Source organism: Electrophorus electricus, chromosome 14, assembly GCF_041902795.1.
Source record: "Electrophorus electricus isolate QZ-2024a chromosome 14, ASM4190279v1, whole genome shotgun sequence".
NCBI lineage: Eukaryota > Metazoa > Chordata > Actinopteri > Gymnotiformes > Gymnotidae > Electrophorus > Electrophorus electricus.
The window spans coordinates 19168278-19312456 of record NC_137510.1 but is presented as its reverse complement, the minus strand read 5'-3'; the positions used below and the strand labels follow the sequence as shown (position 1 = coordinate 19312456).

Here is a 144179-nt window from a genome sequence, read left to right as displayed (position 1 = left end):
CTAAAAAATGTCAAGTGGCAGCCAAGATTGTCTCAGAGATGATGAGTGCATGGTGCTTGTGTACCTGTGTGTGTGTGTGTGTGTGTGTGTGTGTGTGTGTGTGTGTGTGTGTATGTGCAGGAAACACAGCGGAGAGGAATCTCATCATGCCATATTGACCCACTGGGATTTGGCTGTATTTACATTGCACTGCTGGGCTGTGTATTACATTGCAGCATATTGATTGCTTGCCTCCTTTATACCCACCCTGGCAAAGTTCTTTTTCCTTTTTTGCATATTTATGGGACTTTCCTAAATGTTTACAGAATTATTATTTATCAATGTTCCAATCAGTTTAGCTAGACTAAATAGATGCAGCATTATTTTAAGTAGTTCTCATGAACCTTCAATTTTTTTAAATGTCTCACTGTTGCTTAGACATTTCTTCAGGCAAGATGTGTCTGTGTAAACACAATCAACTTGCCTTTGATTATTAATTACAATAAAATGACCTTTGCCTTGACTTTAATTACTAATTCTAATAAAATTGCACTAAAATTTACTAATAAAAACAAACACAATCTGAAAGTGCATTCATTGCTCAATACATTTGACACTGACCTTAGCAGGCCTTCTGAGAACATCTTGGTCATTGTGTGAAGTTATTTCCAGTCATCTTCGAGGGCAGTCATCCTCCCAAACAATGACCATTTTGTCTCATTTGACATGGAAGCCAAAAGGAGACTAAACTAGGAAAACATTCCAAAAGATCTTATGATCCAGCAGAACAAAGCAGAGTGTGATCAAAATACTGTCATTCTGGGCCTTGAAATTAATGGATAGAAATACACATGCTATAAGCTTAACTAAAAACATTACCTAGAAAACAAGTAGGCTAACCAGAGATAGAGCAGATTTTGAACTGATACATTTATGTATTATTATTATTTTTGAATTAGTTGTTACTAGCAGAGGTAAATGTGTAGAAATTATGAGGAGATACACATGAAACATGGCTAATATGTATTTAGCCTTTATTTTGCATTTATTTTTGTCCACCCTTTGTCAATGATATAGCCAAAGGCAGTGCACACAAACACTAATTCTAGGTGCAGACCTAAGTGTACAATTACCTGTACAATAAAGTGTACAATCAGCTTTCCATTTGCCACATATATTTCCACATGCCACATATATTTGTTCAAGAGCTTCAAGCGCACAAATAGGATATATATTTGGTCTTACAAAACTGGCAGAGACAATACTACTACAATTATGAAATTTCAACAATGCTAAATCAGTGGGTTTTATCTATCTCCCTCACCACAGTGGGAATTGAGCAAGATTCACCTTGAATTCAGAGAGAGAGAAGGGGAAGATTGAGCTAGAATTACAATGGCAGTCACCTTCAATGCAATCAGCTAACCCTGCACAACAAACAAGAAACTGGGCAGAGTCCATCAAGGGCCAGTAAGCATTGATTTCCAATGATGATGTACAGGCAAATTTAGCAGTTCACAACATTGAAAGTTTTAGGGTGGAACTTTAAAGTCACAATCAATGGTTTGTACACATGGCGTGTACTGAGTTATGGTGACATGGGGAAATCTGTTCTTTGTTGGTTTCTCTGGTCTATCTATAGATGTTACTCTGTGTCAAAAATAACAAAACATTTTTTCATGGTTCATGGTATTGAAATAATATTAATATACCAAAACTGAACAGTACTATGTCTGTATCATAGCTATGTTTTAAATAAATGAAAAGCACCTAAGAGAATGGATAGAGGATAATACTGATGTACTAGTAAAAGTGTTGACAAAGCTTGTTGCTATGCTACGAGATGTTTGGTTATATATTTCTTTGAATACCAGGTAATGCAAAAGCTAATGTAGTTAAAACACTAACCTAAATGTCGACATGTGAAGTCTTTAGCTGTTAGAAGTTCGCTTTGTATATCTCCTAATGGAGGCATTTGGAGCTGCCAGGTGTTGTTTACGGCAGTTAACAGTAATTTGCAGCTATCTCGAGCAATCAGGCAGTTGGGGGAGCACCCTGCTGAGAGTGAGCACTGTGTGCCAGGACCTCAGAGTGTCTGTTCTCTACTGCACAGATAACAGCATCTTCCACTCGCTCTCCCTCTTACACACACATACACACACACACACACACACAGACATACACACAAACACGCACACACACACGACAGGGACGGGATGCGAAGAACTGTATTCCTTTTGCATAGATAAGACAGCTTGCTGATCAACCTGTCACCACCTATTTGTCTGGGACTGCCAATATTCTGTATCGCACTGGTCATCTTACAGTGCTAAACCATTAGGCTGTGGTTTCAGTGACTCTTCCATTGTCACTTTTTGTTGCCTGACCTATTAAAGGATGCCAGCTCAATTTCTGAATTAGAAAATTAGAATAGACGCAAGCAGCTGATAACTCACAGTTTAAATTCCCTACAGCCAATCAGGCCCTTTCTGCAACAACATGAGTGCAGTTCCCACTGCAGTATCATTATCCACTGGAGCACTGGTTAACAAGGAAAGGCTTCTTGGCAGCCTCCGTGATCTTTATCTGGTCTTGATATGCATCAGTACGCTAACATATATAGGAAGGCGCTACAGCAGATCTAAGAGTTGCACACTGAGGGAAAGAACATGAACTTCTTTGTTTCTTTCAGAGCTCTCAGTGCTCTATAGTGTCCATGTAATGGAACTTAGACACATTTGTCAATGAGCTCATGGGCTTAGACCCTTCTACAGATCTGTGGGTAGTCTGTGTGATTTGCTGTGTCACTAAAGAGTGAAAACACTTTGGTTTTAAAGAGAACGAAACCATGTAAAAATATATTTTTAACATTGTTGTGTATATTGTTGTTGTAAATCACAACAACTACTTACAAAAGAGAGGAACCGAATGAAAATGAGAAAATGAGATATAAAGCTATTAGTTTGAGTCCAAGGTTAAGGCTAAGGATCTGTCATGAAGCAGATGAAGCAGAAAAGCCATCCATTTGGTGTTCTCATAAGTGTTACAGAACATAAATACATTCAGCAGAGGCCCCAGCAGTCTCTACCTTTTCCAGTATCAGCTGTGCATAGTGGCAGCTAAGCATGTTGTCAACTGTGACTTATGCGTCTCCATAATTGTACTCTCAGTCTCTCCCTCTTGCAATAATAATGTTTGTTAAACACTAGCCCTGCTCAAGTTTGAACTGTGTGCAATCTGTAAAGCTATTTGGCTTACTGACTGCTAGCTCAAGTTCATGTTAAGGAATTTTAAATTTTCAAAATGTTGTAGGGATCAGCATCTTGCCCAGAAACACTTGTGCATCTATACAAACACTGCCAGGGCTTCCCCTCAGGGCTGTGCACTCTCAGGCTCCACAGAGCCGTGGTTCAGGGCTGTCTGACATATGCGGGAGCCAATCACAGAGAGAGCTGGAGACGAGGCGAGGCGGAGGTCAGCTCGTGCCTGCAGGCACGCTCATTTGCATGCGTTTAGGGGCGGGACCTGATGGTGCTCTGTTGCAGGCACACTCAGCAGGACCTCGTTTACATAATTGATGAAATATGATAATAATGCAATCTGGCGTTGGCGTGGTGGGTTGAAGCAGCATCCTGGGAGATGGGCCCAGGCCTTCCAGCTTTGGCAGGGAGAGACAGAAACAGAGAGAGAGAGAAGAGAAGAGACAGAAACAGAACTAGAAAGAAACAGTCACAGAAAGAAAGATGGAGGGGGAAACCCTGGAGCAGAGTTAGATGGAAAGTCTTCTTTTCTGAGACTGACATTCCTTCAAAGATGTCGGTGACAGGTCCAGCAGTGGTTTTTCTAGCTTTGTGATTAGTGTGATGAATATGGAACAGATGAAGCACTATTTTATTATACACCATTGTGATTTGTGATTAGTGTGATGAATATGGAACAGATGAAAAACTATTATACACCATTGTGAGTGATCCATAGGCTACACACCAAAAGACATGGACTAGATGAAGATATGACATTTATGTTTTTAGCAATGTCAGTTCTACATGAGTCACCCAGTATGGACAAATTAAAGCTGACAACCTGCAAATCAAATATGATGAAGTACAGAGCCAAAACAACCAAAATTGTGTCACTGTGAAATGATTTACAGATTATGCGCAATGCCTAATCCTCAATATTTTTCAAGTTCAAACTCATACCTGACAAAAAATACAGATACACAGTCTCTCTTTCTCTTTCTCTCTCTCTCTCTCTCTCACACACACACACACACACACACACACACACACACACACACACACACACACACACACACACACACACACACACATACTTCCTCTTGAACCCAAGTTTTCTCCACCCTGTTCTCTCCACACCCTGGCATATGTTGTAGGAGAGGCTGGATCATTGCCACATGCTAGCCTGCTGCCCTGCGCTCCTCTCCCAGCTCTCAGCCACCTGTGCTCCTTCCCCAAGCACAGGGCTCCAGGGCCTGTGGTCCCGAAGCACACCTGTGACTGGGAGGGAAGCTGCAACCCTGCGCCCTCCGTCCACCCCAGAGCTGTCACTAATCCAGCTCATCCCTCCCCCACATGACAACCCCACACAACATCATAACCACCACACACCACTTCATATGTTAGGCATCATGAGCCTTGCTCTCTGCTCTTCTGTCCTTCCTCGCACATAGACATGGACCCAGCGGTGGAATGTGTGCACAAGATCTAATCTATATTTTTAAAGAACAAAATATTTGCAAACCAACCAACTTTTTTGTTATCTGTATTGATTCAGATAATTTATATAATGGTTAACTGAAATGGCAACTGAAACACTATGTACTGTTCATGTGCTGTTCATTTGCAACTTACATTTGCTACTTACTGAATTTGTGTTTTAGTGGTTTCCTTATATAGAGAGAGGTCTGCTTTAGCAAACCTTCAGAAAAAGCAGTGCAGCAGTATTTTGAAAGTGATCAGGTTTATTACATTTTTAATTGCTCTTTATATTACAAAGTCATAATGTTGATGTTAAATTTACATTTGTCATAATTCTTATGTTTAGAAACTTGTGGTTTTCTTGTAAAAGTAAAAGCTACAAAGGATGTCAAGTCAATTATCCACAGGGGCATGGTGATAGACAAGAAGGCCGAAGAGACAGTGTGATAATCCTCAGTCGCGGTGACTGACTGGAACCAGAGAGATTTCAGTGCAGCTCCTGTGTGTTGATCTTTTCTTTAATGCACCGTACCACATTATCATTCAGAGGATAGTACAAACGAGACGCAGACAGAGCACAGGGGATTAACGATGACCTTATAGAATGACTGCTTGATGAATTTACACACACTGAAAATGCCCATGAGCAGTGCTTTACACCAATAACGTACGCGGGTCCTAGATACCAGTCCAACGCATTTAATCACCCATCAGATTGATTCACAGGACAAACACCAACTGGCTATCTCTTGACTCAAAAACCTAGTGCTACTTAGAAAGGTTAAATAACAGACATATGTGAGACACGTCAACTGTCTTGTTTGTGGATATAGCACAAAGCACCACTTTCTCCATATAATCTGGCTCATTAAGAAAGTAAAGGCCAAAAGGGACTGTCATCGATACACTTAAGCCCTTGGTACACTGATCCGGCATTGCCCACAATGATCATCATCATTTTAATGTTAGCTAATGGCTTAAGAATGTTTGCAAAAATAACAAGTGTATATCATGTGAATTACTTTGAATAAGAAGGACCCTTTAAACCCTACTTAAAGGCAAGATGCATCAGATCAGTATTAGAGTTATTGGTGTTTGTTGGACAGCTTTATACAAAGAAATGACACAATACCAGCCTCTAAGGGTAAATGGTTTGTTTATAACTCTAATGAACTCCTAATATAACCTTATAAACTGCACATTAACCAGAAATTCAAGGAAAAAAACTTTTATTTGAAAAAGATCACTTTGAGATTTAAGAAATAGTGGTATGTTGTCTCAATACCTTGTCAGAATACACAATACACAAATACACAACAATATCTTGAACAATGATGCTGGGTGTGAGTAATCCTTTTTGTTCACATGATAACATTTGAGCAACTACATCTGAGGTACTTCAGGGAGAGAAAATGTTCACATTTATTCTTAATGTTTACAGGCCAGCACTAGACTGGTAAGGCACATGAACACCTGGTGATCTCATTCCAGGCTACCACCTGTGGCTTTAGTTAATGAGTATACACTAAAAGGGCAACATCTGTGCTATTCTGGCATAATGAGATCTGATGCTATTCATAGAGTAAAATAAATATTTTCAGAATGTCTTTCTTTATGTCAATGAATAGTTGGCTTTGTATAGTCATACTGTGAAATTCCCCTGCTGTCAGTACAATACAATGTTTTGCTACGTTGGTTTGATTTAAACACATTTGTCACATTTATTATGTTGCCTTAGTCATTGCTTAATCTTTTATCAATACTCCTCAAGCCAAAATAACTATTCAGATATTACTATCGCCAAGATTTTTGGAGGTTACTGTATATGTATGGTTTTTACCATACAATATTGCCAGTGGCTTGACCAAATAATTGGAATTGTGAAAATATACAAATTCTAACATGACAGTTTGAGATTTAAAATAAGTTTGGCTATGGCAAATGTCCCAAAGACTACCTTTAGTTCTGTTCTCCATTCTCTAGATTTTATTATCATCTAAACTTTTAATTATTTGTTAAATCTTACTAATGGAAAAATAGGACCAAATAGTGGCTAGACAACATGAAGAAGTTTCGATGGAGCATTGTTCGTTGTTGTAGACCAATATTTCTCTAATCTCATCTCAAAATGTGAATTTGGGTTGTTTGTTTGGGTTAGGGTTATTATGCATCATGAAACTTTGAATATTGAGCCACAATAGCACAGTATTGTTATATTCAACTAAATAATCTAAAGAATACTAAAAATACTAAAATGTTACTAAACACAGATAAGACTGCAAATGTACCCACAAATTAACTGTTGGTTTAAAAAAAAAAAAACACAAACTAACAAACAAAAAACAAAACAAAACTGTGATTATGGTGTTGTGTGGGGTTGTTCGGTTAGTGCTGAGTCTGGTTCATGTAATCTGTGGTATTTCATTATCAGGCATTTCCATCTGCTGCTCTGTAGATCCAGACTGCAGAATTGCGTGCAAGCCACACAGCTAAACAGCAGGCAGGAGACAAGCTTCACTGATTGTTACCCTACTGTTTTCCACATATGAGGCTGGGAACAAAGGAAATGCTACTATATACTGACTGCCACTGGCTAGTACTGCCTAGTTCTGTTCTGGCTGACACAATCTGGAGCAAATGTTGTTCTCAACACAACTAGATATTACATTGAAGGGCATAAAGTAAAACTGACATTAAGATTGTGAGGCTATATTGGCTGTATCACTAATAACGTAAAGTGTTACTTACAATATCTGGTTTGACTTGGGCAGTGGTTAATCAGTCCTCATATCAGGTTGCCCTTATGTCTCTGGATTCCCTAATCTGCAGCACTGATGTCAGTGTGTAGGCACCACATCCTGGCATAGCCACCCTCACTATCAGTTCATGAGTAGCGCTAGTCTGACTATGAGTTTCAGAGTCAGTTATGTTCTCAATTCGACATTAGCCAGAAAAAAACCCCCACACAAATAGGTTAGTTACAAGATTCGAACTGGTTAAAAAGAGGCATATTAATCTCATGTTCCATCAACTTTAATTCCAGAAATTCCTCCAAATCACTGCAAGATCATCCTCTTATGTTATCCTTGCTGTTCATCTAAACCAACCAAAATAGCAATTTGTCCAGACACACCTGACCACTTAACACAGATGAGCCTCCTCCCTATTTCTTTTTTTGTCACACTTCTGTGCCGACAGTTTAAACAGTGTTCAGCTGTCCAAACAAGAGAATAAGAATGGCTGAGACATGGGGCCTCTGGCCCTGGCTCAGATGTTACATCTCATCCTGACCATGGCAGGCCTCCATTAACTGATCTGGAAGTAGCCAAAAAGGCCCTGACTGAATATGGCCATTAGTTGGTTTGGGAGCAGCAGTGGAGGGACAGCTTGGGGTTGAAGTGTTGTCAGTGGCCATGTGTTAGCAGCGTGCGTGCGGCTTGTGACCCATCTGCTGAGATGACAGGGTAGGTCCCTTAACGCAGACATGCTGCTGGAGCCAACAGACTGCCCTCACCTAGTTCATGACATACATTTACACAAAAACGCGATCGGTTCATGAGGAGTGGGGACATATGGGAAACATTCCTTATGCCTCTTCTTTCGATGGTTTAAATATACAGTGGGCCTTGTAATATCACAGCTGATATGTACAATACAAAAATATATATGTATAAGATATATTTTATGTATTTAATAAAGGTCAACATTTTGTTACAACCAGCTATAATTGTAGATGCCCGAAAGGCTTTGAGATTTTGAGTGTCCTGTCACTCAGTGAATTTTAATTAATTTCAAATTTTGAAATTGTAATTATATTGTAATTATTTTCTATAAGGATCCCTTGGTAATTTGAGTGGTTAGTATGTCTCCCACTATGATAAGCATGGCCTTAATTTTCCTCCCAGGGGATGTCCTTGTTTGCACAAGCATAGCAGCAGCTTACCAGGTCCAAGAATATGAAACAAGCCCTCTGGCATGGAATGACCAATGTCTCATTACGCTAAAAAGGTTCTAGAATCACATGGATATTACAGTCTGTCACATTTGCCCTATCTCTTTAGCAAAAATAGTGAAAATAATGGACAGATATATTGGCAATTAATCAAAAAAATACTCTGACAATCCATTTTATTGTGACACAATAAAGAGCTAGAACTAGCATCATATTTATGTCATTTTAGACTATTTACACTGGGATGATATGTGGCTATGAGTGATAAGCCAGACACTATATGATATTATAAAAGAAAACAAAGTGTATTACAGTTCTAACTAGCAACAGAAGAACATTCCTGAGTTCAATTTTACACACACTTACTGATGTACTGCTTGCTGATCTACAGTTGTCCATGCTCCACTGAGCTCATTGAGCTCATATAAACCAGGCTCTCCGGTGGACTCATGGGGTCCAGTGCTTGTTTATTTTTTCCTCAGGGTCAGGAGATGCTTGTGCTTCAGCAGGCTAGCTGCCAGCAGGAGCTTCTCCAGGGCCACTGTATTTTTTGCCCTGATTGGAGGAGCATCACCAGGGGCCTGGCCCTCACCAACCCTGACATCTGTGCCCCCTCTGCAGCTGAGCTGCGGTCGCTAGGCCTGTATAAAGGACTTACAGCAAATGATGGGTTTGTACGGAATCATGGCAGTGACGAATAGTGTGTGGCTAAACAAATTCTCATAATTATAGGCCCAGGCTAAGGTTTCAGGGCCCAGCCGAGTTTCTGGGAAATCATACACATATGGGGCCATAAAGGAAACATTAGGAATACCAGCAAGTCAAGTCCCAAACTATTACAGTTCAATGTAAAAGTACACCGTCTTTGTTAAGAGTCCATTTTTAGATCATGTTGAACTGGTCATTACAGGATGTTGATGGGTTCCTCCTTCTTCTTCCTCTCTCAAGAACACTGACATCTTTCCATAAGGCCAAACACTTCAAGGCAAGTAAAACAAGGTATAGAAAGATTTAGAAAGAGGCTCAGATGGGTGTAAGTGAAACTTTTACATTCAGCAATGAATAATGGAATGCGCTTTGGGAAAAAAAAAGATTTTGTAATTCTTTTCAAGAGTTTTAGGAGATTCAGTAGACTGATTTCCAGCAGGATCCTACTTCTTAAGGTCATTAAACATTAAACACTCACCACAAATTCAAATTAACATTGAATTTATACTTCAGAAACCTTTCCACAATAAAGATAAGTGGCCCTTTATAAATATGCAAGAAATGACTTGCCTGAAAACTTTCCTTTGGATATTTTCACTCTGTAATAATAATTCAATGTTTCAAACATGAGATCTCCACAAGAACTGCCAGAGCTCTGAAGTCACATATCTGCCAGAGCTCTAAAGGTTAGAACAAAGCAGACAGAGTTGCAGGAATGTGGCTTAACATTACACCCAATTTACACCATTTACCGAGTGGTTAAAAGAAGATTAGAAAGAGCAGCTGAACTAAACTGAAGTTTCTGCATCATTGCAGAATTCTGGAATTCTGAAAAAAACAAATGACCCAACCATTTTTTGACTCAACTAGCCCACAAACTGGGTCCCTGCCATTGCCTTGTGTCTATAAGGATATAAACCATTAATTTTTATTAGATAGAAAAATACAATTGATTGTTGTTGATAGAATTGAATTACCTTTGATAAACGTATCTAATTCTAGCTCTTACAATCAGAATAGCAGCCTCTCAAGCAAGAAGAACTACCACAGCATTCCAAAGTAGTAGTCGATTTAAAGATATAGCTAATGAGAAGAATAAATTAAAGGCTGGCAGTGTTGTGACTTTCTGAACTTCTCATGTAATGAACCAAATGTATTTTGGAATTTGTTCTGTACAGAGTCAATAAGATCTCTGGCAAAGTTGCCTTCTAGTATGGTGAAGCTTACAAAAGATTCAAAAAGCACCAAAATCATCAGTAATAAAATACTAACCAGCAAAAGGGATGGGTATATTATAGTTTGCAGATGCTTTACTGACAAGGAGCTGAGCAATTCGCCCTTGCTGAAGGAGCATGAATTGTGCTCTATGGCAAGAAACGTCAAGGGAACGTAAAATGATCTGTCTATGAGTTAAGATGCACAAAGGTCAAAGGGCTCCACCATTTGTGCATGTATTTGTGGACAATAAGTTCTGCACAGCTGTTTGAAAGACTGATCAGTGAATACATGATGGATGTGGGATGATGGTATCAGTACACTTGATTAGAATAACCAGTTACTGAGAAATGACACCAACATTCACATCTAGTATTTGTCTAATAGGTGTGAAAACTAACATTAGTGTTATTAAAAGATGCTGGTGTTTAAATGCTGTAGTTTTTGTAGCTGTATGCCATTGGACAGAGAAGCTTATTTCAAAATCTTGCTTGACTTATGGGTTGAAAACTATGTATTAGTCTTGGTCAATGCTTTGAAATTTCTGTTCGTCAGCTAATGGAGTCAGTGAGGTGTTGTGGAAAGCTGAAGCCCTGCCATCCCCTTTACTACTCTGGCAGCTAGGGAGCACTTATGTGTGAAACACTGAATTATTAATATAATGAGAATACCATCCAGTGCAACTTCTGCTTTTTCATAATGATTTGAGTTTTCTCACGAATGTTTCATTATCATTTACAAAAGTGTTTATATGTATGCTGGGCATGGAAGTAGGGGGGAAAAAAAATCAATTTATATTATTACCAATTCAGAATTTTCCAATGCTGTATGAAATTATAATAATTAAGTGCGGACTTAAAAATTCAACTGTAATGTTGAACTGATATGAAATATTGATTTCATGTAACAAATTGTGAACTTTAGACAATGAGGACGTCCAATGAGGTCAAAATTTAAATTTAATGTCTTTGCCCAGTAGCTATATTTTTAATAAGTATCTCTACGTTTTGATTCCTGTAGATCACTGTACTAATGAACCATTACTTTCAAATTATTTATAAGCCGTGACCTTAAACCTTTAGTAAACATAACCTTAATGCTGACTCTCTTTCAGTGACTGACCTAAAAAAAAACTTTATCTTCATCCCAATAATCAAAATTTTGCTATAAAAAATTGATTATTGTAAAGTCTGTACTGTACAAAATTTCAAATATCCGACATCCAAAGAAGTTTCAGTGTAGCTTTGCGTCTTAAGTTCAGACATGCAACATTCTACAAAACACCCTCCGTGTCCCTCTGTAGAGGCATCTGTCCCCTTGGGGAGGTTAGATTTACACTCCCTTCCGACTCCACTAGGCTCCTTCACACTCCACCAGCAGTCATTTCCACTGCAGAAGTTTCCTGCACCGTTCCAGCTCTCTGAGACGCTATTCAATTAAGAGCTTCTGTCCCCCATGTTCTTGATTTATCAACCTATTCCACACACACACACACACACACACACACACACACACACACACACACACACACACACACACACACTCACAAAAGACAACAGTAAACTCATAAATTAGAATTTGCTCCCAAACCAATTAAGCCAGCTCCCCTGTGCACCATGGAATTAGAGAATAAGAATGGACAGTAAACTATAGCAAATCTCACTTGAACAACAGTACACAAATGTGTTTATATCTCACCCTCACATTATGTGCCAAAAAGGCCTAAAAAAACCCAAACAAAGCCAAACAAATATAAATCATGAACTCAAGGGGACCCTGCGAGAAAACAGTAGTTAATTCTGTTGATATGACAGATGTGTGTGTTTGAGTAAACATAGAGATGACAAACATTGTGAATCGCTTGAGTAGATTTTATTTTTTATAAAACTATACCATTACTTAAGTGGGGTGCAATATTCAGACACTACTAAAATGTGGTGTGCTGTCTTATGCTCAGGAAGTTTAACAGCATGGTGTTTGTACATATATTTCTGAGAGGTTGCCAGAGGGGTAAAATCGGGATATCAGGAAAGAGTGGCCACAGGTCACCTCATTTGCACAATGTAATTTACATACAGGAGGAAAAGAGACTGATAAGGAAATGGGCCCCAGTCCAAATTAAGCCTGCAACATTTTCACTAAATCATAAAAGATCAGTTTCTTGAACCCAGATAGAGCTAATCCTAGACATTCAACTGCGGATCCCTATTTAAAATGCTTTGATTACAATTCATAACATTCAGAGTTGTATTCCTCTCAAAATCTATATTTAACCTAGCTGTCTAAAAATGGCTAAAAGCAATGAATGCTAAAATAAATGTGTCTTAAACAGGCATACCACCTGAGTTTAGCCAGCTGAGTATAATAAAACTATTAGATGTATTATCAGGTATTACCTGTAATTCCCATATACAGTTTGTTATCCAAACTATTTTTTCCAGATCATGCCAGAGGTTTTTTTTGACTGACTGACTGACTGAACCCCTTTGTTGAAACATACACACACAATGCATGTGTGCACATGCACATTTGTCTGGTAGCTAGCTAGTTAGCGGTACACACAAAGTGGGTAGCAGTGATCACTTTTCTCCCATTAATCATGTAATTAGCTATATGGTAAGTAGCTATATGGGTGAATTACAACAAATAATTATTTTCATTAAGGTCAACTAATAGCTTCCTTGGAGATACCTTAGGTTATCTAACATTCTCGCTCGCTGTTAACGTGGGCTGTGTTTGGATGACGTTACAGGTGATTACTGTTATTATAGATGACACCATCTTCTGCTTTACCTGCTTCTCAGGACTTGCAAACACTATTGACAAGCCAACAGGCATATTCATTAGCTATACAATATGAAATAACCACTTTTTAACTTGTCCTGGAATACTGCAGTTAGGTATTTTTGAGCGAAGGGGGTTCATGCTGGAGTCTTTTTTATGAGTGACCCCAGTGCTGAAATATGCATAAATAAGAACCGCAAGGGTCTACCATTTATTGCTAGCTGTGGCTATATAACATCTGCAAAGCACAGAGTGGATTAGCTTTTTTTTTTTTGGCACACTGTGCAGCAAATTAGCTTTAAACATAGCATAGCAGGCCTCTAGGAGCCAAGGCATGCTTTCTCAGCAGCAAGTCACAGAAGACACTCAAATACTGTGTTTCAAATATTGTACTTATGATGCTGGCAGAGAAAATGCAATCCAGTGAAACTAAGCATTGAGGCAGTGCTGTGGCTGTGATCTGGTCAGATCTTTTGTTGATATTCAGCATAACAGCACGGCCTCTAACGTGATATTACTTGTACAAAAGGACAAAAGCCTGAGTATGTGGATATTAGGTAAGTGATGTACAAATGAATCAAAACTGTTGCAAAATGCTGTAAACTTCACATTTTAGTGGAAATATGTATTACTTACATTTGTTTGTCCCACCTAAAGTATTCTTTAATTTCATACAATATCTTACTGCCTAAATTGTAGGTTTAGCTAGCTACTGCAATAGTATTAAAACAAGTGAGTAAGAATGATTTCTTAGTAGAAGAATTATGTCTGAATTAGCATTTGTAGCTTAGGGTTTGCTCCAGTCCACACTGTGCTGGTTCACACTCTACTGGCAGCTTGGTCATGTTTAAAACCTCCTGTAATCTCTGAAGGTTCCTAGGCATCTCAGTGTAGTTATAAATCATTAACATAGCAGAATACATTACATGATATTAAACTCTCTTTCAGCAAAATAGAGGACAAAATGCATTATGTAAAAAGAGTAGGAGATTATATTATACTCGTATTTTAATCAGTGACAGTGTCTGTGTGTTTGTGTGTGTGTATATATATATATATATATATATATATATATATATATATATATATATATATATATATTTGAGAAATTCCCTAATGGTAAGAAGTCTAAGCATAAAATGCTTAAACAAAGATTATACATTTACATTTACAGCATTAGGCAGACACTTTTATCCTTATGCTAGTAGAACTAAAACACCTGGTCACTTGAGCCTGTGCTGAACTTGTCAATATTAAGCTCCTTTACTTCTAATACCTCCCCCTTTCACTTATTGCAACTCTTACATGTTTACTCAACACGACAACTTAAGCACAACTTAGGACAAGTTAATACTTTCTTAATAACAGTTATCAGCCAACTGTAAACACGTTGTAAAATAATCAAATGTTATAATGCAATTCAAAAATGTCTATGACTTCTGCACATTCTGCACATTATCCTTTCTTTTATAATTGCGAATTAACAGTGAATAATGAGGGGGGAAAACATCACTGTATTGATCCAGTAAACTCCTTATGTCCGCTTGATACTCTGTGACAATGATCATTTCTCCTAAATGGGTGTAATTGTATTGTTTCTGTTTGTGCTAGGGTAACTTTAAACAATAGAATAAACAGATCAGCATGGATTTGACAGATGTCAAGTGAACCTCACTGCAGAGTCTTAACTAACCCAGGTCAGTTTCTCCCAAAGACAAACTACGGTGACTAAGCCTATCATAAACATACAGTGGCTGCATGTGTGAGGTGTGGGTGAGACACAAGAGATGGTCCCCAGAGCCAACTGAAAGAGCCAAGAGTCAGAGGCCCACCTGTCAGAAATAAGCTGCAGAGTGTGTGTGTATGTGTGTGTGTGTGTGTACACACACAGGCAATGTGTGTGGCAGGTTTTAAATTGGTCCCTTTGGTGGGCTGCACAGTGTTTCTGAATACAGAGTCTGTCCCATATATGGAGCAGAGTGCTAAAGCTAATACTGACTCCTGTCTCTCAGTGCCGCAGGAACACCTTTGTTGTATGCAAGTTAGTTTTGCGCAAAGATGTCATAGTCTTTGCTGCTGAACTTGTCATGGATCTTGGAGTTTTACTTTTGGACACAGACTAATTATGTAATGTAACAATTTCAAGCACATGTAGCTATAACATTTAGAATATGTCAGTTAATATTTTGCTTCGAAACTAACACCTATCAACAGTAATATTGAGATATTCAGTACACTAAATAAATCTTAAAATTACATGGTAACTGGATATCATATTTTCAGACTCTCCACAGGTCATCAGTGCCTGAGTTCCAGTTAACTTATGTCAGAGTATCAAGATTCACTGGCATTCTGGAAGCAGTCAATCAGTTCATCCAGCAGATATCAGCAAGTGAGAGCTGTTGGTGTAGAGGTCCTCTGAAGAGGTATGGTATGGTATGGTAGAAACAGGCTCTTGCTCTTGCTCTCAGCACTGCACTCATAGGAGACATCACTGTGTTTTAAATGCTGTTTTGGTTGTTAGTGCCGCACCAACCTGGATGAGTAATTTGTTTAAATATTGCCTGTCTACAGCAAAATAAAATAAATGGGATAATCATTTAGACAGTTTATGTCTGGGAGGGCTGTACGAAAAAAATCTAGACCCTTTTTGGCTCTATCCTTTCTAGAAACTACAGTCCAGCTTGTGCTATGAACTACAGTTTTGGCCAAAACATTAGAACCAGACAAGTCAATCATGCAATCATACAGTTCAGAGAGACACAAAAATAGTGATCCCTTTAGGGCATTATTTATTTATCAGTTGCTTCAATAATCTGTGAGCTTCCTAAACTGATCACAGCTATTGAGTATTGTCAGCATCACAGCCCAAACAGGGATCAATATTAAGCTTTTTGCTACTTGAGTAAAGGAGAAAGAATACATCAGTGTCCTAAATAATGAATGGGTGCATTTCTAATAGCAAATTGCAGGGGTTTTTGTATTGGTGTTTTAGACTGGAAACCAAAAGGGATAAACATGCCACCTATATAAGCATTAGTTAATCTAATATACTAATAGCACATGTAATGAAGGTGAAAAACGAGGCAAAGGCTGTTAAAAGTCATATATGGTGATACTTTGTATTCCACACACATAAATTAGTGATGTAATCATAAAGGTAAGAAGACAGATAAACATCTTCACATATATATTACTCCCATGGTAACCACTAAACTTGGCATTGTCCCTCCAGTTCCTGCATGTCCGTTTTCTGTGGACAGTGTTAGAAATTCAGCAATGAAGATTCCTTCAGTAGTCATGGAAAAACAGGGTATAGAGCAGGAGATCACAGGGTATAGAGCAGGAGATCAGGGGGTATAGAGCAGGAGAACAGAGGGTATAGAGCAGGAGATCAGAGGGTATAGAGCAGGAGATCAGAGGGTATAGAGCAGGAGAACAGAGGGTATAGAGCAGGAGATCACAGGGTATAGAGCAGGAGAACAGAGGATATAGAGCAGGAGATCAGAGGGTATAGAGAGGCCATTATGCTGCCAGCATCACTGAGATACTAGAGTCCTTCTCTTGATCAATTTATCACCTCAAAAGTCAGCTAGATTTTAAAAATGACTATTTTTGTTTTTACTGCTGCACAGAATGCTAAAAATGTTAACAATAAGATGTGGATAATGCAGACAGGTTATAGGTTAATGTTCAGTTGGAGCTTGTAGTGGAAATGGCTCATCAATGAACATATCAGTAATAATATTAATTGACAATAATATAATGAGTTGAATTTTTTTGTAATAAGGTTACATGGGAAAAGGGGAAAATATGCATATAACAGTGTAAGCTATATTCCTGATAGGCCTGACAACAATAATAGAATATTACTCAATTACACTATTTTCATTATTTAAACAAAAGGTCTTTTCTTACTGAAATAAAACTGGAAAAGAATACTTCAATGTGATGCCATGTTTATTATCTAATATTCAATAAAAACTTTAGAACCTTCAGGCATTTATGTACCATTTCATATTACTTGCCGACAACACTCAATACACAATTCGGTAATTCTCTAGACATTGATTTTCAAGCTTTAATTATATTAAAAATTTTACAAAACAATATATTTATTGATTCTCTTCTTCACAGTGTATGTAAGTGCTTAAAAATGGAATATGATCAGAGGACACAGATAAATGGAGAACAGATTTCTGGCACTGCAACAAATCGATTTGGCAGCTGACAGTGTCTATACATAAATGTACAGAAAAAAAATCAATGAAGAAAAAAATAAGCAAGAGGTCAGGATGCAGAAACGATGAAAACTCAGCTGTCAAATAATGTTGGTCTCCCTGACTTTTATGTATATAACTGTTAATATATTTGTTAATTGTTATATATATATATATATATATATATATATATATATATATATATATATATATATATATATATATATATATATACACCCACACACACACACACACACACACACACACGCACACATACACACACATACACACACACACACACACACACACACACACAAATGAAGTGTATTGCTTTTTTGAATATATGATAACCAAATTAGATCTGAGTTGTGGACTTGTGTCCAAGGAGATGCAACACATCAGAATTTGCCTAATCCTCTGGTAATGGAGGTTATCAAAGCCACAAGCCCAAAACTACTGCAGCCGGCCCCTCAACTAAAGACCATTTGCATAACATTACACCAGCCCAACAATGTGCATTATGCTTGTATTGGTTTAGGTTCTCACAAGGTCTGCTGGCACTTTGGTAGCATTCAGGGGGGAAAAAGCAGCAAAATGTCAGTGTGCTTGTTGGTTTTTGTTTTCTGAGAGACCGAACATTCCCTACAAGAGCAGTGAAGTCAGGAAGAGGTTGTGTAAATTTTTCTCTTCTCTTAATGTCTACAGCAAGGGTAGACAGTCTGAAAATGTACAAAATGTCTTGTTTAGATTGAGCTTTCTCTGTCTTTACCCATGAAATAGCTCCACTAAATTAACAATGAACATATTCCTTACTCTTACTGTTTATTTGTAATATTTAACCTGGTTTATTTGAATTGATTGTCCAAATAAAATTATTTATGTATGCATTTTCATTGTCAGTACGTAAAAATAGCTATATACTTTCAGTGATTCTGTTACCTGTCAATAGAACTGCTAAAATTAATAGTCAAAAACAGTGTTATGGATGTTCAAACCCAAATAATGTTCTTAACAGGTTATTTACACAAAAAACCTTCGGAGTCAAGCACATATAGTCCAGTCAAGCACATATATTTCTTTCAATCGACTAAGTATAATTAAAGGCAATCAAGAACTCATAAATGAATATAATAATTTAATATTGAAACTTGTTTTAAATAATAGTATGACCAGGATATAGTACTGGAAAATAGTGTTTCTCTGACATAGCTCACTATTATGTTTGGGAGTGGAATGAAAGACCCATCAAAATCTATCATGCTCAGTGCATCTAAAATAGAACAAGGCACCCAAAAAAGATGAATGCAGACAATGGAATTTGTGTCGAGCAGTAGGTTCCCTCTGCTTTTATCCATTTTTTTTTTAAATCTGTGAATTTCTTCCCTGGTTCAAAGACCATACTGTGCACAGTTGGGGGGCTTCAAAGCTCCAAGTCCACAGAATTAGGGAAGAGAAAGGCGGCTTCTTCAATGCTCAGGGCTCAGAAATATCACAAGGCAAGCAACTAGAAAACCAAACTTTCCTCCCCTGAATCGCTCACAAGAAGAGCAGTGTGTTTTACCTGTCGCTTCAACATTTATGATGCTGAAGATTTGGACACTGCTTTCTCCTTAGGATGACTTTAAAGTGGACATTTTGGACAGAGACAGATGGCCTATGTATTTGCTACATATTATATTCTCATTGAGATGAAATTCAGCTCTAGGTAGGTTGGATTACACTGTGTTACATGTCAGTAACGAATTTATTTGTTTTGTCTTTTAACACTGGAGAATGTCATTGTAATGTTCTGCAAAAAACAAAATACTTTAAAGGTTCGAGTGCTGTTTGAGTTGGTGCTTAAGTTAATGTGTAGGGAAATATCCCAACTAGAAATACACAAATAGATCACTGGGGGTGAGCTATATATGTTCAGTAAGGCACAGTGGACTGCACTAATTCTACACAATAAAAATATCGTATAACCATGAAGGTGTAGAACAGCTACAGCTTGCTGCAAAACGCTTCTGCTTCAAAATGTTTTCTGTAACTCTCTGAAGTGCTTTGGTACATCACTGTGATTATTCTGTGCTACCTAGTTGGTGACATTGACCTTCTCAGTTAACTCGTAGGCACTGTCAGTGCACATGCTAAAGTTGGGCGTGGAGAGGACTGTTCACTCAGTTCTCTCAAAAAGAGCTGCAGTACCATCCAATACATTGCCCAGCCCCAAGCCCTCTCCGCGCTCATAATTATGCATCGCTGGTCACATTTGTAGGGTGAAAAATACTGTGACTGATGTAAAATAATTAGTGCACTATGCATGGGGCTTCCTTGCCAGCAGCATATCAGTGCTAGCTAATGGGGTGTGAAAGGGGATTGCTACCTGGTTGTGTCGTGTCTTTCTCTCCTAAATAATGCAATATGTATGTGCACTGTGTGGTGGAGCACTCATAGAGTGCTGCCGCACCACCAAATAATATCAACGTCATGACAATTTTACCTGCCAAGGTGACACGCCACCTAATGCTAATGGTGCCTCATTACTTTTCATTTCCCTTCATTCTGTCTCATTTTTATTGTAGTCAGAGGTAGACTCTGCATTAGCTGAGAAGAAGCTTATTCAAAAACAAGATGAGGCAATGTCATATCCACTCATCAACAGGTGGAGGCAAAGAGAAAACATATAGAAGAAATGTATATATATATATATATAACTTATGTAAAACAATGCAGATCCTGAGTGTTTCAACCAGTGCTAATCATTATGTGTAACTACAAGCAAGCCAGACAACAAATGAGAAGTCCACATATTCAGTAACCAGTAAATGCCATGCAGAAAATATCTGAATGTATGCGCATACTGCAATATGCACCTCTCATCCTAATTATATATGCCGAAGTGATAGCAAACATTTTTAGAAGGAATAAATACTTACAATTCATTTTGTAGAACATTTTAGGCAAGAAGCCAAATTAATTTGCCTCGCATTATGGCAAGTTTCACTCTACCTACTGCTTTTCTTTCAACTACATTAGTGGTGAATCTCTACAGAATATACATTCAATACTGCTTCAATTATTTATAGTTTTATTTTTACAAAATTATTATGTATATTCTGACTTTTGACATTATAACCATCTTTTTGCATTTTATATGAGCTATCTCTACCACTATGGTCATTGGTTTCAATATTAGTATTCCGGCACATATGTCAGCAAGCAGTCCTGATCTCTATACTCGTAAATATCTTAGAAATTATATTTTCTTCAACATTCATTTGTATTCATTGTATGATTTGGTCTGACATCCTGCTCAACATCCTGCTTATTTATCTGCCCAGTGTACATTCCCTAGCCATGCTGGGCCCTTGAGCACACAACATGCATAGAAACATCTTCTGAACATTTGCTGCTAAAGGGGCCAAAGTCATATCCCCTGCCATCGGAATCCCACAGCTTGGTGCCACAAACTGCCTCCTCACCCTTAAGGAAATAATGTACATAACGTCAAAAGCCTATCACACTCTTCAAAACAAGGGAAAAGAAGCCAAGGAGCAAAACTGAAATGCTTTGTCCATGTTGCTTAATTCACATATATACCAAAAAATTGGTAACCAATGTTAACAATGTTAACAAATATATATATATATATATATATATATATATATATATATATATATATATATATATATATATATGCAAGATTATAAACACAATATACAAAAAGGAAGTAATATATCAGTAATATTCTGAACAGAATTGTTGTATTGTGTCTTTTTAAAGCTCAGTAGTCCTCAGATGTATGTAGTATGAATTTCCCTCCTACTGTACAAGGACAAATTCATTGCTTTTTTTCTGTACAGCAAATATATTTAATCCTAGCCTGAACTAAACCTCACCATGACATTAAACCAGTACTTCATGCTCATGTCAAATATTCTTTATTCACAGTTTTAGTGATGACAGTAGTGACAGGCTCCCTATTCGAAATATAACCCAATACCAAATTACTCATGCAGATTTGGTTTAGCTGGAATTGACTTAATGTGTCACAGTGCTCATATGTTAATGCTACTGCATTACAATGAAAGCAGCTAGAATGAATGTTAGTTTTGTAATCTGCAGCTAAGGTTAAACTGCAATTCAATCTAGTGTTTTCAACTAGACTTATACTGCAGCTAAAGCCATAATTAGAGAATATAAAATCTTTACTGTAATGTCTTAATTTACAAAGGTCTAATGATTGTACTTGCATGATTTGATTGCACAATTTTACACATACACATTAATAATAGTCTCTTCCTTACACCTGTAAGAGAGTGACATATTATAGAAAGAATTCAGCATCTATATAATTCTCTGCTCAGAAACAAAATACAATTTTAAATTGGTATTTAGAATAGATAGGCTTTGAGAAATCCAACTATTTAAATGATCTAATATTGCCATAAAGATTTCAACAGTGTTGCTAAGAATTTTGCAGTCTGTTACACTGACAGATATGGATCCCACTAACAGGCTGTTAAGCTCAGACTTCTACAAAGGAAAACAAAACAACTAATTCTAAGTGAACTGAATAGGTAACTTATATAGTAAAATCCATTTTGAAAACTGAAAATTTCCAAAATGATACATCCTACATTCACATAGAAAATAGAATTTTAAAGTATTCTGGATGAATAAGACTGCAGATCCACAATGATAAAATGGTGATTGACCAATTATAGTTTACAACATGTTCATAAAAGCAATTTTAGTTTTAATTTTCCTTGTCATTAATTCAATATGCCAGTCTGTATAGATGTTCAGGATACTCAGGATTCCTATAACAATAATGTTCTTAAAGAATTATACTGTGACAAAACTGAAATATGAAGTATATTAGATAATGTCATACAAAAGGTTGGCACACTGTAATAAACTGAATGGTGTAAGGAAAGCTTTAAACTAAATGGCCTAATTTATGTCTCTTATAACATGTTATACTTGCTTCAGTTTTCACCACACATGAAGTCCAATAGAACCTTCCTATCTCCGTATCACACTAAATTAAATCCTAACTGCATAAATGCAACATTTAATCCTAGTGAGGAACTTAAAATCTTTATTTTTATAACAACATCAACCTGTACTCTGCCAAAAACAAAGTGAGCTTTTTAAAGCTGATAATTGGTATTATATGGACAAGAAGAAATTATTTTTATTGGTGTCCCAAATATGCAAATATAAACTGATGTAATACTAACCTAAACAAATAGGCTTTATTTTTTTAATCATCCATCATTACAGATTTAGGATACTTATGTCCCATTTGTAGAAAATGTTTAAGTGCAAAAAGGCTAGGATAGAATCTCTAACCTGCAAAACATGTTTTATTTATTTATAAATGAGTATATAATAAGTATAGAAGTATTAGTATATAATATAGGCACTCTCTGTATATAAAACTCTGTCTGCCTTGATATTACATGGAATTCTTTTATATATTGTTGGTTCACACACCCCCATTAAAGCCCAGTTCTCAAATCTTTTATAGTATAAAATGTGTTATGAATGTTACAATTCATAGAGGAGTTGGATGAGAGGACTGTATTCTTAGAGGAGTAAACTAAGGGGAGAGTATTTAGCCTAGAGGTAGAAGAACCTTAATTACAATGGCAAATATAATAATTTTATACTTATTTTTTGTAGGAAATGATAAGTATGAAGAATGGAAGTCTATGGGACTATTCCAACATAAGCGTTTTTTGCCTTAATATATGAGAACCTCAACTGCACCTCTGAGCTTAAATGGGACTTAAAAGGCAATTAGATGGAAAGTTGCACATTTTTATACTAGTTATTTGTGAAGGTTATGTAAACATTCTAATTTATGCATTCTCCTTTGTTTAGCACTATTAGCGCTATTTTGCAACTACACAATGTGGATGCAAAAAGTAAGATAATGGGTAAATGAAAACCACAAAAATCTTACATATCCAAGAGCAAGTGTCATAATGATGTATGTTTTATCTTGTGTCGGAACATCAGGCCTATTCACACATCACCCTTCAGTAGGAACATATTACAGGTTACTACTGATCACATATCTAATCTAACCTCATTGTTGCTGGATCTTTTAGCAAATGCATAGTAGCTTCCAAAAGTCCAGAACAACAACAATTTTATTCAGCTGAAACTTGTTATTCAAGAATTATTTAAAATTTTGACAAAACAAATCCAAACTGAGAAATCCTTGTATGAAAATGAAATATATCAGAATATACCATTCACACACCATTTGCTCCACCATTTAAATGGTTGTGATGTATTACATTCAAACTATAATATTTATGATAATTCTTGTTGTTTCATAATGACTAAACCCTGATACTGTCTCAATTACCATGGTTGTCTCTGTATTATCATTGCTATTGCTATGATTTTGAAAAACAATATTTTCCAGATGTTTGTAATTAGCTTAGTAGAGCAGTTTGAGGCCAAATTGCTCTGAAAACCAAGCCAGTGTCAAAACTGTTTTGTAGTGGACCCACTTTTTTGCATTCACCCTAGTGAAGTTCTCTGGATAGTGATACTACTTTGTTTCATCTGGAACTGGTAGAATTTGGTCCTTCTCAAACTACTGTTTATGTGCAATACAGTTATTAACTCATTCCTTTACCTAATGAAAATTTAATGACAAATGCGATTAGCATCCTGATTAGTATTCAGTAAAACTAATGATTATAGCGCAACACTGGTGCAAACACTACTTCAATAAGTATATGAATAAATGATGGAAATAGATAGTGTTGGGAAGAAAAAGGTTATTAAAATTATAGATGCCACTATTTTAGTCAAATATGTGCACTTAAAGAATAGAATTCACCTTCATCCAAGCCAGGCATGTACATTAGTGTAATGGAGCCACAAGTAATAAGAAAAGATAAAATGCTTGTAAAAGGGAAAAGTAGCAGATTTTCAGTATGCTAATGATGAAATTTACACAATCTGAAAAACTTTATTTGTATGACCAAGATTAACGTATAAAAAGAATTTCAAATTTCAGATTTACACCAAGAAGTAGATTGTTAATTAAAATGTCATATACAATATTTTCTACCTTACTTTTTCAACTTTAATTTCCTAGATGTTCTGACTTGGGCTAACAAAGCGGATTTGGGGAAATTAAAATATTGTTGACTGATGTCTATTCGCAACTGACATTGGCTACATATGCACATTTGAAAGGCTGGACTTTGGTCTACCTTGTTCTACTTAATTTAAAGATTTCAGTTTTATATTCGACAGCAAGCTCCGTCAGTTTGCACACTGCACAAACTAGAACGAACCTAATGAAATACAAAACAAAAGCACCACTCCCTCCTTCCCATTTTTTCTTGCGCTATGCCAACATTATGCAGCACCAAAGTGCAATCAGACTTATAAAAATGACAAAGGGGTCTAGCACACACAGACACACACACACACACATACACACACACAAACACATGCACACAAACAAACACAGAACATTACAGTGAGGGTGACCAGTTTCTGGCATACTAATTCTGCTGATTAAAAACGGCAGGGGGTCCAGTGGCTGAAAGCTTGAGATACTCTTCACCTCAGTGTAAAGTCACATACACAAATGTACACAGAAATGAAATTCTGTTTGGGGATGCTGGTAATATACCTCTCTAAACTGGCCTGCAGGTCTATGATAGAAATAATGTCAGAATGTTTATTTAGCCTGAATTTTAATTTCCTGTTTCATTGCCTTTGGTTATTTATGTGTGGGTTATCACATTTGCATCAAACCATTGATAAATTGGTACCTTCGCATCTGAAATTACTTTAGTGGAAAATAGTGTGAGCTATTGACTGATTAAGGGAAGGAGATGACCTGGGAACATACCTAATCATGCAGAAACAAGAGCAACATTTAGAGACAAATGTTCCTGAATGAAAAGAGATCCTGAGTGGCCTAACAGAGGTAATTGCTTAGGTGAAAAGATAAATGAAAATGGTCTGACTCCTTGCTCCATATTTATTTAATTCCTCTCTGAAATTCAGAGTGCCCTGGATGTGACCACATGGAAGAGTCACGTCTCTAATGATATAGAAGTGAATACTATGATAGCAATCAGGAATCATATAAACCACTAGCATATGAAAACGAAGTACCTGACGTGTATGAAAGCACACGATATCTTTAAATCCAAGTGGAGAATGACTGCTTCAGATTGGAGATACTTTAGACAGAGAGACGATATGTGGTAAAAGCACCCATTGTATAAAGCCAAAGCATATATATTAAACAAGTGATATTGCAAATCGGTATATGTGACCTATTTTAGAAGGAACTGCTAGTCAGTTCAAGTGATGATCAGCTGGTAATGAACTAGGCAGCTATGGTGCTGTATCATACCACCAGCACATACTTAAAGTACAGCCTCTGTATATCCTCAAATGTCATTTTTATTAAAAATTTCTTTCTGCACTGTTTTGAGCTGAATAAATGAAATGTATGTAAGATTATATCTTTATATTGCTATTTATAGTCTAACCATTTATATAACCCTTTTAACCTAAAAATGTCTAGGTTTCCTCACATATTTCTGCTACACCATGCATGTGTGAGGGACTAGAGGAAGGGTCCACACTGTAAGCTCCTGGAGGGCTGGCTGACCAGCTCACTTTGAGGCTCTCGCTCAGCCCAGTACAAACAGCAGGGAGTCCTCGACAAAACCCAGGAACAAATGTCACCAGTCACCACCCCCCAGCCTACCCATCCTCCCTTGTTCTCTCTCTCTTTCTTTCTTTCTTTCTTTCTCTCTCTCTCTCTCTCTCTCTCTCTCTCTCTCTCTCTCTCTTTCTCTCTCTCTCACTCACACACACACACACAGAATTGGCCTTCAAAAGAGTCTTATCAGGGGCCAGGGACCAGAGAGAAACGAAGGCAGCACAGCCAGCAGGAAAAACAAATGAGATCGAGGAGAGTTTGTCTGTTTTGTTGCTGTCAAATAGATAAGTACGAGATTCAAAAATTAATTTGAAAGTGATAAGAGATGGCGCAGTTGCTGTGTTTATCTAGAAATGTGCTTTACTCTCTCTTCTAGCTTTCTTGTTATCTAAAAACAAGATGGCGGCAACAGGTAGAGAAAGCTGTCGGGCAAAGCTGTTCTCTGCATGAGATTCTTCAAAACAACCACCGCCACTAGGGAAAAATAGATTGAGGGATAGCGATGGTCTTGTTTTTCAGTCTCCATAACTTGCTTTTTATGTCAGCGATGGAAAAAAAGCAGTTCTCTTCAGTGAAAAGCCAATTAGGTTTTTCCGCGTGAGAGTATCTTAATCAGCAGCATAATTGGGAACCCCCTGCTGAGCCTGTGGTTGGGGACAGCGCAGGGTCCCAAGCAGCACACACCCAGCCATACTGAGCTTCAAACCCCTCATGTCCAAAAAGAACCTCTATAAACAATTAAATCACTGTATGCCTAAACCAACAGCGAGAGTCAGAGTAACTTGGCATCATTAAAATGTGTAAGGGCTAAGTAATGAGCTTCACAGGGAATGGTTGGTTATTTTTAGGGACATTTCTCTAGCAGGGTTTATGTTGTAGGATCCCCAATAGTGGACCTATCCTCCGAATCATAAGCATCTGTATCATGAGCATATAGGACTAGGCTGGTGTTTTTCTTGGGTTTGGCTATGTCTGTGAAAGAGTATGGTTAATCAGGTTAGACCTGAAGCAGGTCTTTCTTATTTAAAATGATCAGCTATCTCCCTCAGCACTTACATTTTCTATTGCTGGACTATATATGACTTGTGTACTTTCAGTTTGATACAAACGCACCCTACTATTTGTCTTCTTTGTTTAGCTGTCATGATGTTTTTTAATTAAGCAAGATGGTAATTTTTAATAGTTTCTACTGGATATCTATTGAATTCAGATATTGAGACTTCATCTCAGAATGTGCCCCTTTTGACATGCCATGTTATACATTGTCTACCTACTGTTAACATTTTTAATGTAATTTGAGCACGTATAATTAAGTGTGAATGACCTTGACTCCATGAGCTTCACAAGACACTGGAAGAAGCGACTGTGTGATTGTCAACTTTACATTAATTGACAATGCATCTGTAACAGTCTACAGCCCAGTGTAACACAGTAGACAATTCAAATAATTTACATACTGTGTAATCGAATCTGTAAAATTCACAAGTGCAATTCTAGGGCAGACTCATGTTGTATTTGTTTCATTTAGTTGTACAACTTAAATTAGGAAATACACAAATACAAGAAAACATTTTTAGATGAAAGTGCTAAATGGAGTAAATGCACAAAACTCATTTTCCTAAGATCATTCAGGGAAAAAAATCTGAGCCGTTATTCAACATATTTAAGTGGGGTACGTTCTTGGGATTACACTTAGAATATTCCCAGATATGCATTTCCCTGATAGCAACATGTTTTAAATTAAGGTTACTGTTTGATTTTACACAAGCAGTTTAGTGAACACAGAGCTATAAAAATGTCTTAGAATTCTAAGTTTATAAGTAAAATGCCAAAACATCTTAAATATTCAGCATTTTTGGCAGCAAGCAGGGTAGAATAGTACTTGGAAAATAGGGCATCTTAAAGGGGCTCTCACTTAATAACATACAGGGAACTTCAAGAATCATTTGAACACAACAGATTCTATGTAGTCAATGTGTAACATATGCATAACTGAGCCTTTACCTTTTGCTACATTTATTCATGAAGTCAATCAATGCATTAACTCATAAATTCGTCCGGGCTTAATAGAAAGTTCCAGTGTTCCAGTATATGACTGATTTCCAGCAACAGCTATTACAGCTATTATAAAAACAATTATGTTTGTTTGGCACTTTGCTGGAAGCAGAGCCATAATTTTTGAAGTGATGATATGGTACAGCATAGCTATAAAGAACTCAATTCAGCACTGAGAGAGAATGTGCATTTACTGTGTTTGCCAGAATTAACCACATGGCTATGACATGCTGTATTAAAATGTATTACATGTGCTTCATATGAAACATATCAGATCACTTTGCTTTGTGGGGAGTCTTAATTATGCACCAATCACAACAAAAATGGAAAGAGATAAAATAAAGTGACAGGTTGAAAACAAATTCCCATATCCTTGTACTAAGTCACCATAATTATTTATGGCAGCACAACACGCACACCAGTGGCTGTGTTTTTAGACATTAGTCACTATATGACAGTTCTTCCAAAGCTAGCAGCAGCAGTAGCCTCAGTGGCTGCCTGCAGGAGACTGAGGCAGTGCAAGTTTTGGGGCCTTTTCCCTCCCTTCTCTTGCGGGAGCTCTTGAACTCTTTTTAAGTCGGCCACCACACCATGTCTAATGGCCCCCGCTGAGTCCACAGTCTTGCTCCCACCGCTTCCCGGCATCAAGCCCATCGTCCCTAAATCAAACCATAGAAAATTGGGCTTAAAATATCAGGGAGAGGCCCCCAAAAAACCCAAAGGCTGCATCTGTCGCTGGTATACATGAAAGTTGAGCACTCAAGGGACAGCATATATCAGTGTTCAGTCAACATATATGGAAAATTACTAAATTTATTTGGGTTAGTGTTAATTTTTTCATAGATGTTGATTATTTTTAAATGATCAGGATGCAATCACATGGAATATGGGGAAGAAGCGATGTGAGTCTACATATAGCCTGCTAACAGCGGATTTGACATACCTATGGTCCTTAACAGTCTAAGAGAGGTGAGCTCCATATTAATTATTACTGATTTATATGAAGAGCATAATCATAGAGTTGCCATGGCAGGTTAAACATTACATTATCCATCATTGCAGCATGCTAATTACTACAGTGCATCCCACAGCAATATGTTCATTATTCAACATGGCTGAAATCTGTTAAAATGTGGAATATAAATATAAATATATTTGGATTTAGATGTCATTGGAGGCAGCATGTGTATTGTTTCCAGATATTTTTTCAAGCTATAAGGCGAAGCCTCTGAATTTGGTTTTACTCAATTCAGTACCTTTTTATATGTTGCTATTAAAGCTGAGCTGCCAAACAACACAGCCAACATTTGCAATTCTAACCAGAGCACAGACATCAAGTTGTCCAAAAATTACAAGTGCAAGCATTTTTCCATGCTGTCAGCCCCTCTGTGCGTGAATGTTTGCCTACATCGTCAGAATTGAGCGGCTACTGTTGGGTTGAGGACTCAGAACAATGCGTCTGACTCAGACAGGGCTGCCTCCACTCCAAACACTCATGCGTGCATGCGCGCACACACACACACACACACACACAAACACACACACACACACACAATCTCATTTTATCTATATACATGTACACACACACACACACACAATCACACACATGCTCTCATTCTATGTATGTGCACACACACACACACACACACACACACACACAAACATACACACACACACACACACACGCACACACAAGAAAACACAATAATAGGTGAGCAGCTGTCAGTCAACCAATGCTCTCTGCACTCTGTCAGTCTGTGTGAAAAATGCATGCCATGCCCTTCTGAAAAATTCAGGATTTCCAGAATGCAAATCCCTGATAGTGGTGAAGATGCTGTAAATGTAAAGGTTCAGCTAAGTTTGGCTGAGACAAAAGGAAAAGGCTATGTATGTCGAGGGGGATGGGGGACAGCTGTAAGCCATTTTTGTGTCTTTCTGTGTGAAAAGAACAGGGTCGATCATCATGTATTGTTCAATCAGCTAAAGCTATTCTTTTTTTTCCTCAGACAGACAGGGAATCAGACAGACAGACAAGATGGAAACACAGACAGAAAAACAGGCAAACAGACAAGCAGGAGGCAAAAGTATGCTGCAGACCTTTTTTTATTTTTATTTTACCCCTGTAAAATCTAAAACTGAATAATACATTACAAGGTAAAATGACAATAATAATAAACTAGAATAGTTTGTTGCAGCTGTAAATGGAACATCAAACAGGGTGAGAGAGAAAGACTCAGCCTGAAAAAAAAGAGCATGCAAACAGGTGATGAGAAAAACACTGAAAATTCTATAAGATTTGAAATATCCTAAATATTGAAGAGCAGGAGATGTGGCTGGGGTGGGGGTCCACATTTTTCAGACAATCATAAAAGAATGGGAAGGGGGGGCAGTGATGCCATACAAAGAGAAGGTTTTTCATTGTGTAAAAATATAAACACAGATGAGCTGTGTCTTTGATTTGTTCATGCTTTTCACTCTGCACAGCAGGGATGTTCAGGAGGACGTGCCCTCTTTGCATTCGATGTAAATAGGGACCATGGACACTGTGATGAGATTATATTCCCGCCGTTTCTGCTTTCTCTTTTTTCCTTTTTCTCTCTCCCCCTCTCTCTCATCCTCTGTCAAAAAGCACATTTTTCCACAACCATTATAGTCTTTTTGCCTGCTTTGATTGCTTTTTTTTTTTTTCAATTTCTCTGCAAAGCAAGTGTTTTTTTTAATTGAATAGATGTGTAATGTGTTTTGGATGTTACAGTGCAGATGAAGGATACTTATTGTCTGTAGACCATCTAAATGCCTGCCAGTCAGAGTCCTGACTACCAGTTTATTATGCTACAATAGGTTTATTATCATATTATTATACAGGCACTACAGCACAAAACTAAAACTATTACTATTACCTTTAAGTGTCACATCCGAATGTACATTACAGCTAAAGAAATTTAAATTGTATTTATTCATTCAAGCATTTGATTTGACCACAGGACACAACCATCTACCATTACACAACACTCCACTTTGTTAAAATAACTCCACAGGACTATTATATCTACAGTGGTGGAAATGACTGTTAGCAGATAAAACAGAAATAATTCTGAACCATTTTTTGCTGTCAGCTTACCTATTGACGATATTTTTTCAGAACTACCAAACCATGCCGATATATTTATTATTTGGGATATATTATTTAGGATCTCAAACAATAAATAAGAATTCATTAACGTCAACAAATGAATTTTAATTAATAATCTAGTAATTAATCTAGATAATTTAGTTCCCTACTTGTATTTAATAATTTATAATAAATAAATAACAATTTAGTGTAAGAGCAAATGAATTTGCTTTCATGTTACCAGAGAGCTATACTAGCTCATCTTCATACTTACAATAGTTTTACATATACAACTCCAGTTACAAAAAATCTCTCTGATTTTTTCACTGCATTACATTTTACTGGCATTTATATTACCTGTAGAAATCCTTATCTTGCTGAACTTTTACCAAATCTTTGATTTTTTTCATCTTAGGAGGGTGTAACAGTCACTGCTAAATAATAATAATAATAATTATTATTATTATTATATATAATATATTATATTATATAATATATATAATAATTATAATTTACTGACAAAATTGAGCAATGTTTTGGGTAATGGACTGTTGTGCATAAGTTAACTATTATTGCTAAAAAAAATTTTCCTTGTCTATGCAGGAACTATATTTAAAAAGAAAAAAAAATGTCTTTGAATACCTATCCCTAGATGATTTGCAGATATTCAGTTTTTACAAACTAATTTATTTATTTTTTTGTATGTGACAAGATTATTAAGCAATTTGGTTAAATAGAAAAATATATCATCAGTCTGACTGGCCTATATTGTCTTTAGAAGGTGGTTTCTCTTTTAGAATGATTCATAGCACTGCTTTGAGTTGGGAAGCTCAAACTTTTATTCGGTATTAAGGATTTCTATGGCATCAATTGGGATAACAGCAGAGCCGATGAATGTGGAGGGGGTGGCTGACCAACTCTTTAATCTGTGTTTTTGAACCCTACAATGAAATGGAACACAAAGGGGGCTGACCTGCGGTCGGATATTGTTGCCTGTGCATCCTTACAAAGCAGGAGAGAAAACTGAAGAGAATTCTGAGTCGAGGTTCTCAAAAGAGGTTTTTGTATTTGTTTTTGTGAGTGAGATTACACTGCAATGTCTGAGAATGGCCAAGTATTTGGAGTACTATGATATGAGTTAAATAGCAACACCTCTTGTATGCTTGCATGTTTGAAAAAAGTTGTAGAACATGACAAATTAATCAGTGAATTTTGATGAAAGCCTTTTTTCTTTGCTGCTGTATTTTTTTTTTTAACAAGGTCTGTTATTCTAAATTTATCATTAATAATAAAATTTATTACAAGGTAATTCTGTTTAATACTTTTATACAATATTATAATATTAGGCCATAAATGTCATACCATCTCTTATGTTGATTGTGTCACACTTTTTTCAACAATCTGTATGAACTTATGAATGACTGGACATCTATTATCCTCTACGTGATTTACAAACATTTTATACATCACATCAGACAATGTTTTTGTTCTGATGTGCATAGGACAAATGTGTGTAAAGAGCATGTTTCCACTGAGGAAGAAATTAGTAGGCTATTGTTGGGAACCATATTCTGCCTAAGCAAAATGAAACAAGTCTATTACTTTGATTCCCCTTCATCATCTGAATTACCTCAATTATCAAATGACTTGTATTTGTTTAGAATTTGCATGTATACATGTCTGATTCTTCCACATTTTTTCAAATTTCAACAAAGCATATTTTATGTTAATACACACACCAGTACCTATATTTTTTCCCTAATTTTAGATTTAACTATTTTATGTCAGCAGGGGTGGGATAAAGATAATGTCAATAATTTGAGCACATTGTTTTTCCTACCTTCATGTTCATTCTGCATCTTATGTGCTAGTGTGCTGTGCCACTTCAAAGTGGTTCAATCATCTTTCTACTGTGCACTGCAATATCAAACATTATAATAAGATCTATTTATAAACACCGCAATTCCATTAAAATATACACTAACAATCTTCCAGCCTATCTGTACCAAGTCCAAGGAGCCCAGTGCTAATGTGTGTATCTGGTCTACATGTTGGCACTATGGAGTCATTAAGTGTCAGGGTCTTGCTTAACGTTATTGTGGATGCCAGGATGTAAGTTCGGGACCTTTAGCTAAGTTGGGGTCACGGTATACAATCGTGTGAGCACACAAGTGGGTTTTAGCTCGCCCCCTCCTTTCACGCGCAGAGAAAGGTGCCCCTCCCCTCTGTATACCGCATCAATTCCTCCAGCTTCCCAAGGGAAAAGTCTGCTTTTTCTCACAAAAACCCACCTCCATCACCTTTCTCCCCATCTCTCTTGGTCAAACACAAGCAAGAAGTTCAATGCATCCCATGGCAGCCTGATGGGATGTGACCTTGGCTCTACTTAGCACTCCTGGCTATGCACAAGACCTATGACTTCTATAGTCCTCCTGAGACTACTGAGAGGAAGCGGGCAGTGCATATGTAATCCTGTTTTGTCTGTACGTACAAGTATGTGTGCATATGGCTGTGAGCTTGCATCCTTTTTTCTTAGTTTTAATTCACGTGATGATTTTTCCAACTATGTTGTGGGAGGGACATAGAAAATAGAGCTTTTGCAAATACCATTTTCCCCTCAACCTCTATTTACCCAATTTATAAGGTTTACCATATACCAACATTCCAAAAATGTTACTTGGGTTAAGGACTGGAATAAATACATTTCATGTCAGGCAGGACAACGGAGACAAGCATTACAAGAATCACACACTCATGATGTGTATGGTCTTTCTTATATTATTCACATGTATAAAACATATCACTTTGATGTTAATAAACAAGTTAATAAGTCACAGTGTCATTATGAATAAGTGTATGTCTACTAGCATTCAAAATAAAAAGTAAACAAATAAACTCATGTGTTGTCACTGTTTTAGTTTGTGCTTCATTTTACTACAGCACATTTAAAGGAAAAACTGCTTCACTTTATTAATGTATTTGAAATTACACTAAACTACAAAGAAACTTTGTGTGAAAACCACATTTAAAATTTATACATATCAAAATGCATAATTATGCCTATACTAAAATTAACTCATTGCAACCATCACTGATTCCAATTACTTCTAATGTATACTATTGGCATCCACTACATATTGTATCTTTGATTTTATATATAAATACAATACTGATCATTGATATTGTGATTGTCCGGGATTTATTACGACTGCACCGTACGGAGCATTAGTGTTTACAACCACTTGTAATGGGTACAGCCTACTAAGGAATACCCATATAGCACGTTGAAGATAGTAAGCAATTAGCGTCGTTATATCACTGGAGGAGGTGAATCAAACTGGAGCTAGAAAAATGTGAAAAAACAGGGCAGACATATAGCTAGCTAGCTATTTTGTATGTACTGAAATCGTGACAATTGTGTTTTACATGCGCTGCCTTGCTGATTAAAAACGGACCTAAGGCAGCAAAAAAATAAACTGACATGCACGATAGCGGTTTGCCTTAATAACGCTAGTACTAATCATAGTAGGAATTTCTTCATTAATTTAACACATGATCAACATATAGTTTTTAATTTAATAACAGCATATATACTATCTTGCCTTTCCCCTGATGTGGTCGTTGAACGGAATTCAGCAGAGAAAATAAATCAAGTTGCTTAAAGATATGTGTATGCCTTAGTTAATTGTTATGATATAGGTTAGCTAGCTAGAGTTAGGAATGTTTATACCTTAAGCCTACTTGTGAGTACATTTTATAGCCTATTGTAAATCATTAGGTCAATATACACTATAACTAAGAATTTTGTCTACATTTGTTACCGCAAAATAACTGAACTAGTAAGATAACATACCAGTTTCTACCTATTTTGCGAAGAAGCAACAAGAGTATTCATCCAATTCTGAGAGTGGAGAAACAGCTATAGGTTAGCTAACGAGCCCAGCGAGCTAGCTTGATGGCGTTAACTTACCTAGGGTTAGCTAGCTAGGTTATGTATCTTAGGTTGCTAGCTATAGAGGCTAACACAAGGCACAATAACCTGAGCTTCATCTTGTTACTATTAGTAAACGGAACAGAAAACATCACTTCCCAAAGGAAACGATGTCGGGTTTTAAGCAGTCTCACTCTATCCAGCTAGCTATTTGTTTATCTCAATTCAGAATGTGAAATTTAACCAGACATGCCGCTGAATTTCCAGCTAAAACTAAGATAATACAGGTTTTAAGTAGCCTGTTGTATTGTTTAACGGAAAATTGACATTTTAAAAAGTTCCCTCACCGTCCCCACAACTAACCTCTCTGATCTGAATATATAGCTACTTAACTAAAAATATATCTGGCGAAGAGAAATTCCTTGTCGCAAACACCCAGCTACCTACCAAATCAAACCCCTTCATTCGGAAACAAGCACCACCGTTAACGCTGTAACAGTCATAAAACTTAATGAGTAGGTGCGTCCTGTGGTCACACTACAGCTGTATAACAGATATATTCTTACGCCAGTGTAAAACACAAACGAGCAATCGAGCGATAGTTTGTGTGTCAGTGTTTCTATGAAAAATCACATAATGAGCACAGATTATATTTGTTTTTGTATTCGTGATTTTCGGCCATTTAAATGTGTTGAAATCTCATCTATGCATGCCAAGGATCTACTTTAATCAAGGCGACGGGATACAGTGGTCGCAGGAGTTTTTATAATGGCTTGCTCTAATGGTTTGACGCCATCTTACTTTGCTTGGTTCTGGAGAAGGGCTAGGGAGTGGATATTCCCATCTTTTCCTTGGAGGAGGTGGAGTGTGTTGCGGGTGATTTGTACACGTTTTATCCGGATTGTCCTCTGAATTATTCACTTTAAACTGCCTACAAAGAAAGGAATATCCACCTTTTATCACAGGTAACTATTGTTTTTAGATGTTAAATAATTATTTTCAAGCAATATTTTCGGTAGCGAACTATCTGTTTTAGGTAGGTTAATCCTGCTTTTTGCTCATGCCAGTACCGTGTGTGTTCTTGCAGCAGTTGGTTAGCTGGCTAGCTCACTAGCTAAGCGGCTAATTGACTCGCTTTCCAGCTGAACAACTTGCACGTCGTCCAAGACAAACCTTTAACAATGTCTAAGTACCTATAGATAGTCGTACATATTTCGACGAGATTTGCGTCTTGGAGTCATATTGTTTTGTCTTAATTTCTGTGACTTCCGAGCTCTGCGCACAGGTTTAGTGCTAGTCGGCTAACCTTGTTTGCTAGCCAGGTTGGCTATCTTGCGAGCTTTTGAAGCGCCTATGCTACTGTTTTGGCATCAAGATGCGCATTTTGCTAGTAGCAAACAAGGTAACTAACCAGTTATGATAGTTAGACTATCAGCATGTTCAGTATGTTAAGTTAGTGTTGGCTGTGGTGTGTGTACTGAATTTACGAAGCAGTATTTCATAGCAAAGATAATTACAACTTGACTTTGGGGGCTGGGTGCTCAAAAGTTAAGATTAATATCGCTAGCCAAGTTAGCTAACCTAGCTAGGTTACAGAAGTTGGATAACTTCTTGTTGCCTTCGATTAGTTTTTGTTCCGGTAGCTTTCTGTTTGGCTGATCAGTTCAAGTAACTAGCTTTGAATTCAATAGCTGGAAAACAAGTTAAGTTTTCTTCCTAGGCGACGTTGGTGAGCTATCTCGGGCAGGGTAAACTTGGCTAATTGAGTGAATTCGCATAATAGCCGGCGCTGGATGCGTTTTGTCGTTTGGTGTATGTCAATTATTTTTAACACGTTCGTTTTGGCTTTGGTTTACTTCGAGGTTGGCACTGTTGAGATAGGATTACATAGTGTTTGGAGGTGCTGGTCAGTGTTGGTTCGTGTAAAATTGTATCGCATTAAAATATACCCTGAAAAATAACCACCCTAAGGCCTCCCCCGTCTCAAACAAAGGTTTTAAAGTGTAGTTTAGCAGTTGTAGTTAGAGAGGAAGTCGAGGAGGAGCTTGAGTGAAATTTGACTCTGCCTATACTGGCAGCAGAGGTCGTGATCGGGTCTGGTTTATGGGGGTGGGGGTCTGGTTAAATATGCGCTCTACGGTTGATTTACAGTCCTTGGACCACAGCGCACTAGTTTGGGAATTCTACCAAACTGTCATCTGGGGCAGCATGGGCTCTGTCGTTCTACAGACTTCATCTTGGACTTAATCCCTCATATCAGTTTCATCACGGCATTTATTCGGAAAATGCACCTTTTTAATTGATGGTCGCATAACAGTGAATTTTGCTTGGTTTCCCACCTTTATATTATGAGCGGATCTCTGACACTACAGATTAGCTGTGGCATCCTTTCCTTATTTGAATTAGCGTTTCTCTCGGTTTGAGTCTTCCAGCATTTGGCACTTGCACAGACGTGCTAAAAACGGGTTTTACTCACCATTTCGTCTGACCAGCCAAAGGAATTTGTATTTTCATTTTACTTTAAAACACACGTTTTATTTCCAATCGTTAATTCTCAAATTTGCTTAATCTTTAAATGGCATAGTCTACAAATAACCTGCTGCATAAAGTCCAACACAGTTCCACAACCTTTTCTTTAGTGCTTGAGAAGGACCATCTATCTGGCTAATAACCTTATTGTTAAGTCTAAACACTACAACACCTTAAGCAGAGTAGACCTTGCCTGAACTTTCCCTTTCAAAACCTCAATTTATTTCATGCGCATTCCTTAAAAAGTCTTACGTGAGTAGGCCAGTGTTCTTTTTTTCAACTGTTGGGAGCCCATGTTGTAGTGTGCCCGTTGTAATGGTTGATATTCAGACACTGAAACATGCAAGAGCACACAGAAAATGTCAGGTTTGCTTGGTGAGCTTGTGAATATTTTAAAGACTTTAGTAGGGTGATTTGTTTTTAGAGTAGTGCTTGTTAAGGTAGCAAGCAATTTGCATGCTTTGCAAAATGCGTCTCGTCAATTTGGCAGAATGAATTCAATGAATTGGGAGTTTGTACTATGACTGTAATTTTGTCAACTTGTACTGTGAAGTTAGTATTTGCTGAAGTTTTTTCTGCCCCTTTTGGCTGTTTAGTGGTCCTCCTGTATGCCTTCATCTGGTCTTCACTGAACTTAACGCAAGCTACAACAATTGAATATTATCCAGACAGCTGGCTGACACACAATAACACAGGGTGTAGAACCCAGGCAGCCCTCTGAGCGAAGGCTGGCCAGGTCTTTGAATGCTGACTCCAGCATTCCACTGGTGTTACAGATGCATCACAGTACCTTGTGTGCTTGGTGCAGGGTCAGTATGTTTAGTGAGAGTACTGAATCCAGTGCAAGATACAAATAATGCACTTTATGTACCTCATTCTTTTCTTTTTTTATTGAAAACTGAAACATGTGATTGTAAACATCTAAAGTTTAGTTTGTGCTGGCTGACCAAACAGTAGAAAATGGGGATTACAACTCATGTTTTAGTTTAGTTTTTCCCTTGATGGCTAACTATTAGAATCAAAGAATTGGCATTTAAGAACCAGTTTTCTGACCCAGCATAACCTGCACTTGTGAAAGTATTTGACTTGATTAAGATGTTTTAACAATTGCACTATTTTGCATGCTGTAACTTCATCGTAATTTGAGTGAATAGTCATGCTGCAGCAGTGGATAGGGCCTCTGTGCTGCTCCTTTTATCTCCACAATTGATTCCAGATGCTGGAACCCTAAGGCTGAGCCACTTGCTGGCTGCTGTGGCCTCTCAACAGCCCCAGGCAGAGGCTCGCAGAAATGCTGTTATGCACGATGCTCCATCAAATGCAGTTCAAATGCTCTGCATTCTAAGGATGGAGAACTACATGAAGGAAGATTGGTAATGCAGGTCTTTATTGTAATACTTGTAGTCTGAATAATGTTCTAGCTGGACTATGAGATAGTGAGGTCACTTGCTGCATATCTGGTAATATAGAGCTGTTTGTGTTGGTGTACTAGCTTGATATTAGACTAGCGTTTTTGATTTAATGTCACTCCCCCCATTTCAAAAACTTAATTTCTGTGGAAGATTGCTTTAAAAATGGATCAAAGCAATGTGAATGGATAGTCTAAAAATTCTAGCCTGTTAAAAATATTAAATTTCTAATTTCAGCTGTGCTGTCCGGTTTCACTTTTGACTCAGTCAGGTGTTGAACATTTGTCAATTTTTTTACCCTGATATGCTTTAAACATAGTCATTGCAGTTTAACATGCAATGTGCCTATTTACTTGGATAATGTTTTTTGAGCTATATAGCTGCTGCTGTTTTCCGCACAAAAGTAACATTGGGAATGCTTAATATAGCCTGTGCAGTAGTCAGATTTTAAGTTAAATAAGGTAAATAATGTATGTAATGTAGTAAAGACGTGCGTACATGCTTTAAATTGTCCAGCACCCCAGTGAGCCTTCATGTGAATGTGGATATCTTTATGGGAAAGGGGGCATTTTGCTCATTCACTTGGAAAGGGCTTATGCATTTGCATTGAGTAGATGGGCTTAGGGCTTATGTTATGGTAATTTCAATTGTGCAATAAAGGAGGAGGGAAACAAAATTGGGCTGTGATGGAGTAAGTAACTGAATGCCATCATGCTTCGGTAGGTGTTAACTGCTTTTTATGGGCAATAGGCACTGAATAGCTAGAACATGTTGACTCAGGTTTGTAAGAGTTGAATGTTGTAACAGGCACTTAATAGAGGTTTCGTTAATTCTTACTGCCTATGTAATTAACGTTTGAGAATGGGGTTTACTTGAAGAGCATGGGAAAAGAATATTCAGAATAAGATGGTTGACAAGTTTTATTTATTTATTTTTTTTCAAATGAGAGCATGCATGGCATTGGTGCCAAGCATTTCAGTAGAGTACTTATTTATCCCCATGGGGAAATTTCAGAATAAATACTGAATACACAAACTAAATATTCTTAATGTGTTCTGGTGTCCATATTAGTAGTAATTGCCTATCTGTGCAAAGGAATCAGAAATTCATTATGGATCTACCCCTGGATATTTAAAAATTTCTGCAAACTTTATTATACAGACATGATGTTTGAGCTCAGTGGGAGATGTTCATGCATCAGTGTGGAGTTCAAATTAAAAATACCTGTTTGTTTCAGATTAGGAAGCTGTGCTGGCAGCAGGCTGAGTGAGGAACATGGCGACCCAGTGTAAGTTCATATTTTGTCTTGGCCAACACTGTCCAACTCTTTCAATGTACTGTGTTCTTCAACTTCCTGTAGTGAAGCCAGATCCCCATTTGTAAACGTTCAATTCCTGATTACATTTCTCTTAATTATGTGGCCTAACTTGACTGGGCACTTTCAGCATGGAGGAAAAAAATTCAAAATGGTCATAAGTGTCTGTATTACTTTGTTCCTACAAAATGCACAATAGTTAATTGCTGATTGCAAGATTAAAGTACTGGAAAGTACTGTAAACTAGCCAAGTAATGTCACTGCAGTGTAGTAACAGGCAAGTTTTAGGTCAACCCTATATTAAAAAAGTAGAGATAGCACCTTAAAACTGGCCTTATCTGCTTCTCTCCATACACAGCTGATCTGATGGAGCTTGACATGGCAATGGAGCCAGACCGTAAAGCTGCAGTCAGCAACTGGCAACAGCAGTCCTACTTGGACTCAGGTATCCACTCTGGAGCCACCACCACTGCACCCTCCCTCAGTGGCAAGGGCAATCCTGAGGATGAAGATGTGGATAACCAGGTGCTGTATGAGTGGGAGCAGGGGTTCAACCAGAACTTCAGCCAGGACCAAGTGGCAGGTAAACATTGTCCTGTTGACATTTGCGTCGCAGGAATACATGTGTCAGGGGAAGATGTCCATAATTTAGATTTTCTAGCATTACAGATTTAAGTCCCGTGAATTAATTGGCCAAGCCTGAGTTATTTGCGTGGTAATGTTGAGATGTTGAAAACCACCAGCAGAGGTTTTGTTCTACTCTGGTGTGGAGCTGAAGTTTTTCTCACTTCCTTAGATATTGATGGCCAGTATGCCATGACCAGAGCCCAGAGAGTGCGGGCTGCCATGTTCCCAGAAACACTGGATGAGGGCATGCAGATTCCCTCCACACAGTTTGATGGAGCTCAGCCTACCAATGTGCAGCGGTTGGCTGAACCCTCACAGATGCTCAAACATGCAGTGGTCAATCTCATTAACTACCAGGATGATGCAGAGCTGGCTACTCGTGCCATCCCAGAACTCACAAAGCTGCTTAATGATGAGGATCAGGTAAGGTTTTTTTGGTGTTGCATCTGGTCTTTTGGGTTTGTTTCCCAATATATAATGATTAAATTTAATGGATTGGAAAATGTCGTAATGGAATCATCCTCTTTTCCAGACACACTACCTAATTCCTAGCCCACAAGATGTCCATGGGAAGAGACCAGTCTAAACTATGGAGCAAGTACTGAATGTTCCTCTGTGGCTTTTTTGTTCTCTTCCAGGTTGTAGTGAATAAAGCAGCAGTTATGGTGCATCAGCTTTCTAAGAAGGAGGCTTCGCGCCATGCTATTATGCGCTCTCCTCAGATGGTGTCAGCCATCGTAAGGACCATGCAGAACACCAGTGATGTGGAGACAGCCCGATGCACGGCCGGCACACTTCACAACCTCTCCCATCACAGAGAGGGCCTGCTTGCCATCTTCAAATCAGGAGGCATCCCTGCTCTTGTTAAAATGCTGGGGTTAGTCCAATAAGCCCTGTGTAATGACTGCATATTCAAAGATCATATTTTCATTCATATTTAGTAGACATATGTCTTAGAGCTTGTATAAATGCATATGCTGATTCAGCTCTAGTATAATGAAATCTGTTGACATTAGATTGTACCCCTTAAAGATGGGGTACTGAACAGTCCAGAGGTTAAGTAATAGTGTTCCCATTGATCAAACTAAAGAATCGAGGTGATTTGATCAATTTAATGTGCAAGACAATGTCTCATCCTGATGTCACTGTGAAAGGGTTTTCCCACTGTAGTACTTGGTCTCATTGTTGTTGTTTCTCCAGTTCTCCAGTGGACTCGGTACTGTTTTATGCCATCACAACTCTCCATAACCTGCTGCTGCATCAGGAGGGAGCCAAGATGGCTGTGCGTCTGGCTGGAGGCTTGCAGAAGATGGTGGCCTTGTTGAACAAAACAAATGTGAAATTCCTTGCCATCACAACAGACTGCCTTCAGATCCTTGCTTATGGCAATCAAGAAAGCAAAGTAAGAGTAAAACCAGTCTAGACAACTGTAGTGCTGTAGTTGGTTAGTAAATTACTAGCTATTGTAGAAATTTTGCACTTGTTAGAGCATCTTATGCTTTGCTTGCCAGCTCATTATCCTGGCCAGTGGAGGCCCTCAGGCTCTGGTTAACATCATGAGGACATACACATACGAGAAGTTGCTGTGGACCACTAGCCGTGTCCTGAAAGTGTTGTCTGTCTGTTCCAGTAACAAGCCTGCCATTGTTGAGGCTGGTGAGTCGGCAAACATTCTCAATACACTGTAAACACTGATGGCTCAGTAAAGGCCCAGATCAGGATTAGGTTTCATTTGAATTTGACATTGTAGTCAGATTGTTTCCTTGTGTGTTCAGGTGGTATGCAGGCACTGGGTCTCCACCTTACAGACCCCAGCCAGCGACTGGTTCAGAACTGTCTGTGGACGCTCAGGAACTTGTCAGATGCTGCCACCAAACAGGTAATTGCCTGACTCTCTTGTTTCCTCCTTCCTCCACCTCTTTTAAACTTTGCTCTGTTCTTCCTACATGAGCGCTCTCTCTCTGTCTCCCCACTTTTTCCATGGAGAAGACGTCCTTAGCTGAAGTAGATGTGCTGCAGGTAACAGTCATTCCTGCCTTTATCTGTGCAGGGGAGGGGGCTGGCAGCCCCTGCCCTAACAGTTAGGACGTTATTCATTAAAGGAAAGCCATAAGATGAAGCATGAACATATGCTACATATGATTATGCTGGCCATTTTATTCTCATTGGCATGGTGGCAGAATGTTGTGGCGTAATTGTCCTTATCTTGTGGTGGTTGTGGTAGGATTACACTTCATGCAGCAAAATGTCAGATGCTTTGGTCATTCAAATGTTTATTGGAACTGAGTTGTCCTTAACATCAGCGTTTCTTGGATTGGGATCGCATTAAGGTTTCCTGTTGCTTTCCACTTGTAGGAGGGCATGGAAGGTCTGCTGGGCACTCTGGTTCAGCTCCTGGGTTCTGATGATATTAACGTCGTGACCTGTGCTGCTGGTATCCTGTCCAACCTCACCTGCAACAACTACAAGAATAAGATGATGGTGTGTCAGGTGGGCGGCATCGAGGCACTGGTGCGTACGGTCCTGCGTGCTGGAGACCGGGAGGACATTACTGAGCCAGCTATTTGTGCCCTTCGCCACCTCACCTCCAGACACCAGGATGCAGAAATGGCACAAAATGCAGTGCGGCTGCACTATGGGCTGCCAGTGGTGGTCAAACTCCTCCACCCTCCTTCACATTGGCCTCTTATTAAGGTAAGTAATGATCCTTTGTAGCCAATAGTTTAATTTACTCAGGCTCTTAAATGACAATCCCAGCAGTTTGTAACTTGATCTCTTGTTTCTTACTCTATCTAGTGCTCAGCCACCACAAGTGGGTTTGAGGCATTCATCCCTGTAAAGAACAGTAATTTGACACTTGTAGCTTAAGGGCAGATAGACTTCTATTATAACTTTCAAGTTTAAGTTTCTTTGAACAGGTAAATGCGTTGAAATTGTCTGTGGTAATCAGCCACATGGCAGAGAGGCAGCAAATAGAGATTTCATGGAAAAATATTCCATATTATCCAAAGGATATTCCTTTAAACAGTCAGCATCTAAATGAGAAGTCCACTTGCTCTTAAGGTTTATAAACATGGTCCAGCTTATGAATGTGGTCTTTGTCTTAGTTTAGACTTATGGTTCTGGGCAAGATTAATGTCTAGCTAATTAGTCCTCAGAATATTTCATAAAATGTCTGTGGGGTTCCACTGTTATCTTGGCAGCCTTAAGATCTAAGTGGGTACAGTTGGGTCTTTAGGGTTGGGCTTTGATGGCTCCCCTTAAATATATACATTTCTCTTGAAAGGGGTAATGTGTTCATTCATTCGTCTTCTCTTCCAGGCTACAGTTGGGTTGATCCGTAACTTGGCTTTGTGCCCTGCCAATCATGCACCTCTTAGGGAACAGGGTGCAATTCCTCGATTGGTCCAGTTGCTTGTAAGAGCCCATCAAGATACCCAAAGACGTACATCCATGGGAGGTACACAACAACAGTTTGTGGTGAGTTCTGTGCTTTTAAATTTCAGTAGATGTAAAATATTGACTTGTGAGGAAAAGTTTTGCTTACTGTCTGGTTTGCTTTGCAGGAGGGAGTTCGTATGGAAGAGATTGTGGAGGGCTGCACTGGTGCACTGCACATTCTAGCCAGAGACATTCACAACAGGATTGTTATCAGAGGACTCAACACCATTCCACTTTTTGTCCAGGTTAGTTCAGTTTCGTGGTTACTGCATGCTATCACTTTAACCAAACTGCATCTTATTTGAATTCATGTTTGTATGCCTAGATCTGATATTTGACCTGATACTGGGATATCGGGCTTTAAGTTTTTGTAGAATTAGAGTAAAACAGAACGTAGTCCTAAAGTAATGAGAAACAAAACCTAAAATTCAGTGGAGCTATGGGTTAACATCTCCAGCAGTGTTCCTGACCTCCCTGCATTTTCTCTCTTCTCACTAGCTGCTGTACTCCCCCATTGAGAACATCCAGCGTGTAGCTGCAGGAGTTCTGTGCGAGTTAGCCCAGGATAAGGAGGCTGCTGAAGCCATTGAGGCAGAGGGAGCCACTGCTCCCCTCACAGAGCTGCTTCATTCCAGAAATGAGGGTGTTGGTGAGGACCCAACTGATTCTTTGATTACCAGTTTTAGCAGGAGTAGGTATATTAAACGGAGGTTTGGACCAAATTCAAAAATTTGGTTGAGTTGCTGAGCTTTTGGTAGATGTCACCAGACAGCAAAGTATTCACCAAGTGACATTTTTGTTTATTTTTAAGTGAGCTTGTCCCTTCCAGTGCCTCCCACTAGAGTCTAGGTACTGGTTGTGTTGAGCTGTGTGTCTGCTTGTACTGATGGCACTATCTAACTCCCCCAGCCACATATGCTGCAGCAGTACTGTTCCGCATGTCAGAGGATAAACCCCAGGACTACAAGAAGAGGCTGTCTGTGGAGCTCACCAGCTCTCTGTTCAGGACTGAGCCTATGACCTGGAACGAGGTAGAGCAGCTCATCCCAGCTAAACCATGTCCTAATCCCCATGCAAGATTATTGCCATAAAATGAATCTTGGCTCAGAACTACACACTGTATTACCATAAATTCAGACGGACATTAAAACAGCATAAAATTTCAAAATGAAATTTAGAAATTTGCTAAAGCTCAGAGTAATTTATGAAGTGTTTTGAATGCTGCTGCAAAGTCAAGTGCTGAGCTTATTCATCTTTTTTTTCTTTTAAAGACTGGAGACTTGGGACTGGATATTGGTGCTCAGGGAGAGCCTCTTGGCTACAGACAGGATGGTGAGTTTACAGCCATTTTCCTCAATTTACTGTTCTCTCAGCATGGGTGTTCGCATGCTCTAATTCGTTGCCTTGAGTGTGGCACATGCTAAACATCTCTTTGATTAGAGAGCACAGTGAAGCATCCCCTTCTCAAGCTGTGTGTGGCTGAAAGACTTAAATACTGAGTTTGCTGTTATGAGCTGCTTGTTTAATATGCTTCTTCTAACGTACGTGTGCGCTATACCTCTCCCTCCACTCCCTCTCCACACTTCCTCACAGACCCCAGCTACCGCTCCTACCATTCTGGAGGGTATGGGCAAGATGCCATGGGTATGGACCCCATGATGGATCACGATATGGGTGGGCACCACCCTGGCCCGGACTACCCAGTGGATGGCCTACCTGACCTTGGTCACACCCAGGACCTGATTGATGGGCTCCCCCCAGGCGACAGCAATCAGTTGGCTTGGTTTGATACTGACCTGTAAATAAACTTTTTAGGTGAGCTACTAAAGTGCTCAGACGTGCTCTTTATACGAATGGCAGTGTTTGGGTTTGCACAGTGCTTAAGCACCCTGTGTGTGGGTAGTTCACAAGATATATAATGCATGCTGTTACCAGAACTAATCTGTTGTGCATTATGAATGTGAATGGAATTGTCCTAGTCCTACGTGGTTCCCAACACTGATACTATTGTTGTTCCTTCACAGCTGTACCGTCTGATCCGAATGAATCTGCATTGTGATTTGGCCTGTAAAGTTGCTAAGCGGTCTCAAGAAAGTGGGCTAGTTTCTCTGGAAGTGCCTGACACACTAATACAAGCTGAGTTTCCTATGGGAACACGAGCAAGTAAAACTTTTTGTTGTGGTCCTTGTTGGTCGGAGTTTTAACCGCAAAGGAGTTTCGGTGGGGTAGCTGACTCAAAGAAAGCTCAAGAGGTGGATCATATATTGGAATTTTCAACCTTATCCTTGCCTGAAATTTCTTTTTACATTTTAATTTTTATTTTTTTATTCTTCAGTATAATGGTACTTATCTAGCTTGCTTTGATACTTGTCCTTTATTTTGCAGTAATTTGTATTCTTTTCAAATCTCTCATAGTGTTAAATTATAGTGGTAATGCTCCATCAATTAAGATTTTATCAAGTTTATGGTGTAGAACACTAATCAGTTGAATTGTATTCTGATCAAGTGTAATATTGTGTAGCTTTTGTATAAAACCAAGAATGGGAGAAATGGTCCAAATATCGGCTTTCTTGCTTTAATGAGATCACTGTTTCTGGTGTCACAGATGTTCCAAAGGGGTCTGCAATCAGAGGGGGCCAGTTCTTTATTTTTAATTTTTCTTCCTTTTTTCTGATGGTAGCTATAGAAGGTTTTGAAAAGAACCCCTAATTATTGTAGCCTGCTGTTTATTGGAGACATGATTATGACATGGCTAAATAAAAATAATGGACATTAAACTTGTATTCATGTTTTGCTTCAGGGTATCTGTTTAGTCTCAATGCTAAAGCTTTTGGTTTAGAAATGTAGTCTACAGGAATATTTTCTGTAGCAGCTGATTTTATAACCAGCAAGACACATTTGTGTAATTCACTTGACATTGGAACAATTACCAGTCATCTGCAATTTCACAAATCGATGAATTGAATGGCATACTTCCTAAGATTACCTTAAAAACTACCACTGTGGACCTGGTCATTTAATTAAATTCTTGTAGCTCATTTAATGTTTTTAACCATTACAATTTTAAATGGGATATTCAAAGTAAACAGCTTGTACATAACAGTTAACAATTTGACTTGGATCTGCTGCCTTGAGTGTAGCTCTAGATGTACAAGTCTGGGATTTTGTATTACATTTGTATTAACCTTTGGGCACACGTCACACACAATGGATATAGATTACTACTGTTTTTAATGTACACATTCAACAGAACAAATACATCCTTATTACTAACATCACAAAGTTAAAAAGTATTAGAAGCTTTACTGGTTCAAAGTATCCTGGCTCCATCAAAGTATCCAAACCCTTTTAGAATCTCAGCAGCTAGAGACCTTACTGTGGTATCTGGGTAGGACCTGGAAAACAGTAGCACTGAATTTAAAGATTTGAGTAGACATCACACAAGTATTATGAATAACATTCAGACTAAGTTAGACATGACTGGAGGTTAGGTCAAAGATTGTACAGTAAGCTTTTCAATGTCTCCTTAAATGCTCATTCTAAATTAAGAGAACATTTTAAATGGCAAAAAAACTGCATGATTAGAACTGGCTGAAATTTTGTACGATGGTTGTTTACTCATGAATATGCTAATATGATAATTTGAACACAGTGCCAAGTACAGGCTGGCTTGAAAAAGATAACAGTTTATACCATATGTATTATTGATGCTCTCTATAGTGCATGAACTTTTTAACTGTACTGCATAAAGTTATTCTGCTCTCAAAACTAATCACTACAGGCCAGATTAGCTCCTCCTATTAATTCAATTAATGCTAATAGTGATATATTTTAGCAATACATTCACTACAATAAATCTATCTATGCTATTAACACAGCAGGTAAAGATGAATGATTTATGGACATAGCCTAGTGACAATGCAACTAAAGGTACTACAGATTTCCATTGAGCATATTGGCTGGATCATTATAAGAGACTGCCTTGGCAGTGCATTGTACACTGCTGCAAAATAACAGTTAAGTGTGTGAAGATTTCTGCACTAAAAGCATTTTCCAAAACAATTTTATATTAATATTGCATGAATGAAAAAAAAAAATCTTTCTGCATTATGAGGACATTGTCTGTGACAAAGCCTAGCAATAATGCACTGCTTGCAGCACAGGTTGCTGCCACTTTGCCAGAAATACAATAATGCTGAAGGTTTGCTTCCAAAGCATGTATGGGCAACTTCAAAGGAATGCCTTCTCATTTTAGCAAAGGAAAGGGAGGGGGACCGAAGGAGACATGAGCTCCCCAACAAAAGGCCCGTATCAATCTCTGGAAGAGGCAACAGCTCAAGGAAGCTCTCAACATGATGGTGCCCTGGCCTCATCCAAAAATGGATCAAAGCACAGGGTCTCACTGAGAAAGTGTAACAGAGGGGCTGAGGGTTCCACTGGAGGCTGAATAGAGCTTGTTTTTCTGAGTTAACTCACCTGCTATCATGGGCCAGTTTCTGGAGCACGAGTGCCAAGCTCTGACCTTCTTCTGAACTCCAGCAAGAAATGTCTACTGTACCCATCTGTGTAGGGAAAACATGCAATGAGGGCACACTGTGAATTACAAACACTAATTTGATACCAAGAAAACATACATTACAGACATTGAGAATAGACAGATATATTATCTTTGAGAATTCACATGGATAATGTCCAATGTGACTATCTCTTCTGACAGAAATAAAAATCTAATAATGCAAAACCTAAATGTTTACAATCACAGAAGGCTCACAAGTCAGCAGTAGCATGGAAATATCTAAAACTACTAAAGGCATCATAAATGGAATAGACAATCACGGAGCAGATAAAGTCAATACAAAAAAATCAACAGTAAAACATGCACATTAATAACTAGGAAGAGTAACTTTAGCAGGAGTTTCTGAGGAATGAGAGCTTATGAGGGGTACAGGGGTACTCTGTGGCAATCTCTGATGTCATCAACTCAGCCTGCTGCTCCTTCGTCTGGCTGCCTGCCTCATGAAGCGCCTGTTACTAAGCAACAGTGTTATGCACCTGGGGAGACACTCAGCTTCGACTTCTTCCTGTTCTCAGTACCACTCCTGAAATCAATTCCTTTCTAATATAGTACACAAACCTTTGAATTTTCACACATCTGGCATTGTCTGCAATACAAAAAACCCCAGATATTGTCAACCCTATTGTCATTTTACAAACACATTTTCACGCATGCAAACATGCGGCTCAAATGATTTTTCAAATCAAGCAAATAAACTGGACCCAATTTTAAAGCTATATTGTGTTGATAATGCAATAGACTTAACCTGTCTGACAGTATTTTCCATACACACCATAATAACATAATACTGTTAACAGGGCTTATATAAACATTGGCAAGTAAAATCCATAGAAAGGCTGCTTAGTGATTTTTTTTCAATCAATGCTATCCATTTAAAGAAGCAAAAGTGATTCAGGGACACACTCTTAGTTTTATGCTGTAAACATACTCAGACAAAAATGTAATTTATTTTAGAATATACTAAGAGACTCATTACACAACAATTACATATAGCAAACATGCTGAAGATATAGGGGGAAAAAAATCACATTACAAAAAAATCCCTATAGAGCTCTGGTAGCTGTTAGAATGAAAGACAAGGAACTGCTAAAAATAGCAGGTAGAAGGTCTTAAAGAAAGCTTTCCAGCACCTGAGTGGCTCTCAGTTCTTAACTGTTTACAGGACATCAGCCCTGACTACTGACTAGGGAAAGTTGTCCAACAAGGTGATGTGGAAAAAACAAATCTGAGCTGGGGACTGCGTTTGGTTGCAGACAGAAAAAACAGTTGTTCCACCATGAGCTCAGTACTTGTCTTTATACACCTTAGAACAAGACAGAGACAGAGACAGAGAAATAGGGATGGGTTAGGGTAGACAGGGGGTGGGGTGCATGGTCCAGCTTTATACAAAGAGAAAGTAGAGACATGAGGAGATAAATATGAACCTAGTCAGGAAAAAGAAAGTTTTAGCTCAGAGTTGAAGGTTATTTCGTTTATCCAGACGACAATAGTGAGTTATTCAATCGAATCCTGTATACCTCACAACTAAATATTTTTTTCATAGCCTTGCAATACAGTAATGCAGTGTTATAGCTGATGGGGACAACAAACTATCTGTCAGTGCTTAGATAAGTAACACCTAATCAGACCTTGAACCTAATAGTGAGTTTTCAAAACTAATAATAAAAACTAAAATATTTTAGAGAAGGCTTACAGAAGAAAATGTATGTTAACATTGTTGAACAGATATTAAATCAAGGAGAGCTATGTTTGACTCCTGAACTTGGTTTAAAGAAAGTGACTTGGTCACTTATAAGCCTGTCGTCCTCCTCCTTCTGCACTCTCCCACACTTGTGTTCATCAGAGTGGAACACTATAGATGAGTACAAATAAATGAGACTCATAAGGAGCCTGAACATTCAATTACAAGAAGATTCTCTTCTATTCAGCCACTAGTGACCTCAACTCTATTAATGTACCAAACAGAAAAAGTGTGTAATGATTTTTCAGACCCTCTGAGACCAAATGAATTTGAAGTGAGGGCAGTGGCCATAGGATAAGACTTCATACAGCACATAATTACTGCCAAGCTTCAACTAAGGGAAAGAAGACTGACACTTTGATTTTACTAAAATAATAGAAACTGATGAAAGCCTTTAGTGCTGGTTTTCAGAGCCACATCCCAGTAAACACTGCAAAATATAGAACATACAAAAGAGACCGCCCTCAAAATGGCAACAGGAGAGAGTATTGTTGAGCCAGTGCCATCTGCTTTTACAGAAGGGATGATGACATTTAATTAACTTGTTGACATTTATGTTGGTGTTTACACAAACAGAATGGCATGGATACAAACACAACTCGATTTTGAGTGCTCAACAGGTGCACAAACACTTGGTTCTGTTGTAATGTAAAAAAAAAAAAAAAGCATTTTGAAGACATTTAGAATTTCTCAGAAAAGCTAAATTATTACATGAAAAAGAGTTTTGTTCCCAAAGTAAATGTCTTGGCTCCAGATTAAAGGTTTTTCTGTATAAAACAAGTTTAGCTAAGTTTTCAACCGTGAGGAAAGCTCTCTGAAAGTCACAATGGTAAATGCAAAATGCTAAAACCCCATGGCAATCACATAAGTGTGCTGGTATGGAGTCCTGCTCTGTTGTGGACTGTGCTTAGAAACATGGTGTACCATCATACCATTTACAATAATGCCACAGCATGATGTTCCCATCCTAAATGAAGGTTTTGTTGCAACCTGGACTTCAACCCCACTCTCTCTGCTTGCTTTGAACTACTGTTTGAAAACAGCTTCAACATGTGTTGTATCTATTTCTGATATTATGAGGCAATTAGTGATCTCTTTGATGCCTTGATAAAAACAGGCATACATAGATTTTACAGCAGCAATTAATGAATAATTAAAAGGGCTTTGTTGTTGGCTGAGTTGAGAGGAAGATGAGTGAGTCTGGTTTTAGATGGCTTAATTAAAACCCATTGTCACTTGCCCACTCGCGTGTGGATAAGTGCTCCATGTCATTTAGGGGAAAGGGGGGAAAAAAATACAGTAATTTGCATGATTTGCATAAATGTAATGCTAATTTGCATAGTTTGTGACAGCTGCCAGATACATACACCCCAAGGAACCACTTCTTCGAAGTTCAATACCCATCACTCAAAAGTCCATCTGTTTGTCCAGTCCCAGTTCAATGTATTTTTTAACTTCTCACACACAGGGACAACAATCCAGTGCTTCTAATTAATGCATTATGAAGATGGAAGTATGTGAAAACAATGAAATACCTTTTCCACAATTTGGAAATATCAAAAACTCTGTTTATATACCTGGTCATTTCTGATCTTGAATATCAGGATACTATGTGGAGAGAGATCAACAACATAAACAACGGTAAATGCAACCAAGAAGCATTTATAATTATTACAATTGTATATGCAACTTTCTCTCAGAGTCATATTTGACCACTAAAACCCCACACAATACATTACATAAAATAATGTAGTTAGATTAACATAATGTAATAGTTATATAATGTAATGTAATAGTTAATGGTTAGTTAATGTAATGTAAACAAAATAGTTAACATTAACATGATATAATAGTTACATTAACATAATGTAGTCTGGGATTCATCTCAAAGTAGAAATGTCATGTACAGTTACATTTTCCAAAGTAGTTTCTAGTAATCAGAAGGTTGCCCCACCACCACCATGTTGACACTGCTGGGCCCCTGAGCAAGGCCCTTAGCCCAAACTGTGTTGAGTCATGACTGTAAATCACTTTGGATAAAAGTGTCAGCTAAATGCCAAACATGTAAATGTAGCTACCAAAATCTAAATAATGAACAGGACAACAGGAACAATACTGGAGTTTGGTTGTAAGGTGGTATGAGCAGATTTGCATTTTACACACAATATAGCAGGTGAACTTCAGTGTTGCTAAAAGGAAACACATTTGACTAAAAGGTGTGGTTAAAGTCTTATTAGTAAACAATCCACATACAAGTCACATGAAATAAACAGTACAGTACCATTTTGGCTGTGAATGTTGAGAAAATGCACAACTGCTCTATGAAAAGATGTATATACATATACATACTTTCATCTACTGAAAATAATGTAAGGGGCTCATGTGAGTGAATGCAGACACAAATATATAACTAGAAATATATAAATAGACAATTATTTGGTTCATCAACAAAGATGTATTGTGCAAAAAATAAGTTTGCTAAGTGTGCTGTTTTAGCAAATCCCAGAAGTACACAGTATATAGCTGCAGCTTCATGTGGTGCAAAAAGTAAAATGATGGACTGAATAGGCTACAGAAAACAGTAGTCATATTTCAGTATAAAATAAAAGCACATGAACAAATGACAAGATACTGTCTCTATTTGGGAAAATGAATGAGATACTACAGCAGATGCAGTCTAGATGATGTCAAGAATGACAAGTAGTTCTGGCGATGACAACAGCAATTTACTGTGTTCTATATATGGACAAAGATTGAATCAAAGCTATAAATCAACATCTATTTGTAATGTGTTTTAATTTATTGAATGTTTTTAATTTCTTGGCTCTCATTACATCTTACATAGATTATAAGTAACTTTATTAATTCCAAAAATGAAATTATTTTAATGAAAACATAGAAAAATACAATTTAGAAATCACAATATCATAAACAATGAACATAAAAACATTAAAAATAGTTCTAAAAATAGATGCACAAAGACACCATTATAAATTAGTTATATGTACCAGGGTTATTTGTGTAATGTTGATTCCATTACTGAACCCTAGGTATACAATCCAACACCAGGTTAAACATGCATTAACAAATTAATTTCAACATGGTAGCATTGCTCAAGAAGATCCCACCCCCACCCCTCAACATGTCCCAGGATAAAATGCCCACACAAGGCCAGCAGCTGTCCTTCAAGCTTCAGCATGTTGAAGTGACCTCTTTCATCTTCTACCAGAGAAGACTGATGCCAGCTTGATGGCAGATGATACAATTACATTTAAATTGGGACTATTTCCTGCCTGAGCCAGCATTTAGTGGTAATTTTCTTCGATAAAGAGCTTAGGTAGTTACTGCCAGAAACTGAGTGGGTGAGCTGTTTCTGAGTACTGATAAGCAGTTGGGTTGAACACTAATGCAGATACGTGGAGATAGCAATGTTTCCCACATCAACACAATGCAGAGCAGATCAGGCTGATGGGATGAAGGAGAGATAAGACTGGCATGAGGTGGAAAGAACAGTGTTGTATCAGCTTTGCTGTTGTTGCTGTTGAGGTAGAGAAAGCAACAGAACTAAGGTAGTTGTGTGCCAATATCTAATATGCACAAGGTCTGAGCGGAAAGCACGGAGCAGTAATACCAAATATTTCCATAATGCACATTGAACAAATTCAGTTTTTTGCTGCTTAGTCAGGATTTATCTTTAGTGTAAAGTGAACTTCAGAGTTTTACTCATTTTAAATGGACCATTAATGGCCTTAGCATATTTATTTGCATAGTTCATTTGATTTTAGGAGAGAAAAGCACTTTGAAATAGTAAGGAAATGATGTATAACCTCAGTTACCTATCTTTTTAATGCAGTGACCTCCAGCCTATATTACCAGATACTGGGTATTGTTCCTGCAGATGCTGTCCTCACTCGGGTATGCTTATGTCATGGCTATAGGACTTTGGTTTCATCTTAGACTTGTGAACTGCATACTCTATTATATTGACTTTTGGTCCTGACAAACTCACTGGTTACTCACTGGTGTTTTACATGACCGACCTACCACAGCTATTCAAAGTTGTGGGACATTTGGGTTTATCGTAGCAGATTCTTCCCATTAATACAGTCTCCTGTCACATCATCAATGAAGGTTAAGGTGGTAGCTACACATGCCTATGTATAACATCATCTTCCTCATGTTTCAGAGATTCTAGGCTGGCTGCTTTGCTACTTTTACCATACAGCAATGGGAGTTGTACTGAGATTCTGCATCTAGTAGCCCTTCACCCCACCAGACCTTTGCTTGGGAGAGTGCTTCTGATCTGTTAAACCTTCTGTTGAGAACTTCTATTTACTTATATTCTTCTGTCATTTAATGTAAGCATGCATCCCTATTGTCACTTCAGAAGTGCTTTCTTTTTTCTTGGAATATCTGATATGTCTAACATTTCTTATAACGTCTCATGATAGTTTGCTTTACCCAATACATCTTTTGCTGCCCATCAAACCTACACATACCAATACCACATCTCTCTAACACAAAACAGCTGAAACTGTCTGAAACATTCTAAAACCTCTAAATACTATGATGATAATCATTAAGTGCTAGAATTTCTAAATCAGTCCTCTGAAGTGTGTGACAACAGCTATAAATTAAAATGGAGTCTGCACTTTGCTCATGTCACTCAATGCAAAGTTAGTCAACTGAACCTCTCACACACACACACACACACACACACACACACACACACACACACACACACACACCACATCAGTAATTCAACCCACGTCATCTCAGTCCCCATCCATGGCCAGCAGCATCATATCCTACTATGAAGGCTCATATTTCAAAAACAGGCTCCCATCTTCTGCTGGTGGAACAGTGTGCAAATCTGTGGTTGTGAGCCTCACCTGCTGGCCCTAGGCGCTGTACCTGGGTCAATACTCTTTCATGCAGCAGTCAGGGTGGGAGAGGAGGGCCACTGTTGCTGCTGTCGTGCTGTGAGGGGGTGCAGTCTGTAGGGGTGGCCAGAGCTGAGCTAATGAGCACAGCTCTCAATCCCAGGAGTGCGAGCACATTGTGTGTGCGTGTGTGTGTGTGTGTGTATGTGCGTGTGCGCATGCACGCGCGTGTGTGCATGCATGCGTATGCGCGCGCGCGCGTGTGTGTGTGTGCACACAAGTGTGTGTGTGTGTGTCTGCTAGAACCGCTGTCCTGTTCCTGCCTCTGCATTATTCATACACTCAGTACAGGCAGCTACGCACCCCTGTCCTGGGAGCACTGTGTGTGTGCGCGCATGTGTATTGCCATAAGTGTGTATGTCTCTCTCTCCTTCGATCATTTTCACTTCCCCCGCCCCCTTACTGTGACTGTCTCTCCCCCTTTTCTCTTATTAGCCGTCAGCACATGACAGCAGTGGGGGCTGATTGAGATCGTACAGTAACAGCAACAACCGTATCCTCATTAAGAAGGTGAGAAAGCTACACAGGAGAAGAAAACATGGACTTCAAATATAAATTAAATGAACTGTTAAATTAATTGGAGTTAATTAGCATTGGTTTTAATGGCACTAATAATTTGATGAATGGACAAAGACATTTTAATGAGAATAACTGTATTCCTACATGGATTTCCTACACTAGTTAACAGCAGGTAGCACATAGTAGCAAGCTACTTTTAGCAACCTATACCTGAGTGTTGGAAGCTAGATTACTTTATATGTACAACAATCTGAGCAGGAATACCTTCACTGATGGAGTCAGTGAGAAGAACCAGCAGTCACTACTCATCACATATGTGGACTTGAAATGGGACAGTATCATTATCCTCAGTATGCTTCAAAACATTATTGGTTCCTTAGGTGTAAGAACATGAAGGTAAAAAAATCCTTGAAAATAAGCAGACTAGAGAACCCCCGTAGCATGTCCAGTGGCAGTGTGAGAGGGACCGTGCATATGTGTGTGAGAGTATCGACAGGGTGATTTATCTGCAGTAGTCTGGGAGAACAGACAGGCACTGAGAGCATTAATATGACCTGGACATTTCACTCCATTAGCACATAGGTGGCAGAGTCTCAGTTCAACCAGGACTGGGAGAGTCAGCCATGAATTAATAGAGCCAGTTAAACCCAAAGTGGTAGACGCACATGCACATATGCACGCACGCACACACACACACACACACACACACTCCTACTATCAGACACTGAGTCAGGCAGCCCATGCTGCACATACACATATGTATACAAAGCTGCTGAATCCTGTTTAATGACAGTTTGAAATAATCCATAACAAGAATCACCCGCAAAGGTATGAACAATTACAAAATCCATGCTTTGCTTTTATTAAGATACCACCACCCACTGTAATAGATCAACACAACAGTGTCAATCATTTGAATAGTGTATCATCCAATATAAACATTCACATACATGACCATGTTCTTACACACCTAGAAATGGAGACATCTCAGCACAACAAGCTCTCAGTTTCAGCAACATGAAATCAGTGCTCCCTCAGACACAGTGTGGAATACAGAGCTTGACAGATCTGTTGTTGTCCTGCTCTGATAATAGATTTACTGAGCACACACTCCCTGAGCAACATTCAAAGCTAACAAATTAATTACTCCAGTGCCAACATAACTAGTGCTAAATGATAAGAACTAAAATGTAGCATTGCTCAATGACAGGAGTATTGTGATCTCACCCAGGAGTCTAATGAGGCCAATTAGAAACCACATTGGAGAAAGAGATCTGCCAGTAGAATGAGGAGTCTGAAGAAGAGCTGATTGATCAGACATAAAATGAAGAGAATATGACTATAATATAAAGAGGAAAAAAAAGCGAAATTTACCAAAAATTAATTACAAAGGACTGAAACGCAGATATATGTTTATCCTAAATGACACTCAGAAGCTAGGGATTGAAACAGGAGATGCTGAAATTTACATTTGCAGTGTGCTGTAAAAATACAGAAAAAGAACAGAAATGAACACACACACACACACACACACACACACACACACACACACACACACACACATTTTATATATACTTACTTACTCACCTACTCAGCTATTGTGCTTCTATTTTCCCTATTTAGGTTAATTTTCAGGTGTCATTACCTTTACCTCAGAGATAGAAATCCTAGCCAGCATTCACCCCTCAGAGGTCTTTAAAGAAAGAAGAAAAAACCCCTCCACAACAATGCATTATCCTTCCGCCTCAACATGGCGAGGAAACACCTATTATTGTTAACTGTCACAGCAAGGTGGCTGCAACAGCTTCATGTAGACTCATGTAGAGTAATCCTACACATGCACAAAAACAGTTCTTCAGACAATTTAATTCAATTCCATAATCTTCCATAATCATCATCATGAATGCATATGCACAAGCACATGTTCAACCACTCCCACAGGCGCGCACACACACACACACACACACACACACACACACACACACACACACACACACACACACACACACACACACACACACACACACGGAGGCAGGAGGTGGCAAGAGAACATGTCTTCTTAGTCAGAGCATTGTGAGATGGTGGCCTTTAAATTGTTGGCATTGTTTAATTGTGATATAATCACAAACTGTGTGATTGTTTAATATCTCATCACACAGGTAGCCCAGGGCTCCTGCCGAAATATTAAAGCTACAACTTGGCTAGAAGATCTGCAGTTGCTCACATACAGGCACACACACTGGAATTCAAACACAAATGCACACACACACACACACACACACACACACACACACACACACACACACACACACACACACAAAGTATGAGCCAGAACACTGACAGAGGACTGTTTTTTTTACATTTGGTTTAGTTCCATGTGACAGAGCCAGAAAGATTCAAGTCTAATGAACATGTTCCATATCCACTGTAAACTATCAGATTAACAGACCGGTGTCTCCTTCACAATAGTCATATCTGTCTTGTTGGAAATCTTATTCTAGCCTTAAGATGCATGATTTTTGGTGATTTTTCTGTCCCAAAACATTTCACTACTGAAATGTTACCCTCTCTGCAGCTGAAGTGCCTTCCTGTCAACAACTCTATAATGTTCTGCAATCATGTAATGCAATAATGTAATGCAATCTGAGTTCTTGTAGGCTGTTTATCTTTCTTTAATGTATTTTATGCCCGCACAAAGCGCATAGCCACTTGTTAAGTGTCCCCCATTTTTACTGCACAGTGGTATATGTTTTCTTGCATGTCATTTCAAATCTCAAATTAAAAATTCATAGTGATAAATAACCTATCATTGCTTTTGGAAATAGCAGTGTAACATACAGAACTGCAGATGTCACTTGCTAACAAGACACCAAGATGAGTAATTTATTATTAAACTCAGTAAGTTGGAGTAGGCACTGGATGTATGGAAGAGCGTGGCAGCCTGATGGAGAGATACAAACAAGGTCTCTCTTCAGTGACTAGAACTCAGACACAACATAATGTAAAGTCTGTGTGAGAACATAAACCACCAACATTAACAAGGGACATTTTGCCACCAAAGTCCAAATCAAACAACCCATGATCAGCAGTGTTTGGGGCAAGGTGGAATGTGTAAGGTATGTGTCAGCCACAACAGCTCCTCTCCAAATATCTGCAGTGCCTGAACAAAGATGAAGTCATGATGACCCAAACCTTTCCCTTGGCAAGAAGATAGCCACATTTTATTTTTTTACTACTCTCACAAATACGCATCCGCCCCAACCCCCGGGCCGCAAATGCATGGATACATGCAATGTGTCATTTGCAGTTAACAGTATAGCACTTACAAGCTGGATCACAATTTTAATCCTACATCAATAAACAACATTAAATATACTACTAAATACACAATACTGATTACTGATGAATGTTTACAATCAATTATTGCAAATACATGAGTAGCAAGAATGAAATTATTAGCACCTGAAACCTTAAATGAAATCATACCTGTTTCCACATGAAATTAAAACTTACAATTTTTAATTTAATCAGGCTGAATTGGCTGATAGGTGAGTATAAATGCAAGGCTGATCAGTGTAAACAGCCTTGATTTTATTTTCTCTGCTCTTATGGGCTATTTGTCATTGCTGATTTTGAATGGTACCCTTGTGTCTAGGTGTGTAAATAAGAGACTGAGTAGGTGCAAGACAGAGAAAAACACAGCCTTGAGTTTTGAATTATCTCGTCTTGTCTTCTTGCAGGCCAGAGCCCATCTCCCTCACTTTCCTCCCAACACACAGCATAAACAGTACAGTTCATGCCCCCCACTACACAACTTATATAATATTGAAGAGAAATTTGTGTGCCACACACACACACGCACACACACACACACACACACACGCACACAAGCCCAGCACTTTGGCTCATTTTGGCATTTAAAAGCCAGCTCTTATTCATCTCTCTAGAGGCAAAGTAAAAGTTTTTTTCCCCACCACACTTATAGGTATACCTACTAAAAACATGTAATTGGACTGTGACAACTTTGGCAGTTTTGACTCTATACTCCTGCAAATTAGATTTGATATTAAAATTCGCAATGTCATTGGACAATTGGCTGCTCAATTTATTCTTGGTCAGATGTGAATCATTGCATCATTAATTCAAACCTAAGAAAGCTAACAATAGTGCTAGAGCTGATTCTAGATGTGGTATTTGCACTTGGAATCAAGGACCAATGAAGTACCAATGCTTCCCAGCTTGTGGGCAAGTAGCATGCACCCGCAAATTGCTCCTTTTGCTTCACAGCCATCTACATTTATCTGACACTTTTTATCCAAAGCAACTTACTTGAGCAATTGAGGGTTAAAGGCCTTGCTCAGGGGCCCAACACTGGCAACACTAGCAGTGGTGGGGCTTGAACCAGCAACCTTCCAATTACAAGTCAAGTACCTTAACTACTGTCCCTATCTAGAGGACTATAGCCCTTACACAGAGACTAAGTAGCAAATCCACTGCAGCCTACCACTAAGTGCATGCACGGTCTTCTTCACCCCTTTTTATGGCTCTCATCCACCAAGTCTGCGTACTTTGCTCGCTTCCTTTCATTGGCCTCTTCCATCCTCTCCTCCATGGGTACAGTGAGCTCCAGCATGATCTGCTGCTTTGATGTTTCCCAAACTAACACATCTGGTCTCAGGGTGGTCTCTGTAATGCTTTCAATCTAGATTGCTTCCATAGATGGACCCTCATTTGCCAGTCACGTGCTATTCTAAAAAGTTCTATTGGTACCTTTAGCTGGGTCTGGGGTTTCTCTCCCGTTTGACAAATGCAACTGTCTGTCTTGAGGGTGGAAGTACCTGGTCTCTGACACTGCAGATGGTGTCAGCAATAGCCTTAAGCAATTGGCCATGCAGCCAATGGTAGCAAACTTCACACAAAGGACATGCTAGTGTATTGACCTTTCCCCAGTTGAAGAGGTTAGAAGGACTTAGGAGAATGTCATAGACAGACTGCATTAGAAACTCAGCTTACCACAGCTCGGACCATGATATTATCTGATCCAACACCTGTTCCCATCTTGTCCATGCTCCCTGTTGATTCATATTTACCATCTGGGCTGTATGCAGCTCCTCCACCCTGAATCTCACCTCCTCAAGTGGCTCCTGTCCTTGCCCCCAGATTGGTCATAATGGAAGATGCTGAGCCCTGTTCTTCCTGATGCCACTGGCTCCACAACAGCTTTCTGCTGCAGGCATGATTCCACCTGTACCATTGCATCTGACGCCTTCCATTTTCTCCCCATTCTTATCTCAGTGCTGGCCCAGGAGACAATATTGGTCACAAGAGTCACTTTGTTGCAGCACCTTTCTTGCATAGGTAACCATGAACTGCTCACTTAGGTTGATCATGGGAAGTCTCGCTTGAGGCTTTTCCTTTACAGAGAGATGCTGCTCAGGCTGCATGGCAAACACAGCCATCAGTGCAGGTGCTGACTAATCCTCCTCTCAAAGCCCTCTAACCCTGACAAAAGGAATTCATAGATCAAAAGTGGACACAAAATCCTGGGAAGAATTCTGTACTGATAGATCCAGGCCTTGAATTGTGCTGATAGCACTGACTTGTCAACTGCTGCCAACCATGTCTCCAGCTCCTGTTTTGTGGCCTTAATTGAGGTAGCATCCTTCATAATGCTGTTAAAGATCTTTCTGAGGCTTTTACCCAGCTTCTCTGTGACAGAGTATCTTTGTACATCCCAGATGAAAATGGTCGTGGTCAGTCCCCCTATTCAGCATCAAGAACGTGGACTTACCTGAGCATGTGATGAGCTTCTCTAAGCCCCAGAGAATTCACCTGCATCCTGGCACTGAGGTAATTGTAACGCTTAGACCATCCATAAAAGCTCTGATGGGGGGCAGTCGGACTCGAGACTTTGTCAGAGCACCTCTGCATTCCATCTCAGCTGACTTGACCAACATACACATAAGTGAGGAAAAGAGGATCACTGAAATAGTACATCCAGTGATGAACCCTCTGTCTAGCCAGTACAATTCTGATGTGACTGCCCCTGAGATGACTCTCAGGTTAAAGCAAATTTGGTCTCTAACCTTACTTGGGACAGGGTGACATTTCAGTGCTGCCTCGACCAGCTGTGTGTTATGGATCCATATGCAATGGTGAGGTCCAGCCACAGCATTGTTAAGTCACCTCTTCCTTCTCTCCCACCTCTTCTTCTGGGCCTCTCTGACAAGTTATCACAGCTACTGTATGTTCAAGGCATTCTGGGACATTTAAGATCCCAACCTTCTGACCAGATGTGTCAAGGTATCTATTCTTAATTCTACATTCATTCTATTCTTAACATTGAGCAATGGGATGGTCTTGAACTACACAATCTTTCTTGAGTTCTTCTCCTAAGGAATCCACACCTTCCAGATGTCTCCACTGTTGAATCTTCCACATTCAGAGAAGAAGCCTAGGACACCTCTTATACTCTTTGTAGGGCATTCCACTAGGTCCTGGGGCTGAACTGGCTTTCACCACCTTGATAACCTACTCTACTTCCCCCATCTGGGGTGGGTCAAAGGTGGGCTGAGGAAGGTTAACTGAGGCACTGCCCTCCCCTCCTCACTTGCTGCAACATTGGAGATGACAGTCTATTTCTTCTTTGGAGTAGGTGAAGTGGCCACTACACTTCTGCCCTATTAGATGCAATATCGACCCAAATGGGTTTGAAATGATGGCTGTACATCTCCTGACCCACACTCTTGCCCATCTACTGCATCCTTCAGCCTTACATAGGGACATGAGCTTAATCTTGAGGATCCCATGAAAATTCTCCCAGAGCTTACTTCTCTACCATACCAGCCTCCTTGAACTGTTTCTTCAGTTTGGGAGCTCCCACCTTATCTGGCTGATTCTCTGTCCTACAGTGCTTTAAACAGGGGCTGTTGCTATCCATATTCCGTTTCAATGATCCAAACCTTTCAGCTGCAGGGCCAACAATGATGGTTGTCATAGACTGATATCTCTCCTGTCAGCATCCCCCTTTGAGCTTGCTTCCAGATAACTGTCTACATCATCATTAAACATGAGCCAAACATTTTCCTTGTCTGATGGTAACTTTTTAACCCTCCAATGTTCCACTACTCTGCTTGGGGCTGGAAGGCATCTGCAGGTTCCGGGCACTGTGGGGGTTCCTCCTGTGTCTTATCAGGGAGGTCCACTGTGTGCTGTGCCGTCTCTCACAGCACAAATGTTTGGTCCCTCACCAAACATTTCATCTTGGCCTAGTGAATCTTCAGGCCTTGTGAGTTGTTATAGACCTTGCCACACACAAATATTTTGCTCAATATCATTGATTCTATTGCATTAGTCATTGCCTGTCCAAAATACTATTTATAAGCTTCTAGAATAGACATGCCAGCTTGCAGTTTGGCAAATGCTTATGATCCAAAGCATATACGATATTGTGAAACGTAAGGTTGCCAGTGGAACCCACAGAAGCATCTCATGATCAAATTCGACCAAATCAATTTTTTCATTGTTTTTTCATGGCCAAATGAAATATCACTCACTCACCTGGAACACCACTAAACATGTATTTCACTTATTGCAGACAGGTTTGTTGAGGGCAAAGAAATGCACAAAACAAGAGACCTGAAAAGATCTGCATTACAGGCTTGGCAGAGTAACACCTGGAAAAATGCAGTGTTTGGTGATGTCTGTGGGTCACAGCCTTTAGGTTATGTTAGCTTTAGGCTGTGTTAATTTATCCAGCTTCTTATGGTCCTGTGAAATGAAGAACTAAATGTTTGATTCTCATATGGGTCACCCAATATACAGCTGTAAGAAAAACTTTGGAATTATATGAATTTCTGTATGAATGGCTATTATCTTTTAAGTTGTGGTAATAAAATATTTAGCATAATGAATTTGACATATCTTTATACTACATGTACAAATTTTGTACATAGCTTTATTTTAGCATAACTGTATTGAATAAATGGTTAAAACAATCAAGGTCATTTTTTTGGGTAAGCCTCCTTTACTGACAGTAACTCAGTAGTAACTCAGTGGTTAAGTTACTTGACTTGTAATCAGAAGATTATGGGTTCAAGCCCCACCATTAGCAAGGCCACTAAGCGAAGCCCTTAACTCTCAATTGCTCAAGTTGTACTCAGTCATAATTATGATTTGCTTTGGATAAAAGCATCAGGTAAATGTATATTTTTGGGGAGGTCTTGCTTGGATGGTCTGCTTCAGATCAAGCTGAAGCATTTCAACAAAAATCATTGCTCTGACTTGGCTATTCCCAGCTACAGAATTTCTTATGTTTGAATTTGTGTTTAGGATCATTGTCATGTTGGTTGACTAAACCTTTTTTAACTTTTAGATCACAGATAGTAGTCTTGATATTCGGCTGTAAAATTTCATGCAAGCTGTCTTACCTCGGGCCCTGAGGTAGCAAAGCAGCCCTGCAGCATTATGCACCATATAGCTAGCCTTACAGTTTTGGTGTTGGAATGCAGAGTACCAAAGTTGGTACATTGTTGCTGGTGTTAGCAGTGAAAATCAAACAAATAAGGAACAAAATACAGAATGATTAGTCTCTTAAGACCCTATATACTTACTGGAGTTTCATTTTGTTCTGTTCCAACACCTAATAATCCAAGGACAGGTAATCAACACCATGCAGTGCTAGTCACCTACAAATTGGCATAGTGTTCAACTCCATCACCGAGCATTACTGAGTAATTAAGTCTTAATACTCAGTTCCTACAGTCATACAGCACAGACTGTGACTATTTTTGTCTTTCTAATTCATTAGTCTTCATGATCTGTGTTATGCTTATAAATGTATCATTGTGGGTAGCATGTCTCTTGCATCATTCCTCAGATTAATTTAGGCTGATTAAACTGACTTTACCTAGTATCCACAAGGTGTCCATCTTATTCTGAGACCAGGAATCCAAATACTAAGACATTACTGACTGGCTTCATCTTAGCAAATCACTATAAAGCACTCACCAGACGTTTAAGTACACGGAGCAACAGTCTTTGCTGTCTGGGCTCGGTGTGTATCTGCAGTGTGTGTGCAAGGCTGAGCAGATCTTCAGGGTGCAGAGGGTCAGCCCCATCCCCTCCATACAGCTGTGCCAGCAATGACACACACTGGCTCGCCTCCTCATACACCTCATCATCACCACATGGTAGCTAAGGAGAGAGAGAGAGAGAGAGAGCTGATTCAATGTCCACAGTTCAGTTATGAAGTTTAAGCATATTCTTAGGTGTTGTAAAAATATCTAAGGCTCTTAAATAGGTAAGGCAGCTTCTACCCAAAAAATGCAGCAAAAATATAAATATAAAAGATAAAATAAGATATAATATAGCCCAAGTTGCCTACAATAGCTTGGATCTAATAAGGGGTGTTTACTTGGGGAAACTCTGGACTAAATTATCTAAATACAAACAGCAGCCAACCTCAAAGTCTCCAACATTAACAAAGTTTTGATTATTTTTCTATTGCAAAAGCAAAGTAATAGAATTTTCACAATCACTCTCTCTTTGATACCTACATGACTGGAACAAGTAATCGTATTATATGTTTCACTTTAGCCAGAACAACTGAAGAATCAGTTTGATGTAATTAGCTTTAGATTAGTCTTACTGACAGAGTAAATTTTAGAAGGTTCATAAATCATTTATGTTCCAAAGCACATTTGTGTCCTCTTCGTAAAATGCCTGATACGGGCACTGCTTCACTGATACACTCATTAGGTTTAAAGTAGGTCTGATACAAGCACTGCTTAACTGATACATACATTAGGTTTAAAGTAGGTCTGATTTGGGGAATGTGGTACTGATCCTCAGAGACAGAAATTCATAGCTATGAGCTGAACAGGTTTATCAGGGGAACTGTTTAGGGGCAGCGAATGAGCCCTCGTTCACAAAGCAGCCCTCATCAATGCCCACACAGACAGACAGACAGAGTCATAGGACCATGGGGATTTTCTCTGCCACTCTCCCATTCCCCTCAAAGACTGGGAGTGAGCCCTGGGATTCTGTCTTATTTTTCTGTGCTGATTCGTTGCTGCCCCCTTCCATAGAATCCTAATCCCATGAGGCCACGGGGCAAGGGCCAGCCGCGTCTAATCCCGCCCCTCTTTGTGATGCAGTGGGCCACTCCAGAATGGGCGGAATGCTTAAGGCCTAAACAATGGCCCCCAAAGAGCACTGCCTCTCTGCCCTGGCTGCTTGACGAGGGGTGGAGAGGAGGGAGAGCCCCAGGCTGAAAGGCCTTTGGTGTCTATGCACGGGCTCACTGGCCCAGTATTGTTCACATGCCAACACAGAGTCAGCACAGAACAAGAGTTAACACCTGCTTAGCCAGGCTCATAAAAACCACCTTGTTTACTTAGCAGGGCTAGTGGATGCACCAGGGAAATAGAGCATAGGAGCCTAATGGGAGTGGGTAGCTCAAAAGCAGGCAGGAATCAGAGAGATTAGGGTGTGCTAATGCCACTGTGTGCATTGAAAGGCTGATTGCAGAAGAAAAAGTGAAAGAGGAGAGCCAAGGCCTATAGGGACGTGTAGCGCTGCTGCCCTCTTATGACCCCTACATGTGCTCCATGATGGCCAGCATGCACTCTTCACACCACTCCTGTGTCACATATGTATCGAACACATATGTATATGCCATTTGCATCAATAAACTGTCAATGATACAAATTAAATACAGAAATATTTAACCCCCTCAAACCATGTTATTATTAATTTTTAATACTTGGCATACTTTCACTTGAATATAATTCTACAATGGAATTTCCATTAGAGTTCAAGTAATACTTTTTAATAGACATTGGATTCATTATTAGAATGTCAGTTTAAGTACTTTTCAGCCCTCCATAAATTAAGCCTAGATAGCACTCAGTCACCCCAGAACTATCCATTATGTGCCTGTCACACTAGTAGAGGAGTTTAAAAGAATCAATGCTAGCTTTACTTTGCTTCATTTGCCTCATTCGCCTCATTCCTAGAGGTCCTTGATTTGAATTTTTTCCCCATTGCATACAAAAGCAGAAACTTCTCTCTTTGTTCTATGGCCTATAGCACAATGCAACAAAGAGTCAGACTTCTTTTTCTTCATTCCTTTTCCCAATTTAGTTACAGTCAATTCGTAGTATGAACTGACCCAGATGCAAGTGCTACAATTATGTATGGATTCATTTCAATTTCACAAGTAGTGTAGTTTGTGCTATGCACAAAAGAAGGTGGCAATAAGTCACACCTTGGTGCATCTTGCTTGTTCTTGTTCTGACTTGTGTATGAAACATGCTTGCCTTTCCTCAAAGGGTTATTATAGAGATCGACACAGAAACCTGCAAATTGAAGCTAGTCAACTGTAGCAAGTCCTTAAGTAACTAGACACTGGTATATTTATATTGGATTTCAATATAAATATTGGATTTCAAACCATACATTGACTATTAGAATCAAGTGCAAAACATCAGTTTTATTTCTAGGGTGTTTATTAACCCATCACCCCCCCCCCCCCCCCCTTTAATGGACCAAAAGTAACTGGAAATTGAAAGTGAAAAAGGAAAAAAAAAAAGTTAAGTAAAGATACTGTGTTTTTGTAATCCTCTGCAGTCAATAGCTATTGGAGGTCTGTGACCCATAGACATCACCATACACTGAGCTAATAATGCTCTGGCAGGCCTAGAATGCAGCTATTTTCAGTTCCTCCTTGTTTCCTGTTGTTGCTGTATGTCTGCTATTGTACAACAGCACCTCAAATTAGAGAGCCAATGGCCAGCACATGCCCAGGAAAGCCTGTCACTATATTTCTTTAAAATGGGTGGCTATGAAGCATTTCTCAAAGTGGAAAGGACACGAAAAGCACTCGAAAACAAAGCAGTCCTCTGTAGCACATGATTACGCAGGCACCTGACTGACAGTTTCAATGTATATAGAAAGCCGGAGAGGACAGCCCTGCCATCTTTCACTTCCTGTAAAAACATGACCAACTGCATCCTTGCTGACACAGTCCCACTCTTGATAGGCAACACCTTTCAACAAACTACAAACTACAGCCCAGTATGACATGACCAATACAAAAATGGGCAATTTTACAAGATTTGGAAAAACATTGGCATAACATGCCTTGTATTTTATATAAAATGCAAAGCATTTTGTATAAAATATGTCTGCATACTAGAGAATCAGTTGACTTAAATCTCTGAATGATATTTCAAATATATTGTATTAGATTTCTCTGCTTCAGTATTACCAGACAACATAAAGTACAAAGATTTTCACTATAATATATGACAATATATTTTTATGGTACATTTTAACAAAGTGGAGTGCTTGAATTTTTGGTTCTGACTTAGGCTTAGACTCTTTAAACTGCAATCTGTTTGCCCCACTATTTCTCTCAGAGAACCCTGGAGAGACATTCTGTTCATCTGCTGAGGGCACCAATCGCCCTTGAACACACACTCCCACACACAAAGACACACTTGTGTCCAGCATCAAGCTCTCTGTTTTCACACAAAGAAGCAGACAGTGCCAAAGCCACCAGGAGTCCTGAGCTTGCTCTTTCCCTCTGCCAACCTGCAGTGTCTGTGAGTCCAGTGGAATGATGGGTACTGAACTGAGACAGGTCTGTTTTAGACTGTGCTGAATATCTGAATACCAAACACGGGTCAAGTACCTTTCTCATATCAAGATCACAGTATTTGTAGAAGGAAATACAAGGGGACCTGGTTTGTCAGGCACTCTATGAGGTGCTGGTAGTGTGTATGTATGAAAGCTGACGATCAGAACCCTGATGACAGTTCCAGTCTGGCAGTATGAGTTACAAATACACACATACGCATGCACACCCACAAACAAAAGCATGAGAGAGAGAGAGACCCAGAGTGAGAGACAGAGACCTAGAGAGAGAGAGAGAAAGAGAGAGAGAGGGAGAGGGAGGGTAAACAGTGTCCGTACTGCATGGCCCTGGGCGGGTGACTGTGCCATCTCCATACAGAGCTTTAGAGCAACTGCCTCCTGGGTCTGTTTCTCCATGCCATCTGTGAGATTTAAACAGTAGAGTGCACTGCTATGCAGAACGCCGACAGCCTCTCTTTTCTATCCCATCTGAAAAACACTCCCCCTTGCTTCTCCATTTTTTTAAATACCTCCATGTCTCACTAATGCATGCAGCCACTAACAAAAGCACTCAAAATATAAAATAAAGTTGTATATAGTCAGCAGGTGATACATTCTAGTTTGTCTGATGAAGGAGCTCCATCTGAAATTCAGAAAGATAGACTCTCCTCATAAAAACAGTCCATGTTTCTGAATACTCTAAGATGTGTCTGTAAACTGTAAAAAGAACAAATAATAGTAGTAGCTACTCCAAATTCACTGACTATTTATTAATGACAATGAAATACAATCAAACCCCCTGTTTATAGATACTTTACAATTGAAACAGATGAAGGTTAAAAAATTATAAAAGCCTCAATGTTGCAAACTGACTATCAAAAACGCCTCTCAAGAATCCTAATGTGGTTCAAATTACTAGTGATTTGCAACAACAAAGATTTAGTATTAAGAATGTTTACCTTCTTTTATAATAAAACAGTACAAACCTTGGGTAAACAAAGTAAATATGTATTCACTTAGAATAAGAACATTTCAATAAGAGCATTTCTAAAGATAAAAAAAAAAAGATAACAATTGTAGTTCGCTTATTAAAGATCAAGATGATATATTATGATATATATTACACTAAGGGCGTTTTCACACTAAAGCTTTTTTCCAGACCCAGGTCCACGTGCCCCAAAACTTCCAATACATTTGGTCAAATGTGAAAGCAGTTTTCAAGCCTGGGAGTGGTTCTCTGTTCCTTATGAAATTGGTGGTCCATTTCATAATCTTGTGTGGGGCTATATGATTGGTTCTTTTTGTAACGTAAGTGCTTCAGCTTATCACATTATTTCCCTTTTCAAGTTTCGGGTATTTTCTGAGTAAATAAATGCTTAATATCCAGATTAACCTTTTAAATCCATTTTTCTCAGGTACCTAACATTTTTGCACAACACTGTAGAATATACTTTACAGGAAAAAAACAAACTGTACACGTACAATGCAACAACAATCTCAGGCGTGAACAGCTCCTTGTTTGCAGGTGCTCCTGCATGGTGAAATACCACATGTTCCAAAAGGACTGTTCCTTACTGCTTGAGTGTTTGTATCCAAAGAAAAAATTAAAAAACAGCAAATGGATGAAGCTTCCACATGCAGAAAAGTGACATATGGAATTGTGCAATTGATCAACGGTTTTGAAAGAGTTCCTGTGTGTGAAAGCAAACCAGCGATGATCCCCTCCCTCAAACGAGTCCAGAATCTATCCTGGGTGCAGACTCAAGTATTTGGGACAAGTGAGAAAACACCCTAATTCTATACAGGTCAGAAGGACAGTACCATAAGACATAATCAGAAATAAGTCATTCACCCATTTCCTGCAAGTTTACAAATCCTCCAATTTAGACCGGTTTACTTTCATTGATTTTATGGGATGCATCACCAATGCTATATGCAGGAGTTGAGGAGCACATGCCTTTGAGTTCAAGAACTCTTCAGTACTATCTGCCTATGAATTAACGTCTGTAGTGTTTATGACCAATTCTTGGGGGTTAGAGATCTCAATAAAAATTACAGAGAAGGTAGTGTCTGCTTTATTTATATAGTGTTGTTACACCAAAAAGTTTATTTGGTAATATTTGTCATACATCTGAAGAAGGCCAGTATTTATCAGCTTGAATCAGGCCACAGGCAATATAAGCAAATACACCCACAAATGCCTCCATATGGTGGAATAGAAAAAACCAAACTACTTACCCTGGATATGATGGGAGTTTCTTATATGACAGATATGGGCAGGAGAAAAATATCAGAGCTTCTCATAACAATTACATTACAAATCCTGTCCAAATAGTGATTTATTTATAGACTATGGAAATTACAGTTTTTGTACCCAATGCATTTCCTAGAACACAACTGCTTTTAAACTGGTCTCAACAGGTTCAATGATATTAATTGCAACAATTAAGCAGTCAAATGTTAACTATACGGTAAGTGGACTTGTGTCCCTTCACCTATGTCTCTGTCATTTTTACCTCTCCAGGTTGGAGTCTCTTTTAACCAGTAAGAATATTCTAAAGAGAAGTTCCACTGTGATGTGATGGCCCAAAAAACTGCCTGATAAGCCAGATTAATCAGTAATGTTGTATCCCTAAAGCGGAAAAGTGGTTGACAGCTATAGTAAGATCAAGTAGTTATAAGTAGACCAAAGCCAGATTAACTCTTCTCCTAACTCTCAATTAAGGGATTAATTATTAATATACTCCTAACTCTCTTACTGACATTTTGTAAATTGCTCTGTGTTAAATGCCATGAATGTAAATTATGTAGCATTGTTATTTTTAATAAATGATCCCACATTATTTAGTTGCTCTATTGATTAAGACAGCCAAGAAACTTATTGACAAATGAAATATATCTTATATTTTATGTGTTTTCATCATGGTGCCTTTCAGCAAGCACATTTACTCACTTTGCTTTATATCACACATGCACACACGTACATACATGCACACATATGCACACACACACAGGTGCACACGCACACACACAGTCAGACATGCACATATACTGACCATCTGAATGAGGAGATTGTTGAGGTCTGTGAGTGGCTTGTTGACAAGTAGGAGCTCTTCTGCCGCTTCTGTGTCTCCATCACCGTCAGACTTCAGAGGGGAGATTATTATTATTACATATATATATATATATATATATATATATATACTATATATATATATATATATATATATATATATATATATATATATATATATATATATATATATATACACACACACACACACACACACACACACACACACACACACACACACACGACTAAAGAAATTGTTTTGCATTGTTTCAGGTCAGTACAGAACAGTATGGAGACTTTAAAATCAAGCTAACTATGATTCCTATTAGGTTTACTGAAAGTTTAATAATGACCCAACCAAGAGGACTACCATGTAAACTTCAAGTTTCTTTATCTATTACATGATCTCTAGCCTGATGCTGGCCTACATTTAAGCTAAAATCAATCTCCATTTATGTCATCAATAAACTCAAGTTCACTCAAGTGTACCTGGAGCTCGTTGTAATGCTCATCCTTACTACAAAGTTAGCTTTAAAAGAGCTTGCTTTATTTTTTCAAAAGGAAACCTCTAAAACCCTGTTATTTTATTTGCTTATTTCATTAGCCAGAAGATGACGCATGGGGATTCCAGCTGAACAATGTAGCATGCACAGGTGCAGAGCAACTCAGGAGCAAGACAGACTGAGTAAACAAAGAAAACCAGCCCAGTCATTCACTTAGGTCAAGATTTGTTCATAATGACTTATTTTGAGGAGATGTGTGATATGGACATACATGTACATTTTTTAAAGAGAATTCCACTCATGTAGTCACAGGAAGTAGAGTGTATCCTATTTTAAACTGAAATGTTTTTTTAGGTGTGGAGTCTCTGCACTGCCCAAGCTCTGCCACTGTTACGCTAAAATGTGTGCAGCACTGTCTACCGCCAACCACCTCAAAAACAATAACAACCTCCCACTCTATTAGCAGAGCTGTAGAGCTGTCAGCAAGAGATACTTAGTTTCACGGGAGGTGGGGGGTGGGGGGTGGTTATGTGGCGGTTTAAAATAGACACAAACAACACAAAACTGTGTATGGTAGCAGTCAGCGAGAGTGGTGCTAAACTGAGAGAGAAGCATCTGGTTCAGCGGAGTTCAGCTCTCTCCTCTCTCATGCTTGGTTTCTGAGGCTTATTCCCACTCATATTTCTGCCAGGAGCCCTGGAAACCTCTTAGAGACTGATATTCTGGGGCAGCATGATTATTCCCAACTGATGCTTGGTCATATGGAATGCAGTACTTTCACAAGTAAACTTCCCTCATCCATTTCGAACATTAATGACAGTCTGAGATACTGGCTAGAAGAGGGAAGGAGGGAGGGAAAAGTAGAAAGAGGAAAACAGAGCAAGAGAAAGAAGAGAGGGGTATGAGTGAGAGGAGAGAGAGAGAGAGAGAGAGAGAGAGAGAGAGAGAGAGAGAAGCAGAAAGTACAGCGTTAAAGCCCATTTACTCTCCTTATCATTATCACCCAAATGAAGGGTTTGGGTTTTGCAGTCTCTTTTTTAATGAGCTTTGCATTTTCTGAGAAAATGGATTTCCATTACATATTCTCCTTCTTTGCAATGTCCATGCATAAATATGTATGGAAGGGAGAGGGGTGGAAGACAAAGAGCTAGAGCTGGGTAATGAGGGCCAATGGGAGAGGAAGGGTGGCCCTCAGAGGGGAGGGGGACCTTGTAAATCTCCACTGTGTTAGATGTCCAACTTCACTGTATGCTTTCCCATAGAGACAGCACACACACAGGTGCATACAGCATTATCTCAGGTGGGGGTCTGAGCTAAGAACCTATAAAGGCTGAGCATAAACATATGTACACATACACACTCGCACACACACATTTGAACACAAACACCCCCCCCCCCCAAAAAAACAAACAAAAAAAAAAACAACTAAATTCTCATTTAACAGGTGAGGGTTTTTTTTTGTTTAAGTTAAGTTAACAACTGCAGTCTCACAGCTGGAGAGGATGGCAGCAGCAGCTCAGAGCAGAGGTGTGATGACAACCACAGTGACGATTCTATTCTGGTCTTATCTGCATGCCAGTTGTCATTGCATAACAATGTAATCGTCAGTTAGGAGAGGACCCAGACATGAACCCCCTAACAGCGTGCCTAGGGCGACAGAGGCAGAGAGAGACTCCCCAAGGGTGAGAGAGAGTGAGAGAGAGAGTGAGAAAGAGAGCGTGGGTGGTGGGTGGTGACACTAGACAGCAACAGAGTGAGGGATGTTTACTGATCAGAGAGAAGGAGAGTAAGGGGGAAGGGAATGTCAGAGATACAGAGTGCAAGAGTAGCGTGAGGTGAGAGAAGTTGAAGAGGAAGAGAGAGAGAGAGAGAGAAAGAAACAGAGTGTAAGAGCAAGAGGGGAGGGGAGAAGCCCAGTTACCTGTAGAGCCAGTCGGACCACAGCAGAGAGGTGTTTGAGAAGACAGTGGATGACGTCCAGTATGGAGAGGAGCAGAGAGCTGCAGCTTTTCACTCCAGACCGCTCTTCTTTCTCTATGTACAGCACTGCAGCCTCCACAAACACACCACATACCAGCTCTATTATACCTGCCCAAACACACACACAATCATACATTTATTACACTTGATCACATACACACAATAAGCATGATACATGGACACACACACACACACACGCTTGCATATAATCAACTGTATATAGCAAACATCTCTGAGGAGCACCAGGAACAGAGCATTGTTCCTGTACTAATTAACTTAAACATAAAGCCACACAGAGGGGGCAAAAGACTAAAAAACACAATTTAAATGAACCTCAACAACAGAAGTCTGCAAAATGTGACATTCAACAAGCTAAACCACCACAAACAGAAGAGCACTCCATACTTAATTCATCAAACATTCATCTTTCCTATGAAGACCTCAAGGACAGCTAGGAATGTACAATCAGGGTTGAAATAGTCTTTTTATTCATTCATGAAAGGAGAAGGAACATTAGACCACGGATTTTACTGACCTCTGATTCATTCAGTACAAGCTGTGTGACTCTATGAAAGTATGCTGTGAAACAAGCACCTACATACACTCACGCCAAGTACACTTACCCACGAAACATATGAAGGAAAAAAGAAAGGCTGCAAAATCAATTACAAATTAAGCTAAACATTAAAAGAAAGACAATAATAAAACCCTTTTCTCTCCCTCCAAACCATTTATGAAAGGAAGTGGTAGCTCAGTGGTTAAGGTCCTTGACTCGGAAGGTTGCTAGTTCAAGCCCCCACCACTGCCAAGTTGCCACTCTTGGGCCCCTGAGCAAGACTTCAATTGCTCAAGTTGTACTCAGTGGTAATTGTAAGTTGCTTTGTATAAAAGCATCAGCTAAATGCCATAAATGTAAGTAGCTGAACGATACCATCTTCTATCACGCTTTCCTTGTAGTCTTTTTCCATTTCATGTCCGAGCATTGTTGAAACATTAAGTGTATGAATAATCTGTTCATCTTGAAATAATAACCTCTCCCATCTCTCTGTTCTGCTAAGGCCAAACCACTGCTCCAGATCATGGGAGGCACTTGAACTGTAGAATGGCAGCTGAATGTATGCATGGCCCACATGAAACAACCTCCTGTCACGAGCACAATGGCAAAGCTGAAGCACTTCTATCACCACAGACTGGCAATGCATTTCCGAGAAACCTTTCTCCACACCACGAAAGGCCAGATGTTAGATCATAATGCTATATCAGCAGAGAAGCTAGCCCCTAGGCAAGAAAGTTAATGTTGAAGCGATGCTAGTTGGCAGCTCACTCTGATCTGGAATCAGCAATGGTTTGTTGAAAAACATAACTTTCATTTTGAGGATGACTAAATTTTTTAAAACAGTTAATAATTACCTAAAAAGGATGCTCGCTAAATGAACAAATAACCATTCTTTTTGCACTGCTAATAAGAACAAAGACATTGGGGTGTATAAAATATATCATCATTTTCCAGGGGAGAGCAAACAAAAACACAAATGAAAACCAAAAAATGTATCAAAAATGCAAACTCAGAAAAAAATAGAAGACTTTCTCTTTACAGGGGATATCAGCAATGCACTGCACAAAACAGAAGCAAACCAGCTACAGAACAATCAATAAAATAAAGCTCCTACTGAGAGGATGCGGACAGTTTACACCATATAGGAGCAGACCCTCTATAGAGCAGTGCATACAAGCTCATAGAAAATAAACAGAGTATGTGCATGTGGGACACATACTGCGGCTGAACACAGAGGCCAAAACTGAGGAAGGAGAGGGGAGAGTGTACTGCACTGTATGTACTGTATGTGTGCCTTTTTGGTAGTGTGCACCTAGTTAAGCTGTGTGTGCTTGGCTAAGGACAGCTGCATAATATCTAACAGTTCTAAAAAAAGTGAAAGAGACTTTTGCAAGTGTGTGCTTAGCTGGAGTTAAGTCACACACATTACTGTCTGAATTTAGTGCTGTAGCCATGTGCTCAGTACTCTCAGTTTGCCAGATTACAACAGATAAAGTGCAATAATTACCTCTGCTGAGACACACATTGCGAATTCACAGCTACATGAGAAATGATAGTGTCTTCCTAATGAAGAGACCCAGAAATCTCCAGCAGAACAGAGACTGCAGCCTAGAGAACCCACAATTAGTCTCACTACAACACATGCACTGAGTGTGAAAATGCCAGAACACTTGATAAGTAGGCTATATGAAAAAATACATGTAGGCTCACAAACAAGTAGATGCCAGCATGTGCATATGCAGGCATGCTAACAGAGCGGAAAGTGAGCAAGACTCCACTAAACTTGAAGTATAAAGAGGCTGCTGCAAGATGCTGAATATTTATGCTTACAGCTGTACGCTTACTTTTGAGGGCATCTTTCTGAGGTGAATTTACTGCCATTACTTCAAGTCAAATGATCCATGCAAATAATACTTTAGAATGTAGATTCTCCATGAAGAATGCAAAACAAACAAGTCAGTACACAATCCACTGGAAAGCATTTTTCACATTCACAGTAATGCAGTCTGGGAGCAAAAATATGACAACAGAATGCAGGCTATAAAAGTGAGCCTCTATAGCGCCATATACAAGCATCTGAGAGGTGGCTCAGAGGACACCGTGCAAGCCCATTATTTATTATGAAATCAAAGATCTGCAGTCACGGAGATGTTTCGCAGAGCTTCAGCAGGACCTTACCCCTCCTGCACTGAGAGAGGGAAAGAGGAAGAGGTGAGATGAGTAGAGGGGGAGAAGAGGAGAAGAGGGGAGAGGTAAAGAGAGAGAGCAAGAGGGGAAGAAGGGAAAGGGGGAGAGAGAGAGAGAGAGAGAGAGAGAGAGGAGGGAAAAGGAAGAGGGGACAGGGAAGAGGCAGGCAGGCCCTTATAGACAGATTGACAGGCTCTCTTCTTCTTTCTGTTTCTCTGTTTCTTTCTCTCCTTCTCCCTCAGGGATCTTATCTTTCACTCTGGAAAATCTCACCAATTATAAAACTCATCTCTTTTTCTGTCTGTCTCCCTCCCTTCTGCTCTCTCACACCCTTTGTTCCTTTTCTTTAATTTTCAACCTCTCACTCTCTCTCACTCACTCACTCCTGGTCTCTCTCTTACTCTCTCTCCTTCCCTTTCACTCCCTTTCTCCACCCCTCCACCCTCACTCAAGCCTGCGTCCCACATCCATGGCTTTGCTAGTCACACCTAAAAGGGCCAATTATAGCATGCTTTCTCACCCCACTCCCCTCCTCTTGTGGCAGTGCGTAGAGCTAGCCAGCACTAGCGAGATAGCGCTAATTGTCAGGGTTATATTTAGTGCTGGGTCAGGCCTTCCTGAGAGGGGGAGCTGATAAGGTGCATAATGACGATGGATGGTTGGGTTGGCCTTCATGTGACCCAGCACTGTAATGAGTACAGCTGGATCTAATGCCCCCCATCCCCCTTCCAGAACACTCACTGGGGAAGAGAACTAAAGCACTGGCTATGATGTGGAGAAACATTCTATACACACCAATGCAAGAAAATGGACTCAGGATGTACGTGTTAACATGTAGGATTGACAAAAGAAATTTGACCAACTCTCTATTCCTCCATTACTCCAGTACTCTGTAATAAATCTGGGAAAATGAATGATAAATTGTCAGTATATGAAAAACATTACACAAATCTCTTTAATTTAAACCTTCTGTGTTGTCTTGAGCTTACTGTAACAAAACAAACATCTTTACTTTTTTCTGATGTCTTGGATTTTTTTCCCCATCTAATAATGTGAAAATTGCCCAGTCTCCCCTCTTCTTCTTTTCAGTAATGACCTAATTGTATTCAGAGGTGAAACATTTTCCCCATGACTTCATGCCCATTTTTCAGATATATGTATGTCTCAGAGGAGTAATACATAGTGTGTGTAACTTAACAGTGCCACTCTGAGCCTGGGCCCCTGTAGAATCCCCTTCATGTGCTTGAGTGTGTGCGTGTGAGCTAAGGCTCTTGTTTTTTCAAGGTATTCTGCAGTGTGTTGAATGTGGAGTGTGTGTGTGAATCTCTGACTCATCTCTCCTCAGTTGAAACAAACGCAGACCACACACATGCACAAACAGCATGGCGCAGGACTCGCTCTAGCACACAACGCTAACGGGTTAATGGAGAAGCAGCAGAGTGCCGCTGCTAACACACAAGCCTAAACCTGTCAACATGAGCATGGCTAAAGGAATCCATTACTCAATAATTCAGCATAGGGAGGAAAGAGCGGGAAGCAGGGACCACGAGAGCGAGCATGCTGGGCACTCCATGGTGGAAAAACAACAATACAATGAGGAAAAAAGAGGAGAAATCAGATTCCAATGTTTATAGATGAGAGGAGGAGTGAGAGAGCTACCCAGTGGCTGGGTAAATTGCATCAGATGAGAGCAGGGAGGGAGTTGGAAAGGTGCAGGGGTCCATGGAGAGAGAGAGTGAAAGAGATGGAGAGAAACAGCATGTGTGAGGCTGAGTGCAGCCATACCGGAGGCCGAGGGGAGAGTTGAGCTGAGCAGATGGGGGCTGCAGGGCCGAGCCCACACACACAAGCGCACTGATAAAAGGACTCCTGACTGACGGAAGGCCTCAAAAAGCCAGCTGAATGCTCTCACACTTTCCCCTTTACTATCAGCCAATGAGCACCAACCCAGGCAGCCTACACTTTGCACGCGCAAACACATGCACACACGCGCACACGCACGTGCGTGCATGCACACACAGGCTATGCACTCACTGAGATGAGTGCAACAAGGGTCTGCTAATGGAATGAAAACACACTCAAGTAAGAAAAACAAGTGCAACACCTATGAATATAGGGCCTTTTCATGTGTGTGCATACTTGTGCATGTGTGTCTGTGTCTTTGTCAAACTGATTCTGAGTGAACAGAATAGGCTTGTATTGTCTGTGCCACAGGTAACAATGAAGCCTAGTGCTCTATTTTATCACGGACAGTGGCAGTAGTGGTACAAAGCACCTTGCTGGTAAAATGGTTGAAGGTCTGTGTCCTTTTGTCCAATCAGATTAGCAAGGAGAGCCATGGCCATCTGCATGGTTCCACCAAGGATGTTGTTCTGGTGCTCCTATGCAAAGAAACATACATAGTTAGGAACTTTTTTTTCTGCTAGAGGAGATACAAAAAAGCCTCAAATAATCTAAGGAATTATTTTAATGTTTAATTAACTCTCTGCTCCCTCTATTCTATTTTTGTGTTTACAGCCTTTGATTGTTTCAGACAACATGAGCTAAAACTTTCACATGCAAATGTTTGATCCTGTTCAGACAACCTAACTGGCAGTGAACCATACAAACACTTTTGAAGCATTTTTATTAGTTTGTCAGCACATGCGCATGAGACTTCAGAAATATAAGAACTTTAAAAACAAACTGTTAAGGTTTCATCAAAAAGCACTTAAAATAACTTTTATGTGGTTAAAACCTAATGGATACACATTTCAATCCTCAGTGCCATGTATGTTAGGTTTGGATTATAGAGTTTAGTGAGAAAGCAGAGATGCAGGAGTGCTGTCAGGAGTGCATACTGTGCATCACCTTTGGCACAGCAGAGTCCTGAGCCTAAGACAAAATGTCATGAGAACTAGGAAAGGTCAAAGGTGGAAGTAGTCTCACTGAAGACTTGTGTTCTGATGTCGGGGCCGTGGAAATGCTCTAATCATTCAATAGATGGTTCAGAGGCTGATTAGAAGCAAAATAAGTGGACAATGCTGCTAGGCAAAAGGGCATGGATGGAGAGGGGAAAAAAGAAAAGAATGGAGGAAAATCCAGGAAGGCTTTAATTAGACATCCATGGGGGAGGGGGGTACAGAGAAAGAGAGAGAGACAAAGAGAGAATGAGCAAGGGAGAGAGAGAGAGATAGCAAGAGAGATAATGGGTCTAAAAGCCAGATGCAGAGATACACTACTGTCTCAGGGGACTCGCTCTCCACAGAGCACCAACCGCAGGCTAGAGGAGCTTTCGATGCCCAGAAATCATTGCTTTTTCTGCCTTATTTGTGCCTAGAGCCTGGTGGCGGGTAAGGTGAAGGGGTCATGCATGAGTAACCAAACCTTCATTCCTTACATAAATAAATAACATATGCAGACAGAGATCTGATGATGAGGCTCTCAGTATCCAGTCTGTTAAACAGTTTGTTGAACACAGAGAATGGTAGCCTGCATGTCAAACTCCACACAAAAAAATGCATTGAACCCTGATTATGGAAAAGACGCACGTGCAACACAAAAAGTTAAACCTTATGAGGAATAAATTCTTCACTGTAGAAACCATCCAAAAGGAAAATCTAATATGAATTTTAATAACATTATAAAAATCAGTCAAAAACACCTTACTTTCAACTTAAACATACTCTCAAGGGTAACCAAGATGTGTTCATGGTAAGTAGCTGCGAAATTTCAGTGTCACATAAGACACAGAGGCATTTTGTGTAACATTTCATCATTCTGTAGTCCGACAAGCACTCTTCACATGGTGAGGAGTATTACACTGTACTAAAATAGACAGAAATATTAAACACATGACACTGCTTTATTCCATAAAACTCCTAAGTACAACAGTCTGGTCTTGAGCTCAGAGCTCACAGTCAGTGTTGAATGCACACTGTCCTCATATTGACAGCTACAGCTAAAAGCACTCTGTGCACTTTTATTTCTGCCTCAGAAAGCGTGTGCAAGCGGCTCCACTCTCCCTCTCGGCTCGCGGAAACATCAGTGGCCTCTCTCTTCAGAGTGATCCATACTGTCAGGTGACATCATATTCAATAAAAGCCCAAGGCACACAGAGACAGAGGGAGGCTATGTTACAGTAATCCGTCTGGAGTGCACAGAGCCGGCAAAGGAAGACTTATCTAGGATCAGTGTAGTGGCTTACTCTGTAATGTCCTCAGCCAAAGTTAGAAGAGATAAAGCAAATTTCAAATTGACATAGATCACTTGATACCTGGGCTGGCATACCTTGATGAACAACACAAACTAATTACATGCTAATATGAAACTGAAGCAAATGTATGCTGCTACATATATTAGATGGAAATATATGAGACAAATGCCAGTAGTGCTACACCATTATGTAGCACTTTTGTTATAATACCAGGCTAAACATTGTAGCTTTAGCCATTCACAAAATATACAAATGAGAATCCCTAATAGTTAAAATGTTTGGCAAGCATCAACTAAGAGTAAACATGTCCCAGAGCACAATAGGTGCATGACAGGAAACTTCTGTGATAAGCAGTATGGATAGAACATATTCAAAAGGGGGTATAAATAAGATGTGGGCTTCATTTGCCAAATGTGTCAGTGGCAGTCATACATCCTCTCAATCTTTCAGTAACGAAGAGCCATTCACTATTCACTACGAACTTCAGGTTCCTCTCATGTTCTCAGAGAACTATTGAAACAAATTCAGCAGCAGTACACAGGGATTGTGAATGAGGACAACTTGCATTTGTTCCATTAATGAAACAAATACCCTTAATTTACCATTTTAATTTAGTGTTAAAGGCAAATGTACATTTTATAAAGGAAAGGACAAGACATGGTGGGAAGGGGAGAACGCTTCCTTTGATCTTGTAAGCCTTCAAATGCAACACTGCCACTGGTTGAGCAGTCCAAATCTTACCTAAATATTTTTGCATGTTTCTAAAGTTTTTACCCTCAGAGAGTGCTAGTCCCCGAACTGTAAAGTTGTACAGTGTACGTGAAGCTTCTGTCAGGGTGGATACTAGTATCTAAGACAGCTTCTTCTAACCTGCACTTCTGACTTAGAGAAACCCTAAGGTGGTAATGCAAAAGTAATCAGAGGCTTTGACTAAGATTCAGCACAGGATCAATTTTACCGATTGCTGTCACTGTACCCTTGAGCAACGTACTGAATTTCCTAAAGTTTTGTCAGAGTAACTGTGTTAGCAAGTCAAAGTGCTTTAGCTAAATGGATACATGTCAAAAGGCAATGATGATCTAATCAATAACTACTAAGGGTGCTGTCTATCATCATTACGATGTAAATGCACACGCACGCACGCACACACACACACACACACACACACACACACACACACACACACACACACACATATATATATATATATATATATATATATATATATATATATATATATATATATATGTACTTATATATAATTCGTGTAAATATATATGTATATGTAGTCTTGTGTTTAAGAGGATTAAATATAAGAGTATTTGGAAAAGTGAGTTTTCTGTTTTAATCCGGTGATTATTTCTCAACTTCAAAGAATGACTAAACTTCAAGGACTCTAAAGAAATACATAAGTAGTATATATTTGTTCTTTGCAGTTGGAGGCAATTTAGCACTGTGAGGAAATTAAATTTCAGTGAGGCAAAAAATAAATCCTTGAATTGTAGATTAATCTTGCAACCACTTTTAATGTAATGGTACTTTTTCAACACTCAGCTGAAATTCATTATGTCTATCTTGCTTTTAGTTCGGCAGTAATTGTCCATCAACTATTCCTATGCAATGCCTGCTAAAGTGTGAGGCAGCTGTCTTCCAGAGTGCTACTCAAATTTACACAGGTGTCTTTTTCAGTGGCATATTGGATAAGGACCAGGTCTGGCTCTGTGCTCATAACGCGTGCAGTGCTAACATGGTGGATTGAGGGCAGGGGAGGTTGACTAGTTGACAGGCAATGCGAGTTTCTGTCTAATGAGAACGGAACCTGCTGTAGAAGAGGACTCACATCTCTACTCCATTAACTCCACAACCCAATTACACATTACGCTCTGATAGGTCAGCCCCTGACTACTTCATTTACATAATAACTCAATAGAGGCTGAGAAATCAACTACATAGCCCTCACTCCTAGGGAGAAGGCTGGTTAGTACATACATGCTTTAACAGGGCTAATATTCTATTTCATGTCATTTTAATATGGTATGAGCAATGCCCTTAGGGCATATACAGGGTCATATAATATTGTAAATTTGTTTTCAAGTCATGTGTTAAAAATGGAAAATGGATAACGTATAAAGCAATAGTTACGTTCTCTAGGAAATTTGGTTTCAGGGGACACATCATTTATTTATCTTGAAGAATTCATCCATGACCTCAGAACACATGCAGAACAGAATGCACATGCGAATGCAGTGGCTAGTGTAAATGTTTCAGGACTGTTGGTCTGTGCACCGTTCAGACTTAGGATGTGTGATACAGAGCCCTGCAAAGGAGTAACCCCATGTGTGTCATTCCAAACAGAACTATCTAAAATTCAAACCCTGTAGAGCCTTATGACATTGAGGAATAAGTGTACTTACAATGAGACAAATACTTTACTGTCATCAAAGTACAGCACCCAAGAATAAGAACGAGTTTGTAAGATTTAGCAGAACTAAGACTGACTGATCTGATACGATATGCATATTCCATATAGTAATTCCAAAAGGGTTTTGATAACTTACTGTTATTTGTAGCCATCAACATATACTAAATGCACCCTGAGCACAGAAAAACACATGCAACCTTTGGCAGGGTACTATGTTTGCTGCAGGAACAGTAATAGGGATGTGATTTAACTAAACATATAAGGCAAATTCTGTGTTCTGATTCATTGAAAATTTCCTTTCTCAAAGGACTTTTCTTTCATGGGGAGTAGAGCATCGAAGTTCATTTGATTTGAACCACACTAAAAGAGATCCACAGAACCACACAAAAAAGGTAAACAGTTTGTGTTCCGATTTCCATAAAGTTTACAATCTTCTGGATTGTTTCTTGTTCACTACATCTGGTGTGGGAAACCCAAGACAATAAATAAATCACCCTAACAGACTGACGATCCTAGAGCCTAGAGGCCCTGAGAATACTTACCGCTATGACTTGAAAGATGACAGGGAGTAGACGACTCTCTCTGACAAGCCTGTACCAGGGGAGACACACACACACACACACACACACACACACACACACACACACACACACACACACACACACACACACTAGTGCATGACACATACATATACCACATGGCACGAGGTCTCTATTCCATCTTCATTATTGTGACATTCATGTGTGCGTTTGGGCTTTGGTACTGTACGTGTGCATTGAGGTGTGAAAGCTCCAAGACACAAAGATCAGTCTTCTGATATAATAACCTTTGACTGATACACTGAGAAGTATGAAAATGAGAAAAAGACGAATAAAAGAGGAAAGGTGACAGGGCAGTATAAAGAGAGACAGGGAAAGTGAGAAGAAGGGAGAGCATTCTAAAAGGCTTGGTGCTGAGGAGTAATGCAAGTCTTTATTGAAAATGACTTGCTTGCTCTCTTATTGATTAAGCCCTTTGATTTACAGCCAATTACTGAATGTATGCAAAGGTGCTCAAAGGAGAACATCACAATACTGAGAGAAAATGAGAGCTAGATTGAATGAAATTAGCTGAGGGGTCACACTCAGAATATTAAATATGATGCCTTGCCTACTTTAAACAATGATGCATTGCATGGCTGGAAAGAAGTGGTCCATTCTCCTCATTGTCCTCTGAGGTTGGCTAATGCTTTTGTGCTGTGCATAAGAGGCAGCAGAGTAAAAGGGTGTTGCTGCTTAGCACCTAAGGTAAGGCTGCCATGAAAGCCTTTAGGAGCAAACTTCTTGCTAAATTACTGCAAGAGCATAAAAGCTTGAGGTAAAGAATATTATATTCTCCCTTTATCCTATGCGTGTGTCATCATTCTCTCCTATGTGTTATCCTTTTATCCTGTGTGTGTTATCTTTCTATGACATATGTGTTATCATTCTATTATACATATATGTGTTATCCTTTTATCCGACATTTGCGTTATCCTTTTATGTGTGTTATTCTTTTATCCTATATGTATGTTATCCTTTTCAGGTGTGAAAAGCCACTCCGCAGTCAACGTACCTCAATATGCAGTTTGGTGTTTATCAACAATGTGTTTTCATATTAGCAACAGGCACTGAATTAGGTGTCCTTACAGTTTGAGTGGCAACTGAAAAAAATATAAGAAACAGTAAAAAAAAAATAAAAAAAATAAAATAAAAATAAAACAATTTTTACTTAAATTGCAAAAGAAATAAAGCATGCCTTCTGCTTTTCCCAAGTACATGCTACCAACCAACAGGTAAGCACCAGAACTCTGCATGATAAATCACTGATTCATATCACAGAGGCCTCTCTCTCTCCCTTTTCCTTTCCTTTTCCGTTTCAATAAAAAAAATAAACGAATCTATCTGCAATCCTACAGCAAATTCTGCACAATAATTTGCCCACTAGAAGGGCCACTATCACCCACCCAATACACACACATGCCAGAATAAGCAGACCTGATGAGTGGGTATACTTTATCTTCCTGTCGTGGTTAGTGAAGGGCCTAGATGGCTGCCTCTCCTATATACACCCCACTTCCCACTCTCTGTAGTCTGGTTGTGCTCCATTAGCTCTTTAAGAGGGACGTAGCCTTGTGGTCAGGTCATCCATCAATCTCCCTCAACAACTGCATGTTTACAGAAGCAAATGGGGTCAAGTGGAAGTGTATGACAGCACAGGACTATATTTGCTTACAGCAGTCTGCCAACCCTTCTCACCGATCCAGTACACTGATCTAATACTGGACCTTAGACCTAACCCAGCATTGTCATGGTCACTGTAGTTACTGTGGCCATGACACATACATATATTCAACCAGTAACTACATCACACTTCAATTGTCCCTAGTAATAAAATCCCACCTCTGCAGTACTGGTTTCAGCTGTGCCAGGTATTAAAGCAGTAATTTCATGAAAATGCAAAGTGCAGAGACTGGCATTTACGGAGGTAAATGTCATCTGAAAGACTCTGAAGCTTCTAATAGAGAGAATGCTCACAATCTCCATGGCTCCAGACAACCTTTTGATGGGATCTGTAATCTGATGGGGAGAGAAGCTGATGGCATATGCTTTCCATTTCTACCTTTAGCTGCCATAATGGCATGCAACAGCCACGGCATTTAGTGGCTGTCGCATTCTTTAATGGGCTGACACACTGTTAGAGGGGTGTATGTGCAGAGTATAGAATATCCAAACTAATAAACCACATATGCAGGCTCTGATAACTTCTATGGCACAATCTATTCATCATAAGAGTCAAGTTAATAAATACAAGGATGGCCTAAGAAATTATTTGAGTTCTGATTCTTGCAAACTTTGTGTACATGATGTGGGGATTCTCTGTGCTGCACAGTTTGCACTAGAAGACTTAACGGTTTATTCTTGTATCTGATGTTACTAAACATTCAAACCTGCCTAAATTCAAAACCTAAAATCATTGTCAGTAATGTTTAGGACATTTGTTGCCTGATGTAAATGTTTACCTGAAAGCTAGAAGAACTCTCCAAGCTGAGGTCAGATTGAGTAGCTTAACCTCCTCCTAAATTTCCAGTCTGAATGTAACTCTAGTATGGATCACATGAAGTAATGATTATACTTGCAAACACCATAATGATAAAGTGTCACATGAAACTGGCAAGATAGCTTCAAACAGAGGAGAGACCTCTAAATTTACTGTACTCATAAACATGTTCTGCATTCACCCTAAAAGAATGCTGGTCACTATTCCATTCGTCTAGGCTATGATTCATCCTTCTATCTAATCCACCAACCAACCCTCTACCTGTGGTTGCCTGCTTATTTCTGCCCACTAACTTTTTATTGTCCATTTCTACTCTCACAGGAGCTGAGTGTCTCTGTGTTGCTGTCAGTGGTTGGCAGGTAGAGCTGCCATGCCAAACCCACACACTGAAAGTCCTCAGTCCCAATCATCCCACAGACTCTCATTCGCTCTGTCACACACACACACACACACACACACACACACACACCTAGTGACACTGCCACAGCCTGCTCACTATGGACACAGTCTGTTCCCACACACACTTTGTCCAGTCCAATAAGACTCCTGCAGGAAGTTTCCACAGAAGTGCAGGACATTGTGGACAGGACAGTGTCATAGTAGGAATATAAAACCATGGAAAAAAAAATAAAAAATCAACAGTTTAACAAAGAAACTCAATGATGCTGGCTGAAAAAACAGTTATTCATCAAATTAAAAGGATTATTGATTACTCCTCTGAATTATCAGCATATACACCATGAGAGCAAAAGCTATACAGCAATGACAAATATTCCAACCTAACCTAGTTACCTAACAGAGTAGGTAAAAGCTATGCACAATACTATGCACAATGTTAAGATAAAGCCATTAACACTCAGAGCAATGGTTCAGAGCAAACATTCACCACGGTCTGAATAAAGGCGAAAGTAGCCAAAGGGTCTCGATAATTGGAAAGCTTGAACTGCCAACAGAACTGATAATGAAGGAAAGATGATGCTTGTGCACAGAACCTGCTAATGTCCCCAATTTGCAATCTCATTTCGCCTGGAAACCATCAAGTGAAGGTCTGCTCTTTTTTAGGACTTTATCAAGCGGTGGCAAACGCAATTTAATTTCACTATTGTGAACGTAATAGCTCCTCATAGACGACAGGGTTGGGGGGGGTGGGGGCGTGGATGGTGGCAACAGATGAACATTCCCCGATTGCTGACATCAATTTGAACAGTTCAGCTGCACGGCGTGCTCTATCAGCACCAAGAAAGACAATGTGTAGAGAGGCCGGGAAGAGCCATTAGTGAAACAGCAGGGGAATAAAGAGGAGATAAGGGAAACACGCACATACACATGCATGCACGCACACACACACACACACACACACACACACACACACACACACACACATACACACACACATACACACACACATACACACACACACACACACACACACACACACACACACACACACACACACACACACACACACACACACACACACACACACACACACATCCATGCCCACATTCACACATAGACTAGCCATCGTAGCAAGGAAAAGAAAGTTGAGGGGGAGGGATAGGCCAGACAATGAAAATGAAGACTATGAGACAGACTGCTGTCAGTGTGTGTGTGTGTGTACACACGTACATGCATACTCATGTGAGAGTATGTACAAGTATAAACTGGCACAGCAGCAGAGCAGAGATCCAAATAGCATACACACTGAATAGCACTGAAAAACAAGTCTGAAGTGTAATGTAGTCCATCTTATATCTCAATGCCCTTTCTCTTTCTGTTAATGTCTTATTTGTATTTGTTTTCAAAGATGTAAGATGTGCTTTAGCTGCAGCCTTGTGGACTAGTACAAAACCAGCCTGACATCCCTGGACTACTGGATCAATAACCTAATACAAACTACATCCACAGAGACATGGAAGACTTGGCTAATGGCTGCCATGAGAAACCCCCCTAGTTAAAAACTAACTCAATGTCTAGTTAATGATAATGTGGAACAACCTCCCTGAACTAATCTTTAATATTCTCTTTAAACACAAAAATGATAAGCATATTTTTATTACAAATTGTTTAAATTTCACAGTAGCTAAAAATGAAATCCACTATAGAACCGTTTAATGTGCATCTTACTTTGACAGACCTGATTTAAATCATCAGCTAGTTAAAGAAATTAATTAGCTGAATATACTGTTTAGTGAATCTCCAGAACTGGAACTGGATAACAACTATACTCTACTCCTTTCCCCATGTTATAAAATACTCACTGCATCTTCATTACTACTTGTTAAGAAAATTTCCTTCCAAAACTATTATTACTACCAATTATTATTGTTGTTATAATAAGAACAATAATAACAATAATAATCATCACCATTATTATTATTATTATTATTATTATTATTATTGTTAGGAATTTACCTGGTTACAAGTGTGCTGTGTTCAGTGAGGGACCCCAGCAGTTTGATAGCATAGACAGGTATTGGGTCTTGTTCCAAAAGCAGCGACTCATACCTGAAGAGCAGGACAGTCACCAGACAACTTAATACTGCTAGAAATAATAAATTAAAAGTAACATAGGATAAATATGCTGATGACAACAGCAATAATAATAGTTATTTATTTACTTATTTATTTATTCATTCATTTTTTAAGAGGATGGCTGGCTGGCTAGAGGAGGGGCTCACTGTGGCAGAAGGTCCTCTGTAATTAGAGTGAGCAGGCGTGTGTTTGAGGAGTGGCTCTCTCTATTCCACGCTCCTTGTTTTTCTCTCTCTCCTTCCTCCACTGCTTCCTGGCTCAGCAACAGCAAGGTGATCTCTGACAGCACCCGCAAACTCACGATTCGCCACTCCACTGGCAAACACAGACAAATGCACATGTACACGCGCACACACACAGAGAAACCTGTGGGATGAGCTTCATCTACATACACACATATACCCATACATATGTGTGTGTGTGTGTGTGTGTGTGTGTGTGTGTGTGTGTGTGTGTGTGTATATATATATATATGTGTGTATGTATGTATGTATGTATTTTATTTGCGTGCGCACACACACACACACACACACACACACACACACACACACACACAGAGACACACAGCCTGGCCAAAAAAAAGGTCTCACACTGTAATATTTCGCTGGACCACCTTTAGCTTTGATTACGGCATGCATTTGCTGTGGCATCGTTTCCACAAGCTGCTGCAATGTCACAACATTTATTTCTGTCCAGAGTTGCATTAATTTTTCCCCCGAGATCTTGTATTGATGATGGGAGATTTGGACCACTGCGCAAAGTCTTCTCCAGCACATCCCAAAGATTCTCAATAGGATTCAGGTCTGTACTCTGTGGTGGCCAATCCATGTGTGAAAATGATGTCTCATGCTCCCTGAACCACTCTTTCGCAATTTGACCCCGATGAATCCTGGCATTGTCATCTTGGAATATGCCCGTGCCATCAGGGAAGAAAAAATCCATTGATGGAATAACCTGGTCGTTCAGTTTAAATGAGAAACTACTCACTGCATCAATTAGGGTTAAATAATTTGTTGCCAGCTGAAACAATCACCCATGCAGTAATTATCCAATGGGAGGCTCTTACCTATTTGCTTAGTGTTTATATATATATATATATATATATATATATATATATATATATATATATATATATATATATATATATATATATAAAACAAAACCACAGATTAGGGGATAGTAATGAAATGGTACAATATATAACATCACAGACCTATGCTTCAAATCTAAATTTTTGGTAATGTATTTACAGTAGTCAAGCAGTAAGACACCAAGATGTTTACGAAACTCAAACTATCCTGGTCCCACTTCTTTGGATGGGTAAAATCTGTAAAATCAGGCCTGCATGTGTTATGAGATACCCTTCAGCCTGTCTACTGAGCCAGTGAAATACAACTCACCATTCTTACTGAATGCCAAAGATGCCAACGGCGGTAGGATCGAATCCACAACCTTGGAGATAGAAAAAGCAGCACTTTATTCCCAAACCAAAAGACACTCACCTATATAGACTAACAATTCATATTCATAGTCATCTACCAACACATACGCATGCGTGCACACACACACACACACACACACACACACACACACACGCGCGCGCGCGCGCACGCACGCACACACACACACACACCTACTTACACACATATTCTGGCAGAAGCAGCTACGAAAGGAAAAGTGAGAGAACGCAGGAGAGCTCCAATTTGCATGGAAATGTGATGTCAGCTTTGCACTTTGATCATGGAGAGTCCATTACAACAAAAGGCCTTACGCCAGCTCTTTTGAAAATTACAATTGGGTTTTATGATTATTACCAACTAGAAACATCTCCATAGAAACAAATATTGCATACAGGAGGCTTAATGTGAATAGCTATGGGCATCTCTCCAACAAAGGATTTAATTCTGAGACTCAAAGTGAGACGAATACCAAGAAAATACATTACAAAGGTTATCTTTTTATGCTTTATATGTGCTGCTTATGTAGGCTTATATTAAGTTATTCAAATATAGAGTATACACACTACACCTGAAGCACGTCTTTCATCTGTCTCTGTACCCAAAGTTCCTGACATGTGTAATGAGAATATTGTAGCTTCAACTATAACCTTTGCCTGTAGCAAACATTTTGAATTTCTTTTCATTTTTCCCTCTTCTAGAGGAAATATTTTATAATATGTATACCACATAAATGCACAACCCCAGTAAACCCAATAAGCAGTTCTAACATACTAATATTTAGACCTAACGTACTAATATTTAGACCTTCATGGCCATCATTGTTTTACTCTGTCCCTAATCGGACACACTTCTTTATTCTTTATGTGTGTGGTGCATTCATGGTGAGCCAGGCCTGACAATGGGGAATGGGATCTAATGACCTCTGGCAAACTGTAATTAAGGCGCCTTCTATTACAGAGTATTACAGGACTGCATCTTCACAAACTTCCTGATGTATCACTCCTACAGAAAGCATGTCAATACTCATTAAAAAAGGCTCAGACAGGTGTGTGCGCGTACACACACACACACACACACACACACACACACACACACACACACACACACACACACACACACACACACACACACACACACACACACACACACACACACACACACACACACACACACACACACACAGAAACTGGCCCTGCACTATGGTAAGCAATTTCCTATGGCTGAGAGTTAGAGAGAACAATAGCAGTAGAAAAAGCTTGACCTCAGACTGCACTCTCAACTAGGAAAAAATTATGTCTGCTTGAGTGTGGACAGTGACCTTACTGCAACAGTGTGGTTCAAAATGATTCAATTTGCTGTTCTCTTTTTTTTTTCTTGTGCCAATTCTGGACTACTCCCCCATAAGGTACATTCAAATGGCCATAGCTAGGCTTACAGAGACTTGCAGTACCTGTGAGTAGTAATCTGGACCCAGTACTGTTTTAGTGTTTGAGCATCATTTATATACACAGCAGTAAATCCTGTCTTCTCACTGTGTTTACTTAGTCACAGTATAAAAAGCTACCGACATTCCAGCTGAAGCAAGTACTCTTAGTATATTACAACTAAGGACCCTAAAGGACATTCTGAACCACACAAACACGATATAAAATAAATGTACTCCCACATCATTTACAGGACAGGACAGGGCAGGACAGTAAGCTTAAATGAATCAGAATCAGAATGTGTCAACTACAGAAATGCCTATATGTCAAGCATAGGGGTTTATCTTGGCACATTATGAAACCACAACATAGAAAACAATAACAGGTACACAGGGTGCAGCAATACAGTGTGAAAAGTGAAATGCACCCCTATAAACCTGTACACAGTAAGACACTTCAGTTCTATAGTGCAAGATATATGAGGCACGCCAACAATGATAACAGTTCAATGTTTTCCAGCTAGTATGGCATGTTGTGGGGGGAGGATGTTGGTTAAGCAGAGATGTGTCACTGGGAAAGGGACTGCTCAGGTGCCTGTTGGTTTTTGTTTTGATGGACCTAAAACGTTTTGCAATGGAAAGCTTTGGAGACAAGCGATGTCCCAAGTGGGAGGCCCCCACAGCAATCTTTATGGCCCAAGTCACTGCTGTAGATTTGTGTAGCTTGGCAAAGGACAGAAAGCTGCAGCTGATGACTTTGTCAGCTTGATAATGTGCTGCAGTTGGTTTCTGGGCTGTGCAGTTGCAAAGCCAAGCCAGATGACAATAGAAGACATGATCACACTTCTGTAGAAGCATTTGAGGATGGGCTGTGCAATGCTGAGCTTCTTGAGTTGTCTCAAAAAACACATGCACTTCTGTGCTCTCTTTGTGATAGAGGTAATGTTTTCATCCCAGCTGGGTGTGTTGGAAATGATAGTTCCTGGTATTTGCAGGATTCTACCACTTTGACAGTAGCGTCCTTGATTGTTGGGAAATACTTCCTGAAGTCTATTACCATTTCAACAGCTCCCGTGGTGCTGAGATCTAAAGTGTTAGTAAAGCACCACATTGTGAGGCAGTCTACTTCCATCTTGTACATGCAGTCTGTGGTGTCTATGATTAGGCCTGGTGTTGTAACCTACATACATAACTAATTTAACAAAAAGGTCCTTTGAAATGAAAGGTCCTTTCAAATCAGATTTGAGTCACTTTTGCATGTGGTCCAAGCTAGGATTCATATTTGATTCGTAGCCATACAACATGAATGAGAATGGTCAGATCAGATTTAATTTGGCTTAGTGCTGTCATGTAAACAACAATGGAGGAGTGCAACAGAAGTGACAATAGTAGCTGCAAAAACAGCAAAAGCTATCCGAAAGCTTTTTTTTTTTAATGTACAGCCGTCCTCCAGAAAAAAACAATACATACATTAACTACTAGCTTGTCCATTTCACCATTTTTAACACCATGAGTCATCTCAGAAATGCGACATTTTTTTGTTGGTAGTGATGAAGGTCACATAAAAAGGTAAAATATATCAAGTGTGCATGTATGCCATTTCAGAGGACAGACGCATACACATTACAGACAGGTGCAGGTCACTTGCAATTATGAATACTAACCACCAAAACAGTTTTTTAAAGTCCACACACATTTTTACATTGTAATAATATTAAGGAACTGAGGTCTTAATCATTCATGGTCAGGTATGCAAGCTTTTACATAAGGGTCTTGAAAATATGGTAACTGGAACCAGGTAGTTAAAATCAATTCAGGTGTGAGTTTGACCTGTTTTGCCATACAAAAAAACTCCAATATGGCTCCGAAAAATCATTTCAGAGGAAAGCTGAAGAAAAGTTGTAAAGGGGAACAGGAAGAAGTCCCAGGTCAGGTAGATAGTATACAAAAAGATGAAATTCAGCACCATCCCTCCTCTCCCTAGGAGTGGGCGTACTTCACATCAGTGCAAGGGTACGATGACAGCTGAGGATCTGCAGGTATCTCCTGCGTTTGTCTGTGTTCAAGGTACAATAAAAACACAACAGTGGTCTTTGTGGGAAGTTATCACAAGAGGAAATCAGGCCTGTCTTAACTTTCAAAATATCACCAAATGCTCTGCACTACTACTGTAAAAGTGTTCTGTGGAGAAATAAGACAAAAGTTGAACTTCTTGGTAAATACACATGCTAGGAGAAAACGTTGCATACCAACACCAAAATGTAATCCCCAAAATGCCATAGGTAGTAAAATGATGTAACACTTTTTCTTGCTTATAGAATTCCTTTTTCTTCCTTGCAGAATTGCAGATTGTATCAAAAAATCATTTTACAGAAGGTCAGGGCATTTCTCTGTGATCTAAAACTCAAGAGGATAGGTCACACAACAACATGACATGACAGTGACCCAAAACATATAATGAAATTAACAACAGTTAATGAAGATTATTCCAGCAATACATGCCAAAAATCCAATATAAAAATAGCTTTGCACAGATTAATTAGCTAAAATACCTCTGATGAACAGTTGCAGATTATTGCCAGGAAATGAGGTTACACTGGTTACTAAACATAATGGTTGGCAAAATTTATATATATATATATATATATATATATATATATATATATGCAGTGTATGTTGATTGTTAAATAACAATGTGTATGCTGTCTTTATTTAACATATAAGTTAGATAATGATAAGAACACATTAGGCCCTATTCATCTTTTCTGAATCCAGATAAGGATTTACAGATTTTCTTCAGCCCTGAATGCTGAATGAAGGGCAGAGAGCTCAGAGCCTTGTGCTGCATCTCTTCTGACAGAGTGATAGGCTGAGGGAAAGCAGCACACCATTTCTGTTTAGTCAGGAAGTTGCAGGAAGATTTACTTTCATTTGCGATTTACTTAGTGGTGAATCAGGGATGATTATGTTAGGTTATCTGTCCTTGTGCTATTAATAACTTCCAGATCGTTTTTAAAAATTACAAAAATTAGCTATGCTTTTTTTCCCTTTCTTTTTTTTTTTTTAAAAACAGCCTATTCAGCCTTTTTTTTTTTTTTAGGGTATTAGCTGTACCATGGAAATGGTTAAATAGAAGTGTAGCAAAAAATGATTGAAGCAGAACCAAATCCAAGAGCAGTTGTGGAAAAAACGTAGTCTGGTGAGTGAATTTGGAAGAACAACGAATATAAGAGAAGAAAGTAAGAAATAATTTTTTTGAGAAACTAAGAAAAAAAGCTGATACCTCACTGTAAAGCATCCTTGGGTCTGAGAAAGGCGCTATATAAAAAGTAAATAAAAAATAAAATAATAATAAATCATAGCCTCTTGCTAAGATTAGAATATCAGAACAAGGTTTGGAACAGTTGTGTTGGCGATAAACCAGCAGAGCAATCCAGTGGAGCCCCCTCTGCCCACAACAACCTCGCAGAACCATTAATTCATTTTTTTTTTGACACTTGGTCCACCACAAATCTTATTCGGTTGATTTATTTCTTTTTGATAATTTTGTTTCGTCATAGCTCTATTTTAGAGAATGCGATACTTATGGTCTCAATTAACCTAGTCCTCATTAATTTCTATTATTTCATGCATCCTACCCTATTATTGCTGATTATCCAATAAATATCCTCTTAGTTGTAAATCTTGTGGTTTATGATTTTTCTAATTTTTGGTAGATCAATGACTACATTGCAGAACTTGGGACTTAGGAGTTGAGACTGAATTAACATCTAACTCATTCGCTTTTAATTAAAATTTAATTTAAAATTATCTGGGATCAGAGTGGTGCCTGATTATTTTTAATATAATTTTAACTTCCAGTTTATTGAAGTGTGAATACAGCAACACCTTGGGGCTCGCAGGCAAATACAGCATTTTAGTGTAGCTGAAATACTGTTTTTTTTTTTTTCTTTTTCTTTTTCTTTTTAGTTTTTTTAAATTTGAATAACCTTAGTATACCTTTATTAGAAAGAACTTGTTAAGTCATGTGGAGGCTCTGGCATCGGATCGAGACAGCTGTGGCGCTGCAGAATGGAGTCTAAGGGTAGGGACACACCAAACTAATACTGAAGAAATATCACTAACTGTGTGCAACTGATGGTCCCCTTCCATCAGCTCACTGTCGCCCCTTGTCACCTTTGTGTATTTCAACTCACACACCAAACAGGCTACGGCTGATGAAGACATGCACAGACGTAGTCTGTGTTTAGTAATCACAAAAGGAAACCGCGGCTTCCTGAATGTGCAGGTGTCTATAACAAGCATTATGAGTTCTGAGAAACTCCCACCTTTACTTGTGCACCTTCTTCCCATAAAATTTAAAATAACGTCAAGGTAATAAAATGCTCCACATGTTCTCTAGATAGATAGCAAAACAAAACATACTTTGCTACATGGAAAGTAGTTAGCCTACCACACTGCCTCAGTAGATCAAGCCACAAGACAAAAAAAACAAAAACAAGCAAAAAAAAAACAAACAAACAAAAAAAAAACTCCTCATGCAGTTTATGTCTATATCATCTCATTTCATGAATGAACAACCAATATGAAAATTCAACATGCTCAATTACTGAAAAGAGTGCTGATGAGGACTAACTAAAGCCAATGGTGCAGAACACACCGCACTGAGTACAAGCAACAGTAAGTCACCAATGTCCTTCACATGGTCGTTGGAAGTCCTTTGTCTTTTAAATTATAAAATTATAAAGTTTGTCTAGCTGTGCACAGCAGCTATTCTTTTTAAATTTGATAATCAGGAATGAAAATGAGTTACAATAACTTTTTAAATATAATTAATATAGTTGATATTGTACAATATGTGTAAGAAAAGAATCAGCATGAGATGACAAAAATTACATTAACAGAAAAAAGAGAAAACAATGGCAAGATAGGGAAATAATGGCACAGGATATTTTGATAAGATCAAGACAGTACAAGATAAAATTTGTAGGTTTTTTGGTCATACTCTAGCGCAGATTTGAAAATGTAAAAGTATCTTAAATATGAGCATCTGCCAAATAATTCCCTGATAGATTTCCATCTGGATGGATATTCTTAAACATAATTATTTATATTCTGTATCAGTTTATTAAGTCTACTATCTGAACCTCACTTGTCAAAAACAGCATATGAAAACAACATATGGCTAACTAGCTCCCATGTGCTGGTGTGTCTGCTGGTATGAGCACTCACAGTGCAGTGGTGGAGGCTCAGAAGGGTTGGGTGCTGGGAGACTGCCTCCACTGCAGACAGTGTGCTCCGGATCAGTTCCTCTGACGCTGCCTGTCCTGCTCATAAGAAACGACTGGTTGTGTACTGGACAATACTTTCAGACAGAGCAACCCATTTCTTTTCAAGCATTCAACTGCTGTTTATGAAGTTTATGTGGTAATGTGTGGTAGTTCTTTCACTTGACAGCATATAAAAACTAGACTATTCTACCATGTACAAACATGACATATTTCAGGATGCAAGTGATATATTTGGCCTGTTAATTTTACACAATTTAATGTCATTGTTCAGAGGAAAAACTTACCTACAGCACTTCCCAAACTGGTCTCATTAGAGTCAATTGAAGTAATGTGATTCTTAAAAGAAAGAAAAAAAAGATAGGAAAAATATTGAAGTGTGACAATCAACATACTTCCTAACACTGGGTTACACAAGAGCCAATAGGAACCTTTAGAAGCTGACATTTCTTTAATGAGTCTATTTCAATTAGATTAGTTGAATTGACGCGACATAGCCACTCACCAGCAGTGCTCCAAATTTAATGAGAAACTCTTCATTCACCACCTGAGGCCGAAAGATCTGCCAAGCCAATTGAAATCAATTAGACAGTGGTCCCTTTGAATGGCTCTGTATTCTTTCCCAGCACTTCTTTTTGAGGGAATGGGCTGTGCTCCTCAGTTAGTTTGAGCAGTTCTTGCCTAAGCTCAACTGGAGCTGTAGGATTGTCATTTAAGTGAGTACTCCAGCTAGGTCTATAGACTTGGAGTGAGCCATAGGCCCCTTGTATCATAACAGTTTGTGCTGCTGTGTCAAAGATGGCTGATGCAGCATGTTAACTGTTACAATAAAAGAAACGGTTCAGTGTTGACAAACCTACTGTCTACTTTACAGTCCCTTTTATTTATTTATTTTACCCTTCTGACAGAGTATCTAGGTTCAGATGTTTTATTACTGACTTAAAGAGCTTGCTGGTTCAAATAGGCAGAGACCATTCTGCTTACCCTCATTTTAATGCTGAGTCTACATTTGTTCAAGCTGCCTATGGAACACTAGTCTAACAGTCATAAGAAGTCAAGAGTGGTTCTAATAAAGCCTCCTGGTGCTGTCAGCTAACAGTCAGCACACTTTTTCACAACTTCCTGGCTGGTGCAGTGCAGCAGAGAAGCTCCAGTTATGGATGAAGTGTGGCGAATTGGGAGGCCTGCTGTGGGAGGAAAGGCAGAGGGAGCTCAGGTGTATACCTGCAGTAGTGTGACGATGATGGAGAGAGAAAGGTCATAGTCGCTAAGGGGAGGAGGCGGTCAGGCTCTTGTCAGTGTGAGACTGAGGCACTCTGGTATGTGCCTCACCAGACAGCTGACCTGCAGCATGACCTGAGTGACTGATGAATGCTCTGAGTGTGTACTGTCAACACTGCGACTGGCTACAGAGATGATGGGAAACAGATAAGACTTGACAGAGGGCCCTTGACATGAATGTATGTATGTATGGATGCGCACACACGCACGCACACACACACACACACACACACACACACACACACACACACACAAAATAAAGGCCAGGATACCTTTCTAATATTTTTCTAAACAACAAATATTTCCACAGAAGCATATGCATGTACCACCAACCCAGCTTCAGGGAAAAAGAGGCCAGCAAAGCCTGTGAAATAAGAGCATCAGCAGCTCCTGGTAGCACTACCAGCCATGCCCTCCAGCAAATTATTTAATGTCATTCAAATCAACACATGCGTGCATATACATAAATTCCACTCTAATGCACGGTCTACAAATAAACACACATGCTCACGTGTGTCTGTACATGAGCATGTACACACAGATAAAATTCAGAGCCACCTATTACTACCCACTGTAGCTCTCCTTTAATGGACGTCTCAGTGTAACCTTCTCAAATGAGCTAATGGCAGTGGAACCATCAGAGCGACAAGCTATTACCCCCAAAATGTGGCCACTCAATTTGCCACTGCTGATGGAGGTTGAGTCTCCATGGCAAATTATGGCCAATGGAGAAAGGTATTTAATCAGCAGTTAAGCCTCACTGATGCGACTTAGTGACAAACATCTCACAGGGGAGCAATAAAATCCCTTCGTATTAATTTCAGCACAACTGAGTGTGTCAGCACTAAATCCAAATATGCACCATTGGGTAACTAACAATAATATGTGTGTGTCTGTATGCAGGGATAGAGTAATATGAGAAAAGATCAAGCTTTAATGCATCACTCCACTCTGACATGCTCACATCTTCCCTTGATACCACACCCCTTGATTACAGGCAATGAAATGGAGCCGGATATTAAATATCTCTTCTTTATTGCCAGTTCAGATGAAGATGTCAAATGTATCTTTTCATTTCATTCAAGTTCATCTAGCTATTCCAGTTGTATACAGTTTTGAAACTACAGTATTTTTAACAAAAAAGTTATAACATATACGCCCTTCATGTGTATATGGCCACACCCATACGTTCAGCCACGCTGATCCACAGCCCGATATTACACACAGGTGCTTGTCAAGGGTTATTTAAAAGAGAGCTAGCTATACATGAATGCACACACCCACCTGTGAGGTAAGAAGATGCAGCACCACAGCCATCATGGGGAGGCTTTGTTTGAGCTGACGAGTCTGGATGGTGGACGGGTGCTTTCTTCCTACAATGCTTGCTAATGAGGACAGGATGTCATCTACAGAAAGCCGCAAGAAAAGATAAGATGTCATTTCTGTTCCGTAAGAAACTAACAAGATAACTAAAGGCCAAAACAAGTGCTCTTGCTTTGGTTGGCAAAGGCCTCAGAGATCTGTGGGACAGGTAACCCAAGTCCACTGGACCAAGACTAAACTTCCCTGTGAAAAGACATGAACCAGTCTGAACCAGTTCTTGGGAGGAGCCATGTAGCGGCACTGATTTACAACTGAAACTGCAAGAGCAGGTCAATACATGGTTCTCTGCACCTAAATTCAATCAGAAAGGTAATTAAAAAGAGAGGCAGATTAAATTAGACACTGAAGCCACTGACGCTCATTCTCATCGCCCCTGCTCTACCCTCTTTGAATTGTTTTCTCCTGGTACCCCTTCCTTTCTCGCCACTCTCGTTTTCATTCCCCCACATTTTCACTCTCCCCTTCCTTTCCTCTTCACCCTCTTCTTTCTTCCCCCTTCTTACTGTCGCTACCTTTCTCTTCCTCCGCCTCTCTCTCTTTTTGGGTGTAATGTGATTGATTTACCCAGGATGGCTGGCAGCTCTCGCACCGTGTGACGGATGAATAGGGCTAGGCATTTTGACAGGTATTCATTGCCGCTTTGTTGCTCCTTCCCTGGCGTGGCCTTTCGGATGTCTCTCTCAATGTACATCACCAGTCTAAGAAAGAGAGACCAGAAAGACATTATTATTCAGCCTGGAGACACACAACCCTGGAAAGTTGCTAGCAAACACAGAGAAGATGTCTTTCATCAATTATACTCCACGTCTGAAGTAGGGTTGAATGACATGAAATGGTGCTGATTCCACAGCAATGTCTAGCAGGAAATAAACAGCAATCTAACTGAGAAAATGGACAGGGTGTGATATGGCCTAAACCTATATCATACTATTTAACATCACAATGACAACTACACTTAGCAAAATATACAATATACAAAATATACAAAATATCAGAGTTTATAAATTTAGGAATACATTTGTGAAACAAAGTGTATTCTTTAACCCACCACATAATAACGATGAAAACCTGATTTCTAGAGAGAACACCTGAAAGGTGGCTTTGGGCCACTTCCAAGCAAACCCTACTGAAGTTCAATTGCAGTAGAACACAATTAGAAGAAATTGAAGAAAACAAACAAAGCTGGCTAAACGGAGAAGAAAATGGGTTACAAGCTGGCTAAACAACACTACGAGTACCAGGGGAAAGATCTGGAGCAGTGCAGATATTAGGATACAGTATTGTCTGGATATCTGGGCCGAATGTATGTAGTTAGGCAGTAATGTTACAAGTATCAAAGATGTAATTTAAATACATCTTTCAGCAGTGGGGGTTGTAGAGTTATTACTTCTTACATCAATCTTAAAAAATTTTATCAACCGAATAGCTGAGGAGCAGTTATAGACCTTACATTTAATTTTTAGCTACACAATATAGATGTTTAATCAATCAGGTTATGTGGTTGCCTATAGTCGATTGGCTAAAACATCACAAATTTATTAATATCTGGTAATGAGACCAAATTTAATAAACTGTTTGCCAGGCAGATTCTTCTGAATATTAGGGGAGAATGGGGTAAGATGAGTGTTTGGGCTAAGCTGACCCACCAAATTTATCTGAGCAACCATACACAATTTTTGTCTTATGCCCCTAAATTTAGCTTGCATTCTCTATTTCCATCTTTCTGTGAGAGGAAGAACCATGCGGATGGACATATATACAGTGGGTGAAATAAGTATTGAACATGTCACAAATTTTCCAAGTAAAATAATTCTAAATGTGCTATTGACATGAAATTCTCACCAGATGTCGGTAACAACCCAACCAATTCACACATGCAAAGAAATTAAACCATAGATGTCTATAAATTAAGTTAAATTATGTGTAATAATGAGAAATGACACAGCGAAAAAGTATTGAACATGCTTACTGAAATTTATTTAATACTTTGTACAAAAGCCTTTGTTGGTGATGGCAGCTTCAAGATGCCTCCTGTATGGAGAAACTAGTCACATGCATTGCTCAGGTGTGATTTTGGCCCAATCTTCCACACAAACACTTTTCAAATCCTGAAGGTTCTGTGGGCTCCTTCTACAAACTCTGAGCTTTAGTTCCTTGCATAGATTTTCAATTGAATTCAGGTCAAGTGATTGGCTGGGCCATTTATTTTCTTTCTTTCTCTGAAACCAATTGAAAGTTTCCTTGGCTGTGTGTTTGGGATCATTGTCTTGCCTGAAATGTCCACCCTAATTTCATCATCATCCTGGTAAATGGCAGCAGATTTATATCAAGAATGTCTCAGTACATTTGTCCAGTCTTCCTTCCTTCAATTATTATGAAGTGTGCCAGTGCCGTATGCTGAAAAACAGCCACACAATGATCCCACCTCCAAACTTCACTGTTGCTATGGTGTTTTTGGGGTGATATGCAGTGCCTTTTGATCTCCAAACATGCTCTGTATTATGGCATCCAAAGAATTACATTTTGGTCTTATCTGACCAGACTATATTCTCCCAGTATTTCAGACTTGTCTAAATGTTGTTGAGAAAACTTTAAACGCGCTTCAACATGCTTTTTCTTCAGCAATGGATTCTTGCCTGGTGAGCGTGCATACAGGCCATGGAGGTTGAGTGCATTACTTATTGTTTTCTTTTAAACAATTGTACCTTCTGATTCTGTAGCTCTCCATAGGTGGTCCTTGGCTCTTGGACAACTCTTCTGATAATGCTTTGCATTACTCTGTCTGAAATCTTGCGGGGAACACCTGTTCATGGCTGGTTTATGGTGAAATGATGTTCTTTCCACTTCTGGATTATGGCCCCAACAGTGCTCTCTGGAACCTTCAGTAGTTTAGAAATTCTTCTGTAACCATTGCCATCAGTATGTTTTGCAACAATAAGGTTGCAACAGTCTTGAGAGAGCTCACAGGTTTTACCCATCATGAGATGTCTCTTGTGTGGCACCTTGGTAATGAGCCACCTTTTTATAGGCCATCAGATGAACCAGATGATATTACTTTGCACTTAGTGGCAGGATTGCTTTCTAATTACTGATAGATGTCAGCTGGTGTCATGACTTTCAATGGTTTTTTTGCACCTCTCTTTCTTCATGTATTTAATACTTTCTCCTTGTGTCATTTCTCATTATTACACATAATTTATGGACATCTATGGTTTGATTTCTTTGCATGTGTGGATTGGATGGGTTGTTACCAACATCCGGTGAGAATTTCATGTCAATGGCACTTTTAGAAATATATTTACTTAGAAAATTGGTGACAAGTCCAATACTTATTTCACCCGTTGTATCAGATATTTTGTTGAACCAGCATTGTGTAAAAACATGAATGAATTAGCAGAAGTGTAGCTGTGGGCTGCTAGATTAAACAGTTTTCCCAAAATGGAGGCTGTGAGGTAAATGGAGCCAGAGCCATGGTGGTAAGTTGAACCAGTGCTCCATCTGACCCCCTCATGTTTATGATGAAGTTAAGTCAGATATTTGGTGTTTAAATTGGTGTTTCATCCTAACAATGAATAAGTGACATATTTAATATGTCAGGTGTTGCATTTCAAAAGCTGATATGCCACATAGCTAATTAGAAGAAAATAGATAGGGGCTCCATATCCCTGGGGAGCAACACTTCATATTTCACTGGAACCTACACACATGGAATGTTGTATACATTTCTAAAATGTTCTATAATTGATCGCTGTCATAACCAATTATCTGGCCTAATTTTTGTTAAAGAAATTAGGCCTCATTTTTGTTAAAGAATTAGGCTAAAATGTTATACGTCATTATATCAAACAGAGTTGGGAGTCGACACTGAAAATGAAAAACAAATAATCGTTGGATGTTCCTCAAAAAAAAAAAAGTTTAATTCAATTTAAAACTGCCATGTCTATTTCCTAATCCTAAAGACATTTACATGTTACATTTACAATGTAACATGTAAAATGTAGACTTGGCAAACCATTATCAGCTTTCAGAACTGTAGACAAATTATTAATGTAATATTTATCTAATAAACTCCAATATTATCAGTACAATGTGAGATGTCTGAAGGACAGGTTTAATGTAGCTGAACTACACTCTTTGTATAGTAACATGTAAATTCTGACCCTGCCAAACAAACAAACAAACAAACAAAAACATGCAGGATAAAGGGCGAAGAAATAATGTTTGTACATTATTCAGGTATAAATTAGGGGTAAGAGTTTTGTATATCAAGACAAAGTGGAAAAAATGTCCCTTGGTGACAATGCAAATGGACTAATAGGTGAGAAAGAGCTGTCTGGAGTCATTAGACACAAACCAACATGAAAAATGCAGAGTTGTGAGAAAAGCAAGCAATTTTGATGATAACCACCTACAAACAACCAGACAATAACACAACCCTCTCTGCTTGGGCAACTAAGAAGTTAATTAAAGGAAAAATATTTTAGGCTCCTCAATTCACTCTCCTAATTTAGGCTATATTAAACACAGCATGCAGAATTTAAAGTTCACACTAAAGAGTGGGTATTACTCCAGCTATTGCTGAAGAATAAAAAACAAACCCAAAAAGAAATAATTCCATATATAATTTTGTCATATACACTATTTTATATATTTAGGCACACAAAAAAAGTTTTGAATGTTTTTGGAATGTCATAATTCCAACCAGTGTGTCAACAATGCTGCCAAACATAGCATATTGTGGGCAAAGCCATCAATACCCCATTTTCAGGAACCTGACAACACTGATGCCACAAGATGATGGCTTATAGCACAATGTAAGAGAAAAATCTTTCACAGATTTTTGAAGTCTATATTTGACCACATTATATTCGATCTGAAGTCTATATGTATTACCATGAACACACAAGTTTCATGTTTAAAGAATTAATATGCATGCACACACACACACATTTTATTTTTATTTTTTTCCCTTTTCCCCTGTTCAATTCTTCATTTGTGTACTCTACCAGGGGTGAATGGTTAGTGAGGGAAAAGTCAAAACTAGTCTGCAGCTGATTGACTGCTCTGCCTCTCCCATTTTTTCCAGGAAGGTGAGTGTGCTGGCATGTACAGTGAAACCATGGGATTCACTGATCCAGAGCTGACAGTCTGTTGCAGCCTTGAGGCTTGTGCTTATTAAGAAGCAGTGTTAATTAGCTTGTTTCCAACCAGCACAGAACATTTCTGTGCAATCAGTGTCTTCTCTCTGCCAGACAAGTCACACAGACCCATACTTCACATTCTCTGTTTGCCTCTCTCTTTCACCCCGCCCCCCCCCCTTCCACAAGTGTTCTGCTGGGGCATATCTCTCAAATTAGACACAGATGAAAAAGCTAACAGGGAGAAAATTGCACAGAGCAACCCTACATGGGGAAGTGCACCCAGCAATAATTCCAAGGTCTTAAAGTCAGGCTGAGTTACAAAGGACTGGAAAGACTAAGGAGAGCAGGCAAGATTAGCACAGCAGTGACTGTGAAAGAAGCACAATAAGAGAGATGAAGCCTAGGAATGTTCAGACCAATTAAAACCATAATCACTAAAGAGAGATAAAGCCTTAAGTGTACCATAACAATTCCATCTGAAAATCACTTAAGTTTATTCCCTTCAGGGATAGCCTAAATACCATTTATCCTAACTACTAAGAGACAATGTACCAACCTAAAATTCTGATTCTAAACAGAACAACAAATGAATTTGTTTATTATACTTAAGTAACCACTTCTGTTGTATGCAACAAACTTACATCAGAAAATCAAGAAGGCCATTTATCACATATCCCATTGCTTCATCTGAACACCATAACTACTTAGAACAACTTTCATGCAAAATAACAGCACAATGTAATTATTACTATCCTTATGTTCAAGGTTGAACAAAAAAGTATTAATACCGAATACCTTTAATGTAATCTACATTATACCAAGTTGTTTATCTCTGACTCAAAGCCTTGCCACAGGTCCAATAAATAGCACTTGATAAAATTCTCTCCCTCTTTAGGCATTTAGCTCACGGAATGCAGGCCATTGACTTGGCACTCTCACTATCATATGGGGAACAGAACAGTGATAAGATGAAAGCCCATGGATACAGTTGTAACTTTAAAATCCATTTATACTAACAAGTCATGATCAAGCAGGCATTTGGACACAGCTAGGAGACCAATGAGGAAGAACTGCTAATTTCCCAAAAAAAGGAACATTCTCTATGCAAGGAATTATCAACAACTGGGATTACAGAGGATACAATTTCTGTCATTTAAAGTTATGAGTTGATGTTTTGATTGGCCTACCTTGCCTTGGCCCCGTAGGCAATGAGACAATATAGGACAATATATTTAAGAGGCCTCCCAAAAGTCTAGCAAGCACACAACATGAAACTAAGAAAATATGGGAAAAATTACACATCGACTTAACAGATCATTTAGAATTATGCAATATTTATCACTAGTGATTTTGAACTTAGAACCTCCTTAGCTTTACACACAATCCCAACATCAACCATTCACAGAAGCCCAGACAGAACCAGTTTTATAGTATAGATAGTGTTACTTCCATTTTCCCAGACCGTCTAAGTAAAAAGCATCTCCTCATTTGGTTTTAAGTACGCTCCGTGTGTCTGCTTGGAGCAGCGAGACACTGGGCGCAATGTGCCTGGATTGACGCGTCTGCAGAAGGGCTCCGGTGGCTGTCAGAGGCAGCTTCACACTGCCGACACTGCAGAGCTAATTAGGGAAGTGTTTATGAGAGTGGAAAGGAAGCTGCTCTCACTGTGGGAGATGGAGAACAGGGTCAGCTCTGACACACTGCACCAGGGGAACACTTGTAAGAGTCTGAAAGAGATAGAGGATGAGGGGGTAGAGAAGAGAGGGAAAGAGAGAGAGAGAGAGAGAGAGAGAGAGAGAGAGAGAGAGAGAGAGAGAGAGAGAGGGGTGGGGAAGGAAAGAGAGGAGAAGAGACAGACAGACATAAAGAGAGAGATAAGGGGAATGCAAAAGCAAGAAAGGAAAACATCAAGAGGCATCCAAGAGGGAGATGGTAGTAAATCACTATAGACTCAACATGGCTGTGGCTGTTTGAACGTCAAGGTTGGTGGTGATGGCGTACTGAATGTATAAGACCCATTAAGGTCTTTAGCACAAATGGACATTTTTCATATCAATTATGCATTAATACACAGGGGTTAAAGCAAGAAAGACCTCTCAGAATGAAAAGATGTTTCTCAGTTGCGAAGAGGAGTGGTATAAGGCAAGACTGCTTACACCAAGCATTAAGCAGTTGCATGTCAGTGTCATTTCCAACATGCCCATCATCATTTTGTTTTTCACTATAGAGCTTGTTTCTGCACTAGACCTAATTAACTTCAGTTCTATAAAGTAGTAAACAGGGAATCTGCATCATGGGCATGCCACACAGCAACTCATAGAAAGTAGCTTGTTGTTAACTGGGTAAGAAAAACAGCTTTATTAACTGTTAGAATATTTAATTAATTTAATTTGGCCATAAGCTGAATATATAATTAAAACAAGACATAGGTTAGCTTGTTAGACCAGTCTCTGTTTGGAAGCTGGACTGAAAGGTTTCCTTTCATTTTAGAAACCATTTGAGTAACACCACTAACTATAAAGAGCTATAGAGTTATAGAAAAGGCTGGCAGAGAGTGGTCCTGGGTGAGAGCTTATGCTGCTAGAAAGTGTTCTTAGCCAGAATCCATTTCAGAAAAAAGGCAAACGTATTTGAAGGAAACAGGAGAATGAAACTCATCTGTTTCAGCTTTCCAAGCAGCCTCCTGAGAACTCCTTCCACCTCTGTGTACAGAGGAGGCAAAGATTAATCCATCAACTATTCCTGTCAGGTAGTAATCAAATCCTCAAAACAGCAGATGCTGCAGATTAATCTTTATTTACGCATTTCCTAGGCACAAAGAAAAATAAATGCAGACACTGTTTACTGAACTGTTGACGGTGTTAGAAAACCTCTCTTAAAGGAAAGAAATTCCTACTGTTATCAATGCCTTATTCTGCAGGTTACAAGAAGGAAGTAGAAAATGAGTAGAGGTAACAAGTATGATTATTGCTGTTAGGTTTACCATTATATTAAATGCTAAACATACATAATTGACAAGATTTCAAGTATAGTCAAGAACCTGCAACATCTAATAGTTACAAAGAAAAAGAGGGAGACAGTAATAAGCAAAGAGATGCATGTTCTCATATGATATGCATATGCACTCTTGCTCAAACACCTCAAACGCTATAACTATTGATAATATACTAATAATAAGGGCAGTGGATAAGGTACTTGACTTGTAATCAGAAGGTTGCTGGTTCAAGCCCCACCACCAACAAGTTCCCACTGTTGGGCCCCTGAGCAAGACCCTTAACCCTCAATTGCTCAAGTTGTACCCAGTCATAATTGTAAATCACCTTGGATGAAAGGTAAAAAAACATACCCAATATGTGGGATTTTTTTTAAACACTAGGTACAGTATTTCAAATAAACATACAAATTTAAGACTAAAGAGCAGTAAAGGTGGAAAACATTCAGTATAGCAGGAATACCACATGCTTTCATCCATCTATGTAATATAGGAAATGCAGAAAGCAGGGTATCATCTTGTTGCTCTGCTATGTACATTCCTTTTTTGATATGTAAGGGAACATAGAGTGACTGGTGGTGTTTACCTGGAGTTGCAGCATAGGAGAAGCATTTCCCTATTATTCATGAGAACCTGTAGCAGGACTAGGAAGGCCTTGGCCCGGATGACTGAGGATGGACTCTCCAGAGAACGGATTATCTTCACAACAAAGTCCTGCAAGGAGAGCCGTTCAACTGTTAGCTCAGCTTCATTAGAACATTCTGCCATCTGAAAAGGCTGGGAGTCTCTGGACACTAAGCCTAGAATAAGTCTCCTATTGTTTGACATTAATTTGACAGGTGCTATCACTTACACTGTAAGGTGCTGGAGGGGATTCAAAAGTCCCCCAAACTGCACTTGACATAAAACAGAGGTTAATAAGCTAATGAGTTCCACAGCATTTAGTGGGCAGCAAATTAGGAGGAATTGATTAACTTCCTCTATCTGCATAATTGGGGAGAATGGTCAAAGGAAAACCAATCCGAAACATTGAGATTAAATATGCCATATGAACGAGAGTTAATTAATTTCAAAAGCATCAACTCCCTGCATGAATTGTAATTACATCAACAGTATTTTCAAGCTGCACACTGAGACTGCTGCACATCCTTACCCAATTAGCTGTGTTGCCAGTGCTTCATTGAAATTTAAATTCTATGCGAGACAATGCATGAATAAACACGTGGTCTTCTGGACTTCTATTTGTCAGGGGAATTAGGGAGAGAAATCTATACCAGTTTATAATTGGTGCAGAGGTGATGCAGTAAGTTTCATGCACTAAAAATTGTTCATTCTTTTTTTTTAATTCCAGGTCAAATTGGAAATTTACATGCAAATGAATGCAAGTCAAACAAAATTACCATTGCTAATCACAGGCAGCCTTGAAGGCAGTATGTAGTAGCATTTAAATCAATTTCTACAGTCCATTTTCCAATTGATTACCTCTTCAGATAAAAATGAAACAGCACCATGTCATAAATTTATAATGTGAAAAAATGCCAAGCTCAACTCAACCATGAAACCCTCGGGAACCTAGGGTACCCTAATTGGAACATGGCCACTGTATCTCTAGACACCCCTTCCCCCCTTCAAAACACCTCTTGACAATCCTCTCCCCTTCACAGCACCTCTGGACACCCCTCTCCCCTTCACAGCACCTCTGGACACCCCTCTCCCCTTCACAGCACCTCTGGACACCCCTCTCCCCTTCACAGCACCTCTGGACACCTCTCTCCCCTTCACAGCACCTCTTGACACCCCTCTCCCCTTCACAGCACCTCTTGACACCCCTCTCCCCTTCACAGCACCTCTTGACACCCCTCTCCCCTTCACAGCACCTCTGGACACCCCTCCCCCTCACAGCACCTCTGGACACCCCTCTCCCCTTCACAGCACCTCTGGACACCCCTCCCCCTCACAGCACCTCTGGACACCCCTCCCCCTCACAGCACCTCTGGACACCCCTCTCCCCTTCACAGCACCTCTGGACACCCCTCTCCCCTTCACAGCACCTCTGGACACCCCTCCCCCTCACAGCACCTCTGGACACCCCTCTCCCCTTCACAGCACCTCTTGACACCCCTCTCCCCTTCACAGCACCTCTGGGATTGATTTAAAATGGTTTGATTTCTTCAAAGGTGTGTATTTTTATTATATATATATATATATATATATATATATATATATATATATATATATATATATATATACATATATATATATATATATATATATATATATACATATATATATATACATATATATATATATATATATATATATATATATATATATATATATATATATATATATATATATATATATATATATATATAATAGAATGTACATCTAAATCCAATTTAAAACCAGAGGAATTTATAACATTAATTATTTTAAGAAATCTTTGAGAAAATGTGGTCAATTGAGCAACAAATTGTAGCCATCATGTTTAATTCCCAAAAGTACTATAAGTAAGGTAAAAAGTTGACAAGATGAGGTATTTCTGAATAAGGAGGATAGAGACGGAGAGAGAAGATACACATATAAGACAGATTTTACAGTTCATTCATATCTGCATCTTGCTGTGGTGGACGGCATTCATCTCCCAAGATGGCCAAGCAGCTGCAGTGTCAGCACTAATGGCCAATTAGCTGTCAGAGGAGGTGAGGGAGAGAGTGGCTCACAAGACTCTACTGATTTACCCCCCCCCCCCCCAACCCCCTCTGACTGATAAACAGCAGTGTCATGGGGCTTATTTCTATTGCAGTCTTCTGTTAAATTGACAAAAAAAAAGTTAACAATGCTAAAAAAATTAAATTAATCAATATTGTAAAATGGTGCCAAGACCATGAACAAAGCAAGACAGCTTCCCACATTCTCAGCACTGTAAGAATACCTCTTTTGGGTCATTCCATGATTTAAAAAATGCATATTATACAACATCAAAATTAGCCATTTTATTGTCAGAGATACACTGTGGAATTCTGTATAATTGTGTGAGATCTTAGTACTTAGTACTAGATTGGCTTGGGATACTCTGCTATACACTGCAGGGCAACCACAGGAGTTCAAATACCCATGCTCTCAGTCAAAAAACTCCTTTTTCTGTGTCAATACACAAAAATATTAGTGAATGGTTACATGTAAATGGAGCCACATAGATATTTATAGTCAATATCTAACACTAGATGTGTGCTGACTAATTAACACAAATAAATAAATGCACAAGGAATATAGACTTTTTCTTAATTGCAGCCATCATACCACAAAGATATTTATCAAGTGTAAATTTCAGTTCATCCAGTGAGTGAAGAAAAAAGTAGTAAGCAGAGAGTTAAAAAATAGTAAAAAAAAAAAAAAGTTGTAAGCATTTTTCTTTATGAGATTCTAAACCTAAAATCAACCTATACTTAAAACCACCAACCTTTTCCACTACATTTAAATACACTGCCATAGTAAAGTATGTTCTAGTGACATGGGATTATCACCTGAACCTAGTATTGGAAGATTTGAAAAATCCAAATCAGCAAACAAAACTTTGCAATTATACAAATGTAACATTTCACAAATACAATACATAACTTCTAATAACTGAATGCATTACAGTTGTCTCAGTTCTTAAAAAGATGTTCTAAAAATGGGTTTTTTGTTTCTAATTGTGTTTCTATCTTAAAAAAAAACATTTTAAAGTTTCTTAAATTTTCTAAGATGTTAATGTTGAAGCTTTTCAGTTTACTGCCTGTGTGCAGTATAAAATTCCTGTTATCACTCTTCTCTCCTACATGCCCTTGTATACCAGAACACTGCAGACAAGTATATAAAAATAAAAATATAAGAAAGAAAGTAAACATACCTCATGACAAACTAAGAAGACAAATTGATATTCTCCAACAGTCTGGCAAAATGAGGGAGAATTGCTACTACTATGATCTTAAAATTTGAGTTGTTTTATCTGAATGCAAGAATTTAAGAACTGTTTCAAAAACAGTTTCAAAGGTAGTATCCATACTGATGAAATTGCTCATTAAACATTTCACTTGTCACAAGCCAAAGCTGGGATATTTAACCACTGGGGCAGACAGTGGGGCAGACATTCATGTGTATAGTTCTGTCAACTGTAGTTTATATAAATTGTTCTTAATCTGTAAGCACATTAATTTTATAACACAGATAATTAAAAGTTGAAGGTCTCTTAATTTTCCGAGTGATATTTTAGCATCATGTGAGATTATTAAACTTTCAGAAGAGATAGGTGAAATACTGAGAATAATTAATATACATTTAATTTTCAATGTATGTGTGTGGTGTGTGTGTGTGTACATACCCTGTCCTGCACTAGCCTGTGTAAGTGTGCCCCGGAGGTCAGCATGGCAGCGAACATGGTGAGCATATGCTGCTGTACACGGCTTATGCCCGACACCAAGCAGCTGAGGATGCTGGGCAGTCCAACTTTGTCAATTACACTCTGAAATGCTCCTGTTGAGTGACGGGTTATTCTGCACAGAGCCTTGGGTAAGGGAGAAACAGTACCACACTGATTAATCAACCTGGACAATGATGGATGTCAGTCATTAACCTCAAGAACTTAAACAAGCATACTCCATAAAATGGCTCATTGGTATGGTCTGAGAGTAGCCCAGGTGTGTTACTTACTGACATAGCGCTGACCCTAACTGCATCAACGGTGGAGTGTGTGAACAGGTACCAGAGAGCAGGTCCCACCTCTGCTGTGATAAAGCCCTGAGCACACTGACTCTCTCTGCTGCAGACATTCTCTATGATCTTTGCTGCCATATGGTTCACCACCAGCTCTTCCTGCACAGAGGGTATAATCATACAGTATATTTAAAATATTACTGTTAAGTCCGATTCTTTAAGTCTAAAATGCCTGAAAACTCTAACAGGAAAAGCTTTAGTATAATAGACTTTAGTTGTCTACCACAGCCCTTATCATAAACCACTGTTCACATTACAAAGCAGAACATTTAGAAGGTGTTGATTTAGAAAATGCTAAATAAATCATGAAGAATTATGATTTAAAGGAGTATTACTTTTTGAACAATTTCAAATCCATTCTATTTCATAACAAGTTCATTTTTTAAAAATGAAACTGAATGTTAAGTATTGCATTCAAATAAGAAGGATTTCATAACTGTCTATTGTAATAAGAAATATAAAAGAAGCACATATAGTGGTTTCCTGATTTCATACAATTACATCATGGGAATATTCTCCCTCAACAGACAGCACTTCTCAGTGAATACATTTTACTGAATTTTCATGCCAAAAACAACCTTTTCCAAGCAAAGTGAAGGCCAACACATACAAACTCATTTGGGTATTTTTGTCTCTAAGCCCCCTGTCCTTGAGCATATCTTTCTACAGTTGAAGCAAGTGGAAATTAAACATTTAACAGAATTCAACAAGCAGCTGGCACGCAGAATGAGGAAAATACCAAAAGCCGAGTGGACATATCTTTGAGGCAGTTATTCTGTGCACTATACCAATGCAATAGCCATATTTTCACTGCAATAACACTGGCAAACCCTTCCCTCAGTAGAAAGAACAGCTTCAGCTCAATTCATGAAAAAATACCCCTAACAGACACTATATCTTGAAGACACACATGTATAGTATAACACACAAATGCAATACTAATGCGTTAAAGTCTAAGAACACTGCGTCCAGAGTCTCTGGTTTAACTCTGGTCGTCTCAGTGTTTCACGGGAGAGTTTAGGGTGGTGGTTCGGAGTAGGAGCTGAGGAGGAGGACAGGGTAAATGATTGACAGCCTGCTGGAGGGCAAGTTAGGAAGAAGGATGTGGAGCAGGCACTTTTTTTCTTGGTACAGCAGCCTTTTCAGAAAAAGTGGAACCTAGAGAAAATAAATCACCACTCTACAACCTGAGGTTCTTCCATAACAAAATGTATTCTGAATGTAAGGCAGGTCCAGCTTTTTCCCCACATTGTTACTGTAAGCGCATTTCCACGGCGGCCTGCGTGATCGGCTTTAAGCACCCTCTCACTGATGTTACAGAGATTTCTATAGTCTGACCAGACCAATGGAGAGTGCATGCTTTACAGCTTCCAACACAGATCCATGTCCCAGCCCCCACCTTAGCACAGACAAAGAGCCCTGCCTGTGACCTTGCCTCAGTGCCTCAAGACTGACATTACTGGGTAGGAGGACTGCTAGATAACTGACTCCCTTATGGTCATATAATCATTGATTAGGGCACAAAATGCAAATGGAACCAAGAGAAGGATTGCTAATTTGAGATACTTGCTATTATAAAACCCTAAACAATGCAGATAAATACAGGGGAATATGAGGCAAGCCAAAAGTTAAAAGCCACTCACAAAGTCTTGTGCCCAACTACACATGATGATCCAGCCTGACTTGAGCTCCATACAGCCGTAGAGTGGTCTATACGTTTACTTACACCCTTACACAGCACCTTTCCCATGAGTCAACATCCAAAACCCACAGAGAGTTTGGGGCTACACAGGTTAAGAAAGAAAAGGTGAGGCTGGATATTCCCTAGAATACTTCCTTTCTCTCTCTCTTACACACACACACACACACACACACACACACACACACACACACACACACACACACACACACACACACACACACACACACACACACACACACACACACACACACACACACACACACACACACACACACACTGCTACTCAGCTCTCCAGCTTCACTCTAGCCCTGGGGCCATATTCAAGCCAAACTTTACCAGAATTATGTACTTTCTCCAAATTCATATCTGCAGAATCAGCATCCACACAGACAGCTGATCCACAGCTGAAGGTCAAATATACATCAAGCTAAATTGATGTATACGAATACGAATCATATTGAGCATTAAACACAGCTCACATTAGCTGAGTAGAAGATTTATAATGCTGAACTGCAAAACACTTATTATCTGAATCTCTTCTGCATTTTTCTTAAGAACACCCTTAGCATTTAATGATAACACAATCAACAATGCACTGACAGCTGAATGGAGAAGTCATTAATTCAAAGTTATTTTTACTCTGCGCAACATCACAAAGTTTGAGAGGTCCAAGTAACATGTTTGGAAGCAACGCTGAATATGCCAGGACAGTAAAGGCATGGGAGTGGGTTAATTCAACATGTAGATTAAGGAAAATGTTTGGGAAATCGGGGTGTTGGCGATACAGCAGTAGCTAAGTAGGTCTCATGCCAGTTTGTTTGTGTGTGTGTGTGTGTGTGTGTGTGTGTGTGTGTGTGGCGAGAGAGAGAGAGAGAGAGAGATCATGCATGGCCTGTAAAGTCACTATAGCGTTTCTCTGTAGAATGCACATAAATGTGTGTGTGTGTGTTGGGTGTCGAGAAGGAGAGGGAAAGGGTGGGGGTACTAGGGGTTGTAATTGTGTCCACACCTGGCCCTGAATAAAGAACTATGTAAATCAGTCCTGCCAGCCAGTGCTTTCATTACATTGCTCTCAGTGTTTCATCTGCCCTTCTCTCTCAATTCCATTAATCCTCCCTCACAGCCTATCAGACAGCCAAAAACACTTTCATTAGCACTAATGTGGCTTCAGAACATCACACTCAAAAGCCTCTCAGAGACATGGGCTGGCATATGTTCATTCTGGCTGTACTGTTTTGGAGAAAAAAAAGTCACTAACAAAATAAACAAACTCAATGAAATGTTTAGTATAGGTAACTAGTATATAAGAAATTAATAATAGTAAGAAATAAATTAGAAAAACACGAAATGTACTACACTTTCAACCAGAGGTTGCAGTAACTCAGTGAGTGAAGGTCTTGCAATCAGAAGTGTCTGTTCCTGAATCAAAAGCCCTAAAGCTATGCATATTGCATGGCATGCTCATGACTGATTTAGTAGTGTCTCTTCACTAAACATGCAAGGTTCATGCCATAGAGTGAGATGTCTCATGGCATAGAGAGTGTAGCAGATGAGAGGCACAGATATAGTGGTCTAACCAGCCCAGAACTGATAATTATATAGAGTCATAGCAGGGTCAGCAGGGTGTATGGAGGGGGATTATGGTGGAGGACTAATAGGAGGGGATGGAATATGTGTACTGTCTGTGTGAGCGTGTGTTATAAATATTTAATGGAAGAATACTGTGATGCCCAGTTTCAGCCTAGGGCTCTAATACATGCCACTTAAGGGATGAGTGCATATAGACCTTTCATCATCTGTGCAGAAAACACATGTACGCACGCATGCACAAACACTCAGACACCCACCCACAAACACACACAAAACCCAATCCGCCCACCCACACACGCCCACCTCAACTTCCCCTGACCTCTTCTTCAGCTTCAGTCTGGAGTGGAAGTCTGCATAGTACTCTCCCTGTGACTGAATTCATCCATTCTTACTATGGATTAAGCAACCTTTCCCCCCCATATCTTCCCAATAAAACCCAGGGCACTTGCACATCTCTCTCTCATATATGTTCCAGCCCCCATCCCCATACCCTTCTACTGCACACCACTCCCACTCTTTCCACCTCCCTCCTTCCGTCACTCTCTTTATCCATCGCTCTCTAAAACCTTGATTTCTTATTTCCTGAGCTAGGCCAGGGCCCAATGGTTCAGCACTGTCAGGCATTACAATTACTGCAAATATCAGCCTCATAGCAAATACACAAAATATGCACAATGCACATAAACAAACATTTCCAGACATACAAAATAGACTGTGTATATAGGCCTTTGAGACAGCTTGTCTCACACATGTAAAATTTCTCTCCATTTCCCCTCACATATACACAAGCATATATACAAACCGCCTACATTTATTTATATATGTAAGGTTTGTCGAGATATTCATAATGGTAGCAAAAGTACAGTTTCCAGAGAAACAGAACCTTTCGGCAGAGGTCTTTCATATGAAGGACCTCTGTCCAAAACATTGTTTATACACAGACACAGAGATAGATAGCTAGCTAGCTAGCTAGATAGATAGCTAAATAGATAGAGATAGATAGATAGAATGAGACTTTCTGTGAAAGAAAGAAATACAGAGAGCACAAAGACTGGTGAAAATGTGTTTTTCTCCATGATTACTGAGCCTATTAATGCAGGGACCCAGACTTGCTTATCAGCCATATGTCCCAGAATGTAAGTATGCCTTCGGTCTCTCGTCTAAGAGCAGAAGCAGTTGCTATCTTAGGTGTTAGGGCGCAGTGTACAGAGGTGCACATTCTGCCAGCGCTCTCAACGGCTTGCCTTCTCATTACAGTGTGCTAGCTTCGCAGTCAACAAGTCCCCTTATTAAGCAGGGCGCCTCCCCTGCACCTCATCCACGCATGCTGATGCCAAACAGGAGAGGTAACACTAAAATAAAGTGCCAAGCAAAGTATTTGAATGGCTATATGCAAAAGCCTCGAAAAACATTTCAGCTTGAGAAAACTAACAGGGTTATATGTTAAGGCTGGTTATGTGTTACACATATAGATGGATCCTGAATGGAAAATGTGAGGAACATGCTTTGTTGGAGGATTTCTCTGAAGGCTTCATCAGCTAACGGGTTAAGCAATTAATTGTTTAAACTTTTATATAAAGAATGTGTGGAAGTGTAATGAGAACGTAATTTTGTTTATACTATACATTTAGTAACATCTTCACAGTGCAACTCAACTTCAATTACAGATTACACAAGTCAGCAGAGGGCCAAATGTGGGCACTTTCACAATGTCCTAGAGGGCGCAACTTTTGCCAATTATTGGCAGTGCACCAGTCTGAAACTGGCAACTGGTGAGCCAGTGCTGCAGCACATCAATCAAAAGATGAGAAATTTGTGAACTGAGGAAAAAACCTCACCACAGTTTTAACCCATAGTGAAACATTTCAGTAAGTTTTACTAATATGATTCCTTGCCAGTTCCCCCCTCATAAGATGCACAAGCTTTAGCGGCTGTCTCTGCCCTTCCTTGCCAATAATCCAATAATCACCCAATCTGTAATATCCACAGAAACTCATGGGAGACCAGCAACAGTGTAGACATACAAAGATACTGACAGAAGGAGAGAAAAATGGACACAGAGAAAGAGAGTCAAAGGGGATGGAGACAGGCAGAAAGTGTGTGTGTGTGTGAGAGAGAGAGAAAGTGAGTGTGTATGTGTGTGTGTGTGTGTGTGTGTGTGTGTGTGTGTGTGTAAACGAGTAAGAGATGGGGCAGTACACATTGAGCACTGTTACATGATCTGTGCAGGCAGGGCAGGAAAGCAGGAGAAATGCAGCTGCCCTGCTGAAGCAGAACTACAAAGGGTTCCACCATTAAACAGTGCAGGCTGTCTTAACTACTGCTATGGTGATGAGGAGAAGCGTTTCTGGAAAATTCTGCTGCAGGTGTGTTGTGTGCACGCATGTGTGTGTATGACAGCACTGACTGACGACTTGAGTCTGCCATGCGCCCTTGACTTGCGGCTAGCAAACAATGCCTGTAGGGGCTGCAGAGGATTCATTATCACGCAGATGCCCCCCCCCCAAAAAAAAACCCCACCACACATACACGTGCGCACACACACAGCAAGTTGAGGACAGCACAGCAGTCTTACCCCTTCCCGAAGGCACCTCATTAACACGGTGTAGGCGGCAGCAGGAACGACCCACAATCCTCCTGGGTGCTCTTTCTTCTCCTCCTGCAGGGAAGGGGGGAGGGTGGGAGAGAAAGTGAGTTTAAGCGGGAGAGAGAAGAGCAACTCATATCATTGGGGGAACAATTAAGGAGGGTGTAAAGCTGCAACTATCATAACTGGTCAAAATAAACCGATGTATTCACAAATAACTCTGTGGCTTCGCACTGCCAGTTCTGGTACAGGTAAGAGATACAGACTAGATGTAGATGCTATAAAACAGGAGAGGAACTCGGCATAAACCACTGCAAACCACACTGCCTACATGTAAATACAGCCTCTTCATGCCAGGCAAGGTCTGTTTTTTCATAAATATATGATAAAGTGTATAAAAAATGTCATGGAATCAAGGAGAATAATTACTTATACTCCCACAACTTTATAATCAACAATTATTAGGAAAAGCCTTAAGCAGGTAGCATTCATTCAAGTACATTCAATATTTGTATGGTTTCATTAAAGAGGAATTCCCGTATTAAATCTCAAAAAATAGTATTTTATTAACAGTCAAAGTAGTTCAAAATGGTTTTAAGATTCAAGTTTCTGTCAGGTGCTTGGTTTTCGAGTTACAAATGAGCCAAAAAATACATTTTACAGGGCATAATCTTTGCATTGCTTCAACTCTAAAATTGAGCATTTAAGATTAAATACTCTAAAATTATTTTTAAATTATTCTGAATGCAGAATAAAAATGCTTTTTTAGGTTTAACACTGGAGTATTGTTATATCACATTTGGCCTACATAGAGTAAGCCTGCTTCATCACTAAACGAAGGCAAGAATTTCTTACTGTCTATTAATGTTCACAAAAATCTAACAAGAAAATTAATAGCCCACGAATTTGCATAATTTCCAGTTTCAGACATGCAAGTGTGACCACCTGATGAATTTTATGTAATGTATTCCAGTAAAAATATTCCAATGTTTTCCAACCTATTCTCCATCTCCGGCATCTGTAAACTAGCTTAATTTACCATGAGCAATAATTTGACACATTTCCCAGAACAAAAAATTCAACACCACATTTACTGTGGAAGTCTAGGGGCAGTTATTGAATTCCATTAATGGACATTTACAAGAAATATGAATTCTTCAGTCAAAAGTATTTTTAAGATGTAAATCTATATAAATTGGTAATTTATTTTAAAAAAAATCACAATAAATGATTGCATGCAACCCACAATTAGTCTAGAAAACCTGTATTGTTGATTTATGCACTCATCATCTCATGTTCACATTCCCACAAGTTTACTTGAGCGGATCTGTGTTCAGGTGCCCACCCATCAGTCTTGAGAACCTTTAAAGAATGATTTCCAATATACATATTGAGGCATCTGTTACTGTTATTCAAAGTCTCACCACCTTAACAGAAAAGTAAGAGAATAAGTAATTAATTTAAACCATCTAGGACAATGAAGAGTCCCTGAGCTTCTCAGCTCTAAGCGCTGATGACATCGATAAGTGCTGTGTGTGCAGTGCACTTTGTGACACTGGCAGCTGAAAAGATATACAGTATTCAAATATCATGTACATTAGGTTTTCGTGTCAAAAAGGAATTCTTACCTGTCTGAAAAAAAGCCCACTAGACATAGTGTCTGAAACTGTAGCGCTACTTGTTTCATGAAAGGTAATACAGACTAGCTTAATAAATCATACAGCAGCACTAAAAATGTAATGTCACGCTATCTGACATATTTTGGTATTTAAAGTAAGGAACTACAGTGAGTGATGGAGGGGAAAAGAAAAAAAAGTAGTTTTACACAGGTTCTAACGAGTGCTGTATTAAACAGTCAGTGGTTCGACACACTTAGGTCTTCAAAATAAGCTGATTAGAAAGGTTGAGTATTTTGCTTGAAACAAGTGTTTGATCTATTTTGAAAATAGATTTTTTAATATGCAATAAGCAGTGAACAAAAGGTTAATGTAATGTAAAGTCAAAGCCTGATCTATCTTTTATTTCATGTACTGATCATCAAATATATCATGTTACCTGCACGTATTTCCTAAGCTTCCAATTTTCAGAAGACACCTTTATATAAAATATGAATGAAGGAAGAACAAACTATAAGTGGCTGAGGAGCTATAGACTGAGGAGCTTGTACTAAAATGAGTAAATCAGGAAACAACATGAATAAAGGGTTTGTATCAGTTTTCAAGGCTGACAAAAAAAAAAAATTAGTATCCCAAGTTCAATATCCGTCTGTGCAAATACTCCAGTTATTTTGATTAGATTCACCTGAGTTGCAACGAGATAGAGTAGCTCCCCTAGTGGTGGCAGAAGGCATTGCTTCAGCTTGCTGTTTCTGAAGTTCTCCCGAATAAGCTCCGTGAACATAGACATTGCCTGGTGAATTAAATTCAAACACGAGTTAAAAACAAACCATAATTAACTAACACACAAATATTTTATATTAAATAAAACACAAAGATGAAATTATGATTCTTAACAATTAAGAATTGTGCCACTTTCATATTTGTGTATGTATTCGTTTAGCAACTTTTATTTTCATTAATACATTGCTGATATAACAGATGCTAACTTTCCCCATAGCCCCGCCCCCCAGCATTAGCATTTCTCTCTCCCTCTATCTGTCTCAGCAGTCTGATGTGAGCTGCTGGTGGACATTCTCTTTCTCCCTTAATGCGGCAGCTCTCACAGCAGGGTGCTATGCAAATAGGACCTCCGTAGTTCCATGCTTGTAAAGTACCATAAATGATGACTTTGCAGAGGAACAGATGTTGGTGACTGAATTTGATGTGCCTTGGCAGCAAGAAGCGCACACTGATGATTCCCCATTACAGAGGAAAAACAAACAGGGCTAAGCTGTTTTATTTCTCCCAGCATCCACACACACCTCCCCTTTAACACATTATTATGATCATCAGCACACATGTGCATGCATGCACGCATGTATGCGTGCACACACACACAGAGAGAGAGAGAGACAGCCTGTGGCAGAGGTTTGAACAGCACAGAGGCTGCAGGACGCCAGGCAGCATTAAGCAGCCCTGTGTGCCTCTCTTCTCCATGCCTGTGGGTGGAAAACTGGCTCATACAGTTAGTATGGATTGGGCTCTGAACTGCAACTGAGAATGCTGGAAAATCACATGTAGGGGTGGGAAGGCTGATCTAGGATCAGCTATAGAAAGCTGATTCGTCACACCTGCATTGTGAAGATTCACCCTGATGCACAACTGCATCTGAAAATCTGAACATCTCACGAAAACCAAAAGAAAAAAAAAAAAAAAAAAAAAAAAAAAAAACTTTCAAGCAGCTCTCCTCTTTATAGACTACTCAAATGTAACCCCAATGTTTTAGAAAATATATAGTCGTGTCTGTAAACATGATGTGCAGAGTAATCTTGAAGCAATAATAGCAGTTATTGGAGAGCAACTTCATCAGATGGGTATTCAAATATATATGTGGGTGTTATTTTATAAGGCTATGCAATTTAATTAGCATTTCAAGATGCACTGTTCATAAACAGACTTGAACCTAATATGTGAAATAATATCAATAAGTAAAAAATACAAGATAAGAATGAACATTTGATTTACTAGACACAGTGACAAATGTATGTTCAGGTAGAGCTGGGTTAATCAGTGCTGTTTTCCTGATATCTGCAGTTTGACTTAGAGCTTCTTTCAAGTCTCAGCCAAACTACAGACAGTAGAAGGAACATACAACATAATTTTGATATTTGCTTGTTAATAGCATGGAATTTAATGACTTCCTCAGGCAGAAGTGACCACAGAAGGCAGACACTTCACATATTAATACATTTTAAACTGAGGTTAGATTCTGAAATGGTGCATGATCAGAGAAAGAAAAACATCCAAGCCCCATTCCAAAAATGGGAGCACCATGAAAAACACACTCAGCCTCTTTTACAAAACCTCCTGGAACTACAGTTGAGGCTGAAGAAGATTGGTCAGGGCAGAGATGTTAGGGTTCTTTGAAAGGTGAAGTGAATTATGCTAGTGTCATTAGGCATGGCTTGCTGTGCCAACAACAGTCAGTAATGTACCACTCCATTAGACTGCTGCTCAAGTATTTCTGGAGAACAGAGAAAGAGGGCCTCATGGAAAATCATATGTACAACAGACAGTGATGAACAGTGAGATAATAAAAGAAACATTTGAAACTTTGCCCTACCTATAATTTCCTATGTGAAATGTATTCTTAAAGGCTTTTATTGTTGCCATAACAACAAATTAAGCCAAAGCTTTGGTTTCTGTCAGGAGTGCAAGCTGAAACAACTCTTTAATTGTAGAGACATCACAGCACTTACACTGGAGTGGAGCGCCACACCCTCCACACATGATGACACTGTTTCTTTCCACTATCTTTACTTCATAAACCCCTCACAACTCAAACTTAATTTCTGAAACTGTCTTTAGAACAGCTTATGCCCAACCACAGAGACTTGGAGTGTGGACAGGAAGCATACGAAATCAGCAGTGCCTTTCTCCCTCTGAACAAAGAGAAAGCTGGAGACAGAAATCGCCATGACAGAAGCAGCAGCTCAGACGCGGGACCCCTGTAGAGAGGCTCAAGATCCCCGGTTCTCCCAGCCCACTCTGCCTAAAATGGCGGGTGGCTGGAGCAGAATGTTCTGAGCCAGCACTGGTATGAGGGAGCAGAGAGGAAAGCGGCGGGTGTGTGTCTGGTCTTGAACACTAAGCCATGCTAGACTGCGGCTGCCGGCCATTTTGTGGCATGGTCCCCCCGCTGCTTGCGGAGACACCACTGCGTTTTATTCGGGGACAGAAAGGTGGGCATGTCGGAACTCACAGCAAACCCATATGAGCTCAGGATCAAAAGCCGGAGCATCCGGTCTGACATCAAACAGAATGCTGTTTTTGAAACCATTAACCACAAATACCTGCGTGCAGCACTTTAATGGTTTGTTAATCCCTTTAGAAGCATGTTTGGGCAGGATGCATGCCCTTATAACACTGTGGGATAGTAAGTGTCTTGGCTAATTCACTTTTGCTATTATTGGATTTCATGTGTTCTGGAGTCAGAGGTATAACAAATGATTTTGGTTTTTCCAGTTTTCTTCTGTGTAGAGTATTTGGGACAAATATGCTACAGAGATGTTATGGCGACACCTGCTGGCATGTCTTTCATTTCACTATGGTAACAAATAAAGGATATGAGCTCATGCAACCCTGCCACAGACTGGACAAAGAATTTAGCAAGACCACCATGTTCAAAGGATAAAATATCAGGGTCTATTACTACCATCCTACAGACAGACATGCAAGTTGTCACATACGAATTACTCTAGATAGCAGCACTCTTACGTTTGCATTAATTAAAACACACTGGTAATCAGTTTTTAAACAAACTGCTAATAATTTTTTATTGCTTTAAATAACATGATAGCTATGTGGAGATATGTGGAAAGTTACTCTCCTTGAGACTTTTCAGAACCAACACAACACAACTAACTGAAAAAGATGAAAGGCCTAACCTAGGTGAATAACATGTGTTAGTGTTAAGACTGATCCCTACAGGATAGTCCCTACCCAGAGGAAGGATTACACAGTTTAAGGCCTGGTGGAGTTTATTAGCCACTGTGTAATGAAGATGAAGATACATAAAGATAAATTAATAAATAAAAATACTGAAGTCTGCCCAAACACACTCACCTCTGTGATGGGAACATTGTCTTCGATGTCTGTGCAGTGAGAGGCCAGAAGGCCAATGACCCTCATCACCTTGGTCTTCCTGAAAGACACACAGACAATCAACACAAATGATGCATTATTACAAGGCACACAAAAATACACAAATATACACTATACACAAAGCAGCTTCATTTATTAGTTTTTTCTACTACACATTCCCTTCATCGCACTATACACATGCAGTAGAAGAAATGATCAACATAATTTGGATGATCTAATAGTGTAATGTACACTAAATTGTATGTACATCGGCTAATTATGTACAAAACACTTTAAGACTGACTTAAGCAATGCCTGATAAGACACATAAGTAACATGACACATAAGTAACTACATAAGTACATAAGTTACATAAGTAACTACATACAATTTTATAACTAACTGTAAAGTCTGGTGTCCATACTTCATCAAGGCTGGGTGCTTTAGGCAAGATATAGTTATTGCTTGGTATCAGAGAAGTTAGAAATTTGTCTAATTCAGGCAGTAGCCAGTGTTTCACAAGCCTGACCTTACATCCTTACAAGAGCAGATGTATAGAATGAGCCAGGCACAATACCCAGTGCTTTACTGTTTCACATTCAACACAATATATTTGCCAAAACTATATGAATTACCATGTTGGTGTGACTGTACTGTAAGCTGGTAAAGAATTCATGTCAATACTATCACATACACCATTGTGTGTGCAAGCTCATACTCACACATCCCAGTTAGGGGCCTGCCGCAGCTGTTGGATCAACACCGGTAACTGAGAGAGAGAGAGGGGGTGGGTGTCACTAAATATAATGTAATCATAAATGTAATTACCAAAACTTTGTTCTATCATGAATTATGAGTGATGAATTATGTTTCGAGAAAGTGTGGCCAGTACTGCTACATACAGCCCCCTGGTGGTCAGATGCAGAACCTATTGATTTATAAAACTCCACTAGCTGCACTTTCTTTCAAAATGCCTCAAACAAGGAATGTTTGTTACACGTCATTAAAATATAGAGAATTCTGTAACAATCATAGAAACTATTCAGTAACTACACAGTGAGCTCAAAACCCTATAAAGTGTTGCATGTAGTGATTATTGCAGCATTTCCACGAAAAGCAAGGGAAAAGGAAGCTCATTGTCCGTTTAGAAGGAAAGGAGGCAGTCCTTTCCTTTTAACAGTTATCTAATAAACTATTGTGCTACTTCACATACTGAGAACACCCCCTCTCCCTGAGACATTTGGGTATTGTAAGCCTTGCATACAAAAGGGTAACGATTAGCACACCTGCTCCAGAGCCATAATTCATAATCCAACATTCTTATAAACCTTTAAGATATTGGACTGCTTGCACTGGGTTCAATGCAACCACAGTGACATTGCTGCAAGATCATGCAATTAGCTAGATAAAATTCACATATTTTTCTATGATCAGAAATATGAGGAAACCATATATCTTTGATATGATGCCACTGCTCAGAAGAAAAAATTCTATAAAATGTGTCACATTTATTGGCACCCCTGCATTTAATACTTTGTGCACTCTCCCTTTGCCAAGATAGCAGTACTGAATCTTCTATAATACATGATAAAGTGGGAGAACAGAACTAAAAAACAGATACTGTTCCTCCATAGGGTATCTCTCTAAATCATAGTGAGTTATAGGTCCTTGCCTGAGGACTCTGCTCTTCAGATCATATCACAGGTTTTCAACAGGGGTTAAGGTTTCATCTTTGGTTTCAAAGTACCAGTAAACAAATGAAAACAAATGAAAAACAAAAAACAAGGGTTCACATTTTTGAGAGGATGAAGAGATGCTCCTTAAGGTAGCATGGTCATATGTTTTATATAAAAAATTGGGAAACTTGCATATTGGTAAACTTTGTTGCATCATGAAGGAGGTCTTTACCGTTGCAAATATAAACTATGCTGTAGTGCATATAAACAGGACTGTGAGCTGTCTTTTATACAGCTCGTTTAAACATCTTGGATCAGTTCAACTTCTTATACTGAATAAGACTGACTATTGTGCGCATGTTAAATGTAGTCCGTGTCTTTCTGGAAGTTGCAACCCATGACCCAGTTTAACTTTGCGGTTCAGACAGTTACAATTTTGATTTAAACTCCCTTTATGCTTAAAGTCCATGATGACATGCGTCTTGGTATAAATGGAAATGTTGGTTTGCAGAGCCTTTGAAAGCCTTTTCCTGGGATTTTTAGGGTTAGGGTTTACATGGAAGTGGAGGTCAAAGTTCTAGTAATTTTATTTCTGTTTTTTTGAGGGGTCATTAATTTTTCTTTATAAACCACATATAGGCTTCTCTTAAACTATTATCTACTTAATGAACAATAACAATACCTGCTACAGAAAAGTTTTTGACAGTTTATAATATTAACAATGGCTGTTTTTATTTATGTTTTTATTTTATTTTAACCAAAGCTCAAATAAATTATTGGAAACATTCCTCAGAGATTTGGGTCCATATTACCATGACAGCATTACACACGCACACCATTACATCACCACCACCACTCTGAACTGTTGATACAAGGCAAGATGGAGCCATGCTTTCATGTTGCTACTCCAAATTCTGACCCTATCATCCGAATGTTGCAGCAGAAATTGGGACTCATCAAACCAGAAACGTTTTTCCAATCATCTGTTGGCCAATTTTTATAAGACCGTGCAAACTGTAGCCTCAATGGCATGTTTTTAACTGACAGGAGTGGCACGGTCTTCTGCAGATGCTCTTCTGCACACCTCAGTTGTATTTGAGTTACTGTTGCCACACACTAGATATTTTCTCTTTTTCTGACCATTCTCTGTAAACCCTAGAGACGGTTATGCAAGAAAATCCCAGTAGCTCGTTAGTTCCTGAAATACTCAGACCAGCCTGTCTAGCACCAGCAACCATACCACATTCAAAATCACTTAAATCACCTTTCTTCCCCACTCTGATTCTTGATTTGGACTTCATCTTGACTGTCTACATGTCTGAATACATTGAGGTGCTACCAAGTGATTGGGTAGTTAGATATTTGCACTAATGAAATGGTGTTCCTAATAAAATGGCCGGTCAAGGTATATAACCTTAACAGTCCACAGCAGTCCAGAATGGGGCAGAATGGCACAATATGGCACAGGATGGCACAACTAGTCTCAAACAACCTTAGTAACTGTTTGGACCTAGAGTGGAAAAAGGTTAGACATTTTTTTAGACATCTAGGGTGTCACTTATTCTGGATGGCACTGTATATGTTGCATGTAAAGTGTTTTAGGCATTTGTAATTACAAAAGCCTAAGACACTTGACGTGTATGTAAATACACATGTGTAGTGTGAGCTTTTAGAATGACAGCAGATATTTAGGGAACTCTGCAACATTAGGCTCACCAGCTGGGAGTGCATAATGCGAGTTGCTGTGTCTCTGTGTGCACAGACACAGCACAGATAGCAGAGCAGGTTGAGTTTAGCACGTGGTGCCATGGAGCCTCCAGACCCGGCCCGGTCCACTGACTCCAGAGCAACACAGAGCTGCTGCAGGAACACTGACCAGTCCTCTGAGCTTAGACATGCCAAACGCTCAGCTAAAAAGACAAAGAGATTGGAAGTACATAAAAAAGGGTGGTGAGAAGAAGCCGTTAGGTGTGGCTTTGCATGTGAATGTGACACAAAATAAGCTTTTTACCTGATGTTATAAGTTGATCAAGTTGCAGGTCAACCCATAAAGTAACACTGGAAAATTCTATATGTACACATTTTATATACAAAAACGACACAGTTTACCTGAATATGCTGATACACATAGGGTTTTGGGGTCAAATCTGACAGGAGCAGTTTTCAGAATCTAAGAAAATAAATTAATGAAGTTTGTGTTTCTGCTTCAAGACATTGTTAAATTCTGAAAATTAAAACCAGTCAGAATCAAAACCAGTGCTGAGAGAGATATGACGAGGACAACATCTGAAAAACATCTACAGTGGTGTGAAAAAGTGTTTGCCCCTTTGCTGATATCTTATTTTTTGTATGTTTATCACACTTAAACGTTTCAGATCATCAAACACAAGTAAACACAAAATGCAGTTTTTAAATGAAGGTTTTTATTATTAAGGGAAAAAAAAATACAAACCTACATGGCCCTGTGTAAACCTACATGGTACCCAGGGCTGATTACTGCCACACCTGTTCTCAATCAAGAAATCACTTAAATAGGACCTGCCTGACAAAGTGAAGTAGACCAAAAGATCCTCAAAAGCTAGACAGCATGCTGCAATCCAAAGAAATTCATGAACAAATGAGATACAAAGTAATTGAGATCTATCAGTCTGGAAAAGGTTATAAAGCCATTTCTAAAGCTTTGGGACTCCAGCAAACCACAGTGAGAGCTATTATTATATGTGTGGACCAACCAGTTATTAGGTTTATGGGGCAATCACTTTTTCACACAGGGCCAAGTAGGTTTGGATTTTTTTTCCATTAATAATAACCACCTTCATTTAAAAACTGCATTTTACGTTTACTTGTATTATCTTTGTCTAATATTTAAATTTGTGTGATGATCTGAAACATTTAAGTGTAAAAAACATGCAAAAAAAAAAAAAAAAAGATATCAGGAAGGGGGCAAACACTTTCACACCACTGTATATCTTTGAGCACTGTAGAAAAATCCAAGCAGGTTTACCTTGGGGTTGTCCATGATGGGAGTCACAATCAGGTCCAAGTCAGTGTATAAGAGCTCTTTAATGCAGGCACATCCATCACTCTGCAAAACCTCCAAACCACTGCTATCCTGATATACATTAAACATAATTCAAGAGGTTTTATGCCCTGTCACTAGAATCTGCTGAAACATTACACAACATTTAATATTATACTACCATTAGTGTCTTATGCTAATATAACACATCAATGACAGTATAAAATGCATTATTAAAATTATAAAACAATAGTAGCAAAACTGAAATATCTGGACATGAAAGTATTTAAATTGTTTAGTTTACATATAAAGATATACAGGTGATGTTTCTTTAAAATGGTTTACATTTTTAAAAGGGCAAAGACATTTGACATATGAGGGTTTCCAGTAAGTACTAATTCCTTGATCCTCCAACAGATGGTAGTGTGGTACCACAAAAACCACCAACAGGTAAACCATATGGCTTACTTTCAATAACCATTTGAATGGACGGAGTTAAAATGCATTGTACAGAGATGGGTCTCCTTCCTGATTTCAAGCACACGCTTAAAGTGGTGTTTATGTGTGTGCTTACTTGTGTCTTGACCTCATAGCTTTCTGTGTCTTTAGCGGTACTGCTTGCTCTTGGAGTTGGACATGAACTGTCAAAGCAAATATACAATAAAACAGGCCAAAAAACCTAATTCTGTTAATGTTTTCACCACATCTAACACAGACTGTCACTGGACAAGGCTCACTTAATAATAATAATAATAATAATAATAATAATAATAATAATTATGATGATGATAAAGAATCATGTTGAATTTGTAATAAAAAACAAAACAAGCCTTATATGTGAATATGAACATAAGCAAAATAGCCAGTCTTTTGCATTCTAACAGTTACTGGTAAACGTATCACTCATCATAAGGTTCACCTAAGAAGACATACCTCAGAAGGAAAATAGACTCTCTGGCATCTGAGTCCAACACAGATTTGGGTCTAAACTCAGTCACATTGTCTAAGACACAAGACAGAACCATTCACAGTTAATTAAGCACAGTGGAAAATGATCTACTTTAAAAAAGAAAACAACCACCATATGACTTTTAAATGGCATTTTTTAAACAGTTCTAAGAGATTCAATGAATGACATATGATTTGATGACAAATTTAAAGATGATTTATTCTTTATAATACAGAATCCATAATACAGAAATCAGAAAAGTGCACATAATCACATATCTCTGTCTCTATGACTCTCTCCTGTGGTTATAACTGTGGTGTTGACCAGTTGCTGTCTAATTCAGCAGAACATGTGAGTGCACTAATGTACAGAAGACTACTCAACTTCCACCGCACAACACAACAAATAATCCAGCATTATATGAACAATTATTGTGCAATTATTTAGCCGCAAACTGCAGCTGCAATATGCCTTATAATATTTTAAAATATTTTGGTGAATGTAACATGACCAAAAGACCTTATTTTGAAATGATTTACATTTGTTGGATAATTTGAATGCTGTGATTCATCACAACATCCACCAACCAATTATGTGGAATGCCTGAAATTGGTCAGAATGGTCACAAACACACAATAAATCATTTTGTGGTTTGTTAAGAGGACTCACTTGCAAATTGCAGCCTTATATCAGAACTTCAAAGGCCAAAATTGGCAATACTATTAACAAACTATATGTTGTGCTGTAACAGTAAGGAAATATTGAAGAATATAAGATATAACCGTCTTCGACAAGTGCCTGGATCCGTGCATAAATAACTACAAACAGAAAAATGTTTAAAGTATGCAAGCACAGGATTAAAGTATGCCAGTTTGCAAGAATTCATTAACATAGTGCTCTACAAACCTCAACACAAACATACTGAATTACAAAAATTCTTACACAACACATACACAGAGGCTTATACACATACACACACTCACAATGCCGGTATGTACATCATGAACAGTATGTGTGGAGTCTCATGCCTTGAGCATTACCTAATGTGAAGGACTTGCTGAGGTTCGAGTTAGCTGATCCAACTGCTACTTTATGGACCTCCAATGCTGCCTGAGAAGACACTGATGACAACTGTACTCTGAGAAAAAGGGACCCCCCCCCCACAAAAACACACACACACACACACACACACACACACACACACACACACACACACACACACACACACACACACACACACACGGGTTAATTTCACTTCTTTGTCTATATTCCATTTGAACTTGGGTTGAACAATACATCTTTTCTTAATTGATATTGCAATACTGATCTCCACAATAACAGTACTTTGCGATATGCAATTTAACTCTCTAGCACATCATATTTCATGTTGTATTCTATCCAATCCTGACCATCCTGACTGTTTTGATAAATCACAGCATTCATATGGTTTAACAAAAAAACAATTTTTGATAAAAAATTATGCAGGCCAATTATTTTTTTAACCAGGTTCAATTTATGGCACTATAACCACAATACAGTTTTTATCTGCATATTATGGACCTCTAATTTGTACAGATTAGTCAAAATGTGGAAAAGGACACAAAAGGTACAATGATTGTAAAACATGCAATTAACATGTATTCATAAGATTACTTTTTGAGAATATGTAAGGTCTATGGTGTCTAAAATTTCAATGCCAAAATCAGAAAAGTTTGTTTAAAAAGCAGAGGCATCATCATAAAACAACATGCAACAAGCCCTCCTCCTCCTTTAGCCTGCAAGGGTCCTCACTGAGATACAGCAGCCTTTGTTATGGCCTACTCACAATCACTGGTGCCAGTGCTGAAATAATCCTGACCGAAAAGCGTTACAATAGCGTGGAGATCTGGGTTAAATTATTAGACTTTTTTAATACCCTCCCCCAGAAATTCATTCATTCAATCTTTTTTTTCCATTCAGTTAATGCATAAGAACTCTTACCATGAATAAGCTTTAGTCACATTAGATTACATTACAAAACATCACTTGGAGATTGCATCACTATAAAAATCCGAACAGACCTAAACTATATAGTGGAGTCTACATCAGTGGTTCTCATAGTCCTCAGGATGCCTTCATGTGTTCTAATATACCCTGACTACCCAGGCAATCATCATGTATATTAAAACAGGGAAACAAAAATACAATTTACAATTTACATTTACACAGTGGTGTTTTGCATACTTCATATAGTTCAGTGTTTCAAATGAAGAAGGATGAATTTAAAAATATTGGAATGACCAATCAACACATTTCCAAATGTAAATAAGGGGAAAAATATACACACACTGTATTAAGTCCAGTTTCTCTGCTAGTTAACTGAATCAACTGCATTTTGTCTAAGGCTATGTCTTGGACGCACATTAGAAAATCACAATCTGTAAATGGTTTGAATAATTCCTTTGGTTATGAATAAGAAAGTAATACTTCTCTGAAGTTTGAAAGCCAAAGTATCAAAGTGCATTGTAATTCCAGTGCAAGCTTCCTTATGAGTATCACACATTTGTTATTCAGTGTTTTGGTATAAGAGACAAAGACATGCAGAAGAAAGTACATAGCACAGTCTATGACACAGTTACACTAAGTAAAATTACCTAGAGCTATGAGAGCAATCTTCAGCATCACCCTCTAAAGAGGTCTCCACTGAAAAGGCTCCTCTCCAAAAAGGGTGCAACAACAATTGTTCCCAGCTCAACCTGCACGAAAATACAAGACAAAACGACTAGTTATGTCAATTGCTATAACTTGCATATGCTGCTAATGCAAAGCAACAGATACAGTGCTGTAGGAAGAATGCATTCTTTACTATATGCTACTTCATTTAATCCAACAAATAATTTTTTTACATGTTCTATCTGGAGTGATGCCAATACAAAAAAGAATATGTTTCTCAAAACTGCCCTCACTTATTATAACACACTAAAATATAAGATGGTAACTTAACAGAGGGCCATATACAATCCTTTTTTCCCCTATTTGGACAGTTGTGTGGCTGGGGAGTAAACATACAAAAAGAGCATTAGTATAAATCTGCTCATTATGTATATTGATGAGATTTGGTGTGGATACCTGTTTAGAGGGTCTTTCTGCAGCAGACCCTGAAGCAGGTTTTGAAACTCTGGACTTGGATGTGAACAAGTGTGACCTTTAAAAATAAATGCATTGCACTGTTACATTTTAATCTAATTCTCTAAAATGAGAATTAAACAGAGTTTTACAATAGCTGTTTGCAAACCTTTCTGCACCAGCGGTGGACAATCATCATGTAAAATTAGATGTATCAGATCAGTATAAGTCTCAGAGAAGAATGGTGGTTTTCCTGCAAATAAAAAAAGATGACATGAATTGGAGTGATTTACTTTTGAGCCTCTGAATATTCTGCATTGGCTATTCTGCGAGTTAAGCATCTGAATAATCTCAGAATTTCAGAATGCTTCAGAGTGCATACAGGAATTTAGCATTTGGAGGAACAAGACTGTTAACATAACCTTCTATTTAAACTAAACCATAACTACAAGCATGAACCAAGCTGCATCCTTAAATCTAAATATACACTTAGTTAAGTAAATTAATTATTGCCCTTACAGAAAACTGTACACTGAGAGTTGTACCTCTAAAACTTTTTGATGAAGTCATTAAAATAATACAACAATTTCATTCTTCAAATAATAAAAGATTTAAAATGTTCCAACCTGTAAACATCTCATAGAGGATGCAGCCCAAAGCCCATAGATCAGTGAAAATGCTGGTGGCCTCCCCTCTCAGCACCTCTGGAGCACAGTACAGCAGGGATCCTGACAATAACATCAAACAGCATGAGGAAGACCTTCCTAGCCATACACCAACATGAACTCTCTTATACCCCTAATAACACAATATCAAACAGCATGAGGATGACCTTCCTAGCCATACACCAACATGAACTCTCTTATACCCCTAATAACACAACATTTTAGACATGCACTATAGTATACTAGCTTATGTTACATCAGAGCCAACAACTTCATTTATTGTGAAAATTAATTAAAAACTCACAGCTGTATCTATTTCTGATCTACTCGTAAAAGGACAGAAATGTCTAGACCTTTTTAGACTTTTGCTGCTAGTTTTTGGTATATCATTCTTACCATTCATACTTCATATCTAGATGTGGTGCAATGGTGTAATGTAAGTAATGACCTTGGGTTCGGTTCTTAATATATTTTCTAGACGTGGAACTCTCTTTGCTGTCTCCCCCCTCCTCTGACATTACAAGAGCAAAAAACTCCTCCAGGTTCTCCCCTTGGGCTTTAGCGAGGCAGAAATTAGAGTACTTCAGAGTACCTGGACCATCCAATAAAACCTACAGGCAAACATACATATTCAGTATAGAAAAATTTGTAGGTAAGAGGTCTATAATGAACTAATTCTAATTAAAATTCTAATTTAAAAACTTTTTTAAATACTTGTAAAAAAAATTAAACCTATTATTAGAGTACCTTTTTCAATTATTTCAACAAACTACTACTGAAGCACTTGCAATATATCAGGTGTTACTGCACAGCCACAAAGATCAAAATGTGCATTCTCTATATGACTTTATATAGACTAGAATACACTCTAGTTGATACTGTGTTATGCTGTGTTGGATACATTATGATATACCTTAGAAGGAGTAAGGTCAGAGAACACTATGCCAGAGTTATGGATGTACTTAAGACCTTTAATTAAGTCCATGGCGAATTTTCGCACATCATCATCAGATAAGCATTCATCCTGGGAAATAACTGCCTCCAATGTTCCTCCTATTAAAATATATTATTGCTAAATTTCAAGCTAGTATTATAGACTTTTTACACTTTACATAAAAACACAAAATTAAACAAGAATTGTATATCTGATTTTTGTGTATGCACAAAAGCATTACTGTCAATTATGCACATGCTATTTAGTAATTGAAAATATCTGGAGTGTGGAAGTAAGCATAACTAAACAATAAATCAAATACCTGCATTTGAGGTCTTACCTGTGCACAGCTCCACCACCAGCCAGAGGTGATTACTAGTCTCATACCACTCATAGAAAGAGACCACATTATCATGCTTAATATCATGGGCAAGTCGTACCTGTTAATGAATGCTATTGTCAGACAGGTAGGAAAGTAACACAGGACATCTCTGCAGTCCATCAAAAAAATCAAACTTAAACTCCATAAACGCAATAAATGCAGAAAGCTTAAACGTTCTGCCTTGACCTGGTTTAAACTGGTTTTAATAAGTTTTATCTTACTCACGTGGTTCGTTAATTCTGGTCTCTTGGATTTCTCGCTACAGATAATTGCCACAAAATGTATACTCCCTTTCCTCCTGCCCTTGTAAACCACAGATTTGCTTCCTCTTCCAATTTCTTCATACAATATGAAGTTTTCCATCTGGAAGATGTTCACTGCCAAGGAAATGTTTTATGTTAACTGTAACGGTCTGACCTGAATATTAATAGCTAGCTAGTAACCCTTCTAACAATACTGAACATTGTTGCTTATTTTCATGTTTGTTAACCGCTATGTGCTAACTACAAATGTGTGTAAAGTTACCGTTAAGGTAACTTTAAACACATTATACATATTCCATATATAGCTAGCTAGCATATGACAATCTAATTATTCGCACACATTTTATATAGATAGGTAGATTAAAAACGCACGCTAGCTACCCAAAAAATCCTGTGGTGTACTTTTGGTGTACACTATTTAAGTCTTCTTTTATCAGGCTAGCTAGCTAGCTATCGTTCGGTTAGCTACTTATATTGCTAGCAAGCTGCAAACAAAAACTGCTGTGATAAAAATAGTCCCTTTTAAAGTCAACGACATGTGTGAAACAAAATGAAAATGATTCACCAGTTTTTTCTTAAATGTGCTTTTGAATTTTTTTTTCAGAGCGCATTATATTAGGTCTTTAGATTGATAGCCAGTTTAGAGTTATAATTCCAAGTTAGTTCTTGATTAACCGCGCAAGTAGTAACAACTGTCAAACGGAAACAAAGTTGGAGCGATTTATTTTCGATGCGGGGTGAACTATCATAACAGTAATTGTAGATTAGGTGAAAATACCCCTTAAAAAATATTTTATATTAGCATCGTGTATATAATAATATTATAAATAAATATAGTTAAAATACAGATAATATTTTGCAATATTGTTTTTTTATTTTGTTTTCACAGCGTTCATGCACACCTGCTATTGAGCCGTTCTTCCGTTACTAGGATACAACCGAGCAAGCGGTTAAAATTTGCTGGCTGGTTAGAGGGTGTTTTCAAGGGTGTAAACTGAGCCAAAACGTTCAAAATTTTAATGTCAATGTAAATATCAGTTTTGGTATTTTCACAAGTACACCGTGAATATGGAATGTAAATTATTATATTTTAGTTGCCTGTTTTCTTTGTTTCCCAGGAATAACTAATTATTGATAATAATGGCTAGTGTATCCCATTGTCAAACAAGGTAGCCTACCACTTGGCAGGGACTTTAAGACAACGCCAGGCAGTAGAGCCTGAGAGATCATCCAGTGGCGTTCTGTTTCATTACATTTACGATATCAAAAACGTTCGGTTTCTTCTTCCTTTGCACTTTCTTGGAATAATTTAAAGAATGAATCATTGATATGCACCTGTATCATGTCTATTGTTTTAAGTTCTAGTTTACTTTATTCTCTGCGTTACATGATTCTTAAATTTAAAATTGACCAACGCTATGCAGTATGCTGCCAAAAACAGTATGCTGTTAAAAAAAACTATGCTGTAAAAAGGTTTTTTTTTTTAAGGGTGGGATTGTTTGGGGGTTTATGTGAATGATTAAACGTGTACGAGATTACTAATGTGATCCATATTATGTAAAGCACAATAATAATTATGTTAAAACCATTGAAGTAGCTAGCAACATATTAGATGCAGCTATCTGGGGGGAAAAGTAGAAAGAATGTAGGGACCATTTGTACCTAAAAGACGAAACACTATGAAGGGACAAGTTTAGAAAACGCTTATCTTTTTTATAAAGATAATATATAGATAATAGTTTGATTTATGAATTTAGACCCACGTCCAAATTTTAGACGCTACTTTAGCACCCCCTTAGATGTGGATGTGGATAGGCGAGTGACGTCACAGTTAGAGAAAACTACTGGATACTGGGTGAGAACAGAGGGTTAAGGGTTATGGCGAGGTGTGCGGTCTGATTAAGAGACCGGCTTTTGAGAAGGGTATAGTTTCGTGCATTACGGTTTTGTTCCTACTGTTCTTCTAGTTATAAAATAACTTTCTACATTTTCTGACAAGACAGGTAGGGTCAATGAACACGGATGTTCGCTGAAAACTCAATGGCAACGTTACTTTTCATGTCTCGCTTTTTGGTTCGTTTGGTTTGTTTTCTGAACCTGTGAAGCCTTGAACCCCAGGTTTCTAGATATTTCGGTGTCACTAACGTTATTTGTGAGGAAGTTCACTGGTTAACAGTGGCCTACATTGTTTTCGGTTTTAGTTAACGGTAAATTCAACACGCGAGTCAGTCAGCATTGTGGATTTGGGTTGAATAAAGGGATCCAAAGGCTGCATCAGGGCGATTTTTCCTGGAAGAACCAGATATTATTAGACTTTCAAAAATATCATCCTTTGGTAAGTTATTGCACTCGCTTGGGAGTGCGTTTTCAAATTGGTGTTGCAATTTATGGTGGTATAGTAGTTGAATGTCCTGTTTCTTCATGGTACATTCGCTGCCATTATCTGTATTAACCTAGCTATAGTCATCGGTACATTATGTAGCCTATATGTGTGCACGTAGTTTTGCCATACTAAATTGTTTCTTTGACATTTCGTTTGTTGACATGACTCCTTTTCAAACTGCAGCGTCAGCCAGCAACTTTTAATAAACTCATTCTAAAGCCCAAGCAGCTTAATGGGGTCTGATTACAGTCAATCTACTTTTGTCTTTAATTTGTGTTATTGCAGCACGACATTGGAGTTAGAATTTCGCGGAAACTATGACAGCGTCCTGACTTAATATTAGGAAGCTGGTCGTTTCCATTGAGCGTTCATTCTAATTTCGTCCTTAACTGTGCTGCTGCTGAGCGGTAAAATTCAGTTAAGGCTGGGATAGTTTTATGGATCGAAACCAAGTTTCTTATAGGGTATAGAAACAGTTTTAAAGTAACTGCCCGACAGCCAGATCAAATCAAATCAACTGACCCCTGCTATTTCTAATTTTGTCTACACACACGTGTGTGTGTGTGTGTGTGGGGGGGATATATATATATATATATATATATATATATATATATATATATATATATATATATATATATATATATATATTCACACACACACACACACACGATTTACAGAAAAACAGGACGTTTTGGACAGAGGTAGACGGACCTCTGTCCAAAACGTCCTGTTTTTCTGTAAATCGTGTGTGTGTTTTTTTCAGCTTTGTTTGCAGTTGATGTTATTGCATTTTAAACAACCTTTGTAGCATTTCTCAGGTTTTCAGGGGAAACTGAATGTCATTTCTTTGTAAATGAGGGTGTTATCACTTGAAGGTTCACAATATGTAGAAAAGTGCTGCTCGTGAATAATTTATCTTTGCTCTTCATAATACATATGAATGATCTACCAGCATATACCGATGATTTGGTAGGATGTAAGATTATATCACATTGATGCCTGCTTGAAGGGCAGTGGTGGCTTGGTGATTGGGGGGCTTGACTTGTGATTGGGAGGTTGCTGGTTCAAGCTCTGCCATTGCTGCTGTTGCGCCCCTGAGCAAGGTCCTTGACCCTCAGTTGCTCCTGTCTAGGTTTGCTGCGTGACAGTAGCCCACACCCGTTGATGGCGTGGCAGTCAGCAGTGGTATTCTGTACCTCTGTTCTACTATGTGTGCAGCGTATCCCTGCCTGACACACACACCCCACCCTGTCCCTGTCAAGCCATGTCTCACTGTATGCCATTCTCCATAATTAGGTGCATTCATATTTTAAGTGTAGTAAAAAGTGCATGTGCTCAGGCCATTTACATTACCCCTAATGTACATATTATTGATTGCTTCAGCCTTCATGGTCTTGTATGTCTACAGCTGAGATGCACCCTCTTTTTTAATTGCTTTAATTCAATCTCTGCATGTTCCGACTCCATTAAAGAACACATCTAGTTGATTTAACGTCACATTTTATGCAGCAATGTAGACTCCATTAAGGAACACATCTAGGAGATTTAACATTTTATGCAGCAACGCTATATTTATCAACTTTTGGCTGTTTGATTTTGTCCATCTTTCTGGCAAGCATATCCTGGTTTAAATGCATTACTGGTAATCCCTCCTGCTCAGTGTTTTCCAGTCATCATCATGGCATTATGCCACAGTTTCTTTGCTATGTGGATGTATGTGTCACTCATCTTCAGCTGCCTTTACTTCAGCTGCTTTGACCAGTTGTGACCAGATTTTGCTCCTACACAAATATCATTTAAAGGCAAACGGACAAACCCAGGACGCACCCAGCTGATATTGAGGGGAAAAATAAACCCCAATTCTTTGTTGTGTGACATGTCATTTCCTTCCCCCAGGTCAAACATGGCCTTTGTTCCAGTTGACTTTTTTCTGCCCTATTCCGCCATGGGCCTTGGGGGTGATTGGAGCTGATCTGAAGTGGTCACAGGCTACTCTCTGCTATTTGTTCTGTATTGACAGAGCAAACATGGATGGCTAAGAAGCAGAATTTTGGCTTTTGCTCTGTATAGATTGTCTTGTTTTGTTTCTCTAGCTTTCTAACCAGTTTTGTAAAACTGCTTTATGTGTTTATTTGGTGTCTTTATTTGTTTATACACTGCTTATTAAGACTGATGAAGTTAACTATGCAACTGGCTCTATGAAAGAAATATAGTATCTACAGGCCACCCTGGTAAAACCCAGCACACTAAGCTAAACACCATGCTTTTAATAGTGCTTGCTTCCTGTTCCTCTTTCTTCACTTTGTATTTGAGCTGTTTATGTAAGAAACGCATTGTATGCTCACAAGCACATGGGCAAGTTGAAGCCTTGATAAACTAGAATTGGTGTTGGTGGTATGAAGGTGATGTGATGGTGAGTAATAAATTATACAATCTGGCTAAATGGTGCAACATTCAGATGTTGTTCAGTAATTAAACACTAATAGTATATTACCTACCTAGTGATAATTTTAGCAACTTTATTCTTGATTTGTTTGTAAAGACAAAAACTAATCTTGTTGGTTATAGGTAGACAATCATAAATCCAAAGGTAGATTATTTCATTGCATTATTTAAAATTGCAATTTGGTTTGGACATCAAAAAGACATTATCAAATGTTTTGCAAATATCAGAGGGTCTGTCTCTTTTGTGGTTTGATGTACTCATAGGCAAACATTTGTTTAGAAAACATGCAGAATGCATCACACTTAGTACTGCAGTGCACTGTTCTGTCACCCTATTGAGGTCCTATATAGTATCCTAGCAACAGTGATTCACTGGATATTTGCTTTTTCCAGTTATGCACATTTTTTTCCCATGTGTGTTCTCATTCCAAATGTATATGTTTGTGACGGGAGTTAAATCTTAGTGAGGCGTATTGATTGAGTGAGGCTGACACTCCTAGTTAAGCCTTCTGTGCTTGATTGGTTACCCTTTGTATCTGCTCTGCTTTGTTCTTCCCTTTTACTAAAATTCTAAAATGGAATGGGAAACACCACATGATCAGTGAAGAAATGCCATGGTGCAAAAGTATAAGCTCTGGCTGAGACACTAGCAGAAGTGTTTTCTGTGTTATACCCACTCCTGTGTAATATCCACTGTGCTTATGCCTAAATGCTATGCTTGAGAAAAGAAGTGACCAAATGACTGGAACTGAGGAAATACTATGGGACAGCTTGATGCAAATGTTTAATTAAAGCATCAAAAAAGCATAGACATAATTAAAGCACAGAAAGAATTTGGTTGTGCTATCCAGTCTCTCACTGATGATTGCTCTGTGTGCACAGAAGTACAGAGGGTTTCCAGGCCTCCCTAAGGCCTTCCTGCCTGGGTCCTGTTTAAGTCAGAGCTAGTGAAAGGCGCCTCTGCATTTGGACACATGCCCTGCAAGACAATGCGAGACGACAACAGGACTCTGTGTGCACGGGTCAGAAAGGCAGACTCTGTGATGATGTTTCCTGCACTTGTGCATATGCATGTAGAGTACACTGCAGAGTTTTAACTTGGTGCAGCTGATGCAGACGAAAGCAGAGCCGGAGAAGCTGCATATGTGCGTTTGTCCATTAATAGTTAATGGCACGTGACTGTAGGGTGTTGGGTTATCAGACCAATGAACTCTCATGGAGTGCTCTCAGTTCTCATCTTGTGCTTGTAGTGCTTTGGTTAGTAGAGGGGTGTCAGTCCAGTCATGGAGGTCCAGAGTCCAGCAACGTTTATTGATGATTGCTCTGCTCAGACACCCCTACCAAACCTGGCAATTGATTGATGAATTTAATCAGGTGTGTTTAACTAATATTAGTTAATGTAGCCCTCCAGGACTGGACGTTGACACCCCTGAATTAAAGTATATGTGTTTGCATTTTCTGTGAACCTGAGTTTAGGAAGTTACTGGCCATACTTTTGACAAGGTCACAGAGAACTTGATGATCTTCTGAAAAAGCCATTATAAATCTATATAATTTGCATTTTACTTGAAAGATCAAATTAACTGCTCCCTCCCAGAACAGATGATATGTGATTCCTGGCAATGTTTCTCAAACCTGGAGTCTAAGCAGATTTGATCTGCAGCCAGCTGCAATGTCAACAATCAGTTGTGATCAAGCCAGTGACAAAGTGTTGCCTCTCTGTATTAGCACGACAGCTGGTAATGTGTAAGACCTGAAATGTGAAGCTCCATGCCAGCTAAACAATATGAGGTTGCTATGGCAGATGCTCTGTTTAGACTGTGGGCTTTTATTGTAATCACACCAGCATGAGTGCACTATTATTGATCCTCCGGTTTGCCCTGTGGAATTGTGGCCTTTTACCCGGGCTGTTCATGATTAATACATGGTTTTTGAGGTTTTGGACTTCTAACAGCATATATTGGGTGGACACAGCTGTAGTTTGGTGGTTAAATTCACAGAGTTTACAGTTACATAACCCATTCTAGTGATACATTTCTAAAGCTCAAGACGAGACATTCTATTAATACTCGAGTGAGGACTAGAATAATAGAGTGCTTTAAAAGTTATTTTTTTCAAAAATACTTTAACCTCAGTTACTGTATGCAAACTCCTTTGTATGGATGTCAGCTGCGTGCTAATTCTGGAGTACTATTACACATTGGTTTTCATGATCCACTAAAGGGAAAAAGTTCTATATCTAATAACTCGTGATGCCAGTATTATAGGTTGTGAATTTGGTTTGCTTTCCTCATCCTAATGTACCTGTCAGTTAACTGTGTGCTCTGTGTGCATTTTCCTTTGTAGCCTATAAAGTCTCAGGCTGTGCTTTGATAGCCAGTCTTTGGGTGGGTGGAGGTGTGTGTGCGCGTGTGTGTGTGTGTGTGTGTTTGTGCGCGCGCGTGTGTGTGGTGGGCATACGTGAATTGGCACAGGAAGCCTCTGGCAGGCCAATGGTGTCATGTGCATATGATTTCCCCCACATGGGGGCTCATGCTCTAGGCATTTGAGGGACAAAGTGGGGTGTGGGCTGGGTATGCAACAGATGCAATCTGTCAGGCAGAAGGGGAAATTATGAATTGTGCTGCTTTTCCAACTAATGTTGATCTGATAGAAAAGCAGTATTGAAACTAAAAATTAATGATTAGACTCACCAAGGCAAATTGATGTGCACAGCCTTTCCAAAAGTAGGATAAATGGCTGAAAGGAGAAAGAAAGACAGACAGTGAAAGAGATTAAACAGTGAGTAGCTGTTGCAGGCTTCATTGAGCTTTAGCTTTGTTTCTAATGTATTATGGCACACTGGACCTTTAGTAACTCAAAACCTTAATTCTCTGAATTATGGTTTATCATACAGTGTTTACAGTAGCCCATCAAACTTCTCAGCAAGTCCTTCCTGACTAGCAGGTAACCATAACTAGCAGTACCTGTGTTTCTTTAACACTGAAAAGAAGGTCAGTTACCTTAAGTCTGCAGTCCTACAGTCAGCATGAAATTACCTTGGCCCAGCTTTTGAATCTTATTGCCGGTTGAATATCACATGGCTGTGGAGTTTAGTCATGGGGACGTTAAAGGGACATTGACAGTTATGGAAGGCCCTTACACCTTTGATGCCTCATGTGGACTCTCTCTGGGACAAAGGGGTCAGATATGGCACATGCTGATGACAAGAACAATGATGAACTATAAGATAAACATGATTAAAATCCCTTTTTGTACAGTAATGCCATGTCCTTTGGCCTGCTGTTCCTGTGTAAATCCACAAATGTAATACATAAGGCAACGTGATTAAAGAAAAGATTCAAAAAGAAGTAAGGTTATATA

At 39.0% G+C, this 144179-nt stretch overlaps 2 protein-coding genes across 14 annotated transcripts; one reads left to right on the top strand and one right to left on the bottom strand.

Annotated features, from left to right (window-relative positions):
* Window positions 1–36177: 36177 nt before the first annotated feature.
* Window positions 36178–47482, top strand: ctnnb1 (catenin (cadherin-associated protein), beta 1). Of its 4 annotated transcripts, XM_081696660.1 has the most exons (18): window positions 36178–36349; window positions 39130–39286; window positions 40560–40610; window positions 40996–41220; window positions 41434–41687; window positions 41903–42141; window positions 42465–42666; window positions 42776–42920; window positions 43040–43143; window positions 43254–43283; window positions 43620–43958; window positions 44586–44744; window positions 44831–44950; window positions 45204–45354; window positions 45615–45736; window positions 45977–46037; window positions 46299–46520; window positions 46730–47482. In XM_081696660.1, the coding sequence occupies exons 3-17, from the start codon at window positions 40598–40600 to the stop codon at window positions 46505–46507; spliced, it is 2373 nt and encodes a 790-aa protein (XP_081552786.1). In that variant the 5' UTR covers window positions 36178–36349; window positions 39130–39286; window positions 40560–40597; the 3' UTR covers window positions 46508–46520; window positions 46730–47482. The 4 variants fall into 4 exon arrangements, with proteins under 4 accessions (XP_081552786.1, XP_026879033.1, XP_026879035.1 ...); XM_027023232.3 differs by lacking the exon at window positions 39130–39286; XM_027023234.3 differs by lacking the exons at window positions 39130–39286; window positions 46299–46520.
* A 435-nt stretch (window positions 47483–47917) lies between these two features.
* Window positions 47918–136682, bottom strand: ulk4 (unc-51 like kinase 4). 10 transcript variants are annotated; one of them, XR_014117003.1, is made up of 38 exons: window positions 136554–136682; window positions 135951–136102; window positions 135684–135783; window positions 135323–135462; window positions 134858–135020; window positions 134371–134472; window positions 133914–133997; window positions 133748–133823; window positions 133273–133374; window positions 131680–131777; window positions 130624–130693; window positions 130265–130331; window positions 129676–129783; window positions 128781–128841; window positions 128388–128581; window positions 125718–125764; window positions 124978–125056; window positions 121556–121663; window positions 119243–119326; window positions 113313–113474; window positions 112984–113166; window positions 109207–109334; window positions 101052–101185; window positions 100389–100510; window positions 98329–98385; window positions 98111–98162; window positions 97768–97862; window positions 91053–91104; window positions 89799–90018; window positions 89533–89625; window positions 84582–84630; window positions 79698–79803; window positions 74621–74787; window positions 72180–72269; window positions 65494–65679; window positions 65097–65125; window positions 49182–49267; window positions 47918–48100 (listed from the first exon to the last, which is right to left on the bottom strand). XR_014117003.1 is itself a non-coding variant. In XM_081696653.1 (37 exons), exons 2-37 carry the CDS (start codon window positions 136086–136088, stop codon window positions 48016–48018), a joined length of 3888 nt encoding a protein of 1295 aa, XP_081552779.1. In that variant the 5' UTR covers window positions 136089–136102; window positions 136554–136682; the 3' UTR covers window positions 47918–48015. The 10 variants fall into 10 exon arrangements, 7 of the variants coding, with proteins under 7 accessions (XP_081552779.1, XP_026879028.2, XP_081552784.1 ...); XM_081696653.1 differs by lacking the exon at window positions 65097–65125; XM_027023227.3 differs by lacking the exon at window positions 65097–65125 and having other exon boundaries at window positions 89799–89967.
* Between the last annotated feature and the right edge of the window lie 7497 nt (window positions 136683–144179).

What these genes read in the sequence shown, in the direction of transcription:
- ctnnb1 (XM_027023232.3), top strand. An exon ending in AGCCTATGACCTGGAACGAG is followed by an intron (nt 45,737 to 45,976) that starts GTAGAGCAGCTC and finishes TTTCTTTTAAAG; the next exon opens with ACTGGAGACTTGGGACTGGA. An exon ending in TCTTGGCTACAGACAGGATG is followed by an intron (nt 46,038 to 46,298) that starts GTGAGTTTACAG and finishes ACTTCCTCACAG; the next exon opens with ACCCCAGCTACCGCTCCTAC.
- ulk4 (XM_081696653.1), bottom strand. Translation starts at nt 136,088, where the DNA reads ATGGAAAACTTCATATTGTATGAAGAAATTGGAAGAGGAAGCAAATCT. An exon ending in TCCACCGCTGGTGCAGAAAG is followed by an intron (nt 133,824 to 133,913) that starts GTTTGCAAACAG and finishes TTATTTTTAAAG; the next exon opens with GTCACACTTGTTCACATCCA. An exon ending in GAGTCTATTTTCCTTCTGAG is followed by an intron (nt 130,332 to 130,623) that starts GTATGTCTTCTT and finishes TTGCTTTGACAG; the next exon opens with TTCATGTCCAACTCCAAGAG.